Genomic DNA, 130785 nt, shown 5'->3' with positions numbered 1-130785 from the left:
TTTCAGTGACGTAAATTCTAGTATAATTGTATTGATATATTTTTGCACTAAGCAGCAGGTATTATGCGCTCGCCATACCTGACTTGTTAGCCTGTTCATTAGCCTGATATACATTTCTTTCTTTGTCAGCCAGTGCAGCAGTCAGGATTGTCCACAGGGGGCGCCAAAATCAACACAAACCGAAAGTTCCTCACAGGAGCTTTAAGTAGTTTATCTCAACTTAGAACTCTCCTGTGTCGACTCATTTCAACTGAGGAAACCGATTACCTTAAACCTTTTAAGTTGCATTAACACAAAACAAATACCGTAAAATTCGGTGTATAAGACATGCTTTTAATACTTTTTTGCTTTCACCTGTTTATAGAAACATTTAGTTTTTTTTCAATAGCTTCAATGTCATGTGACCCACTGTCCTCGAATCAATGTGAGATGGACAATTGAGACACACCTCAATCCATTGGATTTAATTGCTGCTAATATTTGATAGTAATATTTTGATGTAAAAAATCGTCACAATCGTCATTGCAGCCGCCACCCTTACAACAGTCCACGTTACCGTAGGCTGCCAGCTACCGTTAGCTACCGCACTTCTTAGACTAAATAAGTTACTGCAAATTCATTGGGATGAATTGTGTCAAATTTCTTTGAGGATTGAGTTCAGCTAACTTACTTCTTTTCTTAAGATAGACTGTTTTACAGTGCAGTGTTTGTGTCCACACTCTTCTCTGCGGTTAGGTTTTGTCAACTAAAGTGCTCGGTAAGGATCAGGGAAAGAGCAGTGTTTCATAAATATCTTATGTCACATGTAGCTGCAGAACTTTTCTGTATTTAACAGCAAAAAAGTTATAATGCAAGTACAAAATACTATAGGCCTACTGTCTGTTCCTTCCTGTCTAACACTTGGTTAACATGATAATTAAATTACATTTAAGCACAGAAAAAAAATTGTTATCAAGGCAACAAACTCATGCTGTTTGGGAAACCTGTTACCTTTTGGTGTTAAAGGGTTATAGGGCAGGAGAGTGATAGCCAGTGGTAATTATTTTTGTACACTATGTTTCCTATTTGCCCAAAAAGTAAGAAAAAGTCCAATAACAGTGTAACAGTATAACACTTTACACGTTCAGGTAATTCTGAGAAGCCCCAGAGGCTGTGAAGAGGTATCTGAGTGTTTGGATTTCACAGTTTGAGTCACAAAACAAACCGTGGTGTGACTCAGCCCCCTGTTGTCCTGCTGAGCCTTCGTCTTTTGTGGGCAAACGTGTAGCACAGAGCCTCTGTTCAGCTCTGATTGTCTGCAGAGAGATCCAGTCGAGGGGGTGAACGCAAGCCTGGATTTCAGCCGTCGCTACTTTAGTGGTAATTGAAGAAGAGGATGAACCCTGAACTGCAGGCACTGGACATCACGGGACAATTAACTACAAATAAAAACAAAAAGCAATGAGGTTATCGGCAATTAAATAACCTAGACCTGTTTAAACAAAAAGAGGTCAGAGGTCACAAGACTCAGTGTTTACTCGCTGATGTTGATGCTCCTTAAACGCCTTTCAAGTATACTTTGATTGTGCAGAACACGTTGCCCTTATAGCTTTTACAGGTTATCATTGCCTCCTCCTGTTTCAAGGCACCTGCATAAATCAAGTGCAGCATCACAATAAACTCTTTCTTTACAGATAATTGATTCTGTATCACAGTAATCCAAATCTTGAACCCTTCAGCTAACTTTTTAGGACTTCCGGCTAAGACTTCCTTTTCTGAGCGCTGCATTGTTTACAGCCTGACTTGCAGTTTTAGAGCGAGAGTGGAGCTGGAGTTGAGAGGCTACGTCTAAAAGCGGATTGTAAACTACACTTGCATGCAGATGTCTCTTTATAGAGATTAATAAGAAGCTGAATCGTCTGTAACTGATGGTCTCCAGGATTGCATTTCTCCTCACACAGCCTATTTTTCTGCTTACAACCAAAGCCTGCTGATACACCAGTCGACAATTAACACCTACACATTCTGCAGAAAGAGATTACAAAACATTATTACTTTAAGCAGGTCTCCCATGAGAATGAGACCACGTGTCTCAATAAAGGCTAAATAAATAAATAATAGTAATCCTCAACTGAGGTTTTGTTCTGAAAGTTAATACCGGAAGTGCACGAGCCTATTATTGTGAACTTGACGGTTGAATGCAGATGCGGTGTTCTCACCTCTCTGCACATTCAGCTCTGTGGAAGTAAGCGGCGTGGATACAGGACATCACCGGCTGTGGCTTTATAGTCTTTTCTTTTCAGCGTTTTTTTTTAAATCCACATTCATGGAAGTAAAAAAATATTCTGTTTACAAAAGGAAAAAGGCGAAAGTGGAATTTAAATGAAGTCCGGGCTCCTGTTTTAACCCGAGTCTCTCCTGCATCTTCCTCTGCTTCTACCGGAGGTGTAATTAAAGATGAAAAGTTTGCTCTTCGTCACGCTGTGTTTCTCGACCTGTCTGCTCCTGGTGAGTCACATTTTCACAGTATTACTAACATGAAAAACTAAACAAATGATACGGAATGCCATGTGAAATATAACATTAAATGTTATTCTTATAAAAATATAAAGCAGCTAACAATTTTAGGAGTATTAAGACTATAATTTTGACTATTGAATATTTTCAATATCTTTTTATCTGCTGCTCATTTTCTTTTAAAAGTAACATCATTTATTGTGCGGAGGTTACAATGATTGATCAGTGATTGATCGATTGTTCGCTACCTCTGATGTGATTATTTTCTGGTTTCTTTCACAATATTTTTTTGGTTGAGTATAAAACAAGACATTTGATGACGTCACCTTGGGTTCTGGGAAACACTGATTTTATTTTTATATTTTGTAATACATTTTCTGACATTTTGTAGATCAAAAAACAGATGGATTAATCAATAAAATAATCGACAGATTAATAGACCGTGAAAATATTTGTTATTTGCAACCTGAAATTATGTTTTTGAACAACACTATATATATATATATATATACTGTATATATATATATATACATATGATTTTCATTTTACTGTCATTGTGGACAAAGGAACCCAGCAGATATTCACACTGCAGAAGCTGCAGACAGTATTTGTTTTTTGCATAAAGGATCTTTATGCATCATGGGTAAAAGAGCTTTGATATATTTAGATGGAAAGATGAATCTATTGTGATGTATGGTCGATCAGTAGTTTGAAGTCATGTCTTGAACATCGAATACATTCCCCCAGTTTCTGCCTCAGATGAGAACTTGCTGCTCATTTCTCATGTGATCATAAACTGAACATGTCGTGCTTCGGACTGTTCGGGCTACAAAAGGCAAATCTGACACCTCTGCTTGGCCTCCAAGGTTCCTCATGGCCCTGTGTTTTTTTGCCTTGTGATCTCAGATGTTTTTATTAGGTTTAAGTTGGACTTTTTGTTTGACTTTGGTTCAGTAAGCCTTTTGCTTTGTGCCTCTTCGTTGATTAAACCTAATTACGCCTGCATCTGCATCATCTATCTGTTTGCTTTTACCTAAACGTGACAGGTCAGAAGCTTCAAAATATGATGATCTTGGTTCTCCTTGAACATCAGATTTACGCGCAGGCTTCGCCGTCAAGTTAGCTGTACTAAATATACAAGATCTGGTTAAAATTTCAAAATAAAACATTTGCTTTGCCGATATCTCTAAATGGATGAAAATACGCCACCTTCATCTCAACCTAACCAAGACTGAGCTCCTTGTCAACCCAGACAGTCCCTCTATGAAACCACAGAGCAATTTCCAGCGTGGACAAACTGAACTCATACCCACTAAGTCTGCCCGGAACCTGGGTGTCACAATTGACGATCAGCTAACCAGGGTCATGTGGCCTCGATGGCTCAGTCATGTCAGTTTGTTGTACAACATCAGGAAGATCAGACCCTACCTGTCAGAGCATGCAACACAACTGCTGGTACAGCCTCTCGTAATATCAGGCATTGATTACCGCAACTCCCTGCTGGCAGGCCTTCCTGCATGCACATTCAAACCTCTGCAGATGATCCAGAACGCAGCAGCGCGACTCCGCTGGTTACAATTTCAAAATAAAACAGTTTAACAATAAACCGCTTCTGGTTACATTTTCTTAACAAAGCTTGCTGAGGAATGTTTTAACATTAACAGTTTTGGATATGTAATTATGAACAAGTGGTTCACGTTGTGGAACCATAGCAGAATTGCTATGTCTAGGCACAACCTAGCTTAACAATAAGTCTTTGAGAAGTCTTGATCAGCAGTTGGTTTTGGAATCTCTTCCTGGCCTCTCGGATGAAGTCCTGTGTTTGTTCACCCAACAACAGCAGCATTCTTTTTTCCTGACACACGTCACATCGCTCAGCCAGAGTACAGCCCAGAAACGATGCTCGAACCTACAGCGTAAATTTTTTTCAAGTGTTTTTGCCACTGACCAAGCCGGTGTTTGAAAAGTTAAGAATAAGAAATGCTGCTGTTGAAGAGGGAGGCTCAACAAAATACAGTGTTTAGATAGAGAGAAGTGGAAGCATAAATGTGAGAAGAAAAAACAGAGCTCCACTTTCAGCAAACTATTTCCTTAAATGTACAGTTAACACACAGAGGACAGCTGGAGGCAATATTTTAATATACTGGATTTATTCCTTCGTTTGCTCCTGTGTGTCCCAGTCGGCGCATGTTTTCTGCACCAGAGGACAGCAGGGACTCAGGTGTGAACAGACTCTGGCCCACCGAGGCACATTGTATTCATGTGTCTGAACGTGAGCTGCAGGATGGTCAGATCTAAATCAAAGCACAGCAGGAGTCAAACGGAAACTGTTACCAGAAACGAGCACAGAGGGAGGGAAAGTTTTACACTGCTGATGTTCTGACTGAATTTGGGTTGATTTTATCTGGCAGAACAAATGGTCACAGATGCTGGGAATCATCAGGCTTTCCTGGCCATCTTTAGGTATCAGTGTTACCGCACGTCTGCTTCAGATGTGTTTCCTCTCAGGACAAGAAGAAAGGTTTTTTATTCATCATTTGTTTTCTTTAATTCAAATCGAGATTCAATAACCGTGAATGGTGACATATTTTGTATTCTGCATATTATTTTATTCTTATTGCCTATTTATCTTGTTCCATCTAAGTGTTCTACTTATAGTATTCTAGTTCTGTGTTAAAAACCAATTTGGCAATAAACCCCAAATTCTGATTCTGAAAAATTTAAGCTGAAGAAAACAAAAACACTTTTGTGAGTTTTTTCATTCAATATGTAGAAAGAAATGCTTTTCTGATGACCCAGCAGGTAATAAGTTATAGACATTTATAATTTTTTTTTTTTTTTTTAAAGACAAAGAAAAACTGAATTTCTTGAGGTTTTTAAAGCGATCATCTCAAAGATCTCAGTTTCGCTCTCTTTGGCGGCACCTATGGCGATAAACTGTAATTGCAGGGGCACACTTCCCAGATGTATTTATATTTAATTCTGCGAAACTTAGACCCGTTGGTCTCATTCATGGACACTTTGTCCACCACCCTGTGGTCACAAAGCAAATTACACTGATCGGTGTACATTCAAGATGGCCGTGATCCCGACCAAAATGTGTTACAGTCGTTCTCTACAGAAAACTCAACCAGGTACAAAACCTCTTCAGATTTTACGATTGAAACTTGTTTATTTAATGCGTATTAACAGTTGTAGCTTGATATGGCAGACAAATTTGACTAATTTAATCAATAGCAACAAGCTACAACGCCGATACACACAAGGTACTCACATGAAGACTTTTTCAATGTAACACAAAGACAATTCTCAGGTTTTATACTTATTAGGTCCTATTAATCCCCAAAAGGTTGGAGAAATTAAAAATGCATACCAAACAAAAACTCGGGTCTCAGGAGGCTAAGATACAGAAAGAGTCACCATTTGGTCAACCAACCTTTCAAACTGCCCACCCTACATATATTTTTACATTTCACTGAGAGTGGTAGTAGTAATGTTGTTTGAAAGGGAGGAAAACTTCATGTTGAAAGCCGTTTGTGTGTCAGTATTTAGGCCACAGAAAGCAGCGAGGCATAACCAGGCGTGATTAAGCACAGCGCTGTGGTGTTGTTGCTTTTGTGCCGTGAGCAGGAACATTAACACGATGAGGGATGCAACGCTTGCTTTCATTATCTGCAGCCTGCACACAACAGAACCGAATATAACAGGGCTCTGAAAATATTAACAGCTCTGTTTAGTGTTGGCGTATCATTGTCCGGATAATGTGGTTTAAATTAAGGTGTATTCAGCCGTTGAGCTCTTAGCGTGTAAATCTCACAGCATAAAAGCATCAGTTAAAAAGCCTGAAATGTAACTCTGTGTTATTCATTCATGTCAGATCTTTCAGGGCCTGTGTACATGTAGCGTCTTCTTCTTCTACAAAATACAATATCTATGCAACCATCTTTGTATGATTTACTCATATTCTCCATTTACATTTTATTATCCAGCCTTTGTTTGAGGCTGTTTTTTACTGTAAGCGTGACCCAGAGGATGGTACCCCTCGTCCTTTGTGTGGACGGGTTTAATGAACGATCCGATCAGGGTAAATATTGGTAAAGTGTTGCAGGTCCCAGGCATGCGACCATACAACAGTTAATCCTGTTTAAAAGATTTAATGAGCAGACAGGACAACGTTAGGCTGCACTGATTCTCGTAGCAGAATATTTATTATTTTCAATATTGAAGTCAGCCAAATAAAAATATTTAATTCTCAACATGAACAATATACAAACATACCTTAAGTCACTTGCATGTTTTTTCCTTTAAGCCATTTTACATGTTAACTGAATAATATATAGAAATGTGTACAATAACCAGAAAGCATTAAATGAATTCAGTACAGAAGTGCTTCACTTAATGTGCAATGAAACTGTGGTTAATGGCGCGCTTTAGTCTTCAGCCAGAATAAGTAAGGAGCAGGTATACACACACAATAAACAAACTGCTACATCGCCAAGACGGCGGGCCCATGGACGGTGCTGGACTATATTTTAGTGGCACAAACATTATCAAAACACACTTCCAACTCACATACAGTCCGCACGAATGCATTCACATATTTTAAAGTACCATTCTTGCGTGTTTGTCATGCTTATACACGACACTAACCTGTTTAAAAGGTTTAATGAGCAGGCAGGACAACGTTAGGCTGTTGCTGCATTGATCCTCGTAGCAGAATGGCGAGAGGGTCAACAACAGCAACGGTCCTGGTCGGCTGCCCAACGTCCTGCTGCCACCTACTGACGTTGCTGGGTATTGCACCAGGTTAACAAATCCACAAAAAAACAGATAAGTGTCTTTTAACACAGAGAATAAATCACCAGCAAGAGCTGAAATACACATTTGATTATCACAATCAGTTACGTACTTCCCAAACAAAATGTGACCACATCTTTTGTGTGCGTTACAATAGCAGGGCCTTGTCCAAGAGCCCAGTTCTGGCTGCTTCCACAGATCCCAGTGAGCACCAAGCGGGATGTCAACGTTAAAATTTGTTTGAAAACAGCGTGAAATCCGGTCTGATCCGGTGGCTGCTCTAATATAAGACACTGGGTGCTGTGCTTTTTCCTCTGGTAACAGGCAGTCTAGACTTTGTACTGTGCATCCAGCTATCTTCTTACTTTACTAGTTTGAATTACAATAGAAATGCTTATCTTGTTTTGAGCCACAAGTTAAATTCAACACTGTAAAACATGCTGTTCTTTTAAATAAAACAAATCAAACCAAACTTTGTTTATGTAATCAGCCACATATCATATTGAGAAACATGTCAGTTTGTTTTCCAAGCGACACTGTTGTTGAGTCTGCGCTGCTCTGATGTACAGTGAGGACGTTACAGGGTGTTAAACCCTGAAGCAGATGGAGGAGTCGGGGTGGAGCCGTGCCTCAGGTCCGACTCTGAGTCTCATTTATTTGCATGGCTTAGATTTGGGGCAGCTGAGGCCTAAAGGTCGCAGCAGCAGGTGTGTAACCCAAAAAACCAGCTGGAGAAATGAACGAGCGGCAGTCTTCACTCCCTCTGCTGTGACCCTCCCTGCAGAGTGTCTCAGTCAGAGTAAGGCACTGAACCTCGCTCAGGCCCCGTCTACACTGCTCCGTAAGGAGGAGATTAACCCAGAGATAGCAGAAGTGTATTTATAAAGTGAAGCTAGTTGGATAAAGTGGAGCTTCTTGCGGCTGTAAGTCTCCCCTGCAGTGTGATTACTGTGATAAAGGAATCAGGACACCACGTTTTCCACTATCTGTGTAATCTGATGTAGCGTTCTTTGCTTTGGGGGATCTGTTACACAAATACACTTTAATATTTGATGTTGTCTGATACCACATGTACACTGTAGGCAGTTTACTGATGCTCTGATCTACCGTGAGGAATACGATTGGTTTCCTCAGTCAACACCATGTGAAAGATTAAAAAGAAAATATCTTTTGTATGGAAGCCCTAAGCGGACATGCATCCACACAACAGAACTGCATGTAAATATCCATTTGAGATAATGAGACAGAACCTGAAACTGAAATCATCACCTGAAGGTCTGCAATCTAAATGTCATTTGTTTGAGGTCAAACGCGGTGACCCATTGGTGCGGCATTAAATGTTTTCTCTCGAGTCACGTGACGCCGCAGGCTTCAGTCTGACTCATGTGCTTTGGTGTCACCAGACTTTCACGCAAACCCTTGTTCCCATCCTCCCACCACCACCGTCTCACTGTCTGTGTACCATAGACTTAAAGCAAAATGTTTCAATTTTCTTCCACTTATCCGGGGTCGGGTTGCGGTGGCAGCAGGCTAAGCGTGTTGACCCAGACGTCCCTCTTCCCAGCCACGTTTTCCAGCTCTTCCTGGGGGATGCCGAGAGTTAATTCTCTGTTGGTTCTTCTGCGACTCCTCGTCATCTCAGCTACAAATTCTGCGCGTCTCCGTCCGAGCAGCACTCGAACATCATTTGATAAACAGACTGAATGAGTAATAGATACAATAAAGACCTAACCACGTAACATCTTCACTGTTTACTAACCCTGTTTCAGGTGCGTTTGTGACGTCAGACGGTGATGCAGCAGAAAAGAGACCGACAGGAGTATACTTCACTGGCAATGGGAAAAGAGATAATCTGCATCTGTTAGCACGTCTTCCCGGGTCTAAAAAACCTGCGTCAACATGCTAGTTTTGGTGTGAAAGAGGTTTATGTGACACTTTCCATTGCAACCAGTGTGTGTTGCAAATAAGTCTTATTGCAATACACTCTCTGGTCTGCATATCAGAGGAGGCCATGCGTTTGATACTCCGCACAGCAGGACTTCTAAAGGACATGAACACGCAGTCTGCACGCACACACAGCGCTGAGACAGGTGTGGAAATGAGGACGTTAAAATGTCTTTGACTTTGAACATGAAAAGGGAAGAAAAGAAGAGAGGAAGAAAAGGAGGAGTGAAAATAGAGTTGTCAGAAGCCACTAAAAAGCTGACGCAGATTAACTTGTGTGTGGGAAAGAAACACGGAGCGAGAGGGACCAAAGCTGTGCTTCCATCTTTTTCCTCTGAAGGAAATCTTTTTACCAAAGCTGAATTTTGGCATTTGTTGCACCGAAATGTTGTTCAGCTGCGTCTTCTGGCTCACAGGTATATAGTGGGAATGTAGAAATACAGTTAAATCAGATGACTCTGATTTTAAACTGTAACACTACAGTTTGCATGTTGACCGTGGTCTCTGTAACAGTGACATCAGAACATTCCTCATGTAGCAGTGATGTAACAGACTGCAGTGTTAACACGAGTGCTGAAATCAGATCACAGGCTTATTTTTTTTTTTACAGATGCACACACTGAATATGTTGCATGATCATCATGGCTGCTGCTTAAACATATGCACACTCAAAGAAACACACACACTTGCACACAAACGCACACACACACACACATTGTAAAATATGCGACCCCCATATTTGTTGTTTGGCAGGGTCTCGGTGTTTCCTCTGCAGGATTTATGAGGCTCACAGAACATTAGTTCATCTGCTTCTGCTGATTTTGAATGCATGCACGCACGCACGCACGCATGCACGGACACACACACACACACACACACACACACACACACACACACACACACACACACACACAGGGAGCGTTAGCTGGTTGCTATAAGCAGCTTATCTTGACCGTGTATTCATCTGGTAATCATAACCGTGACTTTCCTCCTGTGTGTATCTGGTTCAAATACTTCCCTCCACCAGTTACCTTCAAGAAAATCACACCAAAAATAAGGAACACACAAACTAACTGATACATTCATTAATTTTAGAAGTCAAAAAACAGATGGTTTTTGGCTTTTTATGCCTTTTTTTTTTAGAGAGAGGAAACAGGGGAAGAGACAAGGGCGGGACTTGTACCTGGGGCCGCCGCATCGAGGACTATAGCCTCTGTATACGGTCACCGATTTAACGTCTGAGCCAAACCGGCGCCCTACAGATGTAATTTTATGATCGAACTAAACTCTGTTGATTGTAGCTAATTCAGCTTTCAGTTTTTTTCCGGAGTATTGCTTTAACATGAGGGATTTCCTCTGCACTCTGTGACCATGCCTCTGAATGTAGCAAGCAGATTTTGCTCGTTAGCATGTTAGCATTAATGAGGTTTAATGATGCATCCATGTGTTTGTGCACGTGATGATAAATCTTTTATCGCACTTGTTTTTGCAGTAAAGAAAATGTGGAGTCTTTAATCCAGAGCCTTCTGTCGGCCTTACACCAAAGGACTTCTCAAGTGATGCCACTAATGCAAGCAGTGTAGTAATAAAGTCATGTGATTTGCTGGAGTTAAAACACGCTCCCATCATTGTCTAACTCAGTCCCAGCTGTCTTCAGTCGGTCTTTTTCTCTTCCTGACGGTCAGAAATCAAACGTTTAATCTTATTATTCAGGTTTTTATACTTGGTCCGCCTGCTGTTAGGACAGGGTGTTAGCATGGCTGTGGCTAGCTCCTGTGAACTAGTGGAAGTTCAAAGAAGGGAGGAAGAGAATGACCTAACGACCTGTTAGCTCATAATGCTAACCCTGCTAATGTTACAGCCTCAATGATGCAAGATTTTACAAACCACTGCACAAACATGGATGTACATCACTTAACTGTATAATAGTTATTCTCTCCATGTTCAAGGTTCCCCTGAGAACATATATTGTAAAGATATTAAGGTTGATAAAAGCATGTTACGTCGCTTTGTGAAGTTTAACATACAAACTAAATTCTTTGTGTTTTCCTCTACAGGTGTACGGCCGACATCCGACCTGTAACTTCATGTTGGAGGTGGAGAGAGACCAGGCGGAGTGTCTGCAGAGGCTGAGGGAGGAGGAGGCTGGACGCGGCTCTAAAGGTCACAACCTCTTATTTAAGCTATATTTAAAGTAGACTTGTAAACATCTTCAGAGCTGAACTGAATCTTTAAACAAATAATGTAACAAGTAAAGCCTGCAGACTGAAAGCTCAGAATGTATTCATGTGTGAAGTTTTAAACATGTGTAAATACATGTTGAACATATTCATACCTCTGACAAGTGAGGACGTGATCATCCTTTACATCACATCCCGTAGTTTGTATTCTGCCCAGCGGTTTTGTTTTCCCGCACAAAGTGAGAAACCAGCAGATTCCAGGTCAGTGTACTTTCTCCGATTGAATACATACATGCAGGACACAAGCCAGACAGGAAAGTATTCAAATTAAATCGTAAACTGAACTAAATCTGGACGTGCGACGCACCTGATCTGACCTCTGGAGCTGACTAGGCAGATTAAATCTAATGCCTGAATATAAGATTATTTCTCTGCCTGTATGAATTTAGAATAAATCAAATCAAACATACACAAATCTCCTGTCTGTATTTTAGTAAGTGGGAGGGGGCGATGGAGAGGTTTAGGCTTCACTTTTGGGGGGGCTGGCCTGTCATGTGATGAGCACATACTTCGCAGTGGCAGTTTAGAGTGGAAGTGTTCAACAACAGAGACGGTCAGAGAAACTACAGTCAAATGTCAGGTTTGGGACGAGTGATGTTAAAGCAGTAATCTCCAAGATTTCAGTTTCGTTCTCTTTGGCGGCACCTGTGGCGATAAACGGTATTTGCAGGAGCACACTTCCCAGATATCCAGACAGTGCTGCATGTGTGACGTCCTGGCTGACGGTCGCTTTCCTTTTCAGACTGTTTGCTTCATCTGAGCGTCGAGTTTGTTTCTTTTTCTTTGGATTTTCACTTCTTGTTGGAGTTGTATCTGTAGTCATCCATCTTTTCTTTGTTTGTTCAGCCATAGTAGATTACTGTTTACTCGAAACACTTGCAGAGAGCGGAAAAGCAGCCGCTTAGCTCCGCCTACCCTCTCTGGCAGACCAACCACTGCTGGCTGATGGAAAACGCGTCACTAACTGGGCACCACTTGTGATGTTTTCTACTTCACAGACACCCAGTCTGTAACACTGCAAATGCAAAGGCTTTCATCAGTGGGCCATAGGCTCAATCACCATTGTGTTACCTCATTAGGCGACGGATAGAGACTTTTTGTTCCTATGAGTCATTTCAACACACACATTTGTACAAATAGGGCCCAGGTTTAAAAATACCGAACTTCTCCTTTAACAGACATTAATTTACATGAAAATCTTCACGGTTATTGCTTTAAGCAAGATTAATAATATGCAAAGAGTGCATAAAGCCTGTGTCTGCGCCGCAAAGCACCACAAAGAGTGTATGAAGGCCAAGAGGAAGAACGAGCTACTCCCTGTCCTCATCCAGCGTCAAGTCAGACATCAATAACAGAGACGCTGCGCAGAGAAACCCTATCACCCAACTCCCAAAGAAGTAGAAGTTTGGAGAAAAAACCTTTGATGTAGCAACTGGGTTTTCCTCAGAGGACAGATTATCATATATGATAAAATCAACCTCTAAAATGCACATACATACTGTAACGCTCCATGTTTTACTCACAGGTCTTTATGTGAAGTGAAATGTGCATGAAAAACTAATTAGTCCTTTTACTCTTTTCCTCTAACAGTGAAGCCTAAAAGCAGTGTTGTGTTAGCCGGAGTGTTAACGAGCCCGATTTTGCTCTGCAGCTATGCGAGCTCTGGACGCTGAGTCCCCCCTGCTGTGTTAATTAAAGCTCAATGACACTAAGTAGAGCAAAATAATAACATGGCTCAAATTCTCCGCGGCGAAAAATCTGCTGGGAAAAGCAGTTTTCTTTCAGAGTTGATTCGTTCAGTCGGGCAAAGAGGCTCTCATGCTTTTGTCCGATGCTGCAGCCCTGGTACAACGTTTCCAAACAAGACATTAAGCTGATCAGGAATCAAACCCTGAACTTCAGTGTCACCGCCCTCCTCCACGCGATCAACAGCAGGTTTAGACTCACGCTCAGTGTAATATATTTATGGTCGAAATCTACCAAGTAGATTTACTACAAAGTTCCCTCCTGACACCTCAAAGCTTATCTTAACCAAAATGAATCCACTAGAGGAAGTGGACCAGATGTTGCATGTAGACTCTGCTCTCTGGATTTAAACATTTAACTCTGACGTAAAGTGATCGACAAACCCCTACGCATTCCTGTCGCTGGTTCCCCGCTGCATGCTTGTCTACAAAATCTCCCCCCTGCTTCTTTTCACCTGCAGGGAAGGTTAAGGTGCAGGGATGTTTAAAGTATCACATCTAGATCCCATCCACGTCTGTGCAGGTACCTGCACTGGACTCTCACAACACAACTCACCTCTGCTCACTCCTGTTGAAACCACAACTTCCACATATGCTGGGGATTGTATAGTTGCAGTACATAGAGTGATAGTGTGCATTTTGGGGTGGCTGTCGTGGGGGATGCAAGCAAACAGGTGTTTCACCCAGGACACCAGAGTTTCAGTCCCTAGCATGCTAAGAGCCGGTTAGCTTGACCTTCCTGGTCTGAGACACCTACCTGTCCAACAGAAAGAAGGCCAAAGGCTCTTCTCATTTCTCAGTTTGTAACTCCTCGATTCCTTTCCTCGCCTCCTCTCCTCGCGTCTTAGTCCATCACACCAGATGCGAGCAGACGAGGCTAGGAAGAGACACGAGGAGAGAGTAGTCGAGGCAACAGACATTGTTTCTGCTCAAAAACAGTCAATACATGAACATCAGGCTGTGGAAACTTAAAATACATGCTGTGGGTTAGTCTGGTGCGCACTCTGTTAAATGTGAGACACGCTGCGGAGAATACCTGCTCAGACGGAACAGGTGTCCCAGGAGCAGAGAAATGCAACAAAAGGCTCCCACTGTGGTTTGTATATTCCATCTGTGTGTCACGCCTCTTTTAACGCCACGTTGCCGAAAAAAGACTTCCGCAGAGGATACACCGGTGTATCCTCGCTCATAGCTCCTCCGGCAAGCCTCCTCGAGCCACGATCCTCTCTCCTCGAGATGCATTTTATGAATTGAGACATCCTTCAAGATGGCGTGCTGAGATCGATTTCACAGGCAGGAGGACCGAGGAGCGAGGAGACGAGGAGGCACAAAATAGAGAAATGAGAAAGGCCTCAACTCTGCGTCGCTCTTTCGCCATGTTCGCCGGTCTGAATGGGGCCTAGCTGCTAATTTGAACCACTCCCACACTCACCTGTACGCTGTGATTGGCTCAGGGAACCACGACAGCGCCCCTCCTGAAAACATCCCATGCAAAGCAAAACAAACAGAATGCACTTTTTTAAGCTTATCCAAGTGCTTTTGGTTGCCTAAACCACACTGCAACTTATTAACAATGTTTTATGTGTTTTTCTTTAACTTTAAACAACATTTGAGTTTGCCTTTGATGCACCAAAAGAAAACAGTCTGTAGTTTAAGATCATTAATATAAAACTTCAGCAGCTATAAAAGCAGTCAGGTGAAATGAATGGACTTAAAATAGGTCAACGCTGGCGCTCAGCCGGCCTTCACTCGTTAGTGAATTAAGAATAAAAAGACCATCATCCAGACAAAGAGGACTTCCCTCCAGCCGTGGGCTGCTCTGCATTCGTTACGTGGTTGCTCGAATGCAGCGTTCCTCCCTCTGTGTTTCGTTGAAAGCGCGCAGAGAAAGGACGGCTCACTTAGCAGGAAGATGGACTGATAAGTTCAGAACTGCGTTTTTACCCCAAAGACATCTGCTCTCTCACTCTTTTCCCCTCTCCCCCTTTTTTTTGTCCTCTCTTGCCCTCTCAGTGTTTCTGTTGTTTTCTCTCTTTGACTTCATCTTCCAGTCTCTCAGCACATCTTTGGTTCTTCCTAAATCTCAATATAGCCTTTAAAAAGCAACTCAGGGGGCTGATGGACTGAATTTCGGCTGTAATCAGTGATGTTGGTGAAAACAAGGATGAGGTTTAGTTTCTTTCTTCAGGAGGCCGAGGGTCAGAACAGCTTCACCCAGACGGGTGATTGCAACTAATTATCCTGAGTCTTTAGCCATTTATGTTTCTGACGCTCGGGTTCAACAAGGAAGAACGAAAGGTGGCATGAAAGCAAGTTAGAAAGTCGGAGCGAGCAGGAGCACAAAAAGAGAAACTATAAAGAGAGGAAGGATGGAAGGAGAGAAAAAGTGGAAGGAGGACATAAGAGAAACTGCAAGTAATTAAAATCACTGTAAGTCAAGTTAAGTCAAAGGTGTAACCCCGCCTCTCACTCAATGACACCTGGGATTTGCTCCAGCCCCTCGCAACCCTGAACATGATAAGCAGTGTAGATAATGGAAGGATGGATTTGCAGAGAGATGTGAACAGTTTGGGACTTTTATCAAATATGTTAAGTTTGGAGAAGATTTGGCGCTCTTCATTAAAGAAATATTATCAATAAAAATGTTAAAATGTTGCCGTTCTTCTACTAAAACGTTTTAATTGATTGTCTTTACGCTGACCAAGTTTGGGTGGAATTTAAATCTTGCTTTAGTTTGAGCCCTCTAAATGGCAAAAAAAATATACCCAAACATTTCAAAATAAATGTTCTCATTTTAATGTTTTGGTATTTCTCCAGAGATGAGGGATGAGGTATGGAAAAACATGAACAGAAAGTGTGAGAGGGGACGTCAGTGATTAAAATTCTGCACCTGTAACAGCAGTCAGCCGTCATGAACCCTGAAGAAACTTCACAAGTCGCTCTGGATAGTCACATAATCTGCTGAACACAAAAGTTGTAGCTTTTGTTTGTTTGTTTGTTCCACAGAATACAACATTTCACACACGGTCGGAGCCTTAATGGAAAAAAGGCCAAAACAGATGAAGAACTCCTGCTGGTTCGTTCAGCATATCATCTCCTCTGGCTGTTATATTTCATCTTGACAATAATAGGTTTCTTTTTATAGCAGTCCTTTCATTCTTCACAGTCTGATGCCCGGGTATCCGGCTGGCTGTGTTTCTATAGCAGGGATGTTGGAGAAGGCTGCTACATTTTACCAAACACACTGTCTCTGCTCATCATCGCTAAAAAGCCTTGTTGACTGTTCGCTTTGCCGTCAGCACTTTTGCACCCATTAAGGCTCCTGCTGACGAGCTGGGAGAGCTATTTTAGGAAGCAGTTTGTGTGTTTTATTTCTGGAGGGTGGGTGGACGTTTTGTATTCATTAATCCTCCCTTTCCTTCATTTCTGATGGCGTCTAAATCCTCCACATATGTCCGCTCAACCCAGCCTCACGGCAGTGAAGTGTCACGACATTATAGTTAACAGACTCCTGGACAAATATTTCCCTTTTTTCATGTCAGTCAGCATGAATTTCAAACTGATGCATTTCAATTGAAAGTTTTCTTTATGCCTGCAGTAAAAAAGTCATTTCATGTCTGTCAGCACAACCCCGTTTCGTGTCCCATGTGAAATCATGCTGGCCCAAACCTTTTCCCAGTCGTAGTTTTGATGCCTAAAGATAGCAACAAAAAAATAGTTCAATGTTCGGTTGAGTTTGGTTTAATCTGTGTTTACAGAATCTACATAAAATGTAGAAAAAATTGCGCGTGACGGGATTTAAGTACAGGAAGTGTTCTGGTTTCCGCTTGTAGAACGTCATAGTCCAAGTTGTATTGACTAATCACGTATCAGCAGCTTCAGCGTACGTTATCTGGCTGGTTTGTCATGATGAAGGCCTGGAGTCGATACGTGTTGATCTGTGTTTTCCTTCATGTCTGAAGAATAAATTAATAATATTGTTTCACATGACCTTTGACCTCAATATACTTAAAAGTTCTTCATTTGAGGCAGAGAGTTACTCCGTAGGACACAATCCATCGTCGTGTCCACAAGTGAGGGTAAAATGGATCGTGAGATTGACAGACAGATCAGTCAGAAGTAATGTGGGCAGTTGATCTACGTTCTAACCCTCAACTGTGGTAACGAGCTCTGGGTGGTAAACAAAAGACTGAGATCACAGAGGCAAGCGGCCGAAATGAGTTTCCTCTGCAGGGTGTCTGGGCTCAGCTTTAGTAGGGCAAGGAGCTCAGACATCCGGAGGAGGCTCAGAGTAGAGCCGCTTCTCCTTCGCATCGCACAGAGCCGGTTAGGAGGCTTCCTGTGCGCCTCCCTGTGGAGGTTCTCCAGGCACCTCAAACTGGGGGGACACCCCGGGGCAGACCAAGAGCTCTTTGGAGGGATTATATATCCCGTCAGGCCTGGGAACGCCTGGAAAATGTTGCTGGGGAGAGGGATGATCGGAAGAAAATGAATGAATGGATAGATGAAGTATTTGAGTGCCTTGGGTCTTTTCCATGTTTGTCTGCACGACTTTATATCAAACAAGACTGTCTGGATTTTGTCCTTTTGTACCGCCATAGAGCACCAGTCAGATCAGCCAGCACAGCCGTGCAGCGCTTCTGTCTTCCATTGTTAACATAGTCTCTGTGTGAAAGTGTACTCATGTGGGCACCTTTTGGTTTCGACAGGGTCGGGATGCAAAGGAGAGTGGGACAACATTGCATGCTGGAAGCGAGCTGAGATCGGAGAGACCATCACCATTCCCTGTCCGCGAGTCCTCAAGACTGTATTTGGCAGAAATGGTAGGTTATTCATTACAACAGAGGCTATGCACGTGATGTCACAGTAGGCGGGAGTCACTGCAGTTACACCCACTGAGTGGAAAAAAGAATGTGGCAGCATCAGTCAAAGAAGACTTAGAGCTGCTGTACAGACAGATTGAACAAGAAGCCGGAGCGATCTTTTTACAGACGATTGAAAGCTAAAGAAAAGAGAAACTAATGGATTACTGCAGCTTAGAGAGACCGCTGGAATCAGGCACTGAGTCGACGATTTGTGTTTGTCCTTTGGTGTCGTGGGGGGCTGGAGCCTAACCCAGCTGTCATTGGGCGAGGGGCAGGGTCCACCCTGGACTGGTCGCCAGCCTATCACAGGGCTGACGCACAGAGACAGACAACCTTTCACACTCACACCTACGGGCAATTTAGAGTCACCATTGAACCTAATGAGCATGTCTTTGGACTGTGGGAGGAAGCCGGAGACCCCGGAGAGAACCCACGCATGCACGAGGAGAACATGCAAACTCCACACAGAAAGGCCCACTTCATCCAAACTGAGGTTTGAACCAGTGACCTTCTAGCTGTGAGGCAACAGTGCTAACCCCTGCACCAGCGTGCAGCCCCGGTCAATCCATTTTGCAAAACAAATTTCGTTGGCGTCTGTGATGCACTGCTCACTTTTATAATCATTTTAGCCGCTATGAGACTTGAAAATTGCAGGTAATACAAAACTACAAAACTCGCTCTACTGACTGTCTCATGCTTCAAGTCCCTCGCGTTTACTCTGAACTTCGAAACTCTGAAAATCCGCCTTTAGTTTGTGTGCTCCAAACATGTGGATCCACTTACAACACACTCTCAGGATTGACTCTCTAATTTCTCTCGGACAAATGAAGGCGTTGATCTCAAACCACTTCACCTCAGCTTGTTGATGTTTTTATTAATTACTGTGTTTTGATTGCTTTAATTGTGTCGTTTTCTGTATCTCGACATCATTGCAAATGAGGGAAACCTAGATGTTTCTCTAGGCTTAAATAAAAGTTTGAATGAATGAACATGTGTGTGAATGTGTGATGACTCTTGTGACAGAAGCAGGTGAAATCTTGCAGGATGATTTGCCACTCAGTCCCACTGAGGGGGCGTCAGTGCATTCTCTTATATACTTATTTATTCATGCTCTTATTTATGAATGTCTTTTGATGTATTTTGGACATACAGGTTTCATATTCATTCTAAAATGAGGTTGTTTGAAAATGCTTTCAGCGGTTTATATTTGTGTATTCATTGTACCTTTGAATCGGCCCATCCAACACATATGATCGTATGATGAACTTCAGCACCAGGTGTATATATAAACTACTTTTTACTGCATTATATTAATGACAGTAATAGTTATAACATGAAAAACAAATGATTTGCCCATATTCTAAATACGGTAACACACTACTTGTCCTGAGTTTCTAGTTAAGTTCTGGTTTTGTCTTGTATTTTGGTGTTTAGATATTATTTCCTGTTTTTCTTTATCACTTTGTCTCTTGTTGTCATGAGGTCCTATTGTTTAGTTTTGTGTTTAGTATATTGTGTTCCTGTCTTGGTTTGGTCTGGTTTAGTTGTGCATTTCATTTAGAGAATTTCCTGTTTTATTTTGTAGTCTTGTTAGTCCTGTGTTTGGTTTATAGTGTTTCCTGTTTTATTTTGTAGTCTTGTTAGTCCTGTGTTTGGTTTATAGTGTTTCCTGTTTTATTTTGTAGTTCTTGCCCCCTGTATGTCATGATTTTCATCTCTTTGTGTCTCTCCCTGGATTTTGTTACCTGGACTCTTACAGAGTAAGCCTTTTGTTTCGCCTTGTTTTGTATTTTGTTTTAATTAAATATCTGCACCTGGGTCCTTTACCTTTTTGTTTCACCATAAACCTTGACACGACTAATCCATCCTGTAGAATATAAAGTATCTAAAATTGATTCTAAACGGCAACAAAAACAAATACTCTTACACGTGTTTGTCAGTGATGAAAACATCTCATCCCATCTGCATTTAATACTTCAACTTTTGATGGTACATTTTGCTGATAACGCTTTTACTCAAATACTAAATTGAATAAAGGACTTGCAGTTGTAAAGTAACGTCCAAAGCCTTGCTTCCTTTTTTTACAGATTGCTTCTTCCACTTGCATATCTTCAGACAACCTCTCCTCCACCTGAAAAATCTAACTACTGCGCTGATGCGAGTTCATCGTGAGGTTTAGGATTAAACTCATGAAGCCTCCTGTCCTGGTTTAACCTGTGTGAATGTGTGCAGTGGATTCCCTGCAGAATACATCATTTTTCCAGCCAGCGACCAGATGGCAGTTTGGATTTCCACTCTGAGCCGTGCTCTGATTTGCATTGATGGCTAAACATTTTAAGCACCCAGCGGCTCAGGCGGAGCCAAACGCTCACAGTGACGCGTCTGTCTGGGGCTGATCTAAACCCCCTAACGTTACATCATGTTACAGCAACAGTAGACTCATTATGTAAGAGGAACGTGTCTCATCTTTAGCATTCTGAAGTCTGAACGTCTGTATTTCGTTTTTGATCAAATGATTCCATGAAAGTGCTGAGAAAACAAGGAATTAGTGAGGCTCGGCACAAGTAAGGCTTGTAATAAATAGCATTTTAAAGCTGCATAGGAATCTTTATATTTTCTTTTACTTTAATTGACTTGCACAGAAATGTTTTTTCTACATAAAAGCGCCTGTGAGGAGTTAACAGTGTTAAAAAACATTACAAAATCTATGTATTTTTAAAGCCTGTAACTGCTGCCACCTGGTCTGTGTCAGATAAAGCGATTAACAGCACACTGCAGAAACGGTTCAAAAGATTCACAGTGAGTGATTCGTTTGACAGTTAAAAGACAGCAGAAGGATGTACACATGTACAGGACACGATCAGCAAAGTGAGACATTGCTTATGGTCATGAGCTTTGGGTAGTTATCGAAAGATTGAGGTCACAGACGGGGTGGGAGCTGGGACATCTGAAAGGAGCTTGGAGTAGAGCTGCTACTCCTTCGCATCGAAAGGAGCAAGTTAAGGTGGTTCGGTCATCTGATCAAGATGCCTCCTGGGCGCCTCCCTGTGGAGGTTTTCCAGTCAGGTCCAACTGGTAGGAGACCCCGGGGCAGACCCAGAGCTCGCTGGGGGGATTATATATCCCATCTTGCCTGGGAACGCCTGGAAATCCCCCAGGAGGAGCTGGAAATGTTTCTGGGACAAGGGACGTCTGGGTCGACTTGATAAGCCGGCTGCCACCGCGACAGAAAATGGATGGATTGCCGGCACTGCTTTTTCCACAGGAGCCAAGATGGACTCAAAATAAAAGTTCCTCACAGGAGCTTTAAATTCCATGTGATAGGGTCGATTGTATCTCCAATCCCTTTCCGAATCGACAAAATAGTTTGTCTCTTAGCGCCCTCCAAACATGTGGCGATAGCCTTCTTCACACATGCGCGGCACTCCTGAAAGTTTCCTGGCATCGACCGGTTGGGCTGCACGTGTGAACGCAAACAGCTGAATTTATTCATCCCGACTTTAGGCAATTTTGTCTTGTCAGCCTCCTAGTAAAATGTCCACAAGAAGTTGGGTGATGGACTTCCGGTATGACGGACAAGCAAGCAGCAGCATAGATCGGCGCTCCTCCTCTTACTTCCCCCCAAACAAAAACCTAGTATTTAGACAGACAAGTTGTTTAATGTAGCATGAAAGGGGGAAATAAGCGAAAGGCTCGAGCAGGGGTGGGCAATCCTGCTCCTGGAGGGCTACCTTCCTGCATATTTTAGGTTTCTCCGCACTCTAACACACCTGAATTGAATGATCTGCTCGTTACCAACAAACTGAAGCGTCTCAGGGGATTGGTAACGAGCGAAACATTCGAATCAGGTGTGTTAGAGTGCGGAGAAACCTAAAACAGGAGCAGGGTTGCCCACCCCTGGGCTAGAGGATGACCCCAGCAAAACATGAACCAAAGGCTAAATCATTGCGTGAAAGTGAAGACACTGGCACCGGTGCCAGCAGCCAGGCTGAGCACAAGGATATGGAGGATGTTCAAGCTTACATCACGGCCGAAATACAAGGAGTTCGTTCGGACGTGAAAAAGGGATTTATTGAAACTATGGGACATCTTCAGAAGGAACTGGCCGACTTCAGAGGGGAAGTTAGCCAGAAGGTAAATGTTATCGCTACTGATTTAAAGGAAATGACGAACAGAGTAGAGGAGACCGAACAGAGACTGCCCAGCTAGCAGGGAACATTCCCATAACATTGGCTAACATTACCTACAAGTTCTAATTATGTTTGAAAGAAAATGTTTTAATCTAATATTCAAAGAACGTTTTAAGGATGTTTATCATCTCAAATAGAGTTCATGTAACGTTAAAACTTAAACTAAGACAAAACGTTTTCACTGCAACATTCTGAAGATATTTTCAGGATGTCAGAACGCCTCTGATGTCAGAAATGTACTTACTGCTTACTTAGAAAACGTTCCTGAAATGTGATTTGAACATTCTCACTGCAACTTCCTGAAAATGTTCTCAGAGAACGTTCTCCTACTATTAAAAGGAATATTCTGGGAACCAAATAAAAACTTCCTGCTCAAAACATTACCAGAACATCGCACGTAACATTCTCAGAATGTTCTTAGAAGAAAAACATTTCCAGCTGGGTGGCCGATGTGGAGGAGTGCGGAATCTAAAGAGATGCTTTCGCACACTTCGGAACTTCAGGACAACATCAAAGCCAAGTAAACAGACCTGGAGGCGCGATAACGCGGAAATAATATATGCATCCACGAACACGGAGTTGCTGAAGGGACAGAGGAAGATAATATTCAGGACTTCATTGAAAACTTTATCAAAGCGGAGCAAGACCTTCCCAAAACCCCACTCTATACAGTGCTGCCACCGGTCACTTGGAGGATAACCCCCGCAAGGTTCTAACCCAAGGTGGATCGTAATCTGTAATATAAAACTAAGGAGCGAGAGAGAGATCCAGTGTGACGGAGGAAAAGATTATCCGACTGAAATAGTTATGAAAAGAAGTCGGGGTGATGCGAAAGCAGCAGGTAATAGTCAGGAACCTTTAATGTGAGTCGATGTTGATTTTTATCGTTGCCAGATTGCAGGCGTAGAAAAAGAACAGCGACCTCTCACTCAAGGAATGGAACAAATACAGCAATGAAGAAGTATACGGTTGTTTTAGCGCTTTAAACAGAATTAATAGAAAATACCTCTGCAACTTTATGCCATCAAAGGTTTAAAAACGTAACAATTACAGCACAAACTTAATGAAGCAGATTTTTAAATGAAGTTTGCTGCTCTGCTTGCTGTGAGACATCTCCAGGCATCACAGCAGCGTTATCTCTTCCTGCTCACAGGAACTTCTTCGTGTAAATACAGTTAGCCTTTAGAAGCTCCCTGAGCTGCAGCTGCGTTTACTCCGCTGTGAAACTGTGAGGAGGGTTTGTTAAGAGTGTGCTGAGGCAGAAGTGTGGTGACGTTACTTCCAGTCACTAAGCCAGAGATGCTTCATGCTTTTTACAATGCATTCTGGGAATTTCCAAAGGAGATGAACTTCCAGTGCACTGCAGCAATGCTGGAATTGGAACAGCCAGGAAATATCCCAGAGAAGCTCACAGAGTGATACCGAGCTACATGTTCCCTTTGTTTTAAGAAGTGTGTTTGTGACGGGGTCAATGTAAGTGTTTAAATAACATGATACCTCGTAGGACAGTTTCAAAACATGGTTGTTGACGGCTTTAGATCTAAGTTTTCATCCTGATCAGCGCCACAGCATAACATGCTCCATTTCACTGTCTCAGAGCTTTTAATCACATCACACGGTCTAATTTCTGTCACGATTTTAATACAAAAAGGGAGAGGACCCAATTGCAGACTTCAAGAGGATTTTGATAAAGAAAAAGATCAAACAAAATGGCTTACTTTTGGAGAGTCCAAGGGGAGCAGGTAAAAAATACACAACCATAAAAGAAAAGTTACAAGGTCCAGAAAACACTGGAGGAGCAGGAGGGATACATTCACTAAGGATCAAGGTCAAACAGGTTGGCTAGAGATGGCTGTTATCGGTCACTGCAGTGATCCAGATCTTCAAATCTCATTCAGCTGCAAGATTTGTTCATGAGACTCGTTCACCAAGTCGTTCAGTGACATTTCCAGTTAACCCGTAACGACAGAAACAACTCACTCACTCGTTCATGAACGATGACGGCTCCCGTTGCATTCTCTGGTCTTCTCGGAAAATCAAAACGATGTAACAGTTACTTGACAACCCAACTTGTCTGTTACAAAACCTTCTAATGTTATATCGCTTAATAAAGAAACATAATTTAATTTGTGTTCACCTGTCAGTGGTTTAAACGCCTGTGAATTGGCTTTGTTTGCACGCCTGAAACACATCTGGTTAGGATGCTTCCTGGGCACCTTTCTTGGAGGTTTTCCAGGCACCTCCAACTGCTAACGGAAGCCGGGGCAGACCCAGAGCTCATTGGAGGGATTTAAAATCCCGCAGGGCGTGAGAACACCTCGGGATCTCCCAGGTGGAGCTGGAAAATGTTGCTGGGGAGAGGGATGTCTGGGTCCACCTCCTTAGCCTGCTGCCAGCGCGATAAGCTCTAAGGTTGACAAAATAAGAACAAACACAGAAGGGAAGGAACACAGACTACATACTCATGGAGTAATAAGACACAGGTGAAAACAAAGGTGGAGCACACAATGACAAAGGCGGGAAAAAGACACAGACAGGAAGTGCAGCAACACGAGCGGGAAGAGTGGGTGACAAAATAAAACAGGAAATGATTACTGAACAATGAAATAAATAAAAACTGTAAAATGTATTTAATGTTGTGCAGAGATAATTTCCTGTACTTCCTGTCTTCTTCTCTCACAGGTAACATCAGCAGGAAATGCTCATCAGCAGGATGGTCGGATGTTTTCCCAAACATCTCCAGCGTTTGTGGGTCAGACACTAGCCAGGACAAGGTACAGTACGCGTCTGCTCTCTTACCTTTCTGTGTGATGTTGCTTTAAAATGTCAACATATCGTTTCATCTGAACACTAAACAAATCTGTGCAGCAGGACATCTAGCTGCAACACAGCATGGACCGTTAGTTGTGTGTAATTGCTGAAACCTGCGGGGTCCGATGGTCATTAACGCCAGTGTGTGGTTAATGGCTGCACGTTTGAAAGGTCAATATGCTTCAGTGGAAAAAAACTATTAGCAGTCACGGCTATAGGTGTCCAAAGGTTCAAAGGTGTTGTAATGTCAGCCAGTCAGCCAGGAAAGATCTGAATCTCTGATGAAACATTTAATACTCTTTTGACTGGTTGACAAGCCAGACAGCTCAGTTAAAACTGCAGTTCCTCCTTCGTCCACTTGAGGCTGGCTCCAAAAGCGAGTCAATCCCCATTTTAAGCCCTGTAATAAAATGCCCCACTTTACAGCAGATTAAACCTGTTTACAGTGGAGTACGAAACAAGGTGTTGGTCTCTAAAGCTCATTTCTCTATTCATGACCACTGTACAGAGAATAACTCACACATTTAGATTATATTTAACCTTAAAGTTATGCATAATTAGGAGCATATGTTTGGGAACGTTCTCAGTCATCCAGGTCATGGTCATTCTAAACTTAATCCTCTCATCCAAAAGGCTTCTTCAGTTCTAAACTGACTGGAGGACAGAGCTAGAGATATAAGCCTCTGTAGGTCATTAGTATGCTAATAGATGTGTAATCAGGGGTGAGTCGTTAGCCTGAGTAGTGAACCCAGAATCACTGAGAGTCCTTGGTACCCACTGGTGTTGATGGTTCGTTAAACTCACATGATCCTGAGTGTTATCTCAGCTGAACATTCAGCGTTGAATTCCTGTCAGTCAAAGAGGCATGGCCACTTTACGTGACCAAAAGTACCAGGAACTTTTAGTTCCAGGAACTTCTCTTAAAGGAACAAAATGGTTCCTGTGGCCCACTGTTGTCTGCGTTTCCACAGAAGATTATGCAAATCAGACCAATGACGTATGACTGTAAAAGTAACTGCACTACACCGCCAGTCCAGTTGGTGGCAGTAATGCATCTTTAAGTTGATTTGCTTACCGCCATTAAATCTCAAAGAAGAAGAAGATATCATCATTTGTGCAACACTACAGTTAGCCTGTTAGCATGGAGGAGGTTCAACATGTGCTGTTTTTCATCGTGCTAATTCCTGTTGGCACACACAACCTCATGCCGAGTGTGTGCTGCCGGTGTAACCCCTAAAGGTAAACCGCTGCGTGAACCGTCCGTTTATGTTTCCTGTAACAGCGGCACCTCATCCCGGTGCTGGTTGATGCTGTGGCTACATAAACAGACAGTTCACAGAGCGTGAGTGTTTCTGGTTACGTCCGCAACACACACACGGCGTGAGGTTATCTGTGCCGACATGAAGTAGGAGACAAGAGTTTTCTTTTCATACTGTAACGGTGCAGATCTCGCTGATTAAACATACATTTGAACACCATTAGAAACGGTTGATGACATACCATATAAATAACTCAGCAGCAGCCCACAGGTCTATTTGTATTTATTTTATAAGGAAATGTGTTGCTCCACCTGAACTATCCTACTTTCTCATAAGGGTGCCTGAACCAAGAGTGGTACAAGTAAAAGGGGAGGTTTGTTATGTTAAGGGCAAATAGACTTAAAAGTCCCAAATAATAAGAAATGTGATTGTTTCTTGTTTATATGGACATGAAAACACAGCATTAATCTGGTCAAGTTTCCTGTATTTTTTAATATCGCAATAAATATCGCAAAACAAACAAAAAGATATCGCTATGTATGTTTTTTTTCCAATATCATCCAGCCCTAGTAGGTGAAATAAACTCTGAGTACTCGACCGATCAGAAGCGATCAGCACTGCAGGTCCTGCCCTGAAAGTTCCTGCCTTTTTAAAAGTACTACCCTGTGAGCAAGGACTTTTCAGGGGGTAAGTCAACTACCCTGGAACTAAATTTAGACCCTGGTTCCTGCTGTCGAAACGCACAGAGTTCTGGAAAAGGTTCCTAGTTCCTGGGGAAAGTTCCTGCTGTCGAAAAGCACCTTTAGACTGACAGGCGGGAGCTGCTAGCTTTCTGCATTGTGTCAACTCGGCTAATTCAGTTGCTGAGCTTGACCTCTCAGCCGTGTTTGTGTTTTTGCCTTTTTGGGATCATTCATGCAAATGATGTGTTGCTCTGCCATTAATTGTACCAACAGACTGCCCAAAAAGTCTGTGCTTTATCTTTTTGAGACACTATCTAGTATCATTTTTGGTGGTCATGCATGGGAATCTGGATTGTTGCTGGCTTTTCCCTCTAAAAGGAGACTGTGGGTCTGAAGTGATAATGGGTGAGGTTATTTAAGTAACCTGGTTTGTTATGCTTACCTGCGTCTTGCTTCCAACCAGAGATGTGTGCAAGCTAGCAGTGAGGAAGCAATGAGTCCAAACGACATGCAGCTGGATTTTTGGACTGAACATCTTCAGATCCGTGCCGACTGGGATCGCTGAAACGAAACAGAAGTCTTAAGTACAATACCTGAGGGGACTGTTTTTGCAAGGTTGTTTAGTTTTGTGATTGTTTTTCTGGAAGTGCTGTGATTCCTCCTTCACCCGAGCAGTTTGCCAAGCACAAGAAGGATACAGTTTGGCCTCATTTGGCCTCGGCTGTGATAATTGCTGCTCGGTTCAGTTTGGGTCACGACCGGTTTCCTCTGAATCATCCATTGTGCGTGTTCAATTAACTCTCTTTCCTCTCTCTCCTCCCCGTTTCTGTTGCTCTCTCTCCTCACTTCTCGACCTCCTTGAAGAACCCAACGCAGAAGAATCATGAACTTCTTTCAAAACATGAGAGCACTTTAGCACTTTACATTTTTAAAAACAAGAGAAACCTTCTCTGGAACATTTACCGCACACATCACAATCAGAAATGCTTTATTCATCCCTGTGGGGAAATTCAGGAAACATTTCTCCAAACCAAATTACGCGTAGTGATGTAATGTCTTTTGCTGTCCTGTATTTTAAAAGTGATCCAAAGTTTTAGACGATGACACCAGTCCATTTGACTTCAATTTCAGGACACACACGCACGTGCAGGGAAAGGTTTTTGGCAGACAACGTTTCCTGGCTTTTAATTTTTAATTTAAATGTGACAGACACATTTATACACGTGTTTCTTTTTCTTTGTTTAACGCTGCATGACAGACCGGACAGTAGGCAGTTATATATGAACACACCACATTCAGATCAGTGATGTGATCAAGCTTTTTTGGTCAAATACTTCGTAATATTTGAGGAATGCTTGTATTTTTCTGCTATATAAATTGGTATTTTCTGATTATTCTTCATTATTGTTTATTGTATATTTAAAGTTTAATTGTATATTTGTTTTACAACCCCAAAAGTTATAATCATAAAGGAGAGATTCTGCAGACTGCCGGATGTTTGCTTCCCTTGTTAAAATTCTATCCATTGTCTCCCAGTGTTTTATTTTTGAATCAGCTTTTATGTCCCGAGTTAAAGGGACAATGTGGTTAATTGGTGCTGACACATAACAACACATTTCACAACACGGTCTGAGAGCCGGACGGGAGGTCACCGAGAGTGCAGGCCAGATGTACTGTGGAGCAAAACACGGGGACACAGACCAACCTGCTATAAATACAGGGAGCAATTCTGTAACAGTGTGGGGAAGGAAGAAAACAGCCTGCTTAAGGATGTTTCAGCAATTTAAATTATGTACTTTATGATGTATTTAATCTTGCACATGAGAAATGTGATGTCATGGTGTAAGAAGGCTCCTGATTCGCTTTGAGAAAGTTCTGCAACGTTAGTTTTCATATTGACATGTTCTTGTTTTTATCCCCTTGTGAAGACTGTGAGATTAAACATTTGCTGCCTGTGAGCTCCTGATTTTTTGGCTGCAGCTTCTTTCCGTTCACTTTGGCTCGTTTTTGGTCACGAATGGCACAGCTGAATCGCCCATTGTGCTGCCCTCTCTCTCTATCTCTGTGTGTGAGTCTCTGCCCCTCCCACCCACGTTACTACCTCCTTCTCTCAAGTTATTTAACTTCAAATCAGTTCGCTTATTACTAGATATGTAGCTCTAAGAAGTTATGAAAATATCCACACATGATGCTGATAATTTTAAACAAATGAGTCCAAAAACCTCTTTTTTTATTATCCTTTTAATCTCTTTGTTTTTGTGACTCCTCACTTTAAAGGGCCAGTCACTGATTTTTAACCTCAGTCCTATCATGCTATTATGGAGAGCGGATGCCATTATGGTAGGAAAAAAATGCAATTGCGCTCTGTGCCTTTGGAGGAGGCTATCTGCTTCTCCAATGAGCCCTGGAAGACTTCCGCCAGATGACGTGTTTTACGTAGTCTGGCCAGGGAGCTCGCTAAACTCTACTTCTTCACTCTAGGACGTCCATCTCTGATGAAAAAAACACATACTGTAAGATGTAATCCTTTGTTCCGTGAGGTGCCTTGAAACGCTGCCTGCTCTCCTGTTTTCCATCCCAGACATTCCACATTTATATCCGAGTCATGTCTCGTTCAGAATCGTCAGGTTTGAAATGTAGACTGCAGACCTGTCCCGCTCTGAGCCGTTGACTGCAATGAATCGTTAGTATTTCACTCCAGTGTCTCTCGCTGGGCCGTTCCTTTCAGAGGGAGGGGCGCAATGCACGCTGGGTGTTGTAGGAATGTAGAATGGGTGATCTGTTATTGACCTGTTGTTTTATCAGGAGCAAATGACATGATGCCTTACCTGCCACCTGCCTGACTGTGCATTCTCATAGTGCACTCACTGACTTATTAGCTTGCTAACATGCTCACAATCACAAGCTACTATGCTGTATGTTTGGCAGGTTTCATGTTTACCAAGTTCACCATCTTACGCGGAACATTTGCTAATAAGCAGTGAAGACACAGAAGAAAATCTGAGGCTGAAGGGAATGTCATTCACTTTTCAGATAATAGTTTGTAAACCTAAAGGCCAGAGATAAACTTGCTTTTTAAGGTTGCGTTTGCGTACACAACCGGCTGCGTCATAAACGGAATTGTTCACACATTATTCACTTGTCTATGCACTACGTGCTACTGGAGGATACCTCTAGAGCAGGGGTTCCCAAACTTTTCCATGCCAAGGCCCCCCAAACAGCATTAGCTTCTGGCCAGGGACCCCCAAACCCACAGACAACAGAGAGTGGGACAGCGTCGATTTTTTTGGCAGCATCCTCACCAAGCAATTCTCGGACAATGTCTTTGGTAGCTGGTAGAATCAAATCCTCTCCAATTGTTTGAGGTTTTTTAGCACGAGCAATGTGGTTTGAGGCGAAAAATGATGCCTTCAGGGCCCGCTCGGCACGGTAGCTTGCTGTGTGAATGCAGCAGATTGCCTGACCAAACGCTCTTCTTTACGTCTGAAGAAGTCTACTGTTTTATCAGCCTCTGCCGGATGTTTTTGCATCAAGTGACGCTGAAGTTTCGAAGGCTTTAAACACTCGTTTGAGAGGGTCTCCAGACAGAGGACGCATTTCGATTCAAAATTTTTTTTTTTTTTTGCATTTTTTTTTTTTTTTTCTCCTATTTTCTGAGGCCCCCTAGCGCCCCCTCGCGGCCCCCACTGTGAAAACCACTGCTCTAGAGGGCTCACCAGAGAGCTCAGGCTGTGTGGGTTCGGTGTCCAGCTTAAGTAAATGGACAAATTCTGTCCTAATGGTGGCACTAGGTGAGACGTAAATTTAATGGTAATCCATCCAATAGTACTTCTGAGATTTCCATCTGGACCAAAGTGATGGACTAAGTTGCCCATATTTCAAAACCCCCAAACCAAAACCTTTAAGTCTGTCTACGTTCATGCCTTTGCACATGTATGAACTCATTCTCACACACAGGCGTTTGCTTCTGGACTGGGGACAGTTATTTCAGGTATTAGCACACCAACCAACAAACCTTTAAAGGCTCCCATAAACACAGCATATCTGCTGTCGATAAAAACAGGGTAATGTATTGTTTTAATGAAGTTTGTTGGGACCATAGACTGTATAAAAAGATGGCCAACATGACAGCACCCAAACCCTCTCTATCGCCCCCTGCTGACTGGCTGCAGTATAGCTCATAAAGCCCGCCTCCTCCATGTTAATAGATGGGACATGAGTCAAACTATAAAATCAAAATACACGTCAAATACATTTTTCTCAAACATGGTTTTTGTCATTATTGTTAGTTCTTATCGTGCTGATTTATGTCCAAGTGTTCAGTTTATTTTTAATTAGTTATTAGATGTTGTAAAAAGGGGGTGTGGCCTCATGATTGACAGCTCTGTTGACAAATCAGGCTACTGCAGCGTTCTGTTCCCGAGTAGCAGAGTAGAGGAGGAACGGCAAGAGGAGACGTAACTAACACTAACACTATAGTCATTGAACCGTGACAACCGACACAAGAAGCTGTTCTGATGTTAAACATGTCGGCGTGCGAGATATTTGCTGTTTTTTCGGTAGGTTAAGTGTTCGTTTTGGTTAGTAGAAATGGCTACGATCTCTGCTGTGCAGCTCTGGCTCCAAATGACGTCATCAGCGCAAGACGGCAGCGCCTATCATGGGGAGTAATTTGGCATCAATTTCGTACACGTTCGTTCGTTTGTGTCACTGATATATCCCAGACGAAATACAATCAGCGTGAAAACGTTTTTAACAATATTATTATGAAGTAATGGAGTTAGCGTCACTTCTTCTGGGCACACTGGTTCCTCCTCTCTCACTGAGCTGCAGAAGAGACAAAGTATCCTTCAGTCGCTGCTGCTTCAGTAACTGCACAGTAAATTAAGAGTTGATCGCTCTGTATGATCTTACCTACCTAAATAAGAATAAAACACTAACCTTGCCCCTTCCCTCTGTCTCTGCAGCTGGTCTTCTACGTGGTCGTGAAAACGCTGTACACTCTGGGTCACAGTCTGTCTCTGATCGCCCTCACCACCGGTAGCGCCATCCTCTGCCTGTTCCGGTAAGAAGAGCGATAATTACAATATTAAAGCACGAGATAAAACCTCAGACGTCCCTGTGGACGAGCTGGCTCCCAACATGTTAAACAGAAAGAAACACTGAAATAAATCCTGCTCATTAGCGAAGAAGAGAGGTTGGTGTTAATTTAGGTCTTTGTTGTATCTTCGGTTGCTTATGGACACGTCAGCAGAGTGTGAGGATAAGCTGTCAGTGTAATTAACTTTTAAATGAACAAGTGTTGGCAATTTCACGGCTCTTTCTTAATTGTCTACAGATTTGTGTGTGTGTGTGTGTGTGTGTGACGACCTCTCATTTTGCACATTAATTGGATTCAGTTTCAGTCACTTTGCTCATTTAAAATGACGTTAATTAGAGTTCTTCTCTCCCATTTACCTAGCTTTACCCTTTTAGGAAAACCACAGGGGGGTTGACCGGAGCATAAACAGAGTGAAGATACATTAACCACAATTCTCTGAAAAGAAATGAATTAAAAAATAAGTTTGGAAAAGTTTCTTTTTGTATCTGAGAAATGTTTTCTCTCGGGAGAAAAGAAATCGGGATCAAATCTTTCTCAGGCTTTTGTTGTTGTTATACTCATTTTTTTTTTTTTGGTGGAATGATTTATATTGTGGTTATTTGTATGCCACGCCACAAGGGGGCAGTAAAAACACCTTGGTGATGGGTCACAACACACAATTGTTTGATAAGTACACGCCGGTATGGAAGCTTCAGTGTGTTTGGACTGCAGAGATGCTACGGTTCTGCTATCCTAAACTAACACAACTAAAACTACACAAAACAATAACAATAAGTCAATACCAAAGTTGTGACCAAGTTGTCTTCGCTCAAGTCCCAAGCAAGTCTCGAGTCATTTTTCTTTGGGCAAGGCAAATCAAGTCACAGTCAAGTTGAGTCCTTAGGCAAGTCAAGTCCCGAGTCAAGTAACTTTTTTTCACCCAACATCCAGCACTCTTACCTGTAGTATCCGGTCTTCATAAAGAGAAAAGACAAGGTGTTAGTAGCCCGTCTAATAATGATATTATTGGCCAATTTATATAACCTGTTGAGAAAGTATGACAATGAATTGTATCTGTATTGACGCAGCCATGATGATGGTCTGGTCTGAGACAGTATCGGTACTGGTACTCCCACCACAACAGGGCCCTAAGTCTCTAACTAGACTCTACTCCTCTGTAGTCCCCCAGTGGTGGAATGAGTTACCAAGCTCCATTCGGTCCGCAGAGTCTCTCTGCATCTGGACCCCTGCTGTGCCATCATTGATGGCTGGTCTGAACCAGGCATTGATCACTTGTCTCAAGACCATACAGAGCCTAAGAATTAACAGCCAAACAGTGCGAATGAAGCACAAGAATACGAAGAAACCCTGAATTTAAAAAGGGGCTTTTCATCATGTTTCTTTGTGTAATTATGTAACACATCCTTCGACAAAGCTAATCATCCATAATCTTTGTTTTATGCATCATGCTCAGGAAGCTCCACTGCACCAGGAACTACATCCACCTCAACCTCTTCTTCTCCTTCATCCTGAGAGCCGTGGCCGTGCTGGTGAAAGACGACATCCTCTTCAGCCGGACCACGCAGTGCTCCAACCAGCCGTCTCTGGTGAGGTCACCACCTCTGTCCTCGCTGAGCCCGGTCGTGTCCCGAGGGAAGCCGAGGGAAGCAGCACAGAGAGCAGGGAGCGACACACTCATGTGTGAACAGTTCAGCTGTCACAGAAAGAAGACTGAGCCGCAGTCTGCAATGTGAAACGACGTGAACATCAGACTTCAGACTCATGACGATTAACTAATCTTCCAGGGTTCGAATCATAACCCGTATTTAAGAAGTGGATGCAGCCTGCATGACTGAATAGTTCAGCCACGCAGAGATGCTTTAAACTTGCTTTCTTTTTATTTAAAAGCATAGAAGTCTAAGAGAAAATGACCCAACGTGTGACTTGATTAATCTACTGAGAATAAGTTTGTGGCCTCAATCACTACTTTCAAGTCTTCGTCAATACGGCACGATGTTAATTTATGTACATTATGGTCCAATACTGAGTTAAACAGAAGATAAAGCCGGGTATGCTTTAGGGCGCATCACGGTAATTTCTTTAGTTCAGTTTTCCGTTGTACTAAAAGACGCTCTAAAGCCCAGTTCAGATCAGTGATTCAAAACAAAACAGTTTTAGAATGGTGCAGAGAAAATCGCAGCGGTGTGAGCTGGTTAGTTGCAGAGCGTCTGAAGCCGTTGCGTGGAGTTGCAGAAGATTTGACTCGTCAAACCTCCAAATGCAGTTTTAGAACTGAATGTTGGAGCTATTTCACTTCAGCCAATCAGGAAACAGCATAAGTTGGCGTAGGCACGCTGCCTCTGTCGCTGCAAAGACGGCTCCAGATCCTCTCTTTCCAGACTCTCTGTCTACGACGTTTATTAATCAGTGTTACAGCTAACATTGTGAGCATGTCACTGTCACTGTCATCCACTTCTTTTTATAACAGTTAACATAACATAACGTTATAGTATTAACGCAGAAGTAGTGGGGTAGTGCGTCATTGCTATGGAGACGGTCAGCTGTGTCTGTGTGCGTTGCGTTGCTTTGGTCCAGTTTACGTTTACGATCATATGTCCGGGGATTCTTTTGGCAGTTGCATCCAGTCTTGTTGCGAATCATTGATCTGAACTGGGCTATGAACAGAGGCTACAGTCCTCCATGGGGCGGCCCCGGGTTCCACTTACACCCTCGGCCCCTTGCAGAGTGTCCTCTCCTTTTTCTGACTCTATCCACCGTCCTCTCCCTTTTGTCAATAAAAGCCTAAAAAAAAAGGCAAAAAAAAAAAATCTTAAAAAAAAAAAAGACCAACAAGTTGGATTTCCATTACTTCAGTGAGTGTTATTTGTTTAAAGCCAGTGTCATTCCTTTCCAGCTCCACCCTCTGGTCTAAACAATTCAGGGTTTAGTGTCTTGCCCAAGGACACTTTGACATGTACACTTTAGCAGTCAGGGATTGAACCGCCAACCTTCGGATGGCGTGATCTACAAATGAATGCTTGTACTTGTGCCCACATATCACAATAATTAGAACAATAGCCGGATTAACCCGCAGTGTCTCTGTGCATGTAGGAGTCTATACTGACCCTGCAGACGTAAGCAGCCCTGTGATGGTAGGAGAAAAGGACTCAAAGGTTGATTTTGTGCATTAAGAAAAATGTGGATAGTCTTGTTACTTTTAATATCTCCATAATTGTAAACAAATCCATATTGTAGTTAAGATCTTTGACCTTTGTGTGTTTAGGTGGGATGTAAAGCCAGCCTGGTGTTTTTCCAGTACTTCATCATGGCCAACTTCTTCTGGCTGCTGGTGGAGGGTCTGTACCTCGTCACTCTGCTGGTCGTCATCTTCTCCGGGAACAGACACTTCATTATCTACATGTTCATCGGCTGGGGTAGGCTCGCCCGCTGTTCCTACAATCTGTCAGCTTTTACTTTATTTATAAGTAGTGTTACACGGCTACACTAAACCAGACTCGTTTCCTATAGTTAGCTAAGGTTAGCAAGCCCGTAACCTAGTGCTTCTCCCCACCTGTTGCCTTAGACTTAGACGTGAGACCTACACTTCCCAGGGTGAGTGAAACCTATCGTCGTATCTGGGGGTTATTAGCATTTGACTCACCGCCAGGCCCCCCGGTTCGTGTTCCCCGCGACCAGTTCACTTGGCTCCAGCGACTCTGCTGTACACCCGTCGGGTGCAGTTCCGTCAGTCCAGCTCGCCAGCCCGCTCTTCTGTGTTAGTTCAGGTTTTAAAAAGGTGTATGAAAGATAACAGTGTGTGTGTGGGTCAAAATCTGTTTCCTCAGTCATGGGCTTTTAAGAGATGTCTTGCCTTCCTTGTCTTCCACGAAACCACAGCAGCCACTCACTCATACCAGGTGCGACTGATATCAGCTAATGAGCCAAAGCCAACTCCCCCAAGTGTGACGTCAGCTCTGACCCCGCCTCCTACCTACCCAATCCACACGTATATAAAAGACCTCATCCACAACAGCTTACCATAGCAGTAGGCATATTTAGGAATTAAGGATGGACTTAGATGTTTAAGCACAACCCTGAGAACTCGATCTATTTATTCTCGAATACTTTGGGAATTTTTCATATCAATAGTATCTGTACAATCTAAGTTTAAAGGCTGTGTTGGTCAGTAAATCATAATCATCTGTGATAGTGTTACATTACATAACATTATGACCACCGATAGGTCGAGTGAATAACGGCCCGTGGCATATGTGAGGCAGCAAGTGAACATTTTGTACTCAAAGTTGAAAAAGCAGGAAAAATGGGTGAGTGTGAGGATGTGAGGCAAATTGTGATTTATATAATTGTCACGTGGCTTTACATTAGTGTTGTATTTAACACTGTTAGAATACGTTTGCTGCAATTTAATCCATTTGTTAATCAATAAAGAAAATATATACTTCATATAACCTGAAAGAGTTTTTTATATTATATCAAGCTTAACAATGCTAGTCATAATAAAATAAACATTCAACATATGGCAAGTATTTGCTGATCTGTTGTCCTCGTGGCGTTTTGCAGGAATCCCCACGGTGTTCGTGTTTGCGTGGGCCATGACGAGGGTTTATCTGGAAGACACGGGGTGAGTACCAGCAACCAATCACCACACACATCAGCATGAAAACGTGAACGAGATGTGTTTATGTCCTTCAGATTTATTACATAGCTTATATTATATCTCAGGAATCTGCATGTCATGTGTTGTGTGACATATTAATAACGATCTGTAATCTGTTTTGTGTCAATAAGCAAACATGTCAGTTTCTCCTTTGATATATGGTAGGCGACGGGGATTTTCAATCACATTAGAGAGCAGCATGCACTGATATTCAACAGGGACTGCATCAGTTATTTCATTAAGTGTAGAAATTACATTTAACTGATTAGATTCTGCCAGCAGATGACCGCGTGGGAACGTGGCTCAGTTTCCAGAATATTGAGACAAATTTCCGACATGTCAAAGGCCCCTTTATTGGTTAATTTAGCTGGTGGTATTTGCATTAAAAAGTTATTAATATCACCTGGTGCCATGGATTCTGTTGCACATTATTACAGCTGACACTGCAGTAGAGTGAACGTATCCTTGACAAGATGTTCAAAAGAATATATGTGTATAAGTGTGTGGAGAATGATAATGTAGCTTTAGTGTGAAGGATCATTCACGACTTTGGACTTTTCTGCCACTTGATAAATGGGCGTAATATGCAGTCTAAAGCTTGAGCAAAAGCTAGGTAGGGCTTTAAGATCAGGTGTTTAATATAAGTTTAGATTAATGCACAACTACATTCTTTGACTTGGCTTATTTTAGACTTGATTTAATTGAGTCTGGGTGGAAGATTTGAAAGCATTCATAAGGTCATTTAAAGAAAGCTCCATTCATGTTTGAAGACATATAAAATGCTCTGCTTGAAATAATCAATTGTGATTGATGTGTTTTTCCAGCAAAATACATTTACTTACCTTGTAAAAATCCTCCCAAGGCATCTCCTCCTTCTCCCTTATGAAAATTCCTGAATCTGCATAGGCCCCGCCCACTATGCAAATGCGAACCGCCCACTCCGTCGTGAAAACAAAACACGTCTCTGCCATTGTTTAGTGCAACTTAGCTAGCTTGAAATGTAGTAATTAGTAGAAGAAACGTTAAAGTTAGCAGTAGGTAGTAAAGTGAAAAATTGCGCTGATGGTCACAGTTGGCTCGCATATTAAGTGGTTACACATAATGATATGCACAGCGTCACCCCGTCCACTAACGGGATTGGCTCCTTAGGTTTGTGACGTCTCAAACCTGCCAATCTGAAAACGTGTTGTTCAGCCTGTCCTTGGTACACTGCAGTTTAAAAGCAGACAGGCCCAGCCATGGAGACGACTGCTGATGTTGTCCCTGATATGTCTTGTAGCACATGAAGAGCACCATGTGGAGATGTTTACAAGGTTAAACACTGGCTTTTCTCTGGATCTTAACTATAAGACTGCATCAGACAGGCCTTGTATAGCCAGAAACCTTAAATACTTAATCATGAAGGCTAATCATTATCTTCAAAAATTGTGTCAATTCAATCTTCCATCTTGACTTGCAATTTTCCTGAACCTTCCAGTAATCTTGCAAGGGATCTGCAATCTTGCTCTCAAATTACCAGCGTTCTACTCCCCAACCCTCCGGTGTATGGTCATGGGCTTTGGTTGGTTAGAGTAGGAATGAGATCTCCAATGCATGAGGCTGAAATTAGTTTCCTTTGCAGGGTGTCTGAAATCATCCTGAGGAGCTTAGGCATCTGCAAGTTCCTTAGGGCAAAAGGCTGCTCCTTTACATCAAAAGAAGCCAATTAAAATGGTTAGGCCCACTGATTCCCAGCATGCAAACACAGTATATTCCATAGGGATTACATTCTTCACCTGCCCTGTTAGTATAGTGGGATCCTTGTGAAATTGAAGAGCCCAGTATCCTCAAGGAGGATGTCTGGGCTATTTCTCTTAGCCTTCGAGTAGTGCAGCCGGACCTGGATAAGCGTCCTAAAACTAATAGATGGATTTGGGACTTGACTTAGACTTACCCTGAAGGAAAAGAGACTTGGCTTAACATGTAAATTACTTACATAGACCTCTGGGAACTTTCCTGTTGCTGTTGTGATTTTGCAAATATATTAGGTATTCTAGCTTCAGTATGGCGATGTATTGTGCCCTCAGATGCTGGGAGAGAAATGACAACCCCATACCCAACTGGGTGATCAATGGACCAATTGGATTCTCCATTATGGTAAGTTGAGGTTCTTGACCTCCTCTGTGTCTGCGGATGTCATTTGTTGGTTTAACGAGTGTTTCAGTGCTTTCAAATAGAAAACGTGACGTGAGGTCCCAGGTAAAACATCCTTACACGCTAATTATTGATGGAAATGATGATAAGTAAAGGAGCAGATGATTTCTTTTTTTCGAAGAGCTGGATATTCCAATATCGTAACATTTGTTGATGCTAATAATAGTTGCTCTCTTTGCCTCGGAAGTAACCCCGCTTTTGGTAGCAAACTAGTTAGCAATACTGGCTAGTTAGCCAACATTATCTAGCTAACGTCCACACCTTACACAAGAGCAGGAGTATAAGGAAAGTTGAATAAAGAGTACTTTTTTGCTCGTATGTAACCTGTTAGTGGAACAAGGGTTAACTGAGTTGTTTTGGGGATTCGCCAGGGGAAAAAAAGTTTCTCCAAAGTTTCGGATCCATCACATGTGCATTACTTTGGCCTACAAAGATAATTAAAAAACGTAACTTTGCCATAGTCTAGTTTTGCTAATTGCTGACATTTGATTGGACAATCACCTTTTAACAAACAGGTTAACATCAGCCCCAGAGAGCAGCATATGTTTACATAAGACGAGTTTCCTTTTAAAAACAAGAAGCTAGGGAGTGACTTGTTGGTGATATTGATTTGTGTTTACAGCAGCAAATAGGACAGACAGTAAAACATCCAAATATTAACACTGTCACGACTTATCACTCCTTACAAGCTCATAGCTGCTGTGTGCCAGCAGAGAGGGTTAAGTTTAAAGAAAGCCCGACAGAGATTTACTGTGATGTCAGTTGATTCCAGTGGACTCACAGCTTTCCATCTTTGCTTTCATTCATGGCTTCCTGTGGGTGGGAAAATGTCCAGCAAAGCAAAATGAAATCCCTCCCATGTGGAGTTCTTATCATTCCTATTTCCTCCCCGTCTCCAAGGTGAACTTTATCCTGTTCATCAGCATCATTCGGATCTTGGTTCAGAAGCTGAGGTGTCCTGACGTGGGTGGCAACGACCAATCACAATACAGGTATCTAACATGAGGCAAAAACACCAAAAAGACTCTCTTTGCAACCGTTTTCTCAGCTTTAATAAGAGATGACTGATTGTGTCATTGAGCAAACGCTTCACCTGCTTTGTCTACCTAAGCTGCTGCGGATAAAAAGATGCCGTTTTTATCCCCTCAGTGTTTGCTGTCTGGAGAGATAACAGTGGTGCTAACATTAATTGAACATGACAGCGTTTCATTGCAAAATGTAGAGCGTGGGGACAAACATCTGTGCAGCACATTCTTGCATGATTCAGTGTCTGTATGAGTTTTTTCAACCTTTCAGGGGCGGTGTGTTTAATCTTAGCGCAGTTGTACCACCTCCAGGGAAATCTGAAGTGTGTTGAGTTTTAAGGTCTAGTGTCCTGTGGCTGTGGAAATCTGAGATACAGAGGCCAGAGGTGATGAAAAGCCAGGGTAAACCTTTGATTTGTTCCACTGCAGAATCTCCTGTTAGTGTAAGTGAAGATTCAGTGTCACTGCAGTTTATTGCGTGTAGGGCTGAGCTGAGCCGACAGCTGGAGAGATGTAATGTAACACAGTAGTTTTGTTAGCAAGTGTATTACGTTTTCCAAAACCTTATTCCAACCGCCATGCTGACAACTGTTTGACTTTAAAGAAAAAGTGGTAACATAGTCTAATTGTAAGAAACAAGATATGAAAACAACTGAGAAGTAGGGTTACCGCTCAGTTTTTATTACCTCAGTAAACATTTGTTTACCTTGGCGGCCTGTAATCCAGATGAGCTGTAACAGTGCGTATCCACCCTGTCATCGTCACGTCTGGGTCCAAAAAAAACAAGATGGCAACAGCTAAAATGCGGAATATCCATTGACGCTCCACTTGGGTCCTAGTTACCAAGAGAGGTTCAAAAACCCAGGTGGACTCTATGATCTCTGTCCACATGATGCATCTTGTATGCATAACTGGATAAACAAGTTTAACTGAGTCAGAAGTGTGTGAAATGTGAAGTGCAAGAAAATAGGCTTGTCAGGGGTATCCTAAAGCCGGAGATGTACTTGCTTTTAACTACGGGTTCTCGTGCGCATGATGGCTACCACACGTTCCCCGCGTCTGTTTGGAGCGTCAGCTGTGGACCCTTCAAAAATAATGCTACGCAAACGCGAGTTGCAATATGCACATGAACAGTATGGGCAGTGTAGAGGCAGAGGGGATGTGACAGGTCAATAATGTACAAGTACAGTCCATTTACCAAGTCAGCAGTTATCCACATTTGTACGATGTGTCATTGCCACTGCACAGAGACAAACATGCCTGTCAAACAGCAGGAGACAGATAAGTTCTGTTTTCCAAGTCGACATGGAAACCTGCAAAACTAAATGGAGACAAGTCCGGGACGTCTGTGCACGGAGGAACATGTTGGAGAGACGGAGTGGGGATGGTGCAGATGGTGTGTTCTGTCCACCGAACCTCCCTTGAGTCCATGTCAACTGTTTGTATCCCGCACATATGGTAGTTGCATATGGCATGAGCTCTCTAGTGTGCCCTCTAGAGGTATCCTCCAGTAACACAGGTAGTGTGTAGACAAGTATGTGAACAGTTACGTTCATGACACAGCTAGTTGTGTATGTGGCCTTAATCTCCGGCCTTAATTTTGGATTGGATTTTGCTTCAAACATGTTTGGAAATTTTTAAAAACCTTACTCCAGCCCATTTTCAGACAGGTGCATTAGATAACTCTGCAAACTCCCTTCACTGATAAAAGCTCAAATTAAAGCCAGTAAGTGGACCTTGAGTTAGGCCGGTTTGTCAAAGCCCTTTTTCGTCTAAGGGGAACACAGACTCTCATGCAATAGAACAAAGAAGCAACACTACATCTGTTTCATTTGAATGGTGTCCATGTTATTGTTTGTTTCTGTTTTGTCTCCCAGGAGGTTGGCCAAATCCACGCTCCTGCTGATCCCTCTGTTTGGGATCCACTATGGGGTCTTTGTCTCTCTCAGTGAATCCATCGCAGAGGATTATCGAATATTCTTTGACCTGGCCCTCGGATCCTTTCAGGTGCAGTATTATTTTTGTATGGCTAAATGTTGCTGTCTTCATCACAAACAATTATTAATGAATGAAAGCTCTTGTGTCCATCATCAGGTTGTAAGATTTACAGCGGATGTTTTTTTAAGATTGCTGTGATGTTGCTTTCAGGGTCTGGTCGTGGCCATTCTGTACTGCTTCCGTAACAGCGAGGTAAGATTTCATTAGGAACATTGCGGCAATCTGCTCTCACCAAGGAGCGCTGAATAATGAATCCCACTTGATCTCAAACTGGAGGGGCATGGTTGATTTTTGTAATTAGCATCGGTAACACCATATAAGGGCAGGTGCATGTTGTGCCGTGTGCAAATCAGACACAAGGAGAAGAATAAATGCCACCAAAAAAAGGTAGTAAGAAGAAGAAGAACTACAGCAGGTGCGAAATCTAAGTACGTTTAACTTAAAGTAATGATCCGGAAGATTTTAATTTAAATACATTTCTGTTAAGTCACTTGAGCCATTGGCAAATCAAGAATTAGCTCCATTGAAGGGAGCCAACCGTGTACGTCTGGTTAAATTGGGACATGTGCTCCCACAACTCCCTTGTATCACCATTGGGCGCCGCCAAATAGAACGAAACTCAGAACTGCGTTACAGGTACATCAAACATGCAGCAGTGGCAAAAGATCAGTGATGCTGTGAATGCCGTGTCAGCCGAGGGACGCACGGTTACTGAAATAAAAAAAGTGGTTTGATATGAAGATGGAATCTGAAACGGCTCAGCAGCCATTCATCCGTCTCATATCAGATCTGTGCGATCTCTCAAAGTACGCTCTCTGCGTACAGCCTGGATGGCCAAAGCATCTAACAGCAGCATGTAAGCCATTCAAAACACACAAGCATCCAAGGGTTTCTATAGGCTTAATTTGGATTAATTGACCAATAGTAAATAAATAATCCACTCATTATTATTCCCCTAAAAACACATAATACTCTACATTTGATTATATGATTCCATTTTTACGTTGCTTAATTTCAAAACTTATAATTCCATGCACCGGCAAACAATTTGTGGACTGTTTCTTTTTTTCTTATCTTGGTAAGAGTGCTCTCCACCAATCCACCAACCAATTTTCGAGCAAAAATTGGTGAATCCTGGAAACCAATAGATAAGAAGATAAGCTCATAAATAAGAGAAGATTTGTTTGTATATCGCTTCTTGCATGAGGCCCATTGACTGTTCAGACAGTACCAAGGAATATCAGTGACAAACACACACTCAGGACTCAATTTGCATTAAACATAACATATTTTTAAGTATTTATTTTAGGAAAAAAATGCAATACAAATTGATAAAAAATATAATCAAAATATCCCCATAAATGTGTCTGATGTATTTTTTTGCAGGTTCAAGGCGAGCTGAAGAGAAAGTGGCGGAGTATTTGTCTGAACTGCCGTCTGAGCAGAGCGCACCAGATTAACAGCACCTTCACCTCCAGGAACGGTTCAGAGCACATGGTGCAGCTTCACCGCAACTCCAGAACTCAGTCCATCCTGCAGTCAGAGACCACAGAGCTGTGAGGACCTGAGGGATCTTACTAAAAGACTCAACACAAATACCGCCTCCAAGTTGACCTTGGTTGAACAGATTTACAACCATGTGGTTGGGTCCTGCACGTCGTTTCAGAGCAGATTTTGGTTTGAGCTTTCGAATCTCTGCAAGCCTTCAAAATGTACCTTAAATGGACCTACAGTGTCTCTGGACCATCATTTAGGGTGCTCCTCTGTTTGCTGGAAACAAGGAAACATTTTCATTCTGTTTTTATGTCGAGCTGATTAAGGACCAGTCTTGGCGGCAATCTTTTTAACATCCAAAACCTCATGTTAATTGAGTTTTCCTGGACCTGTACTCATGAGTGTGGTAAAGAATATTTGTCCATAATCTTGTGATATGTGAAATGCATCAGAATATTTATTATGATAAATGTGTGTGAATGACATTGCTCTTCTTCTATTCATGGTTACCAGAGCTGTAGCAGCCATGTACCACTGTGTGGTTGCTGAAAGGGAAAATGTTTTAATAGCCTAGCACGTTAGCTACAAAGGGAAATTCAGCTACACTTCAAGTGTTGTTAGTTGGCTTGACTGACCTGAATTCATACTTGCTATTTTAGCTGTTTACATAATGTGGAAGCCACGTACATTGATAAAGCAGAAGAGACTGTTCTCCCAACGACACACAAAAACAATATATTCTTGCATTCCAGTGAGGAAGCCTTCTGGTGGTCGTAGGTATTGTGACTCTTGTCTGTTGGGAGCAAAGGAGGAAATAGTGTGACGATGTTCAGCTGAAAACATTGGACATTTCTTTAACAGTCAGCAACCAGATCCTTATCTGCCAATATGGGCCTGTCACAAATATCAGTATCCGTGTATATGTTTTCTACTATGTGCTTATGTGAAAACTTTTTTTTACATACCATATAAAGAAGATAATAATGCTTGGGTTGATTGAAACCTTACAAAGTTTGTCTTGGAAAACCATTGTTCACATTACTCTCAGCAATGTCTGCCACAAAAGTAGCATCATAGGTTTTTCTTTATTTTAAGAAAGCAGCTTCCTTAGCACCATTTCATGGTCGTATCCTTGTAAAAAATCGGTGCACAATTAACATAGAAATGGTTCCATTCAATCATCGTTTAAATTGAACCAAACTGGTATCAGTATTGGCCACAAAAACCCATACTGGTTTGGCTCCACGTCATCACTGGTTTTTATACAACATGACCATTATTTTTCCCCAAACCCAAACTGTTCTGACAAACTGCTTCATTTTACTGTACATTAAATGACTGCCTTCATTTAGAAATGCTGTGCATGCTCTGAACCCAATATGTATTCTATGATGGCTGTAACAGCTGGAGTGTAGGGTTCCATCCAAGTCTTTAACAATATGTGAAAGGTGTGTCAAAGATTTTCACGTAGGAATGTCATTAAATGTTAATAAAGGGTAAAAATAATTTTAAATAGCCGTCAAGTTGAGAAGACAAAAAGTCAGAGGGGGTTTAGCTTATTATGTCTGTTGGTCATTCGAATATCTCAAACTGCCGATGACAGTTCCGGCGTTAAGCAAAGCCGGAACTGATTAATTTTTGCTGCAAAAAGAGCCACTGTTTTTCTGCTCACAGAGGTGTTGTGTTTTGCCAAGACTCTCGATAGTGCTATACAGCGATGGGTGTGGTTTAAGTTGTTTGATAAAAACAAGGGAAGAGTCAACAGTCTACTTCAAACATTTTCATTTGCACCAGCTGATGCAAAAAATCAACAGTTAGAATAGAGGTGTCTGCGGATAAGGGAACCTTAAATAATATTTCCCTATGAATGGAAATAATGTTTTTATTCATGCAGCAAGTGTTACACAACATTTCATGAGATTCTCAGAGGTTTTATTCTCTAAACATTGACGTTGAGCTTCTAATGTATCTGAATCTAATGTAAATGTTGTCAAGAGATGATGTAAAAGCTTGCTTTGTGCAATGTGATGTATGTCTTTTACATGTTGTATTTTTACTGTCGCCACAAGACAAAACATTCTGGTGACACTTGACTTTTGCCAAATGTGGTAAATTCAGGCAACATCATATATTCATGGTTAAAGAGATAACTTAAGTATTATCGGCCTAAAAGTTTTTTAATTAGTCTCGCAGATTATGATGTTTTGTTCAATGTATATTGAGAATAATAGAGGGCCAAGGATTGGACCTTGTGGAACACCACATTTCAGATGAGCTATAGAAGGTTTTATCCCATACAACAAAAGCAAAAGTTCAAAGAATACATTTAAAATGTACCATTACATTTCATATTCAATGTTGACTGACATGATCTTGAGTTTCAGGTCTCTATCCAACTCATATATTTGTATGAAGACACCATGAATGTTTGATAAAGGCGATCTTTGTAAGCATGTCACCGTGTGAGTATTAATCTTTGCATTGTGATGCTGTAAGTGCTTTTAAAAGCCTCCGAATTCATTATAGGTTACATGATGTCTCAGTAACAGTTACTAAGAATATCACCCTTGAAGCCTATTAAAAGTTTTAAGCTACCATGCCATTTAAAACTTTTGGGATACTTTGTTCTAATTATATGAACATCCAAAAGCCCCTCAGACTTTATCATTGTTGACGCCCGTCCAAGGAAACAGTGCCTGTTGCAGAGTTAAGGCCACATGCACACCATTTGCGATGGAAAGATGCAATATTGGAGCAACTGCCAGTCCAAATGTTTTCTTCTTGTTTACCTTTACCAGATATTTAAGCTGTTTTACCGTCTAACCTCTCTTTTGTTTAGATCCAATATGTACTTAACTGTTACCCATCATATCCACCCTGCCTGTTGTCATTCCCAGATCGTTGGATAGCAGTGCTTTTATGGGTCCTTTTGCAGCAGCATGATATGCACTGGGTTTTTAACCGACTCCAATGTAAAACCCAGTTTCCCTCAAAGTTTACATGTCGCTGACATGACATGATCTGAAATGGTTAATGCACAAAACTACTTAGCTAAGTTGGTTAATGTAGACTTGGTTTGTTGATGTCCTGCATTGCTGGGTTCTTTGACCCATCCATTGCCCCCAACTGCCAGGCCATCTGACTTGTTGATCTATTAAACAAACCAGACTTCCTGGATCACATTTCCCAGTGTACTGGAATGGAATAAAAGTATATTTTTAAAAAATGGAAACACTCAAGTTAAGTACAGGTACCTCATGGTTGTCCTTAAGTAGACAACACCCCAAAATTGGTAGAATTTTTTGGTCTGAATTGTCTGGACTGAACAGAAGAACAGGATGGTTAGTTAATATGATCTTCTGGTCAGAAGAGAACAACAAGAACTTAACTTTTTAACAAAATGTTTGCAGAAAAAGATGCCGGTCAAACTGTAGAGACGAAACACACATGATAACTGGGCTTCGAGCGTCTTCGCTTCCACTTGTTTTCCTCTTACTCTTCTCTCATGGCCACTCTACATATTGTCTCCATCCTCTGGGCTGCCCTGCCTGGAGGTGGCGAACTGGATGCTCAGTCATCTCTGAGAAGACAAGCTGTCTTGATTGAAGCTGACAGAGCGACTTGAGGCAAAGACGCAACTAATTGGGAGAGAGAGGGCGGGCAGGGCGAAGGGGTCTGTGTTAGGATGATGATATGCTCATGGCTTCACGTAGCTGGTCACCGTGTATGGAAACCAGAATCCTCCAGAGGGGGCAACTGAGTCTGTAGTGCAGTTTCTTGAACTAAAAAGTAAAACCAGAGGACTCAGAAAGTCCTGCACGTGACAGAAAATTATAACAGAGGAACGAGGACCATCGCAAGATGGCAGCGCTTTCGTACAATGGGAGCTAATGGAGACGCGTCGTCCATCTATATATACAGTCATTGGTGTCACATAAAGGTGTTTAGAGAGGTTGGTAACATAGTCTATCGAGCCAGAAAGTCTGCTGGGGCGATGGATGGGCCAAACAAACAGAGGAGACCACAGCTAGCTCGAGACTGGTGCAAGACCCAGAGTCAAAGTTGAATTGTTGGACTGACAAAATTTAAAATTCAATGAAACCGATTGCAGACATTAAATACATACAGCTACTTATAAGTTAGGAGTGGCCTTAGGCAACATTAGACTGAACTTAAACAAAGAGAGGAACGGTGGGTCTTTTGTTTAATTTGATGTACTGTGACGGCAGGTTTTTTTGAGCCGAACCGCTTTTCATTACTAAGTGGCAGTATCCAGTGAAAAGCTAATTGTACACAGGTTAGCAAATATCAAAAGTGTTGGGACTGACCCAATATGACGCTGCATGCACATCCATATTCTCCTTATTAAACAATGAGTGTGTGTGAATTGAGCACCATTGTTGTGCTGAAATATCTGAAAAATGTATGTATTATGTCTAAAATAAGCGCCATGACTTCTAAAGTGTTATAAAATATGGATGTGAACTCCGTCCTCGTATTGTCTGCACTGCGAGTCTAAGCTTTAACATCATATTCTCTTCTGCTTCCTTTGGTGAACCTCTTCCATAACCATGATTCAAATTGTTTTAATGAGCCGTTTGTGAACTAGCCAGAAAGAGATCAGTAAGCATTTAGAGACAGACGCCTTCAGCCACCTGGTAGCTCCATCTGTTGGCGACAAACATCTGTTAACCCATCCGTCCATCCTCTATACCGCTTATCCTGTTCGGGGTCGCTGGAGTCGATCCTAGCTGTCACAGGGCTGAGACATAGAGACAGACAACCTTTCATGCTCACATTCACACCTAAAGTCCAGAGGAAAAATCTTTGCACACTATTGCCTCATTTTTGCGGGGAGAGAGCTGTGACTGGCTAAGAAGATGAGGAGTCTGAGGTTCCCGTATGCTGCACAGATTGTAAAGTCCCTTGAGACGCTGGTCGAGCCCTTCTTTAAACTGCCCTTTTCCAGTTGTCCATTAGTACCTGGTATTTCTTTTCTTGTTACTTTGACAGAGAATCAAAGGGAGCTGAGCCAATTCAAAAGTGTAAGATAAGGAAGAACAGTGAATGATCCTGAAGTGAAGTTAATCCTCATTAGCACAGCATGGGACATCCTGAAAACAAAAGATCAAAGCTCAAGTCCCATGCGAAACCAAAAGACAAAGTTGTTACATCACAGTTTCTTTAAGTATGTAATCTGACTTCACTTCCTTTTTTTATAGTTCTTTAATTGTATCGATGAGGGTTTGGAGTCTAGGGAGTCTTCTTTGTTTTGAAATGAACCTATTTAAGCGCTGCACGGTGTTGCAGTGGTTAGCGCTGTCACCTCACAGCTGGCTCGGACGTAGGGGGCCTTACTGTGTGGAGTTTGCATGTTCTCCCCGTGCATGCATCGGCTCTCTGGGTACTACAGGTTCTTCCCACAGTCCAAAGACAGGTAGGTTCATTGGTGACTCTAAATTGCCCGTAGGTGTGAGTGTAAGCGTGAACGGTTGTCTGTCTCTATATGTCAGCCTTGTGATTGACTGGCAATCAGTCCATGTGTAACCCTGCCTACCGCACACAGACAGCTGGGATACGCTCCAGCCCCTCTGCAACCCTGAATAGGATAAGTAAGTATTATTTTTGTTTCCATTAATCTACAAAAATATGTACTATTTAGCCTTTTTAAAAAGATCTTGTTCATGTTATATTAAAGTGCTTGAGTAAATACAGTAGTACAAAGAGAATTTGTAAAAGTTTACATCTATAACATGATAAATAAGTAGCTTAAAGTTGTACAAACACCTACCCACAGTTTTCCTTCAGGTTAATGCGCTGCTTGCTGAAGTGGCAGACTGGGTCACACACTGGATTTCACCTCCTTTGATTCAGGAGGCTCACAGTCCGGAGAAATATATTTTTATATTAAAGCTTAAAAAAGAGAGTGAACTAGAAAGTGTGGCAGACACATCTCCGGTCCCATGTGGGTAAGATCGCTGCATCTGCTTTGTTTGTCAGCTGGTCCGACACCGTCAGATCACTGATGTCACATGTCATGGATTTATATGTTCACAGGTTCAGTCAGCGAGCAGATTACAGCTCCTCCATGAAGACAGGCTGAGATCGGCTCTGCAGTTTGTTAGCTCAGCATCATATGCTAAACAGGGGAGATAATCGAAGCCCCCCATGAAGCTGCTTAATTATTGTCACGCTGCAGAGATCAGTTCCATCAGAGCACAAAATGGTGTTTTCTGCTTACACAGGCTTCTCAGGGCTTTAGGGGATTACGTTTATCCCAGAATCCAAATAGGATTATAAGACACTGTTTTGAGTCTAACTTTCATCATCTTTTATGATTTCATGTACGTCTTTGTGAAGAGGATATGGAAGTTAAAATCTATTCTTTTCATTCTTATTTTTGTCTCCTTGTTTAAAGTTAAAGAGCCACAGCTTATTTTTAACCTCAGCCCTATCATGCTTTTACGGGGAACCAATGCCATTATGGTAGAAAAACATGCAATTTTGCTCTGTGCCTTTGGGGGACGCTATCTGCTTGTCCAAAGCGGCCCTGGAAAACCCCTGTCAGATAATGTGTTTTATGTAGCCATGGAGCTTGCCCGCCTCCGATGTCATGTCTCATTCTAAATCGTCAGGTTTGAAATGTAGACTGCAGACCTACATTTGCAGTATTTCGGATTCCGTACCGCTCTGAGCCGTTGCCTGCAGTGAATACGGTAGTATTTCACTCCAGCGTCTCTCGCTTGGCCGTTCCATTCAGAGGGAGGGGCGCAATGCATGCTGGGTGTTGTAGGAATGTAGAATGGGAGATGTACAACTGTACAACTTTCTCCACAGCTATGGCGCCATTTTCAGTGGTTTTTTCCAGGGGCTGATTGCTCCTGGAAGAAACAGGAAATAAAGGGGAGCAGAAACCTCCCAAAGCTTGATTTGACCAAAAAGTCATGTTTCATTCAGTCTTCATCACAGAAAATCTGAAGTTTTGGGAGCTATAATCTAGTTTGGTGACACTCTGTTTATGGTATTTTGTACCTGGCGTTAATACAAGATGTGTCTCGTACATTTCTGCATAAAATGAAGGTCTTACATACAAGTTTATCCTGTTTACATGAAAGCCTGTGGACATCTCATGCAATGAGTGCAAAGCAAAGTGTGCACAGACGGGCAGCTGGGTACAGTATGTATACAGGTAGGCTAGCTTTTTACAGGCCTGAGACAGCCAGATTTTTTTTCTCCAGTGAATTTGATTTATATGTAATGATGTCAGGATGGAAGGAGAACTATTGTTAACATTTACATTAAATTATTATTATTTATTTTTCAATAAAATGGTTCACAATACACATTATTGTACAATGGCCTGGCAGATGTCGGATTAAAGATTTTCTCAACAGAAGATTTGGCAGGCTTTCTGATAGGAAATTGTCTCCTGGCAGGAAGTTCTCGATAAAGTCTGTTCTCTGTGAAAAAGATGTGACACATAAAGATCATGGCAGAGAGTGGGAGCTTTGGGTGTGTGTGTGTGTGTGTGTGTGTAGAAACATAATTAAATGCTTGTCAACACAGCAGAAGTTGAAGTGATGACATGACAGACATTTCACCCAAAAGGTGTGCTGCGTCCAATTACCTGAAAGACCAATATTCCAGTATGCAATGCAAAGAGATATTGTATTGTGCTACAGTATTTTACTCAAACGATGGAGCTATCCAGTTGTAAAGTGGTGACGTCAAATCCCTGCATTAAACTGTTTCTGCATCCAAGCTGCTAGATCATCACCTATTTACAATATGCCGCCGTGCTGTTTTCTCGTTGTTTTAAGGGAGGAAAAATAACTTGATTGTTGCTAACGCTTCTTTACGGACATGCACCGTCATGATTGTCATTGCAGCCGCCACCCTCACCACAATCAACGTTACCGTAGGCCGCCAGCTACCGCTAGCTACAGCACCGGTAGCTACAGCACCGGTAGCTAGCAGGATTGCAAACTTGACATGGCAAAAACAGATGGTAGGCTGTAATTTTTGGTGTGTTTTGAATTAAAATAGTGTTGAAATAACTAGTATACCTGTTTTTTTAATAGCTATAGAAAACCTTTTTCCCTCTGGGATACCCTCAAAAACAGACTGAGACTTACATTGCGGATTTTACGGTACCTCCTCTGGCAGATCCAGTCCTGACTCTGTTCGTGCTTCAGCCTTGCCTCTTCCTCTCCCCTGTGTTTCCTGTCTGCCTCTCTGTGTTTGCTGGGCGTGGCTTCCTGGTTCTCCTCCTGAGTGACTGCAGCTGCTGAACCTGAACAGTTGCACCTCAACAGCTAATCAAGCCACCGCTGTATCACCAGTTCAGACCTCCAAATTCTGCCGGCTCGTTCAGTCTCACATGCAGTACAGACATCAAGGCAAAGGTCTCTGCTTTTTTGACGCTCAGCTAATTTTTTGTTTTGTGTGTTAGGATTAATCATGCCTGCTCCACCTTCAAAACCTGCCATTCCTAGTCTAGTCCTCGTCTACTGCCTACAATTTGGATGCATGGCCTTCAGCCTCTCCTTGATCTGTGCCAACTTCCCAGCCCCTATCAGCCTTATCAAGACCACGTCAGTCAAACCATCTTAAAATTACAATAAAATGTCCTAAATCATTCAAGGTCCTTTCTGCATTCTGATTTTAAACTGAATGCTCTAGCAAGTAAGGTTTTTATTTTACGTCAGGTTGAACAGACTCACAGCTGGTTTCATAGGGTAACTGCTGGACTTCTAGTTGTAATAAAATGTCCTTACATTGTTGTATTGCTGCTTCTACCTTCAGCTAAGGATGTCGATTTCTCTTCAGTCACTAGTGTTAGGTATTCATTTCTTAGACTTTCTACATACTGTATAGAAGGTGTAAAAATCCTCTATATTATATATTCTGTACTGCTCAGTTGCGTTCCCCTTGTATGAGTTAGAGGAGTCGGTTTTGGTGCCATTTAGGAATTATTTGTATCTGCACCCTATCATGAATAATATTTACGTCCTCTTTGTTAAAGGGATTTAAAAGCGAACATCCAAACAGTATGTTCCTAGAGAGAGGAAGGGGGCGTGGGTTTTCCTTCACAAGTGGCTCACAAGTGCTCATTGTGTGTGCCCAGTGTGTGCGGCCTGACTCCACCATGGTTATCCATCATGACAGCTATTGTATCCACACTGAGCGAGCTGTAAGGGATGTAAACAAGCTGAGAACATGTCAGTGGTCTTTAAACTCACAGGTCACTGATTTTAACCAATATATTCTGGGAACTAGACACTAATTCTGCAATTAACTGCAGATCCTGCACAACAGCTCGGTGCTTTGTTTGGTCTGCTGGTGAGCTGATTAAAGGACCACGCTGCGATGCAATGAAGCCAAATTCCGGACCGCCTGGGGGAATATTCGGTGCACAGGCGTGTGTGTCACTTGAGTTTAAACACAGATCAAAGCAGAGCAATTACAAGTGGAGAAGTCCTATTGTTGCTCTCTCAATCACCAACAGTTTATAGAGCCACTAAATCGGAGACCTTCTTGCAGTTAATTGATCAGATCTCGAAACCAGGTGAGGTGGCTTGACAAGCTGTGAGCAAACCAAAAGTCCATCCAAATTACACCACTTTGTCTGTCGCTAAGTGCACCTTAAATGACCGTAATCATCCTTCCTTGTGTGAGTGCACAGACAGTGTATCGTAGCACATAAAAGTTGAGCCAGGGAATCAGTGTAATTAATTATAGCTTTCATTTTATCTTCCAGATAAGCTTGGCTAACCTGGAGGTCTGATTTGTCAAAGCCTTGTGCGATGTGTTTAAAGTGATGTCACTGTTTTATCAGGTATTACGTATAAGGACGCAGTGTTATTAGATACAAAATAAATAAATGCCAAAACAAAGACAATAAAGCCTAAATTCCACAGGAACCATGTTCCGTGAATGCCGCAACCTCCAGAGTTGGTCGCACCCACTCTATTTCACAGTTCTTGTTTTTATATCACCATAGCAACTTTACGCGACCGCTTGCTCGAGGCCAGGAGTCAATTCATCGGTCTAAACTGTTTATGTTGCTCTGTTAAAACATTGATAATATCGCGTGATTTCGCAATTCCTGTGCGACAATATAGTTCTCTCGCTTTTAAATGTGTCAGCAACGGCGTCAACCACACCTCCTCGTTAAGATAAAAGTTTCAGTCTCTTCCTTGCTCAGAGAGTGTTTCCTAAATCACTCTTAAGCTAGGACTCCTTGCTAGAAGTTTTTAAGCTAAGTTAGGAGCTCTCAGAATGTTTGTGAGTAACAGGCCCTGGAGATCACCTCAGTCATCCCTGTCCCTCATGCAGACGTCTCAAAACGCAGCTGCAAAGCTCTGTGATAAACATTTCTTTTTAAATGTGTTTAAATGCATTAATGTACTCTATTTTTTAGCTTTGCCTTTACTAGAGACAGCTCTAAACACACAGCTTTTACCTGTCTTTTTTTTAAACAGACAAGAGTGCCCTTTATACATGGTAAGATTAAGAGCTCAGAGCTGCTTTCAGATAAACAGTTAGATAAAAGGTGTCCACGCTCCTCCACCTTCCTCGCACATAATCGTTATTATCACTGGTTTTCTGGTTTATCTGATGAAGTCAAAGGAGATAAAAGAGGTAAAAATGAAAGGTGTGAAATGAGTTGATAACTGCCTGTCAATTCAGGCTCACACGGTGGACTGAATCAAGTTGGATATGAAGTTAAAATGAATATAGATTAACAGCTTAATATTTCTGTCGGTGTGCAAAGCTCTAAGGTCCTGGTCGTGGTTTTTACTTTGCCAAACTGTAGCACAGACATTACACCGGCTCTGCAGACAGCTGCTTCATTAACAGCGCCCTGTCTGATATATTTTGGTCAGTCAAAGGCTGTTTTGCTGCCACAGTTGGTTTGGATCAAGTCTGTCTGATACAACAGAGTTGGTGCCTGCAGCTACAATTGAAAAGGAATCTAATCCATCAGTGAGCTTTTGCAGGGGCAGCTCAGAGTGGATGAGTTTTTGCACAGATGCACAGTAGGTGAAGTCAGTGCTGGCTTAGTTTGAATGAATTGAAGCTTGCTAGCCTTCAGTTCAGGCCTCAAGAGTCATGTACAATATCAGTGTCTTTTAGAATAAGTAGCAGCAGTGAGGGAGCAGCTGAAGATGCTCACAATTTAGAAATGACAAAGGATGCAGTCTTTTTTCCGTTGTGATTATGTATACTTAAATCTCCAGAAGTGCTTTTATGACCACTTTGGTGACAAATCGACATTGAATTTTAAGTTGATTGAAAGGAATATAATTGGGATGCGATTTGAGAGTGTTTTGAATGAGTTTTGCCCAATCCCGTGAAATATCCACACTCATGCTAGCTTCCCAAATCTCTGCCCGGCCGTGACTTACCTTTTGCCTGCTCCTGACTGGTTTGCCGGCCTAAACTAAGTGCTTACCTTACCTGCTGATTCCTTGACCCCGTCTCCTGCTTGCCCCGCCATGGTACTGTTGCCTTGCTTGAAGAGTGATCGGTGTGAGCCACCACCTCACCTTTCTCTTGGTTCTGCTCACCTAGCCAGAGCCTTATCCTGAACTGAACTGTTTTATTATCTGCCTGTTTTTTCCTGTACCCACTGAATCCTAAAATCCCCGCTCTCCAGTGTGCTGCATTTGGGTCCAAACCCGACCAGTTACACATGGACTTTGAGGCGCATTCCTGACTGCCCAGTCTGGGAGCATTAAAAGCAGGGTAGTGTTGGTGTCTACATTTATAGTTAGCACAGGAGCATCGGATCACTGTGAGGTCAAGGTTAATTAGGTTGGTCCAGTTATTTATTATACATAAAAAAAACTAAATTAATCAAATAATAAATATAAACAACTAGCCGACGCTTTTCAACTAAAATAAACAGATTTAATGCACAAACATCAACAGACATATTCACAAAACCTTATTTGTGTCTTAGGAGTTACAGTTAAACATTGTACAGCCACTTACATTATTACAGAATACAGGGGCTACAGCAGGCTCCAGTCCCACCTTCCTGTTATGACATTCTCGACTGAAAATAGGACCCTGGTGCACTTGTTTGCTTTTGAAGGGGCAACACAAAACACTGAACAGACCGCCGCCCAGAAGCTCCGGAAACTCTTCTTTGAATGATTTGACACATGAACCAAACATGTCTCCGTGTAGCTGCACCAGAGGCACCAGCTTGAGGGCGGTATCATAGCTTCAATGCTGCTGGAGAACAAGAGAGATTCAATTTTCACTTTCAAGTGTCCATTGTTCAGTCTCTCCAGGAAGTTGTGAAGCTGCGATTCAACAAATTCACACAAATTCAGCCAATCCCCACAACGTTTTCCTAACCTATATTCGCCTACAGGCGTTGACGTGTTCATCACCAAATATTGATCTTCTTAAGTCTGCAATGTTGTAGTAACATTGGAGAGCATTGTTACAGTGCCTTTATATCTCTCGAAGGGCAGTGTGTTACAGCCGAGTTCTTGCGCACTCGCAGGACATAGACATAGCCCGGACCCCGGGCTCTCTGTAGATCACCCTCCCCGTGGGCAGGAGGCGGAGGCGGCGCAGTGACAGGCAGTAGTAGTGAGTTTTTCTCACCAACGCCAGATCCCTTGCCAATAAGCTGGATGAGTTGAAGCTGCAGACTGCAACGAAGTAGATCGTCAGGCACAGTTGCATTCTGTCAATCATAGAGACCTGGCTTCACTCACTCATTCCGGACGAGGATATTGAGCTAGCAGGCCGCACAGCACACCGTTCACAGAACCAAGGACTCCGGTAAGAACAAAGGAGGGGGCTATGCGTTCATGTGAACACCAGCTGGTGTACTAACACTAAGACTGTAGCCAGCCACTGCTCCCCGGACCTGGAGTATGTGACTGTTAATGCAGGCCCATATACCTTCCGCAGGAGTTTACTGTCATCTTGCTAACTGTCATCTGCTTTGTATATACCACCTGATGCTAATGCTAGCCTGGCTCTTGGACACTTGCAGGACATCATTAGCTGTCAACAGAGCATGTATCCTGAGGCTGTTTACATCATAGCAGGTTGATGCTGATTTAAAAGGGGTGATCCCTAAATTCCATCAGCACATTAAGGGGGAATTCACAAAAGCTAAATTGCGGCTGCTGATAGCTCCATAAATTGTGAATCATTTGCACCCGTTATCTGCTCTGTCTCAAGGACTGATTCACAAAGCAAATTGTCTCCTGATTATAATTATAATGACAAAATATCATTAACAGATGTTTTTCAAGACAAATGCAATTTTTGATCACACAAAAGATGGAATTGTTGCCACGATCGCTGTAAACAGCCCTTATAATAGGTACGCCGAAATTACAACCAGTTCTCTGCTGGCGGTAATATCTCTATCTGCGCGGTGCTGTTGGCACTGGCATTTGTGAATTAGTTACTTTTTGCAATGAGGCTCATTTACATAGAAATGGACTATATATGCCCCGAATGTTTGCATAATGACTCATTTAAATACATGCAAACGGCACCGGAGAACAGAAACGCTGTTTGCTCCTCAGCGCACTTTGGGGTGCATTCAACCCTTTGTGTGTGCTTGGAGAATGAGGCAGAATCTTTTTATGTCAGTGTCTCAGTATAGCGGGCACAAAAGCCGCACAATCCTTTCGTGAAATCACCCCTATGTGTGCAACTAGGGGAGCAAATACACCGGACAAGGTCTACACCAGCATACAGGAGGAAAATAGAGGACCACTTTAGCAGCAACAACACAAGGAAGGTGTGGCAAGGGGTCCAACACATCACCAGCTGCAAGTCCAGTAACTTCTCAGCTGCCAGCCACCAGCAGAGGAGCTGAACCTCTTCTTTGCCCGCGTCGAGGTGGAGTCACCGGAGGTGGCTGCATCCCACCCACCAGCCCACAGCAGCCACATACTCATGGTGGAGAAGCATTAGATGAGGCGCACACTGAGGGCGGTGAACCCGAGGAAAGCTGTAGGACATGATGGCATTGCTGGACAGGTGCTGAAGGACTGCATGGACAAGCTGGCTGGCATCTTCACCAGGAACTTCAACCCTATCCCAGTCCACTGTCCCACCTTGCCTGAAGTCCTCTATTATTGTCCGACTGCCAAAAAAGACCATCATCAGTGGCCTGAATGACTACCGTCCAGTGGCACATAAACCAATAGTTATTTAGTGCTTTGAGAAACTGGTCCGGAGTCATGTCATTTCAAGCCTGCTTCCAGCATTGGACACACACCAATTAGCCAACAGAGCAAACTGATCTAAAGAGGACGCTATTGCTACAGCTCTCCACACTGCTCTGACCCACCTAGAGCAGCAGGGGAGCTACGCAAGTCTGCTCTTTGTGGATTTTAACTCGGCTCTTAATACCATCCTCCCCCACACATTAGTTTCCAAACTGGCAGATTGGGGACTTTCTTCATCCATCTGCTGCTGGATCGTGGACTTCTCGTCAGATCGCTCCCAGAAGTATACAATAGTAGACAAGTAGACAATAAACTGGTGCTTAACATCACCGAGACCAAGGAGCTGATCGTCGACTACAGGAGGAATAAAATGAACATTCAGCCATTAAACATCAGCGGGACTGTGTGGAGAGGGTCTCGAATATCTGGTTTCTGGGCGTCCAGATTGGGGAAGACCTGAAATGGAGCGCCAACACCACAGCGTTAATTAAGAAGGCTTACTCCCTGAGACTCCTCAGGAACAACAACCTCACCCAGAAACTGATTGTGTCCTTCTATTTCTGCTCCAGAGAGAGTGTGCTGACGTACTGTATGTACCAGTTTCTACACAACTACCCCTCACTGTCACCACTCAGTGAATCTACAGACTCATCCAGCATCAATATCCGTCCTCTGAGGTACTTTGAGGCTGTGATAGCGGCTGGGTCAGAGAGGATTTGGAGTTCATGTAGCAGTCGCATACAAGAATATCAGGAGAGCAGGGAGCGGAGATGAATGTGGATTTGGACGCAAGGACCATTCTTGGGCGTTACACTGTAACAACAGCATTTATAACTTTATGTACAACAATTTCCAAACTCCTGTCTCAGGTCCTCTGTCCTCCAGAGTAGGAGTGTACCTGGATCACAGAGCAGGTATTCTGTCCTTCTACAGCATCTCTAAAACCATGACTCTCCTCCACAGAGTCCAGACCACATTCACTCAGCCTCTCTATGCTGGACTTTGGCTTTATTATTATGGAGACACTGTTGAGTTGTGTAAAGTGAAATAGACAGAAGTCATTTAAGGGACAGCGGGTTAACTTCTGTGTTTTCATTCTTCAGCTTGATTTTTATTCATGTTTGTTGCTGAGAGCTGATTGTTGGCACCTTTTTGTCACCTGTCAATCAAACTTGATGGGTGGTACTTTGACGTCTTCTCATGTGTTCTGTAAATGAGTTCCTTTAAGTGACGCTCCTTCCTGTGTCTGTTTAGCCATGAAGCCCATCAGTGCTCATGATGACTTTACTGATGTGATGTGTGAACAAACTGAACTTTGACATCATGAATAAACAAACAGGATCAAAGTCTTTTCTTCTCGTCTTCATTGCAGGGTTTCACACAAAGCTGATGGAGGGAATATTGTCGTGAGTTTCTAGTTTAGTTCTGGTTTTGTCTTGTATTTCGGTGTTCAGTTATTATTTCTTGTTTTACCATATCACTTGTCCCTTTTCATCATTTAGTTTTGTATTTAGTTTATTCTGTGTTCTTGTCAGTATTTAGTCTTGTTTAGTTAAGTATTTCACTTGTGTCTCTTTGGTTAGGTCATTTCCTGTTTTACTTTGTCACCTTGTCTCTCTTGTTGATCCACTTCCTGCCTTTGTGTTTCCCGCTTGTTTGATTGTGTGCCCTGCCCTGATTGTTTTCACCTGCCCTTGATTGTCTCACCTGTGTCTGATTAGCCTCACCCCCTAAGTTTATTTAGTCTTTGTGCTCCCCTGTCTCTGGCTGGTACAATGTCTTTGTCTTTGTCTGTGAAAACCTTATGCATCTCTTCCTGTGTTTGCCGATGTATCATTTTGGATTTTTGGATTTTGGATTTGCCTGTATTTGTTGGCTCTTCAGTTGGATTTTTGTTTTATTAAATCATTTAAATCTGCATCTGGGTCCTCACCTTTTTGGGAACATTGAACCCTGACAGAATGTACCAGCCTGACATGGACCCAGCAGACTTGTAGAAATTTGATTTATTTTCAAAGATAAGATATTTTCAGAATATTTTTAGAATGGTGAGAGGAGAGTTTGAATTTGAGCGGTCTCCCTGGACTGGGACTCGCTTGGCCATTTTTCCTGGATCCCCCGGAGGCACCAGGAAAAGATGTGGCCATCGTGGCTCTTGTCTTCCTTACCCCTCTCCCCAGCCCCTCTCCCCAGAGCCTCCACTGCCTAGCTCCCCAGAAACTCCTGCCCCTGTGTTCCAGTCGGAGGTCCTGCCGACTCCTGTCCCTGTGTTCCGGTCGGAGGCTCTGCCGACTCCTGCTCCCCGGGTCCAGTCGGCTCCCCGGCTGACTCCTGCCCCCCGGGTCCAGTCGGCTCCCCGGCTGACTCCTGCTCCCCGGGTCCAGATGGCTCCTCTGGTCCAGCAGGAGGATTCACCTCCTGGCTCTCCGTCGGCGTTCCTGGTTCCCTGTCGGTGGTCCGACCGACACCTGCACCTGGTTCTGGTTCCCATCGGCAATCCGGCCAACACCTGCTCCTGGTTCCCCGTCGGAGGCCTGGCCGACACCTGCCCGTCCTCCTGAGAGGCTTTGCCCACCTGGTCGGCCCACTGGCCACCCTCCCGAGAAGCTCTGCCTGGCTGGTCAGCCCCCTGGCCGCCCTCCTGAGAGGCTTTGCTTGCCTGGCTGCCCTCCAGGCTGCCCTCCAGATCTGCTCTGGCCAACTGCCTCGCCTCCAGGCCATCCGCCTGAAGGTTTGGACTCTGCCCCGCCTCCAGGCCGTCCACCTGAAGGTTTGGACTCTGCCCCGCCTCCAGGCCGTCAGCCTGAAGGCTTGGACTCAGCCCCTTACCAGCCTCCTGGCTGTCCAAACATTTAACAGTTTTCCCAGTGCTAGAACACTGAGTGAAACATTCACGAGTCTCTATCCTTTCAGCTTCCCTCACTCAAACAGCTTTGTCACAAAGACATAAGGGGAGTTTTCGATCACTTGTTGAGTTTTAAAAACACGTTTTTGTTTGTGCACAAAGTCAAAAAGAGGATTTAATACACAACTTTAAAATGAGGCTGTCATGTCTTTTTAGTGTTAAGCTTTGTTACCCCCAAGGCCAAACCATCCAGCGTCTTTGAATCCACATTTTATTAAAACTTTTTGGAACTATTTTTGTCCAGGAGTAAATCTGTCAATTCACAAATGTTATAAGAATTGATTGAAGTTCTTGACAACTCTGATTAATTCACAATCACAGGTTTCTTCCTCCTTCTTTACTGGTCGCTAAAGCCAGTACAACAAAGGGAGCTTTATGAGAGCACCAGCTGTCAAACACTGAGAATCCACTGGGAGGCGACAGAGTTCACTTCACCAACATGAGGGGATTGATTGAAGTTCTTGACAACCGATTAATTCACAATCACAGGTTTCTTCCTCCTTCTTTCCTGGTCGCTTCCACTTCTTCTTTCTTTACTGCATTCAAGTCATTTCAGTAAAACTGTTGTTCACATTTACTGGCTCCTAATCTAACACACACGCAACATTTCAGTCGCCATCATTGTTGTTGGAGTACACGTAGGAGCGAGAATAAGGTCAACACAGAGGCAGAGAAACTGAACGAGTTTTTACGCGCTACCTGAAGGCCACTCCGTCAACTTGCAGCAGAAGTATAAATCAGGTGTTAACCATGTGGAGCGCATTACACACAGCACGTCTCTGCTGCTGAGAAACATCACGTTTATAAGCCAAAGTAAATCTTAGTCCCGTATTAAGGAAGCGTTGCAGGCAATCTTTGCCAACTCCTGCGACCGCCACCAGGAGTATTTAACAGACCGAGGGCATCTGTTTGTGTGTGATCTGATCCGCTCATAGACAAGTTATATTTATATCATATCAGTTTCATGTGAGTTTTAAATCTTTGTGGTATTTTGGAGTTTATTTGAGTTGCTTTTGGTGGACAGATATACTTTTCTCTTGCCCTTTCATTGTATTTATCAGAGCTTAAGATGCTTCTTTAGACCACACAGGGTGTTTTTATGATGCAGACTCGGCTGCTCTGTTTACTGTCTGACATTATTTCTGCCTTTGTTGATGATGCTGATTATTGTGATCGTTATTTTCTACAAGAAAAACTGCTACGACTCACATCTTTACAATATTTAAGCGGTGATTACTTGTCCTCGGGTGTTTGTTTGTACGAGGCCACTTTTTGACAGCTATTTAAATAACTTTTATAAATAATTGCAAAAACATTTTCTAGTCGGTTCATGTTTTATCCACGAGGAACACGAAGACGATGAGCCTCCAAAGCCCAGTCTGTGTTTCATCTGTATAGTTTTACACGACATCGTTGCACTATTCCTGCAAATTGTGTTGTCCCACTGAGATTTCAGAAAGCTACAAGTTTTATAAATATCATCATTGTTATTCTTACAGATGAGATTCCAACTCATTCTGAGAAACATTTTCTCACAGTCTGGAGGTGGACGACCTAAAGCACACATATTCCAGACACTGACCAAAGCCATTGCCCCCACCCGCACGGAGAACAGGTCGTAGAAGTAGATGAACGTTCTGATCAGGCTCAAAATTAGCGTGCAGAGACTCTTGCTAAACAAAGGAGAGGTGGGGGCGAAACAGGCGTCTCTTACATGACGCCTCCTCGTCAACTGTTGTGGCAAAAACGTTCCACAAACTCTCTTATCTGCAACTTAATTTCAATCTCCAATAGATAATAAAACATGGTTGAAAAACTCTTAAAACTAGGTTAGAAAACTTGGTTAAAAAACATAATCAAAGTCTTCAAAAACTCGGACAAGCAAACACTAGAGACTGGCAGAATCTGATGCAAAAAGAGTTTATTCCCGTATAAATACAACGAAATAAACCCGAGTCCATCCGGATAAGACTGCCCACGGGTCAGCCGCTCGGGTCTTATATACTCTAAGCCCCTCCCTCGCTGGGCTTCAGCTTGCCCCAACACCTGTTGGAGCCTCCCCCCTCGCTCTGGCTCTCTTCCCTCAGTCGGTTTTCTCTCAGTTTTTGCCTGACCCATTTCCAACTTTTCTGCAGGCCTCTTCTTCACTCCGGCCAATTAGGCGCGTTCATGCACTGTACAACAGAAAAGGAGGGGCTGGGGGGGGACACCTGTTCTTCTTGGCCAGCTGCCAACCCTGCACCTGGCTTTCATACTGAGCCCAGCGAGTTTAGCTTCAGCTTAGGATTCTATTTTAGAGTTTTAACACTTTAGATTATAAAAACTTATTATAAAACATTAGAATATAAAACCTTAACTATAAAACATTTGACTGTTAAACCTCAACTATAAAAAACTTGACTGTAAAACTTTAACTTTAAGACATTTGACTGTACAACTTTAACTTTAAGGCTTTAGACTATAGAAAAGTTAACTTTAAGACATTTTAACTATAAAACCTTTAACTTTAAGGCATTAAAACATTTAATTTATAAAACTTTTGATTATATAACTTCAACTCTAAAACATTTGATTATAAAGCTTCAAAATGTTTTCCAACACAACCAACTGTTCTCCCTCAACAACCAAGTAGCCCGACTATCAGAAAAGAATCATGAGTTTTAGTGTGTTTTTCCATCTAGTAGTTGTCCATACTTTCATCAAAGACACCAAAAAGATGGCACAGAAACTGAAGGAAGCAGGAACATATCAGGTGGGCAGCAGTAAGACAGTCTGACCCTGTTCACCTTTGGTATCAACATGTGGTTTTCGTGATCAGATCACAAGTGGACAGCCTTCAGTACAGGTGTAAACACACCCAGGACGGATTGAGGACGCATTGAGATCCAACCACTCACATACGGAGGCGGTCTGGGACGCATTTGTCCACGTTTGTCTGCAAGTGTGTACGCACATGTGTTTCAACTATTATTATGACAACAACAATAAGGATGTTTTTATGTACCAGACTCAGCGTATAGGTTCCTAATGGAGGACGTGCAGTTGCTGACAGATGAATAAAATCTTATTATATCTGCTTACAACTCCATCATGTTCTGTTGTAAACCATTTATTAAAGGTCTTTCCTTTTTGTTCATGTGTCGTGTCACCAAACCCACTTGTTTCACTTTTTCCTGATTTTACGACAATAGATATTTTTATTTGTACACTGTCTCATAATGTTTAGTGCTCTCTCTTTTATTCTGAAAGTATTATATGAACAGAGTTTGATGCCTTGCTCGTTAAAACACTCACTGAGTTTGTGTTCATCTTAAGAAAAGCAGTTTTAAAGAATCTAACAATAACTTACCCACTAGTGATTAATCTATGGAGGACTGGAATTGATTGAAATACCTTCACATGTAGTTTTATAGTTTAAACTTTTGTTCTAATTTTCACTGCATGATGAAAAAGACAGTGAAACTCAGACTGCTCCTTTCAAAGATAACTCCTCCTTCTGGGGTGGATCACAGACTGATAACCCCTCCCTGTTGGTGCCTCAGTGTGTGCACGCATTTACTTGCTCCCTCCCCTCACTGATGTAAAAGTGTTAACAGGGATGTAACGTGTGACATAGCAGAAGCTGGCAATCCCTGTGCAGTGAATGCCGACAAATCCAGAGGAGATAAAGGACAACAAGTTGTTTTGCATTAGATCAGTGACGCTTTCAGATAAAGTTCTACACACCGCAGCCTGGAGGTGAAATGACGCAGAAAGGAGTTCAGCTGGACCGGAAAAACATTTCTTGTTTGATCTGTCTGGATCTACTGAACGAGCCAGTGACAATTCCCTGTGGACATAGCTTCTGCACGGACTGCTACCTGAAGGCCACTCCGTCGACTGTGTAAGATTATGTTTGTGATATTATGTGCGACATCACTTGTCTGTTTTGGTTAACATATGTTACTAAATAATCCTATTTATACTGTTATTCTACGAGGCACTGGTGTTCGTGTATTCTTCCAGCAGGATTTAAACCGTACATGTATGGCTATAAATAATTTTCTTCAGGACTGATAAGGTTCTCTTTTCATATTCAAAGTATTTGAGACTCATTTTGTTCAGATTGTAATCTGTCAGTCCACCAAGCGGTCTGCTTTGCTGAAGAGTTTTTTTAATTTATCCTCAAATGGAAAAAGAGAAATGCATCGAAAATCCTGATCAGAAATCCTGATCACTGTAGGTGTTTAATTGATCATCACAGGAAAAGTGACTCAAGTAAAGAAGGAATGATTTATAATCATGTTGATATACTTATAATTAAGTTCCAGTAGAATAAACGGTGGTAGGATTTGATGTCCGACAACAACAACATGTTGAGTCTCACTTTAAGTCTTTAGACACAATAATTAATGGACAGGGGAGATCTATGTTTTTAAACTGGCACTGAATGGGTTAAAGCACATCGAGTGTGCTCCTAAATGGGTTTTAAACCTGTCTCTTTATTCAGCGATGGAAAGGGAATCTGTGTTGGGGGTAGAAACTCTTAATGGGGTTGTCATGTGCCCTGATGGGCTGAATGTTTAGAGTTTCTATGCTCTGTTGTTCAGGGCTCCCTTTTCGGTCTTTTTCTTTGCAGGGTCAAAAGTGTTTGTTTCTGGAAGCTGTACTGTGATGGCTTCTGAGTTGGATCACAGGGAGCATTGGAGGCATTAGCATATGCAGAGTGGGTGTTGTGCTCTGCTGCCATTGTTCAGGTTCAAGTGCTGTAATGCCTCTCCTCTTTACACCTCAGGATTACACGAGTTTGCAACCAAGTCTTTTGTCCTCTGAAGGGTTTGGTAATCACTCAGCCATTACTGTGGTTCATGTAAAACTGTTTGCTTTACAATCATCAATAACAGCTGTGATCTGTTTTCTTCACAGCTTTAAAAGACCAATTAACTAAGTGGACTAAAGACTGGGGATGTGAGTGAACATGAAAACACAGTTTATGCAACAGGAGATTGTGCTGCTGTTGTTTTTAGCTTCTTCATTTGAAGACTTACCAGGTTAAAAAAAACAGCTGAGTACAATAAATGTGAGATTACACAGGATAATATGTTACTGGACTATTTAGAGACACAAGTAACATGAATTAAAGTTCATCTTTTTTCACAAAGCTTTTAAAAATGTACCTTTTCTATCTGAACGTTTAAAATGATACGACTTCAAACATACAAGAAATATTTACGATTGAATAGAAGTGTATGAAAATACTTTGTAAGATGTATTTCTTAGAATTTGTTAGGACTTTCAAAATAAAATCACATTTCATTCTTTCACTTGGAACAATTTAGTGCATTTAAAAAAGTAGCATTAGATAAACAAGTTTAACCCGAGTATGTTCAATTGTATATTTAATGGTGTCTAAGCCAAGTAGCTTTCATTGTGTTTCATTATATCTTTAGTAGCACAAATTATATTCTAATTAGTATAATATTTACATTGTTAGTACATCATAGATATCTAACATTTAGTACATTCACTTTCCTTTAAGTCTACTTCACTGTACTTTTTTCTACTTGTGTTTAATTGCAGTTTGTAAGATCCAAACAACAATTTATCTTTATCATTACTTTTTCAGATCTTTGAGACCCAGTAACATTCAACTCATTTATCTAATCTGAGTTTAGTTTTACAGACATTAAAAAGTGTTTTTCTTTAATCAAGAAATTTCTCCTTTTCAACATTACATTTAAACACATCATGGCATTGTTTTAATAACCTTTGCCCAATACTGATTATTCAGAGTTAAACTAGTCATAATGTAACTGAGCCACAGTTACATTAGAACCAACAGCAACACTATTATTAAGGATTTATAATACTGTTTGATAAATTGTTCATAACAATATCATTTAGTTGTTTTTATTTATGTACATTTGCAGCCCTTCCAGAGAAAATCACACACAGGAAGTACACCTCCACCTGAGACCAACCTGTCTCATTATAACATAAAATGCACATACAATATAAAATAAATATTAAAACAAACACTGTGTCTGTTTGGTAACAGCAGGCTCCACCATCTCCTGCTAAAATGCATCACCATTATGACCCCTCCCTGATGGCTCGCTTCATTCACTCCAATCCACCAATCCTCTTCCTTGGTCCCTCCCCCTCATTGATATGCATGTGTTGAGTTGGGTATAACCAACAAGAGCTGATGAGCACTCTGCACTGAAGATCAGCGGATCAACAGGAACTGAAGGCAAACAGTTGTGTTGGAGCAGAGAGAGTGAACCTCAACTTTCAGAAGGACACATGGTGCAGAAAGGAGTTCAGCTGGACCGGGAAACCTTCTCTTGTTCCATCTGTCTGGATCTACTGAAGGATCCGGTGACTGTTCCCTGTGGACACAGCTACTGCATGAACTGTATCAAACGCTTCTGGGATGGAAAGAAGAAGAAGAACATTTACAGCTGCCCTCAGTGTAGGCAGACCTTCACACCGAGGCCTGTCCTGCTGAAAAACACCATGTTAGCAGCTTTAGTGGAGGAGCTGAAGAAGACTGGACTCCAAGCTGCTCCTGCTGATCACTGCTATGCTGGAGCTGAAGATGTGGCCTGTGATGTCTGCACTGGGAGAAAACTGAAAGCCTGCAAGTCCTGTCTGCAGTGTCTGATCTCTTACTGTGAGAAAGACCTTCAGCCTCATTATGATTCCCCTGCCTTTAAGAAGCACAAGCTGGTGGAGCCCTCCAAGAAGCTCCAGGAGAACGTCTGCTCTCGTCATGATGAGGTGATGAAGATGTTCTGTCGTACTGATCAGCAGTCTATCTGTTATCTCTGCTCTGTGGACGAACATAAAGGCCACGACACAGTCTCAGCTGCAGCAGAAAGGACTGAGAGGCAGAGAGAGCTCGGGGTGAGTCGACAAAACATCCAGCAGAGAATCCAGGACAGAGAGAAAGATGTGAAGCTGCTTCAACAGCAGGTGGAGGCTGTCAATCGCTCTGCTGATAAAACCGTGGAGGACAGAGAGAAGATCTCCAACCAGCTGATGCATTTCATGCAGATAGGACACTCTCATGAGAAGCAGCAGGTCAGATCCCAGCAGGAAGCTGAAGTGAGTCGAGTCAGAGAGCTTCAGGAGAAGCTGGAGCAGGAGATCACTGAGCTGAAGAGGAGAGACGCTGACCTGGAGGAGCTGTCACTCACAGAGGATCACAACCAGTTTCTACACGACTACCCCTCACTGTCACCACTCAGTGAATCTACAGACTCATCCAGCATCAAGATCCGTCCTCTGAGGTACTTTGAGGCTGTGACAGCGGCTGTGTCAGAGGTCAGAGATAAACTACAGGACGTTCTGAGGGAGACATGGACAAACATCTCACAGACAGTGACTGAAGTGGATGTTTTACTGTCACAACCAGAGCCCAAGACCAGAGCTGAGTTCTTACAGTACTCATGTGACATCACACTGGATCCAAACACAGCACACACACAGCTGTTATTATCTGATGGGAACAGAAAAGCAACATTCATGGGTTTACGACAGTCTTATTCTAATCACCCAGACAGATTCACTGGATGGGATCAGGTCCTGAGTAGAGAGAGTCTGACTGGACGTTGTTACTGGGAGGTGAAGAGAAGAGGAAGAGGAGTTCATGTAGCAGTCGCATACAAGAATATCAGCAGAGCAGGGAATGAATGTGGATTTGGATACACTGACAAATCTTGGGCGTTAGATTGTGACAACAACAGTTCTAACTTTTGGTACAGAAACATGAACACTCCTGTCTCAGGTCCTCGGTCCTCCAGAGTAGGAGTGTACCTGGATCACAGAGCAGGTATTCTGTCCTTCTACAGCATCTCTAAAACCATGACTCTCCTCCACAGAGTCCAGACCACATTCACTCAGCCTCTCTATGCTGGACTCGGGTTTTGTAATTATGGAGACACTGTTGAGTTGTGTAAAGTGAAATAGACAGAAGTCATTTAAGGGACAGCGGGTTAACTTCTGTGTTTTCATTCTTCAGCTTGATTTTTATTCATGTTTGTTGCTGAGAGCTGATTGTTGGCACCTTTTTGTCACCTGTCAATCAAACTTGATGGGCGGTACTTTGACGTCTTCTCATGTGTTCTGTAAATGTCTGAGTTCCTTTAAGTGACGCTCCTTCCTGTGTCTGTTTAGCCATGAAGCCCATCAGTGCTCATGATGACTTTACTGATGTGATGTGTGAACAAACTGAAGTTTGACATCACGAATAAACAAACAGGATCAAAGTCTTTTCTTCTCGTCTTCATTGCAGGGTTTCACACAAAGCTGATGGAGAGAATATGAAACTAATGTGAGAGTCAGACTGAGGATATTTCCCTCCTGAAACACCAAACTTCAGTTTGTCTTCTTAGAGCGTTTGTCATCAGATTCAAGATTCAAGATGTTTATTGTCACTCCGGTTATACAAGAATAAGCGTGTGAAATTCTTTTGCTGGGAGGCTCCATCTATAAAGGCTGAATATTAAATATAAAGACTTAAAATGTGATAACAAAATTAAAGAAGCAGCAATAAAAATAAGGATATTTGAGAACACATGTACATGTAGGGCTTAGTATATACATCTGAAGCTCAATATATTCATTTAAAGCAGAAACATTCACGAGTCTCTATCCTTTCAGCTTCCCTCACTCAAACAGCTTTGTCACAAAGACATAAGGGGAGTTTTCGATCGCTTGTTGAGTTTTAAAAACACGTTTTTGTTTGTGCACAAAGAGAAAAAGAGGATTTAATACACAACCGATTAATTCACAATCACAGGTTTCTTCCTCCTTCTTTCCTGGTCGCTTCCACTTCTTCTTTCTTTACTGCATTCAAGTCATTTCAGTAAAACTGTTGTTCACATTTATTTGCTCCTAATCTAACACACACGCCACATTTCAGTCGCCATCATTGTTGTTGGAGTACACGTAGGAGCAAGAATAAGGTCAACACAGAGGCAGAGAAACTGAACGAGTTTTTATGCGCTACCTGAAGGCCACTCCGAAGACTGTGTAAGATTATAGTGCAGGTATTCTGTCCTTCTACAGCAGAGGTCACTAACTGGTGGACCGTGGTCCGGGTCCGGACCCAGAAGGTGTCCCATACGGACCCAGACCTACAGCCAAAACAGAAGGATTATGATTCAAAACCTGACGGGGCGCTTCTATTTTAAGCGGCGCAGCTTTTGTAGTCTTTACGGTAAAGGTTTAGTGGATGAAACGTACAGACCAATTACATGCATGTTAAGCCATCCCACGTGATACTACTCAGCCAATCAAGTCTGTGCATTCCAGGCAGTAAACACTGTGACTTTACAGCGCAGACAGAGAAAGACGGAGTAAGACGGAGACAAACGGAGAAAGGGAGAAATAGAGACTACTGCGCTTGAGACAAGCTAGAGCTCAATTCTCTCACTGAGCAAAAAAAGTGGGAGAGTTGAATATAAGAGGGGAAGAAAATGAACCTCTACAACTGTTCAATTGTAAAAATGTGTTGAGATTTATTATCTGCAAAATTGGTTGAGACTGTTGAGTCGAGATGTTAAACAGAAAAGGGGGAATTCAAACTTTTCCTTCCTTTATTTTATTTTTCTGAAGTTAAGCACTTTATTTGAACATGTACAATTTTCACATTTTCTTTATTTGCTCTTATTTTGAAATGCAGCCCTACTTTTATTTAGTAAATGAGAGAACATTATACATATTGGCAGTCATACATATATGTTCAGTTCTGTGTTACATGACAATAAAAATTGTCAAAAGGTTTTTGAATTGTACTGAATTCATTTGATTTGACTGAGGTATTTATTACATGCAGATGTGGATACAACTACTAGGCTACTTAGATATATATCACACTAAATAGTTAGCCATCATGATCTTCTGGACCTTTACTTCAAGAAATTTTCTCGAACTGGACCTCTTTAAATTTTAGTTGAATACCCCTGTTCTACAGCATCTCTGTAACCATGACTCTCCTCCACAGAGTCCAGACCACATTCACTCAGCCTCTCTTTGCTGGACTTGGGTTATATTATGCTGAAACCAGTGCTAAGATCTGTAAACTAATGTAAAATCATTTAAAGGACTTCGGGTTCAATTCAAGCGTCGCTTCTTCCTGGGTCTATTCATCCTTTGAGGCTTTCAATGCTCATTGACATTTTTAAGGACCGATTTTTTTGGAATATTTTTATTGATGTCTTTTCTGTTGTTGTTTCTCTTTGGCTGCATGGTTCTTAAGACACAAGCACCTGCTTTTATAGTAGATATGTTGTTCTCACTTCTGTGAACATTTGTAAGGAGATCTATCATTACAATAAAATGTATTTGTTTGGCAGAAAAGTGCTGTTTACAGATATCTGATGCAAAGTTCAGCTAACAATCGGCTCTAGATCAAAAATTCTACTTGAGACAAATTCCCTTGGCACTGTGTCAAAAAAGCTGTTCAGAGATTAGATTTCCTGGTTTCCTTGAATGCATCACAAATGATCGATCCAACCTCCGTTCAACAAATGTCTCATTTTAAAGTAGTTTGCTTCTCCTCGAGGACAGACCTGACAAAGCTTCATTTTGACTAATCTGCATCATGATGTTGTTATTTCAGCAAACTTAAGAGCCGTTAATTAAAGTCAATCACAAGAAAATCTTTTACGGGTTCATACCGCTGAAGTAAGCCAGAGAGCAGCCTCTGTGTAACTGACTATTCACAGTCAAATTGGGACTCACCACAAACAGATGAACGGCCGCTCCTCCAGGGGATGTAATTCCAAGAAAGGACAGCTTTTATTTTGCTGACGTAGCCTATCTGGAGGGGAGAATATTACTTCACTATTGATCTGAACACATGGTCACTTCTTGAGTTGCTAGTTGGACTGTAAACAGTGCAGCAAAAGGAAGTATTGGCTGGAAGTCTTAATCTAAATGCCAGATGTAAACCGGAAAGCCCGCAAGAATCACCATTACTTTCCCTCAGAGATTGTTAATTCTGTAATTAATAGCCCAGAGCAAAATTAATAAGTAGAAAATACTCAAGAACAGTCAAAAAACATTTTACTCTTTTGATTAAAAGGAGCATTCCTTTTGACTTAAAGTCTAGGTTGGGAGGGTTACCTTAAAAATGTATTCTAATACAGTTAATTACCTGTTAGAAGTCAGTAAATCATGAACTTAATCCAAGTATCACAATTGTAAAGTAACGTAACTGATTACTTTCAGTAACTTTTAGATTACTTCAACACTAAATGTGCAAATAAAGACAAGAGAAAAGTTCGACACAATGAGAACGTTTCCTACCTGATGCAGACAAACTGCTTTGACATGTTTTCAGCTCCCTGGTTAGCAGGATAAGGGCGCCCTCTTGTGTTGGGCATCAGTTTCACATATCAGTTGTGAACCTGCTGCCATGTTCACTGCAGGAAGACTTGTTCAAATGTTACTGAGCTTTCAGCAGCTTCAGACAACAAGAGAGGTTTAAATAACTGTAATACAACATTATGTCAGCTTGTTCAGAGGAGACTCACCCGGCTACACTGACATCAGGTCACACTGAAAAGATGGCAGCAAAGAGTCTCAGGTCTGAAATTGTATTTAGGAATGGGAAATGTGTTTCTATTGTTTCAGGATTTTATGACTTGACCTAATATAGAGCGCACATTTTGCATTGATTGTTGATTTTAAAACATTTACATGTTACAAAAAGCTGAGTCAATCACTGGTTCAGTGCCAAGGTGAGCAAAACACTGAATCAACCTGACAGCCTCATTCGGAGGTTTCCTCTTCATTAAAGTCTACAGGACAATAAATGTCCACATGGACATAATATCTGTGAGGCAGCACTTCAATTTCACCAAATTAATTCTGACTATTATTTCAAAATGTTTCTGTTTTTGGTGAGGAAAGCTGAAAGCACAGAGACTTACTCAAAGAGCTCTTCTGCTCTTATCATGAATATTGAACTTTGGGGTGTTTCAGGAGGAAACCTGCCTCAGTTATACCCTCATATTATTTGACATTTTGTCCATCAGCTTTGTTTGAAACCCTGCAATGAAGACGAGAAGAAAAGACTTTGATCCTGTTTGTTTATTCATGATGTCAAACTTCAGTTTGTTCACACATCACATCAGTAAAGTCTGTTCAATGATTCTTGTTCCTGATGTCATCAACAGATTCACTTCATCCACACCATCAGTTTGTTTGACCACAATCTAAACTATGTCAAAAAATCTCCTTATTGATTTCATCATGATCATTGAAGGTTTAAAATACCTCAGAGGACATTTTTACATTCATTTAGATATGAACAAAAGTTGATCTAGCAAAGAACAAAGTATTGTGGACAAAATATCTACATTAAAAGCAAGATCTGGTTCTTTCTCTCGTTTGACAAATACATCATTATTAAAAACCACAAACCATTTACAGCCTAGAAAAACGAACAAAGGTCATCATGAGCAGTGAAAGCCTCCATGGCTAAACAGACACAGGAAGGAGCGTCACTTAAAGGAAGTCATTTACAGAACACATGAGAAGACGTCAAAGTACTGCCCATCAAGTTTGATTGACAGGTGACAAAAATGTGCCAACAATCAGCTCTCAGCAACAAACATGAATAAAAATCAAGCTGAAGAATGAAAACACAGAAGTTAACCCGCTGTCCCTTAAATGACTTCTGTCTATTTCACTTTACACAACTCAGCAGTGTCTCCATAATTACAAAACCTGAGTCCAGCATAGAGAGGCTGAGTGAATGTGGTCTGGACTCTGTGGAGGAGAGTCATGGTTTTAGAGATGCTGTAGAAGGACAGAATACCTGCTCTGTGATCCAGGTACACTCCTACTCTGGAGGACAGAGGACCTGAGACAGGAGTTTGGACATTGTTGTACATAAAGTTATAACTGTTGTTGTCACAATATAACGCCCAAGATTTGTCATTGTATCCAAATCCACATTCATCCCCGCCCCCTGCTCTGCTGATATTCTTGTATGCGACTGCTACATGAACTCCTCCTCCTCTCCACTCCACCTCCCAGTAACAACGTCCAGTCAGACTCTCTCTACTCAGGACCTGCCACCATCCAGTGAATCTGTCTGGGTGACTAGAATAAGACTGTCCTTTACTCATGAATGTTGCTTTTCTGTTCCCATCAGATAATAACAGCAGTGTGTTTGCTGTGTTTGGATCCAGTGTGATGTCACATGAGTACTGTAAGAACTCAGCTCTGGTCTTGGGCTCTGGTTGTGGCAGTAAAACATCCACTTCAGTCACTGTCTGTGAGATGTTTGTCCATGTCTCTCTCAGAACGTCCTGTAGTTTATCTCTGACCTCTGACACAGCCGCTGTCACAGCCTCAAAGTACCTCAGAGGACGGATCTTGATGCTGGATGAGTCTGTAGATTCTCTGAGTGGTGACAGTGAGGGGTAGTCGTGTAGAAACTGGTTGTGATCCTCTGTGAGTGACAGCTCCTCCAGGTCAGCGTCTCTCCTCTTCAGCTCAGTGATCTCCTGCTCCAGCTTCTCCTGAAGCTCTCTGACTCGACTCACTTCAGCTTCCTGCTGGGATCTGACCTGCTGCTTCACATCAGAGCGTCTTTCCTCCATGAGACGGATCAGCTGAGTGAAGATCTTCTCACTGTCCTCCACGGCTTTATCAGCAGAGCGATTGACAGCCTCCACCTCCTGTTGAAGCAGCTTCACATCTTTCTCTCTGTCCTGGATTCTCTGCTGGATGTTTTGTCGACTCACCCCGAGCTCTCTCTGCCTCTCAGTCCTTTCTGCTGCAGCTGAGACTGTGTCGTGGCCTTTATGTTCGTCCACAGAGCAGAGATAACAGATAGACTGCTGATCAGTACGACAGAATATCTTCATCACCTCATCATGACGAGAGCAGACGTTCTCCTGGAGCTTCTTGGAGGGCTCCACCAGCTTGTGCTTCTTAAAGGCAGGGGAATCATAATGAAGTTGAAGGTCTTTCTCACAGTAAGAGATCAGACACTGCAGACAGGACTTGCAGGCTTTCAGTTTTCTCCCAGTGCAGACATCACAGGCCACATCTTCAGGTCCAGCATAGCAGTGATCAGCAGGAGCAGCTTGGAGTCCAGTCTTCTTCAGCTCCTCCACTAAATCTGCTAACATGGTGCTTTTCAGCAGGACAGGCCTCGGTGTGAAGGTCTGTCTACACTGAGGGCAGCTGTAGACTCTCTTCTCATCCTCTGTATCCCAGTGGGTTTGAATACAGTTCATGCAGTAGCTGTGTCCACAGGGAACAGTCACCGGATCCTTCAGTAGATCCAGACAGATGGAACAAGAGAAGGTTTCCCGGTCCAGCTGAACTCCTTTCTGCGCCATTTCACCTCTCAGTGACAACAACTGTCTGAGTTTCTGACCTTCAGAACTGAAACTAGTTTGAGCTCTGATCTACACAGCATGTGTTTGTGCAGTGAGTGTCAGCTCTGGTTGGTTACACCCATCTTCAAACTGTAGATCTGAAGGGGAGGGAACAAGGAAGTGACTGAGTCAGAGTGGAGCTGGCTGTGTTTGAGAGCAGGAAGAAGAGGGAGGGGTTATCAAGCTCTGCTTCATGTTACGTTGCACAGTTTCTCCACATGAAAACAAACACTGTCTGTTTGTTTTCAGCAAGCTAGCAAACTCTATATAACATTTCAAAAACTGTTCTCACAATGTTCTTTACAGATAAATCCAAAGGCCAATAAGTGAATAAAAGACAGAACTGTGACGAGAACAAAAAGTCTACAAACAACAATAGAGACATAAATTCAAGAAAGAGTTTAAGGAAACAGTTGAGTATGGTTTTAAAATGTTCCATCTCTATTTAATATTTGTAAGAGGTACAAACACTTTGAATTAAAGGGTTAATACAACACTATTAGTGTGCAGTTGTAATCAGATGATGCATGTGAAAAAGAATACATTTGTCCACCACTTTAACTCCTCCTGTGCAAGTCCGTGGAGGCTCCTGCATATAAACAGATAATGTACAGACAATATAGTAAATCAAATAGGAACAATAACAAATGTTGAAGGATGCAGTAAATTCATTAACACTTCTAAAATATGTTTAAAACCATTTGTTTGTTTTTAAAATACGTCTAATTTGGCAAAACTCACTAAATCACTGTCCAACTAGTGATGCATCGTATCAATAATCCACTTATTGAAAAAGAGAGAGCATACAATATTAGTGATGTAAATAAAGCCAGTACAACAAAGGGAGCTTTATGAGAGCACCAGCTGTCAAACACTGAGAATCCACTGGGAGGCGACAGAGTTCACTTCACCAACATGAGGGGATTGATTGAAGTTCTTGACAAACGATTAATTCACAATCACAGGTTTCTTCCTCCTTCTTTCCTGGTCGCTTCCACTTCTTCTTTCTTTACTGCATTCAAGTCATTTCAGTAAAACTGTTGTTCACATTTATTTGCTCCTAATCTAACACACACGCAACATTTCAGTCGCCATCATTGTTGTTGGAGTACACGTAGGAGCAAGAATAAGGTCAACACAGAGGCAGAGAAACTGAACGAGTTTTTACGCGCTACCTGAAGGCCACTCCGTCGACTTGCAGCAGAAGTATAAATCAGGTGTTAACCATGTGGAGCGCATTACACACAGCATGTCTCTGCTGCTGAGAAACATCACGTTTATAAGCCAAAGTAAATCTTAGTCCCGTATTAAGGAAGCGTTGCAGGCAATCTTTGCCAACTCCTGCGACCGCCACCAGGAATATTTAACAGACCGAGGGCATCTGTTTGTGTGTGATCTGATCCGCTCATAGACAAGTTATATTTATATCATATCAGTTTCATGTGAGTTTTAAATCTTTGTGGTATTTTGGAGTTTATTTGAGTTGCTTTTGGTGGACAGATATACTTTTCTCTTGCTCTTTCATTGTATTTATCAGAGCTTAAGATGCTTCTTTAGACCACACAGGGTGTTTTTATGATGCAGACTCGGCTGCTCTGTTTACTGTCTGACATTATTTCAGCCTTTGTTGATGATGCTGATTATTGTGATCGTTATTTTTTACAAGAAAAACTGCTACGACTCACATCTTTACAATATTTAAGCAGTGATTACTTGTCCTCGGGTGTTTGTTTGTACGAGGCCACTTTTTGACAGCTATTTAAATAACTTTTATAAATAATTGCAAAAACATTTTCTAGTCGGTTCATGTTTTATCCACGAGGAACACGACGACGATGAGCCTCCAAAGCCCAGTCCGTGTTTCATCTGTATAGTTTTACACGACATCGTTGCACTATTCCTGCAAATTGTGTTGTCCCACTGAGATTTCAGAAAGCTACACGTTTTATAAATATCATCATTGTTATTCTTACAGATGAGATTCCAACTCATTCTGAGAAACATTTTCTCACAGTCTGGAGGTGGACGACCTAAAGCACACATATTCCAGACACTGACCAAAGCCATTGCCCCCACCCGCACGGAGAACAGGTCGTAGAAGTAGATGAACGTTCTGATCAGGCTCAAAATTAGCGTGCAGAGACTCTTGCTAAACAAAGGAGAGGTGGGGGCGAAACAGGCGTCTCTTACATGACGCCTCCTCGTCAACCAACTGTTCTCCCTTGAAGCATGTTCTAATATCTAAATAGGGAAGGGGAAGGGGGGTTTTAAGAAAAAATTGTTCCTATTTTTTCTTCTCCTTCTAAAAACGGGACGCCCTCAGAAGCGTCACAAAACTGAGGCTTTCCCGTCGGCGACGACACGTTCATTAATCTGTCGCCGTAGTGCTCACGGATCACTACTGGGACTATGCTAGCGGGCCCTTAGCCCTCAGGGAAAAGTACGGCTAGTTTCTCTGTCCCTTGGTCCGGTCCCTACCGTGAAACCCCTACGCGTCCTTCTCCCACCCTCAGGCCTCGTCCCTGACTTAAGGCTAAAATACAAAAGGGAGAGACGCGAGAAGGGGAGGGGGCTGAAGGAAAAAAGCCCCCTTATCTGACTTTATTCACTGGCCTAAACACCCATAAGATTTTATCTTCCTCCGTATGAGAGCCCTGTTAGTGGGACCCCTGTATGATTTAAATCCTAACAGCTATGAAGGCCTCAATAAACATAGATGCCTAACATAGCTCAAGAAGGGGCTCTCTACCCTGTGTGTGTGTGTGTGTCTACAAATCAGTAATGTCGCCGTAGTGTGAATCTCATGAGCTTACCTCGGGGGCGTAACGGAGTCCTTTGAAGAAAACCTTTCTCACTTTTGATTTAATACCACTCACTCCGGAACAAAAACTCCCTCCAAAGGATTTCTTAAAGTTTTACATGCCTTTATTTGTTCACTCAGTTATAAATGTCACAAATAATAAAAAAGAAAAAGAAAAGAAAAAAGTTTAAAAACTCAAATTTGTCAGAACTGGTCTGGTTCTGTTTTCAGATGCCTTTAAATAAGGCTGATAATTTAGGAGTTGGACAATTTGGTTGCAATTTAAGAAACCTTAAATGACAGTCTCTCTATCTATCATCTAAATTTGGGAGTCTCTGGCGGGCATTGATTATTCACAAATCCTCGAGTCCTGTTTAGGTTTGTCTACCAAGAGATACCATGCAAACCCTCGAAAGGCGCATTGTCGCCAGGAGCTTACGAGCATCCCCATTATGGCAGGCCCAACAGTTGTCCTTGTCCATGTCCTGAGGAGAGCGGAGCGGGGAGTGAGCCCTGATCTCCGGACATTTGCCTTTATATAGGCCTCTGCGCAAAAGCTGGAATTTCCCAGCTCCTGCACCCGCAAGTTCACGAGGCCCGTTCACGTGAGGTGAGGTGCACGCGGCCCGTCCACGTGAGGTAAGGGACACTTTTCCAGCCCACCTATAACTATTGGTCAACCAGAGCCCTACCCCACGTGGGCCAGCTGCGTCCGAGGAGCCAATCATAAATCTGTTCACAGACAAGACCAGCTTCAACAACTCTCCGACCCACAAATAAGTACTCAAAGAGAAGTTATCTGACAACTCAATAAATGTAAGCATACATGATAAATGTTTAACAAAACATGGTCAAAAGTCCAATAAATGGATATATGACATGGTTACATGAGTACATTAAAGTACATTGACAGAAAAATCAACCATGCAGATTGATGAAAAGACTAAAGTAACTACTAGAAGGAGAACAGTAGCACAAATCATTGATTAAAAGTCAAGGTCAAAATAATTCCTTGCAATTCACAATTCACCAATAATTTGTGTTAATAAAAAGTCAACATAATCGAGTAATACTCCAAAATAATATGTAATCAATCATCATTCTATTTTTCCTAGTTAAGAAATTAGATTATAATCCATGAATGAAAAAACTCAGATTATAAATTGTGAGCTATAAGCTACACAGTGAGTTTACAATGTTCAAACGTAAACGCACACATATAATAAATCTAAAGTAAAAGACCAAGAGAGCAAAGGCTACAGTACATAAAGCTTGCTGGCTATAATGTTAAAGGCTGACATGAAGTCAGTGTAAATGAGGGAAAACTGGATATAAATCAAGAAGAGGATCCTTAAAGACTCAACTGCAGTAATTCTCAAGACACTCAACTAAGAGCATCAGAGGCCAACATGGCAGTAAAACTTGAAGCATACATGTTAGACTCTGACACCTCAAGAGGAGTACAAGAGGAGCAGATTTAAGATCATACAGAGAACATAAAAGCGATATATTCTCAAGACTCAAACATGCACAAGTTATTCATAACAAGTGTTCTGGCTACTCTTTCATGCCAGTGTAAGCTTATGGAGATTTCCTCCTTATCATTTGTTTTTGTTATTTTTAACTTGTTATTTATATAGTCCCATAAGGGACATGGGCGAAATGCAGGAGTCCAAAGACATGTAACTCATTACATCCTACATAAACGCTCATTTAAAAAAGATTTAATTATAGTAGTCAAATATTAACAACAATTGCATTTTATTTTACCTGTCCTGTCTAACACCCTCAACAACCAAGTAGCCCGACTATCAGAAAAGAATCATGAGTTTTAGTGTGTTTTTCCATCTAGTAGTTGTCCATACTTTCATCAAAGACACCAAAAAGATGGCACAGAAACTGAAGGAAGCAGGAACATATCAGGTGGGCAGCAGTAAGACAGTCTGACCCTGTTCACCTTTGGTATCAACATGTGGTTTTCGTGATCAGATCACAAGTGGACAGCCTTCAGTACAGGTGTAAACACACCCAGGACGGATTGAGGACGCATTGAGATCCAACCACTCACATACGGAGGTGGTCTGGGACGCATTTGTCCACATTTGTCTGCAAGTGTGTACGCACATGTGTTTCAACTATTATTATGACAACAACAATAAGGATGTTTTTATGTACCAGACTCAGCGTATAGGTTCCTAATGGAGGACGTGCAGTTGCTGACAGATGAATAAAATCTTATTATATCTGCTTACAACTCCATCATGTTCTGTTGTAAACCATTTATTAAAGGTCTTTCCTTTTTGTTCATGTGTCGTGTCACCAAACCCACTTGTTTCACTTTTTCCTGATTTTACGACAATAGATATTTTTATTTGTACACTGTCTCATAATGTTTAGTGCTCTCTCTTTTATTTTGAAAGTATTATATGAACAGAGTTTGATGCCTTGCTCGTAAAAACACTCACTGAGTTTGTCTTCATCTTAAGAAAAGCAGTTTTAAAGAATCTAACAATAACTTACCCACTAGTGATTAATCTATGGAGGACTGGAATTGATTGAAATACCTTCACATGTAGTTTTATAGTTTAAACTTTTGTTCTAATTTTCACTGCATGATGAAAAAGACAGTGAAACTCAGACTGCTCCTTTCAAAGATAACTCCTCCTTCTGGGGTGGATCACAGACTGATAACCCCTCCCTGTTGGTGCCTCAGTGTGTGCACACATTTACTTGCTCCCTCCCCCACAAAGAAATGGCAAATCATGACACACACTCAGTCGATCTGACTGCAGAGCACCACCCCCTCACAAACCCAGTCACCACCCAAGAAATACAACTGCACTTGAAAAAAATGAAAAACAAAGCACCGGGAGAAGACAATGTTGACACCATACTCATAAAACAAGCACTGCTCACCTACCTTCAGCACCTTGGACAGCTCTTCTCCGCCTGCCTCAGCACTGGTCACTTCCCCTCACCATGGAAAGCTGCAGTCATCACCATGATCCATAAACCAGGAAAAGACCCTGACAACGCCACAAGCTACCGTCCCATAAGCCTTCTCAGCCACATAGGAAAACTGTTTGACAGAATACTCACCGCACGCCTCACCACCCACATAGAATCAATGGGCCTCCTAGGAATTCACCAAGCCGGCTTCAGGCAAGGAAGAACCACCACAGACAACATCCTCCGATTATCAGAAGACATCCACAGAAACTTTAACAAAAAAGAAATAACCCTGGCAATATTCTTCGACATAGAAAAAGCATTTGACAAAGTATGGCATGACGGACTCAAATACAGACTACTGGACACCAACCTCAAACTCCCAAAACCCACCCAATCCATCATCTCAAGCTTCCTCAATAACCGACAAATCAAAGTAAAAGTTGCCTCCACCATCTCAACACCTTTCACCCCCCAAGCAGGAGTTCCCCAAGGTGCAGTTTTAAGTCCACTTCTCTTCCTTCTGTACATCTCTGACATCTACTACCCCCCAGCCAACATAGCTAACGTCTCACAGTTCGCCGACGATCTCTGTTACTGGTCAAGCTCCAAAACTCCACAATTAGCAGCCAAAAAAACTCTTCATATGCATAAATCAAATAGAAAACTGGTCAAACATGTGACGAATCAAACTCAACCCTGCTGAAACACAATGCCTCCTGTTCACCAAAAACCAACACCTGCAGCCCAACAACAACATCAACTTAACACTATACAACCAGAAAATCAACATTGGCAAAGAAGCGACATTCTTGGAGTAACATTTCAAAGCAACATGACCTGGACAAAACACATAAACAACCTGGAACAAAAGGCAAATAACAGACTCAACCACCTCAAAGTTCAAGTGCTGTAATGCCTCTCCTCTTTACACCTCAGGATTACACGAGTTTGCAACCAAGTCTTTTGTCCTCTGAAGGGTTTGGTAATCACTCAGCCATTACTGTGGTTCATGTCAAACTGTTTGCTTTACAATCATCAATAACAGCTGTGATCTGTTTTCTTCACAGCTTTAAAGACCAATTAACTAAGTGGACTAAAGACTGGGGATGTGAGTGAACATGAAAACACAGTTTATGCAACAGGAGATTGTGCTGCTGTTGTTTTTAGCTTCTTCATTTGAAGACTTACCAGGTTAAAAAAAACAGCTGAGTACAATAAATGTGAGATTACACAGGATAATATGTTACTGGACTATTTAGAGACACAAGTAACATGAATTAAAGTTCATCTTTTTTCACAAAGCTTTTAAAAATGTACCTTTTCTATCTGAACGTTTCAAATTATACGACTTCAAACATACAAGAAATATTTACGATTGAATAGAAGTGTATGAAAATACTTTGTAAGATGTATTTCTTAGAATTTGTTAGGACTTTCAAAATAAAACACATTTCATTCTTTCACTTGGAACAATTTAGCAATCAAGTGCTTTTAAAAAAGTAGCATTAGATAAACAAGTTTAACCCGAGTATGTTCAATTGTATATTTAATGGTGTCTAAGCCAAGTAGCTTTCATTGTGTTTAATTATATCTTTAGTAGCACAAATTATATTCTAATTAGTATAATATTTACATTGTTAGTACATCATAGATATCTAACATTTAGTACATTCACTTTCCTTTAAGTCTACTTCACTGTACTTTTTTCTACTTGTGTTTAATTGCAGTTTGTAAGATCCAAACAACAATTTATCTTTATCATTACTTTCTCAGATCTTTGAGACCCAGTAACATTCAACTCATTTATCTAATCTGAGTTTAGTTTTATAGACATTAAAAAGTGTTTTTCTTTAATCAAGAAATTTCTCCTTTTCAACATTACATTTAAACACATCATGGCATTGTTTTAATAACCTTTGCCCAATACTGATTATTCAGAGTTAAACTAGTCATAATGTAACTGAGCCACAGTTACATTAGAACCAACAGCAACACTATTATTAAGGATTTATAATACTGTTTGATAAATTGTTCATAACAATATCATTTAGTTGTTTTTATTTATGTACATTTGCAGCCCTTCCAGAGAAAATCACACACAGGAAGTACACCTCCACCTGAGACCAACCTGTCTCATTATAACATAAAATGCACATACAATATAAAATACATATTAAAACAAACACTGTGTCTGTTTGGTAACAGCAGGCTCCACCATCTCCTGCTAAAATGCATCACCATTATGACCCCTCCCTGATGGCTCGCTTCATTCACTCCAATCCACCAATCCTCTTCCTTGGTCCCTCCCCCTCATTGATATGCATGTGTTGAGTTGGGTATAACCAACAAGAGCTGATGAGCACTCTGCACTGAAGATCAGCGGATCAACAGGAACTGAAGACAAACAGTTGTGTTGGAGCAGAGAGAGTGAACCTCAACTTTCAGAAGGACACATGGCGCAGAAAGGAGTTCAGCTGGACCGGGAAACCTTCTCTTGTTCCATCTGTCTGGATCTACTGAAGGATCCGGTGACTGTTCCCTGTGGACACAGCTACTGCATGAACTGTATCAAACGCTTCTGGGATGGAAAGAAGAAGAAGAACATTTACAGCTGCCCTCAGCGTAGGCAGACCTTCACACCGAGGCCTGTCCTGCTGAAAAACACCATGTTAGCAGATTAAGTGGAGGAGCTGAAGAAGACTGGACTCCAAGCTGCTCCTGCTGATCACTGCTATGCTGGAGCTGAAGATGTGGCCTGTGATGTCTGCACTGGGAGAAAACTGAAAGCCTGCAAGTCCTGTCTGCAGTGTCTGATCTCTTACTGTGAGAAACACCTTCAGCCTCATTATGATTCCCCTGCCTTTAAGAAGCACAAGCTGGTGGAGCCCTCCAAGAAGCTCCAGGAGAACATCTGCTCTCGTCACGATGAGGTGATGAAGATGTTCTGTCGTACTGATCAGCAGTCTATCTGTTATCTCTGCTCTGTGGACGAACATAAAGGCCACGACACAGTCTCAGCTGCGGCAGAAAGGACTGAGAGGCAGAGAGAGCTCGGGGTGAGTCGACAAAACATCCAGCAGAGAATCCAGGACAGAGAGAAAGATGTGACAGCGGCTGTGTCCGAAGTCACAGATAAACTACAGGACGTTCTGGGTGAGAAAAGGACAAACATCTCACGGACAGTGACTGAAGTGAATGTTTTGAAGCTACAACCACAGCCCAAGACCAGAGGTCAGTTCTTACAGTATGCATGTGACATCACACTGGATCCAAACACAGCACACACACGGCTGTTATTATCTGTTGGGAACAGAAAAGCAACAGTAAAGAGAAGGGAGAGAAATCACTCTTATTCTAGGGACCCAGTCAGATTGACTTCATGGTTTCAGGTCCTGAGCAAAGAGAGTCTGACTGGACGTTGTTACTGGGAGGTGATGTCGACAGATGTAGGTAATGTAACAGTTGCATACAAGAATAGTGAATCTAGATTTGGATTTAATGACTATTCCTGGACTTTAGAGTGTGACGTAACCACATTTTCATTAATGCACAACTCATACAAAACTGGAGTCTCAGGTCCTCTGTGCACCAGGCTAGGAGTGTACCTGGATCACAGAGCAGGTATTCTGTCCTTCTACAGCATCTCTGAAACCATGACTCTCCTCCACAGAGTCCAGACCACATTCACTCAGCCTCTCTTTGCTGGACTTGGGTTATATTATGCTGAAACCAGTGCTAAGATCTGTAAACTAATGTAAAATCATTTAAAGGACTTTGGGTTCAATTCAAGCGTCGCTTCTTCCTGGGTCTATTCATCCTTTGAGGCTTTCAATGCTCATTGACATTTTTAAGGACCGATTTTTTTGGAATATTTTTAATGATGTCTTTTCTGTTGTTGTTTCTCTTTGGCTGCATGGTTCTTAAGACACAAGCACCTGCTTTTATAGTAGATATGTTGTTCTCACTTCTGTGAACATTTGTAAGGAGATCTATCATTACAATAAAATGTATTTGTTTGGCAGAAAAGTGCTGTTTACAGATATCTGATGCAAAGTTCAGCTAACAATCGGCTCTAGATCAAAAATTCTACTTGAGACAAATTCCCTTGGCACTGTGTCAAAAAGCTGTTCAGAAATTAGATTTCCTGGTTTCATTGAATGCATCACAAATGATCGATCCAACCTCCGTTCATCAAATGTCTCATTTTAAAGTAGTTTGCTTCTCCTCGAGGACAGACCTGACAAAGCTTCATTTTGACTAATCTGCATCATGATGTTGTTATTTCAGCAAACTTAAGAGCCGTTAATTAAAGTCAATCACAAGAAAATCTTTTTCGGGTTCATACCGCTGAAGTAAGCCAGAGAGCAGCCTCTGTGTAACTGACTATTCACAGTCAAATTGGGACTCACCACAAACAGATGAACGGCCGCTCCTCCAGGGGATGTAATTCCAAGAAAGGACAGCTTTTATTTTGCTGACGTAGCCTATCTGGAGGGGAGAATATTACTTCACTTTTGATCTGAACACATGGGCTGCTTCCCAAGTCTCTTAAATTGCATCCATGTTCCCTTCACTTGCGTCGTTCACTTGCGTCTTAGTCCCTCCCACCAGAGATGCATGGAGAGACGCGAGGAAACCAAGAGAGGAGAGAGGAAACGAGGGAATGAGACATGAGACGTCCTTCGATGAAGCGTCACGTGCTGCGACGTCTGTTTGTGATGATCGCGTCTGTTACGGCCCTAACGTAAACAAAAGCAAAGACTCGAACACAACAAGGCCAGTAACATATTAAAGGACGCCGACTCAGCACAGTCAATAACAAAGGAGTATTTATTTGATGCAAACAAAACGAACGAAGCCAAACACAACCAAACCCCGATAATTAAGCAACCCAGAACCAAAGCAAAAGAGGCAGGAGTTCCTGGCCAAAATGAACAAAAGGAGAGAGGAGACCCCAGACCAGCCTGCCACGACCGTCGCATCCGGGGTTCCTCCCGACTAAACTAGCTAACCCAAAACTAATCTATAAAGAGAAAACAATAAGGACACGAAAACAGGACTACCAGGAACTCAAACCCAAATGAAAATAACAAAGCCCGGACGCTCTAACAGGCCGGGGAACTGAAATCAAATGCAAATCAGGGAAAACCACAAAAGACTGCGCGGCCAGCGCCACCTCCCCTCTCCGGCACCACACCTGCAAATGAGAGAGAGAGAGAGAGAGAGAGAGAGAGAGAGAGAGAGAGAGAGAGAGAGAGAGAGAGCCGCCCCGCTGCTGTCTCCTTTTAACCTGCTCAGGTGATGCCAGCACCTGAGCTCAGGCAGAGCAGGGCGGAGACACACACACACACCCACACACAGGGTACTGCTATTTGGCCACACGTAACACCCCCACCCTGAGCTTGTGAATACCGTGGAGGCGAACCTGAGGAAAACAAAAAGAGAAAAAAAAAACACATTCACGAGCCTAACAGCGCGACAACGTGTCGGCCAGAACATTGTCCTGCCCTTTAACATGCCTGATCTCCACGTTAAATGACTGCAAGAAAAGGGCCCAGCGCCACCTCCCCCCTCCGGCACCACATCCTCACGCTGAGATGGAGACAGATGCGAAACACAACCATTAAGGTTAGCCAACATTTCAGAGTTCTTTAAACGCCCATGAACAACAGCGCTGGACAAGGTCACCTCAACATCACAATCCGAACCCGGAGACTCCGGCAGATCAGCACTGGACAGCGCCACAGCGGCCCCAGCCTGATCGATAACTTCAGCACCGGACAGCGCCACAACGGATTTCGTCACAACAGAGGATGGTGAAACAGACTCTCTCTGCAGGTAAGGCTTCAACATGTTAATATGACAAAGCCTATTCCGCCGTCTGCGGTCCGGGGTCGCGACCACATAGTCGCGTTCACTGACCCTCTCCTTCATAAAGTAACTGGGAGACCCACCCCCACCATCGTCGCCGGAACCCACAGCCCCTAAAATAGAAACCAGCGTAGGATCACCCTGCTGCTCAACAATAAGCTGTTCACGTGACATGTGAAGTTTACTTTCTGACTCCTCTACTGGAGAAAGGAGAGACGGAGGCGGAGGAGAGACCGGGCCTGGGGATGAAAAGGCAGGCCGAACAGCTGAATCGCCGTCAGCCATAAAACTATCACCCAACTCCACTTCCCCATCACCAGACCCCGACAGCGATTGACGTTGCTTCTCTGCCATAGCGCGGGTAATAGCGCAGACAGAAAACACCCCTGGAAACTTTTCCACTAACTCATCCGGACATCCAGACCGAGGCACAGCTGTCACTTCAGGATTAAGCAAAACCTTTCCACCCGCCAAATCGTTCCCCAGGATGAAAGACACCCCCCCCACAGGAAACTCATCACTGACCCCGACAACAACAGGCCCCGTAATTAACTCTGAGTCCAGGTAAACGGTGTGCAATGGAACCCCCACAAACTGCATGCCAAACCCACGAACTAGCGCAGCTGACTCAGTTGAAGATGTCTTAGACAGAGGCAACACTCCCTTCAGAATGGCAGACTGAGAAGCTGCACTGTCCCTCAAAATAACAACAGGAACTTTCGGCCCACCAGCAGTCAGCGAGACCGACCCCTTCATAATGAAAGGCAAAAAAACGTCATCAGGTTTCCCCTGAAGAGACCGCTCAGAAGGGGAACTGAAACCGCTGTGAGACTGACCCAGTGAGCGTTCAGTTTTTAACAAATTAACAGCTTTAGGAGACCTGTTTCTATTGTTCAAGGCAAAACAATAATCAACAGTGTTACCGCGTTTCTTACAAAAAAAAACAAACCCTGTCACTCCTCTTAGCCCACACTCTCTTGTCCCCCTGACTTCACGCCCCCATCCCCACTCGGCTGCTGAGGCACAGGGGGCCTGGGTGCAGAGAAACTGCGCCCCAGGGAGGACTGTGGTCTATCATAGCTGTCCCTATGCGTCAAAACGTACTCATCCGCAAACACTGCAGCTTCAGAAATTCTCCGTACCTTACGGTCATTGATGTGTGTCACAATCCGTTCAGGCAGGCAATTTTTTAAGTCTTCCACGAGCACCAAATCACGTAAGTTATCAAAATCAGAAATCTGCAGAGAACGACACCAGCGATCAAACAACACTTCTTTCTCATGGCCAAATTCCACATATGTCTGGTCATCTGCCTTCTTAAGACGTCGGAACTTCTGGCGATATGCCTCGGGCACCAACTCATACGCCCTCAGCACAGCCGCTTTAACGTGCTCATAATCCAGGCTCAGATCAGATGGCAAAGACGCATAGGCATCCTGAGCTTTACCTGTGAACACACACTGCAAAAGTAAAGGCCACACCTGCTTGGGCCACTGCAAGGTATTAGCGACACGTTCAAACAAGGTGAAATATTTATCAACATCTCTTTCATTAAAAGACGGAACAAAACGGATACATTTATTGATGTCAAAACCACTAGAGGAGGAGGAAGACGAAGATGGAGAGGACTGCCGCAGCTCCAGCTCTTTCAGACGAACCTGCGTCTTCGTTTCCTCCTCCATCTTCCGTACCTCTATATCATTACTCAACTCCTTCTCTTTCAAATCTAGACGGCGCATCTCAATCTCTAACTCCTTGAGACGGACCGCTTCACCCACATCTGAACATGCACCTGCACCCTTCACAGTCGCTTCACTCAGCAGAAGACCCTTCTCAGATAACACAGGCCACAGTTCAGTTTTAATAGATTGCTTCTTCATCTGCCTAGACACAGGGATCTCAAGGAAACTGGCCAGAGAAATTAAATGCTCCTTAGTGCATGAATGAAACTCCTCTAGTGTCGGATGAGCGACAAATTCCGCAGCACTAAACTCCATGACGCGGAGAAAAAAAAACACCGGCCAGACAGAAAGGAAAAAACAACAGCACCAAAAAAAACACGGTGCACGAGTGCGCTGTTTAACAAAACACCAAAACACAGGTTGTAAACACACAGCAAACCAAAGTACCATGAACAACAGTGCCGACACACACGTCACAACGACACAGCTTGCACAATAATCACAACAAACAAGCCAAACACGTGTCAGTGACAACAAAGGCACACCACAAAGTCACCCCGGTACGGCTTGTACAACCTGTAAAACAAACGGCACTCACGGTTGGAGTCCGCAAAAGAGAAGACCCAACATCCCGGACGAGCCCCCAAATATGTTACGGCCCTAACGTAAACAAAAGCAAAGACTCGAACACAACAAGGCCAGTAACATATTAAAGGACGCCGACTCAGCACAGTCAATAACAAAGGAGTATTTATTTGATGCAAACAAAACGAACGAAGCCAAACACAACCAAACCCCGATAATTAAGCAACCCAGAACCAAAACAAAAGAGGCAGGAGTTCCTGGCCGAAATGAACAAAAGGAGAGAAGAGACCCCAGACCTGCCTGCCACGACCGTCGCATCCGGGGTTCCTCCCGACTAAACTACCTAACCCAAAACTAATCTATAAAGAGAAAACAATAAGGACACGAAAACAGGACTACCAGGAACTCAAACCCAAATGAAAATAACAAAGCCCGGATGCTCTAACAGGCCGGGGAACTGAAATCAAATGCAAATCAGTGAAAACCACAAAAGACTGCGCGGCCAGCGCCACCTCCCCCCTCCGGCACCACACCTGCAAATGAGAGAGAGAGAGAGAGAGAGAGAGAGAGAGAGAGAGAGAGAGAGAGAGAGAGAGAGAGAGAGAGTCGCCCTGCTGCTGTCTCCTTTTAACCTGCTCAGGTGATTGCCAGCACCTGAGCTCAGGCAGAGCAGGGCGGAGACACACACACACACAGGGTACTGCTATTTGGCCACACGTAACAGCGTCATCTGATCACCGCTGGATCAGCTGTCAGTCTGCTTTAACAGCTGTTTGTGTGTGCACACATGTGCACTGTATTAATTCTAATAAAACACACAGTAACAGTGCTTTCTCTCTGTAACCTGTTACCTGTGTAACAAACACCTGCACATGAAGAACAGGCTGCAGTCTGTGTTCCTGCTGCAGAGCCAGACGGACATTTCCTACAGCACTGTGTCTTTATATTATTTGTTCATTATTTACATTTTCGATCACTGATCATCTGATCTGAATTAATTATTTAATAAGCCCAAATACTGTCTGTTCATGAACTATGAACATTATTGATTAGGCTAAAGGTTTCAGGATAAATAGAAATCACGTCACGCTGATCAAACCGACCTGATGATCACTCTCACACGTAAAAAGTGTTACCTGCTGACAGAGAGACTCTCCTGCTCCCTCTGAATTCATTCATTCATCTGTAATAAAAGTTAGCAGGGGAATAACTGATCATGACGAGAGGTATTTCTTTAGATTAGAGTTAATAGAAATGAATCTGTTTTTGCTGCTTTTGATTTTTAGATAACTTATTTTTACTCAGATGTTGACCCAGAAAACAAATCAAATCTTCAGTTATTCACTGCATTTTATATATCTTACGACAAGTTATGATCAATATTTCGTTCTAAACGATCTCAGCTTGTCAGATACCAACTCATTATACCGGCGTTGTTTATAGTCGGTTTCAAGGCGCCCTGTAAAGTCTGTTTTAAGGTCCGCTTCTTCCTCTCTGCGATATGAAACTCCGGTGATGTTGTGAAGTTTCACATGAGTCCGATCTGCTGCAGCGTCCAATCACTAACTGATCTGTAATAAGGGGGCGTGTCGGCCAGTAAAATACTTCCGTAGAGGCTGCTCTCGTGTATCCTCGCTTATCGCTCCTCAGAACTCCCTCCTCTCTCCTCGCTCCTCCGAGCAGCGATAAAAGCTTTGAGACGGTCCTCAATATGGCGGCTCCGGGACTACTTCCGGTTCGGGCGAGGAGCGAGGAGCGAGGAGCTATCAAATAAGAGACTTGGGAAGCAGCCATGGTCACTTCTTGAGTTGCTAGTTGGACTGTAAACAGTGCAGCAAAAGGAAGTATTGGCTGGAAGTCTTAATCTAAATGCCAGATGTAAACCGGAAAGCCCGCAAGAATCACCATTACTTTCCCTCAGAGATTGTTAATTCTGTAATTAATAGCCCAGAGCAAAATTAATAAGTAGAGAATACTCAAGAACAGTCAAAAAACATTTTACTCTTTTGATTAAAAGGAGCATTCCTTTAGACTTATAGTCTAGGTTGGGAGGGTTACCTTAAAAATGTACTCCAACACAGTTAATTACCTGTTAAAAAGTCAGTAAATCATGAACTTAATCCAAGTATCACGATTGTAAAGTAACGTAACTGATTATAAAGACAAATAAAGACTGAAATAAAGACAAGAGAAAATATATTTCAATGCTTTTGTAATGCGCGAATGTCCGTTTAAATTAATAGCGGTAATTATGCGCATTTAAATGTACTTTGTTAAGTATGCTGTTCACACTACTTCACACTCAAACTTCAAGTAAACTGCCACAAACTTCTTCCAGTCTGGGGCTTGTGTTTTTACCCACACCATCCCGGCTGAAGTTTCACCAGAGTCACAAACTATTCTTCAGTAGTAGAAGAAGAAGACGACAGGTTAGCTAACATTTTGATCCTGTGCAGCTAACGTTAGCAGTTGGTCTTACCTGTAAACGTTTCTTAAAATTAGACTTGGAGTCCGTGGATAATGACAGCATTATCACGAGGCATAACTTCCACTGTACTGCGATGTTGCTCGCTTTCTTTCTCCTTTGAAGACATAAAATGATGGCGAACGTTCCAACCGTTGAATGTTCACTTGTTCACGACAGGCCATGGCAACCAGAGACTGTGGATGGCAACTTTGAGGAGCAGTGTTGTGAGACTTGTGTGTCGTGAAGTGACGTAACGTGCGCGCATGGTATCAGAGACGGTCAGACGGACGGTTTAGAAATGAAACACCAGATGTTAAAGAGCATCTTTGGTATTATCTCGTCTTCATTTTAAAATGTGTTTTAAAACTGCAATGCTGCTAGTAATCCCCATTTTTAATGAATGTATCCGTAATCTAATTAGACTATAACTTTTTTTCTGAGGAAAATATATTTGACACTATTTTTTAGGAGCTTGGGGGTCCCTGATAATACATACATATATATATAGCTATGAGGGCACTGAAACACCCAGGGTTTTTATAGTACATCTAATAATTAGAATAAGGAAAATAAGCAATATATGAAGAAGAAAAGTTTTTATTTTGACAAAAATCCACCACAAATGGTTTCAACAGCTCTGAGTATTACGTTTGCGTTTAAAGTAAGTGGGTGGAGGAGGTTAGACTGTGTGTGAAAGTATATGTGGAAGTGTGTGTCTGTCCAGTTGAGGCAGATGGCTGTTCAACATGAGTCTGGTTCTGCTCGAGGTTTCTGCCTGTTAAAAGGAAGTTTTTCTGCCAATGTGCCGAATATTGTTAAGGCAAGGCAAGGCAAGTTTATTTATATAGCACATTTCAGCAACAAGACAATTCAAAGTGCTTTACATAGAACAACAAAGGCAAAGAAACACATCATACATTAAAAAGCAAAGTGAAGAAGAACAGCTAAAATAGAAGCTAAAATTTAAAAATAAAATAAAATAAAAATAAAAAATAAGGGTAAAAGCTACAGTGCAGATATAAATAATTTAGAATAGTTATTAAAATAAAAGTATTAAAATAGTTTAATAAAAGGCAGCTGTAAACAGGTGAGTCTTCAGGCTTGATTTAAAAGAAGAAAGTGTTTCAGCAGACCTGCATGATTCTGGGAGTTTGTTCCAGATATACGGAGCATAAAAACTGAACGCTGCTTCTCCATGTTTGGTTTTGACTCTGGGGACAGAAAGCAGACCTGTCCCTGATGACCTGTGTGGTCTGGATGGTTCGTACTGTGTCAGTAGATCACAAATGTATTTTGGCCCTTGACCGTTCGGCGCTTTGTAAACCAGCAGTAGTACTTTGAAGTCTATTCTCTGACAGACAGGGAGCCAGTGTAAAGACCTCAGAGCTGGAGTGATGTGATCTACTTTCTTGGTCTTGTTGAGGACTCAAGCAGCAGCGTTCTGAATCAGCTGCAGTTGTCTGATTGATTTTTTAGGGAGGCCTGTAAAGACGCTGTTACAGTAATCAAGTCGACTGAAGATAAATGCATGGAGCAGTTTTTCTAGATCCTGCTGAGACCTTTAAGTCCTTTAATCCTGGATATATTCTTGAGGTGATAGTAGGCCGACTTTGTAATTGTTTTAATGTAGCTTTGAAAATTCAGGTCTGAGTTCATAACTACACCCAGATTTCTGGGTTTTCAACACTAATGACTGAAGCTGTGCGCTGACCTTTAATCGCTCCTCCTTAGCTCCAAAAATAACTACCTCAGTTTTGTCTTTGTTTAATTGAAGAAAATTATGGCACATCCACTCATTGATTTGTTCAATACATTTAACTAGTGCTTGTATGGGGCCATGGTCCCCTGGTGACACTGTGATGTAGATCTGTGTGTCGTCTGCGTAGTTATGGTAACTAACTTTGTTGTTTTCCATTATCTGAGCCAGTGGAAGCATGTAGATGTTAAACAGAAGAGGCCCAAGAATGGAGCCTTGGGGAACTCCACATGTAATCTTTGTCTGCTCAGATGTAAAGTTACCTATAGACACAAAGTAGTCCCTGTCCTTTAAATAAGAACCAAACCAGTTTAGTACTGTGCCAGAAAGTCCAACCCAGTTTTCCAGACGGTCGAGTAATATCTTATGGTCAACTGTGTCGAATGCAGCACTAAGATCGAGTAGTACTAAGACTGAAACTCTACCATTGTCTGTGTTTAAGCGGATGTCATTAATCACTTTGACAAGAGCCGTCTCTGTGCTGTGGTGTGGTCGAAAGCCTGACTGAAAGACATCAAAGTAGTTGTTCACTGTCAGAAAGTGGTTCAACTGTTGAAAGACAGCCTTTTCGATTATCTTACTTAAAAATGGTAGAGTTAAGTGCTACTCATGGTGATTCATGTTGGGCCTCTCTTTGAATAACATAACAAAGAGTCGGTCTAGACCTGGGGTCCGTTTCAGAAAGCGGGTTTAGTGAAAACCTCGAGTTTGTTAACCCTGAAATGAGGGAAACCTCGGGTTTGCCATTTCAGAAAGAGAGGTAACTTTAACTCTGAGTTGGTTACTATGGTAACTGTGTCTGTGAACCTAACCTGGTCGCGAGCAGGTTTTCTTCAGGAAACTCAGAGTTTCGCTCTGTCTCCTCCCTCTAGAATATAAAACCCTCATTCGACTTCTACATTCATTCAGCCCGTATCACGCGTGTGTTTGAGCGGTTACCGAATTAAAAGAAGAAACGTTGCGTCTCTGTGCTGCTCTGACCCCTTTGCAAAAGTCTTTTATAATTATGATTAAAAAAACAAAAGACAAATCTGTGTCAAAGTCACCATTTTTAGATTTTCCACCACCACTGCCGAAAGCACTCAAATAAGATGCCGTAAATTATAATAATAATATATATTTTTTGAAACTAACACAATTCAGTTTAATCAACATGAATTATAATGTATGTGAAGTCAGCATCATGTTAGGGATAAAGTGAATGATGAATATTTCATTATTTTAATATTTAAAATATGATTGAAGTGAGGTTCAGCCATGAGCCTGTTCTGCCTGAGCCGCACCTTTGAATGATGTTCTGGTATTTTATTTCTAACTGCTTCCATGTATGTTTTTTTCTCCCGCTGGATTGCTCCTAAATTAATATAATTTTAGCTTCCGGTCGTGATTAAGTATTAAATAAACAGACCGGTTCAAACTTGCGCATTAACTCGAGCAGCAGTTTCTTCCCACGCCGCTTCTCTCTCTTTTGCAGCTGCAGCCGTGTTACTTTATTTTTCTAAAAACATGCTCGTATTCGCTGAACGTCCGCATGAGGATTTCGAGCTCCACTGGTGTGACGTAGGAGGACCTCTTTTTGTGTACCGTTGCCATGGTGAATCGTGGTATCGGGGCTCCATTAATGCTGGCTTTTTACAGTCAGCGTGCACGCACTTAACTCCGGCTGAACCCACTCAGAGTTGATTGAACTAACTCAGATCAGCTGTTCTGGAACCGAAAACTCTGAGTTTCCTATCTCAGAGTAGATCGACTCAGAGTTCAGGGTTAGACTCAGAGTTTGTTGAACCTGCTTTGTGAAACGGACCCCTGCTGTTTTTGTAAAGTGTCTCGAGATAACTCTGGTTATGATTTGGCGCTATACAAATAAAATTTGATTGATTGATTGATTGATTGAGTGTGCTGTGTATTTGTTGAGGTTATTATTTGAGGTGTTTCTGTTTTTCATGTGATTCCTATTGTGTATGGAACCTCAGGAAGCAGCTGCTGGTGGACGTGAAACACAGGTGGACATCATATTTTCTGCACTTGGCCTTCGGTGTACATGTGTGCGCGCACACACACCGCATATACATTGCTTTACTGACACTGACCCTTGACCTGCTAACTGTGTATTTAACCTGATTCGGGAATCCACTCGTCCTGACTCTTCAGCCTCACTGTCCTCACTGTCAGAGGGAATGACCCTCACTACTCGATCATGTTCCTTCCCCCCAGAAAAGGTTCTTGTGTCCATTTCCAGTAAGTGTCAGTAGATATGAAGTAAAAACATTGACTATGGCCATAATAAAACATCCGAGCACATGTCCTCACTTCAGCATCATATAGCCTGAACAAAAGAGCTCTAAATGCACAATGTTGCCCTGAGGCAACAAAGAGAAGACACAGTTATAGTCTATAAATAAAAACAAAAGTCTTTTAACAATAAAACATGCTTCTTTACATTCTCATGCACATATTTTTATATGCATTCATTTTAATTTAAACATGTTAAATATTATTTATCTTTCCAGTTCTTGGCACTGTGTCCCATGCAGCTCTTTGCTTCCTGAAAGCAATGCTCCACCCTCAGACAAAAGCCACACCCACCTCAAACCCTCATTTTATTGCACTCAGAGATGTCTGGTGATATGTTGATATTTATGTTTATTTTAAAAACTTAAAGGGACGCTGTAAGGTTCCTAAAGGTAGTTTGTTACCTGTGGACAACACCATGCCATAGAGGGCTATTTACGTAACACCATTAGGTCTGCTTGTATTCCGTTGCTCCCCAAGTCTGCTCAGAGTAGTTCGACACAATGAGAACGTTTCCTACCTGATGCAGACAAACTGCTTTGACATGTTTTCAGCTCCCTGGTTAGCAGGATAAGGGCGCCCTCTTGTGTTGTGCATCAGTTTCGCATATCAGTTGTGAACCTGCTGCCATGTTCACTGCAGGAAGACTTGTTCAAATGTTACTGAGCTTTCAGCAGCTTCAGACAACAAGAGAGGTTTAAATAACTGTAATACAACATTATGTCAGCTTGTTCAGAGGAGACTCACCCGGCTACACTGACATCAGGTCACACTGAAAAGATGGCAGCAAAGAGTCTCAGGTCTGAAATTGTATTTAGGAATGGGAAATGTGTTTCTATTGTTTCAGGATTTTATGACTTGACCTAATATAGAGCGCACATTTTGCATTGATTGTTGATTTTAAAACATTTACATGTTACAAAAAGCTGAGTCAATCACTGGTTCAGTGCCAAGGTGAGCAAAACACTGAATCAAGCTGACAGCCTCATTCGGAGGTTTCCTCTTCATTAAAGTCTACAGGACAATAAATGTCCACATGGACATAATATCTGCGAGGCAGCACTTCAATTTCACCAAATTAATTCTGACTATTATTTCAAAATGTTTCTGTTTTTGGTGAGGAAAGCTGAAAGCACAGAGACTTACTCAAAGAGCTCTTCTGCTCTTATCATGAATATTGAACTTTGGGGTGTTTCAGGAGGAAACCTGCCTCAGTTATACCCTCATATTATTTGACATTTTGTCCATCAGCTTTGTTTGAAACCCTGCAATGAAGACGAGAAGAAAAGACTTTGATCCAGTTTGTTTATTCATGATGTCAAACTTCAGTTTGTTCACACATCACATCAGTAAAGTCTGTTCAATGATTCTTGTTCCTGATGTCATCAACAGATTCACTTCATCCACACCATCAGTTTGTTTGACCACAATCTAAACTATGTCAATAAATCTCCTCATTGATTTCATCATGATCATTGAAGGTTTAAAATACCTCAGAGGACATTTTTCATCCGTTTAAAAAGCAACAAAACATTTTCATATCAATGTGATTATAGATTTTCTACAAATGTACAAAGTGGTGAAAACAAAATGTGTACGTGAAAGAAAGGTCTGATGCTTTCTCTCTTCACACTCATGAATTAGAACAGAAACAACAGCATATAAACGCATCAATACAAACAATCAACAAACATTTAGAGCAGAGAGAAGTTTCTATTTTCACGCAGAGAAATGTCAGTTCAGGTGAACATCAGTCATCATGAGCAGTGAAAGCCTCCATGGCTAAACAGACACAGGAAGGAGCGTCACTTAAAGGAACTCATTTACAGAACACATGAGAAGACGTCAAAGTACCGCCCATAACGTTTGATTGACAGGTGACAAAAATGTGCCAACAATCAGCTCTCAGCAACAAACATGAATAAAAATCAAGCCGAAGAATGAAAACACAGAAGTTAACCCGCTGTCCCTTAAATGACTTCTGTCTATTTCACTTTACACAACTCAGCAGTGGATCCATAAATATAAAGGTAAACTCCAGCATAGAGAGGCTGAGTGAATGTGGTCTGGACTCTGTGGAGGAGAGTCATGGTTTCAGAGATGCTGTAGAAGGACAGAATACCTGCTCTGTGATCCAGGTACACTCCTACTCTGGAGGACAGAGGACCTGAGACAGGAGTGTGGACATTGTTGTACATAAAGTTATAACTGTTGTTGTTACAATATAACGCCCAAGATTTGTCAGTGTATCCAAATCTACATTCATTCCCGAACCCTGCTCTGCTGATATTCTTGTATGCGACTGCTACACTAACTCCTCCTCTTCTCCACTCCACCTCCCAGTAACAACGTCCAGTCAGACTCTCTCTACTCAGGACCTGTTCCCATCCAGTGAATCTGTCTGGGTGACTAGAATAAGACTGGTTTTTACTCATTACTTTTGCTTTTCTGTTCCCATCAGATAATAACAGCCATGTGTGTGTTGTGTTTGGATCCAGTGTGATGTCACATGAGTACTGTAAGAACTCAGCTCTGGTCTTGGGCTCTGGTTGTGACAGTAAAACATCCACTTCAGTCACTGTCTGTGAGATGTTTGTCCATGTCTCCCTCAGAACGTCCTGTAGTTTATCTCTGACCTCTGACACAGCCGCTGTCACAGCCTCAAAGTACCTCAGAGGACGGATCTTGATGCTGGATGAGTCTGTAGATTCACTGAGTGGTGACAGTGAGGGGTAGTCGTGTAGAAACTGGTTGTGATCCTCTTTGAGTGACAGCTCCTCCAGGTCAGCGTCTCTCCTCTTCAGCTCAGTGATCTCCTGCTCCAGCTTCTCCTGAAGCTCTCTGACTCGACTCACTTCAGCTTCCTGCTGGGATCTGACCTGCTGCTTCACATCAGAGCGTCTTTCCTCCATGAGACGGATCAGCTGAGTGAAGATCTTCTCACTGTCCTCCACTGCTTTATCAGCAGAGCGATTGACAGCCTCCACCTCCTGTTGAAGCAGCTTCACATCTTTCTCTCTGTCCTGGATTCTCTGCTGGATGTTTTGTCGACTCACTCCGAGCTCTCTCTGCCTCTCGGTCCTTTCTGCTGCAGCTGAGACTGTGTCGTGGCCTTTATGTTTGTCCACAGAGCAGAGATAACAGATAGACTGCTGATCAGTACGACAGAACATCTTCATCACCTCATCGTGACGAGAGCAGACGTTCTCCTGGAGCTTCTTGGAGGGCTCCACCAGCTTGTGCTTCTTTAATGGATCCAGTTCAGAATGAAGTTGAAGGTGTTTCTCACAGTAAGAAGCCAGACACTGCAGACAGGACTTGCAGGCTTTCAGTTTTCTCCCAGTGCAGACATCACAGGCCACATCTTCAGCTCCAGCATAGCAGTGATCAGCAGGAGCAGCTTGGAGTCCAGTCTTCTTCAGCTCCTCCACTAAAGCTGCTAACATGGTGTTTTTCAGCAGGACAGGCCTCGGTGTGAAGGTCTGCCTACACTGAGGGCAGCTGTAGACTCTCTTCTCATCCTCTTTATCCCAGTGGGTTTGAATACAGTTCATGCAGTAGCTGTGTCCACAGGGAACAGTCACCGGATCCTTCAGTAGATCCAGACAGATGGAACAAGAGAAGGTTTCCCGGTCCAGCTGAACTCCTTTCTGCGCCATTTCACCTCTCAGTGACAACAACTGTCTGAGTTTCACTTCCTGAGACCTGAAACTAGTTTGAGCTCTGATCTACACAGCATGTGTTTGTGCAGTGAGTGTCAGCTCTGGTTGGTTACACCCATCTTCAAACTGTAGATCTGAAGGGGAGGGAACAAGGAAGTGTCTGAGTCAGAGTGGAGCTGGCTGTGTTTGAGAGCAGGAAGAAGAGGGAGGGGTTATCAAGCTGTGATTCCCAGAAGAGGAGCGGCGCTGTGGATTTTGAACTTTGTTTCCTCATTTACATGAAGCCTCAGTTAAAACCTGCTCCACATGTGAAACATTTGCAGCTTTAAGTTGTAAAATACTTGTCGACTCTTCAGGTCTCTGGTGATGGCTGCATATTTCTCTACTTGGTCATCAGATTCTGTTCAAACTTATTTTACTGCTTAAAAACAGCTGACTGAGAATTTAAAGTCATCAAAGTAAACTGTCATCAAACACTTTAACTGCTGAATTCACGTATCAAATCAGAGTGGTGAAAATGCTGCTACACGTGTTTTCAAATGGCTCCAAATGACAGAAGAATGATGAAACTTAAATTATAAAGTGTCAAAAGTTTGTTTTTTTGCAACGTGACGGACTTGAAGTGCATTTCCCTCCCTGCGCATCTGCGGTGTGCTCTGGTTTATCTTTTGAAGTCATCACCTCATGCAAAACATTCTTTTAAAAAAAACACTACTATAGACACAATATCAACCTACACGACGTGGGACCTCGCATGTCTCGCCAAGAAGCATTCTGGGTAATCCCACTAAGAGAACACAGGAGCCCATGTGGAGAAGGGAAAGCTTCATTTACAAGCCTGTACTCCTGCTCATAGCTGCTTTTGATTTGGACGCTAAATCTTGAGTTTGCTAAAAAATAAAAACATTTTTTTGAAGGACTGAGATGCACTTGGATGGGTCAATTATTTTTGTTTTGTTATTTTTCTCATTGGTGGAAATGGAAAAAGAGATAAAAACGCACCATATCCACTTATTTATAAACAATGCTGTTTATTCCACGAGAAATATCGTTCAGTTTTCTTTTTAGCGAGACGAGAAAAATAGAGATGCATCGCGGTCTCTATGTATACGCAAAATGTAAGAAAAAAATTCCATCCAGTGTTTGAGAAACTTGAATTTTATTTAACTTGAAAAATGACTTAACTTTTATACAAGACAAGCATAGAGTTTATTTCTTTTAAAAAAAAAATCCCCAAAATGTAAACAAAGCGTGACACGAGGAAAATATGAAGTGGTAACAGACGTCACAAGTCTTACTGAGAGAGAGAGAGAGAGAGAGAGAGAGAGAGAGAGAGAGAGAGAGAGAGAGAGAGAGAGAGAGACAGAGAGAGAGAGAGAGAGAGACAGAGAGAGAGAGAGAGAGAGAGAGAGAGAGAGAGGACAAGTCCAGCAGCTTTTTCTTTCTGTTCTGTTTTTGTAAAATGTACGAAAAGAAAACTTTTGATTGTTCCTTTTGTTTCTTGTTCTGTAGTTTCAGGTTGTTGTTTTTTTCCGGGGGAAATTATAAACCTTGTAAATGCAAAACTAGTCAATACTGTATTAAATGTGTGCACTTTGAAGTGTGCTTTGCTTGTACAGTTGTAAATACTCTAAAAATATAAGAGGTACCTTAAAATGATTATAAAGATATATTGATCTTGTTGAACTCTTAATGTCTCTATCGAGCTGGATGTAGGATATAAAAAAACGTGATGTTGTGCTTTTTGAAATATTTGTGTTGAACTTTTTATTTTTAGTTTGGGTGTGCGGAGCTTGAATTCTGCTCCACTTTGCAGGGTGGGCAGGCTGTCTGATTGTACATCTTTTTTTCCCTGTTGTCTTTCATTCCATTTTTTCCTACCTGTGTGGGCGGTTGAGTGTACAGGTGTGCCCTTAGCCCCTCCCTCTTTCACTGTGCACTAATTGGAAAGAGCCTGTGGTACTGACAAGCATCCTAAAAACAAAGCTGCGTGTCCACCAACATCCTCTTTTAAGCTCTGGCTGGAGACAAAAAAAGCACTACATGTCAGATTTTTAGCCATCACTGTGCAGCAGCAGCAACCGCACGTGCAAAGTGATCTTCCTTAAAAACTGCTGTTATAATACCAAGAACATTAAAAGGTTAAAGCTGCATTAAAAGGCTTTTAAAGTGTTCATGCTTTCCCAACAGAATTGGAATAATTCCAGGGGGAAACAGTCACATGTAGACAATGACACTAATACTCAATGAAATGTACTGTGACTGCATTGTGTCCATGCGAGGTGGGCAGCATGACAATATCTAATGTTAGTCGGTATAACTAATAAGACAGAGAGCTGAAGTTCTGCCTCATGATGATGTTTCTTCTCATCAAGAGTTTTTGTTTTTAAACGCTGAAACTTCATTTGTGGTTTTCTTTCCATGTTCAATAATGAGTCTCTTTTTTACTGTGTGATGGTAAAAATTGAGCACTTTGTCATTGTTAGTCTAGGCTTTTTTTCTGAGCGCAAGACAAAAAGATCAGTACCTCTCGTGTGTGTGTGGAGCTAGAGTCAGGATGAGTTTAGCCTAGCTTAGCACAGAGACAGGGAAGAGCTAGCTTGGTGAAAAATGGACCTCCTAAAAGCTCATTGATACACGAGTTGTTTTGCTAAATACATGCATGAACATAAACGCTGAAATGAGCAGAAATAGTTCCCTTATGTAACTAAATGAAAGTTTTTCCTTTGCTGTTTGTTTCTTGATTAACACGTTTCCTGCTTTAGGGTTGTTAGGCTCATTTTTAAACTTTAGATTGAGACAGGCTAGCCTAGCTTTATGCTAAGCTAGGCTAATCATATCCTGATTCGCGCTCTGTGTTTAACATACACACCTAACAGTGGAATGCTTTTTCTCCCCTGAACTCTCAGGACATTTATAACTGTATTCGACCGTTATTCTTAATTTCTTTTTACCTTGAAAAGAGGAAACGTGTTCGTCCTTTAAAAAACTAAAAGATTTTCACTTATTAAGAAATAAACTTTGCTTAATCAAATGCAAAATTGGCAGAATTTAGCCGTAAATGAGCAACAATCTGAGCAAACAAGGTTACAAATCAGAGCAGACATTGTACGCCAGCTTACTGTACTTCAACATTAGATACCCACCTCTTCTTGTGAGCTCAGAAATCATGTTTGGCTTAGATTCATGGGAGATGTAGTTGTTGAACGCTGCTGTATTTGAGCCTGATTGATAAAGGGGGGTTCAGATTTTACTGTCCTGTGCGGTAGAGGTCTCAGAGGTACACTCGGGTCCGTTTACATCAGACTGATCCGGAAGCAGAGTCGGGCCAGGTTCAAATGATGTCCGTGCCTAATCAGTGCTCGATTTGAGTGCTCCCCTCGAGTCAAACACAAGTTGCATTGGGTGAAATTGCCGCCTAGGGGTCAGGTCTTGCTCTTGCTTGAATGTGGAAAGAAAACCTTACTTTTTTTCAGCTTTTCAAACAGTTGAAGGAGAATCTGTCATGAAATCCACAAGCTGAAAGCAAGAGGCTAAAAAGTAAATTCTGCAGGACTTCAGCTCTCTTCATTACCGCCACATATATCGACACGCTGACGTCGGTATGACCTTTCACTCCTCTACGAGCTGCACCTCCTTGAGCCAGCTAAAAAGAGGCAAGACGCCTGATGGACACGTCCCAGTTTTGTCTTCTGTCTTCAGACACGCTGTGCTTCAAGGCGATCTGACCTTTGACTCCCATATTGAAAACGGAGCACAGTAAAGCACATTTGAAGCAGATTTCGAGTCATTTCACACGTTCAGCTTCAACGACACTCATGGTGGGGGATTAATTCATGTAGCCGCCTGCAAGGTGACGGCAAATTTCAGGGGGGAATTGAGGGAAAAGTTGGATTAGCCGTCGTCGCTGCAGGTTGAGCTGAAAAATCACCACCAGAGTGTCGTTGCAGTTACCCGACAGCCTGATAACACCATTGAAACCTGCTCAGCGTTGTCGTGTCGTTACCTTTTTCATGCTGATTTGTCCTTTGAAGGTTTCTTGCTCATGTTCATCAGCTTTCATCTCTTCCTCTCCTGAGAAATACATGTACACATCATTTTGTTTTTGGGCTTTTCTTTGTTTTGTTTTTGGGGGAAGCAGAGGCTCAACTGGAATCACAGTTTGTTGTTTTTTTACGTGTTTCAGAGCGAGTGTTCTGGCGCATACAGAACAGAAACATGCGCAGATTGAGATGTCTGTTTAAACCATTTGATCACATGTCTGACTGCATTTTGATGTGGCAAAGAAAACCAATAACTGTGGCATTACTCAACTGTTGTTTTTGTCTTTACTGGGCAGTTTAACCTGTACATAGCTGAGCGCCTGCCATCTCGGGCTTTGTGTTTCTTTAATTTTATTTGAAGATGTGATTTTCTTGTTGTTGAAAGTCCATCAAAGACTTCTCACATGTGGAGAAATCTACAATGTGACACCACTGACTGTAGGGGCAGTTTTCGTGCGTTGTAACTCTGTGGTCGTTACCTGCAGAGGTCGCGGCATGTTTGACCTCTTAACTTTTCAGAGGCTGATTACAAACTGGGCATCCCTGAACTGAGTTGCGCACACCTCTCCTGTATCATTCACACAAACGCTCCTGTTGTGGCGTTTTGAGGAGCTCCTTTCTTCTCATGGACTTCCACATGGAGCATCACACCTCATATCAGCCTGTCGGTCGCCTCAGCTCTCGTCTCCTCCCTCCTGTTCGCCCGTTTTGACAGTGCCACTTTTCTTCTTTTCGCCAAGGGTTGCATCTTGTCGTAAAAATGGACCCGCTCGTGGTTGTTGATTCTTTCAGAGGTATAATAACGGATGCACACCGACTGACTGGAACAAGACTCGATGTCTTTATCAACTCACTGTGGTTTAACTCATTAACACTCGTGCTACGCTAACAGCTGTGGACAATCGATGACCCCATCGTGTTGGGGTTTGGACAGTTAACTTTGCCTAACGACACCTTTAACAGGTGTGGGATGGAGGCTGCGTTCAAGAGGGCTTCTTTTTTTTTTCTCGTCTTGATTTGTATTTTATTTTTTGGTCTATTCTTCCATCGAGACTGGAATCATGCGTACATGTCAGCTACAGATAATTTAAGTTACTTTGTGTCTTGATGTAAAACTGTCTAATTTGGAGAAAAAAAAGTCTCTTACTGAAAAGTAAAGATTAGGCACTGCTGAGGAGCCACTGTCTTGTCTTTTTGGACTTTTCTGAGCATGTCTGTGAAAAATGTGTCCGTAATGTTGCAGATTTCTATATTATTTCTCTGACCACTTTTTAACAGTTTGTTCGAGGGATGCACGATGTTATCGGCACGTTATCGGTATCTGCAGATTATGGCTTGAAAATGACGTTTTACTGCCGATATTTTCCGCTGATAAAACAATGCTTTAATTCTGCCTAAATGCATGATTCCCTATAAAGCTCGGCGCGAGTGTGCATGTGCACATCTACTACTAATCTACTATGGCTGAACAAACAAAGAAAAGATGGATGACTACAGATACAACTTCAACAAGAAGTGAAAATCCAAAGAAAAAGAAACAAACTCGACGCTCAGATGAAGCAAACAGTCTGAAAAGGAAAGCGACCGTCAGCCAGGAAAATCAAGAGTTACAACCGGAGCCGACCGTGGACGTCTGGTTAGATTGGGAAGTGTGCCCTTACAATTACCGTTTATTGCCATTAGGTGGTGCCCAAGAGAATGAAACAGAAATCTTAGAGGTTGTTGGTTTAAGATGACTTTTATCTCTTGTAAACTAAGAAGGCACAATATGGGGAAGGATTCAATGTGATACAATACAATACAATATACTTGGATACATTTGCTGTCATGCTTCACACGTTTAGCTGTCTCCTTAGTCGTACTAATAAATGATCAAAACAAACAACACTCAGGACATTTGATGATTTTCCTTCGAGAGCTGCAGGTTTTAGGATCCAAAACATCCACTGACAGATTAAAAACTGGAAGTTTGCAGTTTATCCGATGAAACTCAGGCAGAGAAGACGGCACCCTCTGACTCCCCTCTCTGTCACCCCGTCTCTCTCTTACCATCTGGAATTTCAAAAACAGAACTGTGGGAGTTTGAGCTGCAGAAGCCAGAGTCTCTTTAAGGAGAGATTCTGGATTCTGCAAAGATTTGTATTTCAAAATAAGATACGCTGGCTTTTTAAACTGCAGCAACTAAAGTGATGTTGAGAAGACTCACAGCATCCAAGGACAGCTTTCAACCAATGAAGACGAGAAGAAAAGACTTTGATCCTGTTTGTTTATTCATGATGTCAAACTTCAGTTTGTTCACACATCACATCAGTAAAGTCTGTTCAATGATTCTTGTTCCTGATGTCATCAACAGATTCACTTCATCCACACCATCAGTTTGTTTGACCACAATCTAAACTATGTCAAAAAATCTCCTCATTGATTTCATCATGATCATTGAAGGTTTAAAATACCTCAGAGGACATTTTTCATCCGTTTAAAAAGCAACAAAACATTTTCATATCAATGTGATTATAGATTTTCTACAAATGTACAAAGTGGTGAAAACAAAATGTGTACGTTAAAGAAAGGTCTGATGCTTTCTCTCTTCACACTCATGAATTACAACAGAAACAACAGCATATAAACGCATCAATACAAACAATCAACAAACATTTAGAGCAGAGAGAAGTTTCTATTTTCACGCAGAGAAATGTCAGTTCAGGTGAACATCAGTCATCATGAGCAGTGAAAGCCTCCATGGCTAAACAGACACAGGAAGGAGCGTCACTTAAAGGAACTCATTTACAGAACACATGAGAAGACGTCAAAGTACCGCCCATAACGTTTGATTGACAGGTGACAAAAATGTGCCAACAATCAGCTCTCAGCAACAAACATGAATAAAAATCAAGCTGAAGAATGAAAACACAGAAGTTAACCCGCTGTCCCTTAAATGACTTCTGTCTATTTCACTTTACACAACTCAACAGTGGATCCATAATTACAAAACCTGAGTCCAGCATAGAGAGGCTGAGTGAATGTGGTCTGGACTCTGTGGAGGAGAGTCATGGTTTCAGAGATGCTGTAGAAGGACAGAATACCTGCTCTGTGATCCAGGTACACTCCTACTCTGGAGGACCGAGGACCTGAGACAGGAGTTTTCACATTGTTGTACATAAAGTTATAACTGTTGTTGTTACAATATAACGCCCAAGATTTGTCATTGAATCCAAATCTACATTCATTCCCTGCTCTGCTGATATTCTTGTATGCGACTGCTACATAAACTCTTCCTCTCCACTCCACCTCCCAGTAACAACGTCCAGTCAGACTCTCTCTACTCAGGACCTGACACCATTCAGTGAATCTGTCTGGGTGACTAGAATAAGACTGTTCTTCACTCATGAATGTTGCTTTTCTGTTCCCATCAGATAATAACAGCCGTGTGTTTGCTGTGTTTGGATCCAGTGTGATGTCACATGAGTACTGTAAGAACTCAGCTCTGGTCTTGGGCTCTGGTTGTGGCAGTAAAACATCCACTTCAGTCACTGTCTGTGAGATGTTTGTCCATGTCTCCCTCAGAACGTCCTGTAGTTTATCTGTGACCTCTGACACAGCCGCTGTCACAGCCTCAAAGTACCTCAGAGGACGGATCTTGATGCTGGATGAGTCTGTAGATTCACTGAGTGGTGACAGTGAGGGGTAGTCGTGTAGAAACTGGTTGTGATCCTCTGTGAGTGACAGCTCCTCCAGGTCAGCGTCTCTCCTCTTCAGCTCAGTGATCTCCTGCTCCAGCTTCTCCTGAAGCTCTCTGACTCGACTCACTTCAGCTTCCTGCTGGGATCTGACCTGCTGCTTCACATCAGAGCGTCTTTCCTCCATGAGACGGATCAGCTGAGTGAAGATCTTCTCACTGTCCTCCACGGCTTTATCAGCAGAGCGATTGACAGCCTCCACCTCCTGTTGAAGCAGCTTCACATCTTTCTCTCTGTCCTGGATTCTCTGCTGGATGTTTTGTCGACTCACCCCGAGCTCTCTCTGCCTCTCGGTCCTTTCTGCTGCAGCTGTGACTGTGTCGTGGCCTTTATGTTCGTCCACAGAGCAGAGATAACAGATAGACTGCTGATCAGTACGACAGAACATCTTCATCACCTCATCATGACGAGAGCAGACGTTCTCCTGGAGCTTCTTGGAGGGCTCCACCAGCTTGTGCTTCTTTAATGGATCCAGTTCAGAATGAAGTTGAAGGTGTTTCTCACAGTAAGAAGCCAGACACTGCAGACAGGACTTGCAGGATTTCAGTTTTCTCCCAGTGCAGACATCACAGGCCACATCTTCAGGTCCAGCATAGCAGTGATCAGCAGGAGCAGCTTGGAGTCCAGTCTTCTTCAGCTCCTCCACTAAAGCTGCTAACATGGTGTTTTTCAGCAGGACAGGCCTCGGTGTGAAGGTCTGCCTACACTGAGGGCAGCTGTAGACTCTCCTCTCATCCTCTTTATCCCAGTGGGTTTGAATACAGTTCATGCAGTAGCTGTGTCCACAGGGAACAGTCACCGGATCCTTCAGTAGATCCAGACAGATGGAACAAGAGAAGGTTTCCCGGTCCAGCTGAACTCCTTTCTGCGCCATTTCACCTCTCAGTGACAACGACTGTCTGAGTTTCACTTCATCAGAACTGAAACTAGTTTGAGCTCTGATCTACACAGCATGTGTTTGTGCAGTGAGTGTCAGCTCTGGTTGGTTACACCCATCTTCAAACTGTCGATCTGAAGGGGAGGGAACAAGGAAGTGTCTGAGTCAGAGTGGAGCTGGCTGTGTTTGAGAGCAGGAAGAAGAGGGAGGGGTTATCAAGCTGTGATTCCCAGAAGAGGAGCGGCGCTGTGGATTTTGAACTTTGTTTCCTCATTTACATGAAGCCTCAGTTAAAACCTGCTCCACATGTGAAACATTTGCAGCTTTAAGTTGTAAAATACTTGTCGACTCTTCAGGTCTCTGGTGATGGCTGCATATTTCTCTACTTGGTCATCAGATTCTGTTCAAACTTATTTTACTGCTTAAAAACAGCTGACTGAGAATTTAAAGTCATCAAAGTAAACTGTCATCAAACACTTTAACTGCTGAATTCACGTATCAAATCAGAGTGGTGAAAATGCTGCTACACGTGTTTTCAAATGGCTCCAAATGACAGAAGAATGATGAAACTTAAATTATAAAGTGTCAAAAGTTTGTTTTTTTGCAACGTGACGGACTTGAAGTGCATTTCCCTCCCTGCGCATCTGCGGTGTGCTCTGGTTTATCTTTTGAAGTCATCACCTCATGCAAAACATTCTTTTAAAAAAACACTACTATAGACACAATATTAACCTACACGACGTGGGACCTCGCATGTCTCGCCAAGAAGCATTCTGGGTAATCCCACTAAGAGAACACAGGAGCCCATGTGGAGAAGGGAAAGCTTCATTTACAAGCCTGTACTCCTGCTCATAGCTGCTTTTGATTTGGACGCTAAATCTTGAGTTTGCTAAAAAATAAAAACATTTTTTTGAAGGACTGAGATGCACTTGGATGGGTCGATTAATTTTGTTTTGCTATTTTTCTCATTGGTGGAAATGGAAAAAGAGATAAAAACGCACCATATCCACTTATTTATAAACAATGCTGTTTATTCCACGAGAAATATCGTTAAGTTTGCTTTTTAGTGAGACGAAAAAAATAGAGATGCATCGCGGTCTCTATGTATACGCAAAATGTAAGAAAAAAATTCCCTCCAGTGTTTGAGAAACTTGAATTTTATTTAAACTTGAAAAATGACTTAACTTTTATACAAGACAAGCATAGAGTTTATTTCTTTTCAAATAAAAAAATCCCCAAAATGTAAACAAAGCGTGACACGAGGAAAATATGAAGTGGTAACAGACGTCACAAGTCTTACTGAGAGAGAGAGAGAGAGAGAGAGAGAGAGAGAGAGAGAGAGAGGACAAGTCCAGCAGCTTTTTCTTTCTGTTCTGTTTTTGTAAAATGTACGAAAAGAAAACTTTTGATTGTTCCTTTTGTTTCTTGTTCTGTAGTTTCAGGTTGTTGTTTTCTCCGGGGGAAATTATAAACCTTGTAAATGCAAAACTAGTCAATACTGTATTAAATGTGTGCACTTTGAAGTGTGCTTTGCTTGTACAGTTGTTAATACTCAGAAAAATATAAGAGGTACCTTAAAATGATTATAAAGATATATTGATCTTGTTGAACTCTTAATGTCGCTATCGAGCTGGATGTAGGATATAAAAAAACGTGATGTTGTGCTTTTTGAAATATTTGTGTTGAACTTTTTATTTTTAGTTTGGGTGTGCGGAGCTTGAATTCTGCTCCACTTTGCAGGGTGGGCAGGCTGTCTGATTGTACATCTTTTTTTCCCTGTTGTCTTTCATTCCATTTTTTCCTACCTGTGTGGGCGGTTGAGTGTACAGGTGTGCCCTTAGCCCCTCCCTCTTTCACTGTGCACTAATTGGAAAGAGCCTGTGGTACTGACAAGCATCCTAAAAACAAAGCTGCGTGTCCACCAACATCCTCTTTTAAGCTCTGGCTGGAGAAAAAAAAAGCACTACATGTCAGATTTTTAGCCGTCACTGTGCAGCAGCAGCAACCGCACGTGCAAAGTGATCTTCCTTAAAAACTGCTGTTATAATACCAAGAACATTAAAAGGTTAAAGCTGCATTAAAAGGCTTTTAAAGTGTTCATGCTTTCCCAACAGAATTGGAATAATTCCAGGGGGAAACAGTCACATGTAGACAATGACACTAATACTCAATGAAATGTACTGTGACTGCATTGTGTCCATGCGAGGTGGGCAGCATGACAATATCTAATGTTAGTCGGTATAACTAATAAGACAGAGAGCTGAAGTTCTGCCTCATGATGATGTTTCTTCTCATCAAGAGTTTTTGTTTTTAAACGCTGAAACTTCATTTGTGGTTTTCTTTCCATGTTCAATAATGAGTCTCTTTTTTACTGTGTGATGGTAAAAATTGAGCACTTTGTCATTGTTAGTCTAGGCTTTTTTTCTGAGCGCAAGACAAAAAGATCAGTACCTCTCGTGTGTGTGTGGAGCTAGAGTCAGGATGAGTTTAGCCTAGCTTAGCACAGAGACAGGGAAGAGCTAGCTTGGTGAAAAATGGACCTCCTAAAAGCTCATTGATACACGAGTTGTTTTGCTAAATACATGCATGAACATAAACGCTGAAATGAGCAGAAATAGTTCCCTTATGTAACTAAATGAATGTTTTTCCTTTGCTGTTTGTTTCTTGATTAACACGTTTCCTGCTTTAGGGTTGTTAGGCTCATTTTTAAACTTTAGATTGAGACAGGCTAGCCTAGCTTTATGCTAAGCTAGGCTAATCATATCCTGATTCGCGCTCTGTGTTTAACATACACACCTAACAGTGGAATGCTTTTCCTTCCCTGAACTCTCAGGACATTTATAACTGTATTCGACCGTTATTCTTAATTTCTTTTTACCTTGAAAAGAGGAAACGTGTTCGTCCTTTAAAAAACTAAAAGATTTTCACTTATTCTTCTCTTCAGTAGTAGAAGAAGAAGACGACAGGTTAGCTAACATTTTGATCCTGTGCAGCTAACGTTAGCAGTTGGTCTTACCTGTGAACGTTTCTTTAAATTAGACTTGGAGTCCGTGGATAATGACAGCATTATCACGAGGCATAACTTCCACTGTACTGCGATGTTGCTCGCTTTCTTTCTCCTTTGAAGACACAAAATGATGGCGAACGTTCCAACCGTTGAATGTTCACTTGTTCACGACAGGCCATGGCAACCAGGGACTGTGGATGGCAACTTTGAGGAGCAGTGTTGTGAGACTTGTGTGTCGTGAAGTGACGTAACGTGCGCGCATGGTATCAGAGACGGTCAGACGGACGGTTTAGAAATGAAACACCAGATGTTAAAGAGCATCTTTGGTATTATCTCGTCTTCATTTTAAAATGTGTTTTAAAACTGCAATGCTGCTAGTAATCCCCATTTTTAATAAATGTATCTGTAATCTAATTAGACTATAACTTTTTTTTATGAGGAAAATATATTTGACACTATTTTATAGGAGCTTGGGGGTCCCTGATAATACATACATATATATATATGTGTGTGTGTGTGTGTGCGCTATGAGGGCACTGAAACACCCAGGGTTTTTATAGTACATCTAATAATTAGAATAAGGAAAATAAGCAATATATGAAGAAGAAAAGTTTTTATTTTGACAAAAATCCACCACAAATGGTTTCAACAGCTCTGAGTATTACGTTTGCGTTTAAAGTAAGTGGGTGGAGGAGGTTAGACTGTGTGTGAAAGTATATGTGGAAGTGTGTGTCTGTCGAGTGTCGAATATCTTCTGGTCCCATTAACATTACGAACCATATATCTTCCCGGGAGTTCTCGTGCTCCCTTGTCCTGTAAGTTCCTGGAGATCGTTGCAGCAGACCACCTGCTGCTGTGGACCTGCTCGACTGCAACAACTACTAACACAGTGATTGTCAAACTGTGGGGCGCGGTGGAATGACAGGGGGGGGGGCGCGCCAACGTTTGGAAAATGTAGCAGGCGGAACTATGTTTTGACGTCGGACAACCCGGACTCATTTTCAGGTGGCACAGTACACAAACGCGTTGTCCTCGCATATGTCAATGATTTCTGTGAGAAGCACATCACATGTAGACTTCCACACTCTAATTGTACTCTTTTCTTCACTGTATTAAGTTTTAATTCATTCACAATCTACTTTAATCTGTTCACTTTGCTTTCCTTCACTCCCCCAACACACCTGTACCTCTGCTCTCTGCACAGCTGCTGGCCCCGCCCCCCTCTATCTGTCTGTCTCTCTGTCTGCTTTGTTGACTACCCTCATCAGCCGTCTGTTTAATTAAGTTACAAAAGTTAAATATTTTCTCTCGCAATTCAAAACAGCACGTGAGCCGCGTGTGCATGAGGGACGTTATTAATGACGTAGCGATCAAAACGAGCGATCGATTGTTACCAAATGACATCTGCACCTTTTTATAAGCTTTATAAACAGCGACAATCAATGCATTTACAGTAGGGACATACGGAGATATACAATAGGATTGTTTAGATTAGATTGCGTAACAGAACTGCATATGATTGTGTGCGGACAGAGAGCGTCCGATGTCGGACCCTCTTTTACCCGTTAGAACCAACACTGTGAGGAGTAAACTGGCCCCGCTGTCGTTTATTTGGTTGCCATGAGTTCACGTGTGATTGATGTCCTGTGACTCCTGTCACTGTTTCAGGGCCGCCACAGCAAAATGTATGTAGCGGAAACACTGTTTTTTTTTAAGCACTGATTGAACTTTATTGTTATTGTTCTGAAAAAGTCATTGCACATTTCATTATATTTCTATTTGGAAAAAGTCTGATGGAGCAATTGAGATAGTTGGGTTTTTTTGCACAGCAAATTACTCAGAGAAAAGTGAAAAGAACGGTCACGATCTTGACTTTCTGTCAATAAAAGTTTAACTTCACCCATTTGTGACATTTTTTTTCGGGGGGGGGGGGCTGGACATTTTTTTTCTCCAAGGGGGGGCTTGACAGAAAAAGTTTGAGAACCACTGTACTGACATCAGTCTTCCCCATAGTATCATTATTGTTGCTGCTAATGCTAATAGTAGACCTGTTGACGTCAACTGTTACAATTACGATTACCTCAGCCTTTATCATTACTCTGCTTCTCTCGCTAATTTATTTATTTATTTATTTTGCTAATCTTCACCCTAGTCTACCACTATTATTGGCATTGTAACCATAAGTATGTCTCTGTTGTTGTTCATGTAACAAGGACATATGGAGCTTAGCGAAAGTTCAAGCAGGAAGACTGTTCTCATTCATTCATTCATCATGAACTTCATTCATACTGCACTCTCTCTCTTTCCCCCCTCTGTTCCTGATTCGCGATCAGCTGATTATGGGCGTTTCCATTTAAGCATTAACCAACCAGAGTTAGACACGACGTCTGTGAACCAATCATCTTACTGCTGTCAAACTTTAAATCTGCTCCTCTCTCTTCTGCAGTCTGCTCATCGTTTCAGACGATTATTGCGACCCTCCTCCACCCCAGTCACCTCCATCCTTTTCATCAGTGTCCAGTCAGCTCAGCTCATCCTGCATCCTCTCTTCACCATCATCACCACCAGTGTCTAGACTCCATCGGGGGGGGGGGGGGGGGGGGGGTATCCTATCCTGCTCTCGGCCTCTACACCCCTCCAGCACACGATGACATCACGATGGAGTCTAATCGCCAAAGACTTTGCATTTCATTTCAACTTGTAAATAAATAATTGTTCAAACGTATTAAGTCTCTCCTGATTGAAATGTTGTTCATGTAACAAGGACATATGTTGTTGTTGCTCTCTCTGCCTGTCTCTCAATCAATCAATCAAATTTTATTTGTATAGCGCCAAATCATAACCAGAGTTATCTCGAGACACTTTACAAAAAGAGCAGGTCTAGACCGACTCTTTGTTATGTTATTCAAAGAGAGGCCCAACATGAATCCACCATGAGTAGCACTTAGCAATATTCGGCACATTGGCAGAAAAACTTCCTTTTAACAGGCAGAAACCTCGAGCAGAACCAGACTCATGTTGAACATCTGCCTCGACTGGATGGGCCGAGAATGGGATAGAAGGAGATGCAGGATAGAGACAGGCAAAGAGAGCAACAACAACAATGTCCTTGTTACATGAACAACAACAGACACATACTTATGGTTACAATGCCAATAATAGTGGTAGACTAGGGTGAAGATTAGCTAAATAAATAAATAAATAAATAAATAAATAAATAAATAAATAAATTAGCGAGAGAAGCAGAGTAATGATAAAGGCTGAGGTAATCGTAATTGTAACAGTTGAAGTCAACAGGTCTACTATTAACATTAGCATCAACAATAATGATACTATGGGGAAGACTGATGTTAGTAGTTGTTGCAGTCGAGCAGGTCCACAGCAGCAGGTGGTCTGCAGCAACGATCTCCAGGAACCTTCAAGACAAGGGAGCACAAGAACTCCCGGGAAGAAATATGGTTAGTAATGTTAATGGGACCAGAAGATACAGAGTTCATGAGCTGCATTAATATGACAGAGAGAGAGAGAGAGAGAGAGAGAGAGGGAGAGAGACAGAGAGACAGAGAGAGAGAGAGAGAGAGAGAGAGAGAGAGAGAGAGAGAGAGGGAGAGGGAGAGGGAGAGAGAGAGAGAAGAGAGAGAGAGAGGGAGAGAGAGAGAGGGAGGGAGAGAGACAGAGAGAGAGAGAGAGAGAGAGAGAGAGGGAGGGAGAGAGAGAGAGAGAGAGAGAGAGAGAGAAGAGAGAGAGAGAGGGAGAGAGAGATGGAGAGAGAGAGAGAGAGAGAAGAGAGAGAGAGAGAAGAGAGAGAGAGAGAGAGAAGAGAGAGAGAGAGGGAGAGAGAGATGGAGAGAGAGAGAGAGAGAAGAGAGAGAGAGAGAGAGAGAGAAGAGAGAGAGAGAGAGAGAGAGAGAGAGAGATGGAGAGAGGGAGAGAGACAGAGACAGAGAGAGAGAGAGAGAGAGAGAGAGAGAGAGAGAGAGAGAGAGAGAGAGAGGAGATAGAGAGAGAGAGAGAGAGATTTTTTTTGATTTTTAAAACATTTATTCTAATTAATCTTTTGAAACATTTACACAAATTCAGCCATTTTCTTTAAGAACCTGATGAACCCGTCAACAGATGAATAAATACACACTCAGATGTTCACATCAACTCAGGTGAGAAAATAAGCTGGTTCTGTTCTACAGAGCACAAGATGTTTCCATGAGCCCAGATCTGGATGAACTGATCCAGATCCTGCATCTCTCTGTAAAATCTAAAATCGATGGAGATTCGGGCTTTAACCATTCGGGAGAAAAGCAGACACAGATCAATATTTGTCAACTCGTCAATTCTTTTCTTCCTGCTCACATAAATGGCCATCTTTGCCTGTCCAATGAGAAAGTTTAAAAGCTGGCTCTTGTGCTTTGTAGTTTTCTTGTACTTAAAACCCAAAATAAAAACCTGTTTGTTAAAAAACTCTCCAAACTTTAAAACCAGTGAGTCCAGCAAAGAGAAAAGAGGCGACAGGCGACAACAGTCATTGTAACAGTGAAACACCGTCTCTGTTCCAGGACAGAAAGGACACGTGTCCCTCTCTGCCTGGTTGATCACACACAGGAAAGAGTTCACTGCTAAGATCCCGTGTAGCACTCTCCACTGAAGGTCGGCCACCTTCTTAGTCAGAGGAGCTTTGTACAGACTCCTCCACGCAGGTTTTCCATCACCTCTCAGGTTCAGGTGGCGTCTCCACGGCGTGTCCACACGCTGGTTCAGTTTGTCTTTGTGGAGACACCAGACCATCAGTTTGTAGAGAGGTTTGCCCCTCGCTTCCTCCAGGTTTAACCCCGGGCGCTGCTCTGAGTCCACACACAGACCGATCTCTGGGAAGGGGTCGTCACTGTGAGGAGTCACCAGACCCCGACTGTGATCCTCCAGCAGGAGACGCTCGTGTCCGGTGAGGCGGTGCCTCCAGTGCTCCAGGAGCCGGCCAATGGTCCTCACCGATCTGACCCCCAGAGCAGCCGCCAGAGTAGCCGCATCCTCCAGACCAGGCCCAGCAAGATTTATCACAGATCCCAGGGTGAGCAGGTCAGCTCTGATGAACACCTGAAACACTGCTGAACCCGCCCAGCAGGGGGCATCCAGGCGTCCGCCGTGCACCACCGGCTCCTGCAGCAACCAGTGAAGAGAGGCACTTTGGACCGGTCGCTCCTTCACCAGCATTTTCCACACAGTGAAAACTCCTCGATAAAACAGTGGCAGACCCCGAAAGTTCACGCTTTTAAAATCCATTAAAAAGAGAGGCATGTCCAGTTTAAAACCCCTGCACTGCTGCAGGACCAGGTGAGCCAGCGGCCTCCACACCAAGTCTCTGTGTCCGAACAATAGTCTCTGGACAAACTGCAACCGGAAAGCAGCTGCTCTGCTGGCCAGATGAATAAGTCCTTGTCCTCCTTCCTCTTTAGGGAGAAAGAGGACGGCCTGAGGAAGCCAGTGCAGCTTGTCCCAGAAAAAGTTCACGAGAACAGCTTGGACACGACAGAGTAAGTTAGAGGGGGGGTCAACGCAGGCCAGCCTGTGCCACAGAGAGGAGGACACCAGGTTGTTAATGACCAGCGTCCTCCCTCTGTAGGACAAGCCCGGCAGGAGCCACCTCCACTTTTTCAGTCTCCCCTCCACCTTCTCTACAACGTTCTCCCAGTTTTTCATTAAAAACGACTCGTCACCTAAAAACACCCCCAGGTACTTCAACCCTCCCGTTTTCCAGGTGAGCCCCCCCGGCAGAGTTAAGTGGTCTGACAGTTTATTACCCACCATCAGGGCTTCACTTTTACCCCAGTTGACTTTTGCAGATGACATCTTGTTAAAAAAGTCCACATTCTGTTTTAAAATATCAATATCTGTCTGTTTGTTGGTTAAAACCATGATGTCATCTGCATAAGCCGTGACTTTAAAAGTGGAGGGACAGCCTGGGAAGGACACACCTGAGAGCTCTCTCCTGAGCTTGTGAAGCAGAGGCTCAATGGAGAGAGAATACAGCATGCCCGACAGCGAGCAGCCCTGCCTGACCCCCCTCTGGACATTAAAAGGTGCAGCCAGACCGCCATTGATTTTCAGTATACTCGCAATGTCACGGTACAGGACCTGTATCCTGGCTATGAACCCTGGGCTGAACCCAAACGCACTGAGCGTGTGCCACAGGTACTGGTGTTCAACCCGGTCGAAAGCCTTTTCCTGGTCTATAGAAATCAGACCAGTATCCTCAGCCAACGAGCCAGAGACCTCCACAACATGCCGAATCAGAGTGACGTTGTCACTGATGAGCCTGCCGGGCACACAGTAGGTCTGGTCGATGTGGACCACCTCACTCATCACGTCTCTCAGCCTGGACGCCAACGCCTTGGACAGTATCTTATAGTCCCCACAGAGCAGGGACACAGGCCTCCAGTTCTTCAGCTCCTGTAAGTCTCCCTTTTTAGGCAGCAGGGTTATGATCGCCCTCCTGCAGCTCAGCGGGAGCAGCCCAGTCCTTAAACTGGCCTGAATGACCTCTAACAGGTCTTCACCAATCACGGCCCAGAAAGATTTATAAAAGTCAACCGGGAGACCATCTATCCCCGGCGCTTTCCCATTCTGCAGGCTCATGGCAGCAGCGTACAGCTCATTCAGGGACAGTTCAGATTCTAGCAGTGTGTTGGACTCCTCCGTCACCTGAGGTAGACCATCATAAAAACGACCAGCCAGCTCTGCGTCCTCCACAAACTCCTTCTGAAAGAGCTCCTTGTAGAAGGAGGTGGCGTAGCTCCTGATCGCAGAGCTGTCTGTCACTGTGGATCCACTCTCAGAGCGCAGAGAGTGGATGATCTTCCTCTGACCGTTTCTTTTCTCCAGGCTGAAGAAGAACTGGGAGGGGGCGTCCATCTGAGAGGAGCTCATGAACCTGGACCGAACCAGAGCCCCCTGTGCTGTGATGCCCAGCAGGTTGGCTAGAGCAGCCTTTTTAGCTTTCAGGGCCTCAACGTGCCCCTGATCTCCTGTAGAATCTACCAGACTCTGGAGCTCTACCACCTCAGTCTCCAGGTCACTCAGACAGCGGGCCATGTGCTTGGTGACGTTGCGAGTATACTGTTGACAAAACTGTCTGACCTGGACTTTTCCAAAGTCCCACCAGCGCTGCACTGAGGGAAAAGCAGCCTTGCTGTTTCTGTGCGTCTTCCATAAATAAGTAAAAGCCTCTCTAAAACAATGACCCTTTAAAAGCCCAGTGTTAAAATGCCAGTATGCACTGGTCACCTTCACATTCTGGATAAAAAAGGAGCAGTGAACGAGACAGTGATCAGTAAAACCCACAGGAGAGATAAGACAGGACTTAAAGATGCTAAAATGATGTTTAAAACCGTAAAAGCGATCGAGTCTGGCCAGAGACAGCAGATTATCTCTGCAGTGGCTCCAGCTGTACTGCCTGCTGTCTCTGTTCACACCTCTCCACACATCTTTTAACTCATACGCCTCCACCAGACGCCTGAGCCTGGCCGCTGAGGCTGGGTGAGGCTCCAGGTGATTCCTATCTAAAACTGCATTTTCAGTGCAATTAAAATCCCCCCCCAGGAATAAAAACTCGTCAGCACAACTGTTAAGAACATCACCTAAAACATGTAAAAAACCCATCCTCTCAGAAGCTAAAACCGGAGCATAAACATTCACTAAAACCAGCTTCACATTTTCATATTGCACACAAAGACTATGTCTAAGTGTTTAAAATCAATCAGTTTAAAAAGAGAGGCTCTCTTCACGTCACTTCTTGCTCCATTTATGTTTAAAGACCCAATTTTGATGTCAGCCATGGAGAGGAAGAGACTTAATAAACACACACACAGAGCCAGCACGATGAGACAGATTCTGGGTTTAGTCATCATCTTCAGTCAGCTGGGCTTTGACTTTGGTCACCATTTTCTTGAGTCTGTACACCTCCTGCTCACTGAAAGCATCTTCTTCCTTTCTCAGACGCACAACAGATTTAACAAACCCTCTGAGATCAGGGAAAAACTGATCTATTTTCACCCTCTGACCTTTAGTTTCCAGGAGAAACTTTTTAATCTTCTCCAGAGAGTAGCACACAATGGACTCCTCCTGTGAAGGAGTCCACTCACACTCCTCATCAGACAGATCCTCCTGCACCTTTTTAGCCTTAGAGCTGCTCTGCTCCTTATCGAGGTTCTTTCTCTTATTACTTTTGTTCAACAGTTCATCCTCACACATGCGTTCATCTATCTGAACATCACTCACAGCGCTGCAGCTCTCGACATTTTCTTTACACTTTTCCTTTTCTGTCTGTTTGGTTTTACCTGCTTCCACACTGCTCTGAACGATTTCTACATTTTTCACTGTCTTACCTTGATCCTGAGTCACATTCAGCTCTCCGTCCTCCATGTCCTCCGCTCCGTCCCGCACCTCCTCCGTAGTCCTAGACGAGCCGAGAAATCCCGACCCGACCGCGGTCCGAGCCGCACCGGACTCGTCCGGCTCAGCCGATGGCCCGGCCGACGGCTCAGCCGAAACGCCGCCCCTCGGCGGACCGGCGCCGTCCGGCGCACCCGCGCCGCCGGAGGTCGACGCCGAACCGCCGCCCATTTGCCGCGCACCAGCTCCAGGACAAGCTCGAACCAGGTGTCCCTCCGCCCCGCAGCCAAAACACTTCATTGTTTCAGAAGTGGCGAACACGTTGTTGGCGAATCCATCCACTCTGAAACTGAACGTTAGGTTCAGGTCTTTGCTGCTATCTTTTAATAACATAAAAACCTGTCTACGGTGACAGACGACGTGCTTCAGCTGGGATGATTTGCAGCCCAGTAGAACCATCTTAATTGGAGACACGAGCTGCCCGTAGCGTGATAGCTCTTTAGCTAAGTCATCATTTCTGATGAACGGGGGGGCGTTAGAAATCATGACTTTTTTCGCCGGGTTTGATAACGGGAGGACGGGGGTGAATGTGCCGCGGATCACTACTCCTTCCTCCACTACCTGCTCTGCTTTAATCACCTGGTCTAAAAAAATGACTATGGCGCCGTTCATCCGGGAGGCCGACTTGACACTGTCGAAACCAACAGCCTCCCCGACAGCATAGCTGGCCTCCTCCACCGAGAAGCCCCCACCCGACAGCAGCTTCACACCGTGTCGGCGTGTGAGCTTCTCCAGCTCGGCATGGCTGCCGACAACCGGCATACTGCCTAGCTGCCGACACCCCTACCTGCAAACTCACCTGTCTTACCTAATCTCACCTGTTCTTCCACTAAAAAACACAAAAGAAACAACTAAACTATTAAACTGAGACTAACAATAACAATTAAACAAGAGATAAAGATAGAAAATAATCAAAAACACACTCCAAACGCTCTCCGACCAACACGCTCACTCCCACCATGCGCTCAGACAGAGAGAGAGAGAGAGAGAGAGACACACAGAGAGAGATTTTTTGATTTTTAAAAGTAACATTTATTCTAATTAATCTTTTGAAACATTTACAAAAATTCAGCCATTTTCTTTAAGAACCTGATGAACCCATCAATAGATGAATAAATACACACTCAGATGTTCACATCAACTCAGGTGAGAAAATAAGCTGGTTCTGTTCTACAGAGCACAAGAGGTTTCCATGAGCCCAGATCTGGATGAACTGATCCAGATCCTGCATCTCTCTGTAAAATCTAAAATCGATGGAGATTCGGGCTTTAACCATTCGGGAGAAAAGCAGACACAGATCAATATTTGTCAACTCGTCAATTTTTTTCTTCCTGCTCACATAAATGGCCATCTTTGCCTGTCCAGTGAGGAAGTTTAAAAGCTGGCTCTTGTGCTTTGTAGTTTTCTTGTACTTAAAACCCAGAATAAAAACCTGTTTGTTAAAAACCTCTCCAAACTTTAAAACCAGTGAGTCCAGCAAAGAGAAAAGAGGCGACAGGCGACAACAGTCATTGTAACAGTGAAACACCGTCTCTGTTCCAGGACAGAAAGGACACCTGTCCCTCTCTGCCTGGTTGATCACACACAGGAAAGAGTTCACTGCTAAGATCCCGTGTAGCACTCTCCACTGAAGGTCTGCCACCTTCTTAGTCAGAGGAGCTTTGTACAGACTCCTCCACGCAGGTTTTCCATCACCTCTCAGGTTCAGGTGGCGTCTCCACGGCGTGTCCACACGCTGGTTCAGTTTGTCTTTGTGGAGACACCAGACCATCAGTTTGTAGAGAGGTTTGCCCCTCGCTTCCTCCAGGTTTAACCCCGGGCGCTGCTCTGAGTCCACACACAGACCGATCTCTGGGAAGGGGTCGTCACTGTGAGGAGTCACCAGACCCCGACTGTGATCCTCCAGCAGGAGACGCTCGTGTCCGGTGAGGCGGTGCCTCCAGTGCTCCAGGAGCCGGCCAATGGTCCTCACCGATCTGACCCCCAGAGCAGCCGCCAGAGTAGCCGCATCCTCCAGACCAGGCCCAGCAAGATTTATCACAGATCCCAGGGTGAGCAGGTCAGCTCTGATGAACACCTGAAACACTGCTGAACCCGCCCAGCAGGGGGCATCCAGGCGTCCGCCGTGCACCACCGGCTCCTGCAGCAACCAGTGAAGAGAGGCACTTTGGACTGGTCGCTCCTTCACCAGCATTTTCCACACAGTGAAAACTCCTCGATAAAACAGTGGCAGACCCCGAAAGTTCATGCTTTTAAAATCCATTAAAAAGAGAGGCATGTCCAGTTTAAAACCCCCACACTGCTGCAGGACCAGGTGAGCCAGTGGCCTCCACACCAAGTCTCTGCGTCCGAACAATAGTCTCTGGACAAACTGCAACCGGAAAGCAGCTGCTCTGCTGGCCAGATGAATAAGTCCTTGTCCTCCTTCCTCTTTAGGAAGAAAGAGGACGGCCTGAGCCAGCCCTAATCTCCTATCCTGCATCTCCCTCTATCCCATTTTCGGCCCATCCGGTCGAGGCAGATGGCTGTTCAACATGAGTCTGGTTCTGCTCGAGGTTTCTGCCTGTTAAAAGGAAGTTTTTCTGCCAATGTGCCGAATATTGTTAAGTGCTACTCATGGTGATTCATGTTGGGCCTCTCTTTAAATAACATAACAAAGAGTCGGTCTAGACCTGCTCTTTTTGTAAAGTGTCTCGAGATAACTCTGGTTATGATTTGGCGCTATACAAATGAAATTTGATTGATTGATTGATTGAGTGTGCTGTGTGTTTGTTATTATTTGAAGTGTTTCTCTTTTTCATGTGATTCCTATTGTGTATGGAACCTCAGGAAGCAGCTGCTGGTGGACGTGAAACACATATGGACATCATATTTTCTGCACTTGGCCTTCGGTGTACCTGTGTGCGCACACAGACATATACATTGCTTTACTGACACTGACCCTTGACCTGCTAACTGTCTATTAAACCTGATTTGGGAATCCACTCGTCCTGACTCTTCAGCCTCACTGTCCTCACTGTCAGAGGGAATGACCCTCACTACTCGATCATGTTCCTTCCCCCCAGAAAAGGTTCTTGTGTCCATTTCCTGTAAGTGTCAGTAGATATGAAGTAAAAACATTGACTATGGCCATAATAAAACATCCGAGCACATGTCCTCACTTCAGCATCATATAGCCTGAACAAAAGAGCTCTAAATGCACAATGTTGCCCTGAGGCAACAAAGAGAAGACACAGTTATAGTCTCTAAATAAAAACAAAAGTATTTTAACAATAAAACATGCTTCTTTACATTCTCATGCATATATTTTTATATGTATTCATTTTAATTTAAACATGTTAAATATTATTTATCTTTCCAGTTCTTGGCAATGTGTCCCATGCAGCTTTGCTTCCTGAAAGCAATGCTCCACCCTCAGACAAAAGCCACACCCACCTCAAACCCTCATTTTATTGGACTCAGAGATGTCTGGTGATATGTTGATATTTATCCTTATTTTAAAAACTTAAAGGGACGCTGTAAGGTTCATAAAGGTAGTTTGTTACCTGTGGACAACACCATGCCATAGAGGGCTATTTACGTAACACCATTAGGTCTGCTTGTATTCCGTTGCTCCCCAAGTCTGCTCAGAGTAGTTCGACACAATGAGAACGTTTCCTACCTGATGCAGACAAACTGCTTTGACATGTTTTCAGCTCCCTGGTTAGCAGGATAAGGGCGCCCTCTTGTGTTGGGCATCAGTTTCACATATCAGTTGTGAACCTGCTGCCATGTTCACTGCAGGAAGACTTGTTCAAATGTTACTGAGCTTTCAGCAGCTTCAGACAACAAGAGAGGTTTAAATAACTGTAATACAACATTATGTCAGCTTGTTCAGAGGAGACTCACCCGGCTACACTGACATCAGGTCACACTGAAAAGATGGCAGCAAAGAGTCTCAGGTCTGAAATTGTATTTAGGAATGGGAAATGTGTTTCTATTGTTTCAGGATTTTATGACTTGACCTAATATAGAGCGCACATTTTGCATTGATTGTTGATTTTAAAACATTTACACGTTACAAAAAGCTGAGTCAATCACTGGTTCAGTGCCAAGGTGAGCAAAACACTGAATCAACCTGACAGCCTCATTCGGAGGTTTCCTCTTCATTAAAGTCTACAGGACAATAAATGTCCACATGGACATAATATCTGTGAGGCAGCACTTCAATTTCACCAAATTAATTCTGACTATTATTTCAAAATGTTTCTGTTTTTGGTGAGGAAAGCTGAAAGCACAGAGACTTACTCAAAGAGCTCTTCTGCTCTTATCATGAATATTGAACTTTGGGGTGTTTCAGGAGGAAACCTGCCTCAGTTATACCCTCATATTATTTGACATTTTGTCCATCAGCTTTGTTTGAAACCCTGCAATGAAGACGAGAAGAAAAGACTTTGATCCTGTTTGTTTATTCATGATGTCAAACTTCAGTTTGTTCACACATCACATCAGTAAAGTCTGTTCAATGATTCTTGTTCCTGATGTCATCAACAGATTCACTTCATCCACACCATCAGTTTGTTTGACCACAATCTAAACTATGTCAAAAAATCTCCTCATTGATTTCATCATGATCATTGAAGGTTTAAAATACCTCAGAGGACATTTTCCATCCGTTTAAAAAGCAACAAAACATTTTCATATCAATGTGATTATAGATTTTCTACAAATGTACAAAGTGGTGAAAACGAAATGTGTATGTTAAAGAAAGGTCTGATGCTTTCTCTCTTCACACTCATGAATTACAACAGAAACAACAGCATATAAACGCATCAATACAAACAATCAACAAACATTTAGAGCAGAGAGAAGTTTCTATTTTCACGCAGAGAAATGTCAGTTCAGGTGAACATCAGTCATCATGAGCAGTGAAAGCCTCCATGGCTAAACAGACACAGGAAGGAGCGTCACTTAAAGGAACTCAGACATTTACAGAACACATGAGAAGACGTCAAAGTACCGCCCATCAAGTTTGATTGACAGGTGACAAAAACGTGCCAACAATCAGCTCTCAGCAACAAACATGAATAAATATCAAGCTGAAGAATGAAAACACAGAAGTTAACCCGCTGTCCCTTAAATGACTTCTGTCTATTTCACTTTACACAACTCAGCAGTGGATCCATAATTACAAAACCTGAGTCCAGCATAGAGTGGCTGAGTGAATGTGGTCTGGACTCTGTGGAGGAGAGTCATGGTTTTAGAGATGCTGTAGAAGGACAGAATACCTGCTCTGTGATCCAGGTACACTCCTACTCTTGAGGACAGAGGACCTGAGACAGGAGTGTGGACATTGTTGTACCAAAAGTTATAACTATTGTTGTTACAATGTAACGCCCAAGATTTGTCAGCGGATCCAAATCCACATTCATCCCCGCTCCCTGCTCTGCTGATATTCTTGTATGCGACTGCTACATGAACTCCTCTTCCTCTTCTCTCCACCTCCCAGTAACAACGTCCAGTCAGACTCTCTCTACTCAGGACCTGGCTATAATAAGTGAATCTGTCTGGGTGACTAGAATAAGACTGTTTTTCTCTCATTAATGTTGCTTTTCTGTTCCCATCAGATAATAACAGCTGTGTGTGTGTTGTGTTTGGATCCAGTGTGATGTCACATGAGTACTGTAAGAACTCAGCTCTGGTCTTGGGCTCTGGTTGTGACAGTAAAACATCCACTTCAGTCACTGTCTGTGAGATTTTTGTCCATGTCTCCCTCAGAACGTCCTGTAGTTTATCTCTGACCTCTGACACAGCCGCTGTCACAGCCTCAAAGTACCTCAGAGGACGGATCTTGATGCTGGATGAGTCTGTAGATTCACTGAGTGGTGACAGTGAGGGGTAGTCGTGTAGAAACTGGTTGTGATCCTCTGTGAGTGACAGCTCCTCCAGGTCAGCGTCTCTCCTCTTCAGCTCAGTGATCTCCTGCTCCAGCTTCTCCTGAAGCTCTCTGACTCGACTCACTTCAGCTTCCTGCTGGGATCTGACCTGCTGCTTCACATCAGAGCGTCTTTCCTCCATGAGACGGATCAGCTGAGTGAAGATCTTCTCACTGTCCTCCACGGCTTTATCAGCAGAGCGATTGACAGCCTCCACCTGCTGTTGAAGCAGCTTCACATCTTTCTCTCTGTCCTGGATTCTCTGCTGGATGTTTTGTCGACTCACCCCGAGCTCTCTCTGCCTCTCGGTCCTTTCTGCTGCAGCTGAGACTGTGTCGTGGCCTTTATGTTCGTCCACAGAGCAGAGATAACAGATAGACTGCTGATCAGTACGACAGAATATCTTCATCACCTCATCATGACAAGAGCAGACGTTCTCCTGGAGCTTCTTGGAGGGCTCCACCAGCTTGTGCTTCTTTAATGGATCCAGTTCAGAATGAAGTTGAAGGTGTTTCTCACAGTAAGAGATCAGACACTGCAGACAGGACTTGCAGGCTTTCAGTTTTCTCCCAGTGCAGACATCACAGGCCACATCTTCAGGTCCAGCATAGCAGTGATCAGCAGGAGCAGCTTGGAGTCCAGTCTTCTTCAGCTCCTCCACTAAAGCTGCTAACATGGTGTTTTTCAGCAGGACAGGCCTCGGTGTGAAGGTCTGCCTACACTGAGGGCAGCTGTAGACTCTCCTCTCATCCTCTGTATCCCAGTGGGTTTGAATACAGTTCATGCAGTAGCTGTGTCCACAGGGAACAGTCACCGGATCCTTCAGTAGATCCAGACAGATGGAACAAGAGAAGGTTTCCCGGTCCAGCTGAACTCCTTTCTGCGCCATTTCACCTCTCAGTGACAACAACTGTCTGAGTTTCACTTCCTGAGACCTGAAACTAGTTTGAGCTCTGATCTACACAGCATGTGTTTGTGCAGTGAGTGTCAGCTCTGGTTGGTTACACCCATCTTCAAACTGTAGATCTGAAGGGGAGGGAACAAGGAAGTGTCTGAGTCAGAGTGGAGCTGGCTGTGTTTGAGAGCAGGAAGAAGAGGGAGGGGTTATCAAGCTGTGATTCCCAGAAGAGGAGCGGCGCTGTGGATTTTGAACTTTGTTTCCTCATTTACATGAAGCCTCAGTTAAAACCTGCTCCACATGTGAAACATTTGCAGCTTTAAGTTGTAAAATACTTGTCCACTCTTCAGGTCTCTGGTGATGGCTGCATATTTCTCTACTTGGTCATCAGATTCTGTTCAAACTTATTTTACTGCTTAAAAACAGCTGACTGAGAATTTAAAGTCATCAAAGTAAACTGTCATCAAACACTTTAACTGCTGAATTCACGTATCAAATCAGAGTGGTGAAAATGCTGCTACACGTGTTTTCAAATGGCTCCAAATGACAGAAGAATGATGAAACTTAAATTATAAAGTGTCAAAAGTTTGTTTTTTTGCAACGTGACGGACTTGAAGTGCATTTCCCTCCCTGCGCATCTGCGGTGTGCTCTGGTTTATCTTTTGAAGTCATCACCTCATGCAAAACATTCTTTTAAAAAAAACACTACTATAGACACAATATTAACCTACACGACGTGGGACCTCGCATGTCTCGCCAAAGTCTTCCTGCAACAAGAAGCATTCTGGGTAATCCCACTAAGAGAACACAGGAGCCCATGTGGAGAAGGGAAAGCTTCATTTACAAGCCTGTACTCCTGCTCATAGCTGCTTTTGATTTGGACGCTAAATCTTGAGTTTGCTAAAAAATAAAAACATTTTTTTGAAGGACTAAGATGCACTTGGATGGGTCGATTATTTTTGTTTTGCTATTTTTCTCATTGGTGGAAATGGAAAAAGAGATAAAAACGCACCATATCCACTTATTTATAAACAATGCTGTTTATTCCACGAGAAATATCGGTAAGTTTTCTTTTTAGCGAGACAAAAAAAATAGAGATGCATCGCGGTCTCTATGTATACGCAAAATGTAAGAAAAAAATTCCGTCCAGTGTTTGAGAAACTTGAATTTTATTTAAACTTGAAAAATGACTTAACTTTTATACAAGACAAGCATAGAGTTTATTTCTTTTCAAACAAAAAAATCCCCAAAATGTAAACAAAGCTTGACACGAGGAAAATATGAAGTGGTAACAGACGTCACAAGTCTTACTGAGAGAGAGAGAGAGAGAGAGAGAGAGAGAGAGAGAGAGAGAGAGAGAGAGAGGACAAGTCCAGCAGCTTTTTCTTTCTGTTCTGTTTTTGTAAAATGTACGAAAAGAAAACTTTTGATTGTTCCTTTTGTTTCTTGTTCTGTAGTTTCAGGTTGTTGTTTTCTCCGGGGGAAATTATAAACCTTGTAAATGCAAAACTAGTCAATACTGTATTAAATGTGTGCACTTTGAAGTGTGCTTTGCTTGTACAGTTGTAAATACTCAGAAAAATATAAGAGGCACCTTAAAATGATTATAAAGATATATTGATCTTGTTGAACTATTAATGTCGCTATCGAGCTGGATGTAGGATATAAAAAAACGTCATGTTGTGCTTTTTGAAATATTTGTGTTGAACTTTTTATTTTTAGTTTGGGTGTGCGGAGCTTGAATTCTGCTCCACTTTGCAGGGTGGGCAGGCTGTCTGATTGTACAGCTTTTTTTCCCTGTTGTCTTTCATTCCATTTTTTCCTACCTGTGTGGGCGGTTGAGTGTACAGGTGTGCCCTTAGCCCCTCCCTCTTTCACTGTGCACTAATTGGAAAGAGCCTGTGGTACTGACAAGCATCCTAAAAACAAAGCTGCGTGTCCACCAACATCCTCTTTTAAGCTCTGGCTGGAGACAAAAAAAGCACTCCATGTCAGATTTTTAGCCGTCACTGTGCAGCAGCAGCAACCGCACGTGCAAAGTGATCTTCCTTAAAAACTGCTGTTATAATACCAAGAACATTAAAAGGTTAAAGCTGCATTAAAAGGCTTTTAAAGTGTTCATGCTTTCCCAACAGAATTGGAATAATTCCAGGGGGAAACAGTCACATGTAGACAATGACACTAATACTCAATGAAATGTACTGTGACTGCATTGTGTCCATGCGAGGTGGGCAGCATGACAATATCTAATGTTAGTCGGTATAACTAATAAGACAGAGAGCTGAAGTTCTGCCTCATGATGATGTTTCTTCTCATCAAGAGTTTTTGTTTTTAAACGCTGAAACTTCATTTGTGGTTTTCTTTCCATGTTCAATAATGAGTCTCTTTTTTACTGTGTGATGGTAAAAATTGAGCACTTTGTCATTGTTAGTCTAGGCTTTTTTTCTGAGCGCAAGACAAAAAGATCAGCACCTCTCGTGTGTGTGTGGAGCTAGAGTCAGGATGAGTTTAGCCTAGCTTAGCACAGAGACAGGGAAGAGCGAGCTTGGTGAAAAATGGACCTCCTAAAAGCTCATTGATACACGAGTTGTTTTGCTAAATACATGCATGAACATAAACGCTGAAATGAGCAGAAATAGTTCCCTTATGTAACTAAATGAATGTTTTTCCTTTGCTGTTTGTTTCTTGATTAACACGTTTCCTGCTTTAGGGTTGTTAGGCTCATTTTTAAACTTTAGATTGAGACAGGCTAGCCTAGCTTTATGCTAAGCTAGGCTAATCATATCCTGATTCGCGCTCTGTGTTTAACACACACACCTAACAGTGGAATGCTTTTTCTCCCCTGAACTCTCAGGACATTTATAACTGTATTCGACCGATTATCCTTAATTTCTTTTTACCTTGAAAAGAGGAAACGTGTTCGTCCTTTAAAAAACTAAAAGATTTTCACTCATTCTTATCTTCAGTAGTAGAAGAAGAAGACGACAGGTTAGCTAACATTTTGATCCTGTGCAGCTAACGTTAGCAGTTGGTCTTACCTGTGAACGATTCTTTAAATTAGACTTGGAGTCCGTGGATAATGACAGCATTATCACGAGGCATAACTTCCACTGTACTGCGATGTTGCTCGCTTTCTTTCTCCTTTGAAGACACAAAATGATGGCGAACGTTCCAACCGTTGAATATTCACTTGTTCACGACAGGCCATGGCAACCAGAGACTGGATGGCAACTTTGAGGAGCAGTGTTGTGAGACTTGTGTGTCGTGAAGTGACGTAACGTGCGCGCATGGTATCAGAGACGGTCAGATGGACGGTTACGAAATGAAACACCAGATGTTAAAGAGCATCTTTGGTATTATCTCGTCTTCATTTTAAAATGTGTTTTAAAACTGCAATGCTGCTAGTAATCCCCATTTTTAATGAATGTATCTGTAATGTAATTAGACTATAACTTTTTTTTTCTAAGGAAAAATTATTTGACACTATTTTTTAGGAGCTTGGGGGTCCCTGATAATACATACATACATATATATGTATATATATATATATATATATATATATATATATATATATATATATATGCGTGTGTATGTGTGTGTGTGCTATGAGGGCACTGAAACACCCAGGGTTTTTATAGTACATCTAATAATTAGAATAAGGAAAATAAGCAATATATGAAGAAGAAAAGTTTTTATTTTGACAAAAATCCACCACAAATGGTTTCAACAGCTCTGAGTATTACGTTTGCGTTTAAAGTAAGTGGGTGGAGGAGGTTAGACTGTGTGTGAAAGTATATGTGGAAGTGTGTGTCTGTCGAGTGTCGAATATCTTCTGGTCCCATTAACATTACTAACCATATATCTTCCCGGGAGTTCTCGTGCTCCCTTGTCCTGTAAGTTCCTGGAGATCGTTGCTGCAGACCACCTGCTGCTGTGGACCTGCTCGACTGCAACAACTACTAACACAGTGATTGTCAAACTGTGGGGCGCGGTGGAATGACAGGGGAGGCGCGCCAACGTTTGGAAAATGTAGCAGGCGGAACTATGTTTTGACGTCGGACAACCCGGACTCATTTTCAGGTGGCACAGTACACAAACGCGTTGTCCTCGCATATGTCAATGATTTCTGTGAGAAGCACATCACATGTAGACTTCCACACTCTAATTGTACTCTTTTCTTCACTGTATTAAGTTTTAATTCATTCACAATCTACTTTAATCTGTTCACTTTGCTTTCCTTCACTCCCCCAACACACCTGTACCTCTGCTCTCTGCACAGCTGCTGGCCCCGCCCCCCTCTATCTGTCTGTCTCTCTGTCTGCTTTGTTGACTACCCTCATCAGCCGTCTGTTTAATTAAGTTACAAAAGTTAAATATTTTCTCTCGCAATTCAAAACAGCACGTGAGCCGCGTGTGCACGGGGGACGTTATTAATGACGTAGCGATCAAAACGAGCGATCGATTGTTACCAAATGACATCTGCACCTTTTTATAAGCTTTATAAACAGCGACAATCAATGCATTTACAGTAGGGACATACGGAGATATACAATAGGATTGTTTAGATTAGATTGCGTAACAGAACTGCATATGATTGTGTGCGGACAGAGAGCGTCCGATGTCGGACCCTCTTTTACCCGTTAGAACCAACACTGTGAGGAGTAAACTGGCCCCGCTGTCGTTTATTTGGTTGCCTTGAGTTCACGTGTGATTGATGTCCTGTGACTCCTGTCACTGTTTCAGGGCCGCCACAGCAAAATGTATGTAGCGGAAACACTGTTTTTTTTTAA

General features: G+C 42.6%; 6 protein-coding genes and 1 pseudogene across 6 annotated transcripts; 3 read left to right on the top strand and 4 right to left on the bottom strand.

Annotated features, from left to right (window-relative positions):
- The first annotated feature begins 2436 nt into the window (after positions 1-2436).
- Positions 2437-43564, top strand: LOC138611899 (vasoactive intestinal polypeptide receptor 2-like). The gene is made up of 13 exons (XM_069685159.1): positions 2437-2487; positions 11295-11400; positions 17932-18045; positions 24960-25051; positions 31998-32095; positions 33585-33717; positions 35394-35544; positions 36692-36752; positions 38855-38924; positions 39882-39973; positions 41884-42013; positions 42155-42196; positions 43391-43564. The coding sequence occupies exons 1-13, from the start codon at positions 2437-2439 to the stop codon at positions 43562-43564; spliced, it is 1314 nt and encodes a 437-aa protein (XP_069541260.1).
- A 23343-nt stretch (positions 43565-66907) lies between these two features.
- LOC138611609 (tripartite motif-containing protein 16-like protein) lies at positions 66908-68575 on the top strand. The gene is made up of 2 exons (XM_069684787.1): positions 66908-67244; positions 67455-68575. Exons 1-2 carry the CDS (start codon positions 66908-66910, stop codon positions 68573-68575), a joined length of 1458 nt encoding a protein of 485 aa, XP_069540888.1.
- A 4121-nt stretch (positions 68576-72696) lies between these two features.
- Positions 72697-75001, bottom strand: LOC138612267 (tripartite motif-containing protein 16-like). The gene has a single exon (XM_069685590.1). It carries the CDS (start codon positions 74971-74973, stop codon positions 73300-73302), a length of 1674 nt encoding a protein of 557 aa, XP_069541691.1. The 5' UTR covers positions 74974-75001; the 3' UTR covers positions 72697-73299.
- An 8216-nt stretch (positions 75002-83217) lies between these two features.
- On the top strand, positions 83218-84361 carry LOC138611608 (E3 ubiquitin/ISG15 ligase TRIM25-like; annotated as a pseudogene).
- A 13041-nt stretch (positions 84362-97402) lies between these two features.
- LOC138611292 (tripartite motif-containing protein 16-like) lies at positions 97403-99103 on the bottom strand. Its single transcript, XM_069684307.1, has one exon. It carries the CDS (start codon positions 99074-99076, stop codon positions 97403-97405), a length of 1674 nt encoding a protein of 557 aa, XP_069540408.1. The 5' UTR covers positions 99077-99103.
- Positions 99104-105383: 6280 nt separating this feature from the next.
- Positions 105384-107765, bottom strand: LOC138611069 (tripartite motif-containing protein 16-like). The gene has a single exon (XM_069683974.1). The coding sequence runs from the start codon at positions 107731-107733 to the stop codon at positions 106069-106071; it is 1665 nt and encodes a 554-aa protein (XP_069540075.1). The 5' UTR covers positions 107734-107765; the 3' UTR covers positions 105384-106068.
- Positions 107766-123619: 15854 nt separating this feature from the next.
- Positions 123620-126014, bottom strand: LOC138611092 (tripartite motif-containing protein 16-like). Its single transcript, XM_069684007.1, has one exon. It carries the CDS (start codon positions 125984-125986, stop codon positions 124313-124315), a length of 1674 nt encoding a protein of 557 aa, XP_069540108.1. The 5' UTR covers positions 125987-126014; the 3' UTR covers positions 123620-124312.
- Between the last annotated feature and the right edge of the window lie 4771 nt (positions 126015-130785).

This window comes from Semicossyphus pulcher, unplaced genomic scaffold, assembly GCF_022749685.1.
Source record: "Semicossyphus pulcher isolate SPU_LCO1_2020_fin unplaced genomic scaffold, fSemPul1.0.p SCAF_7, whole genome shotgun sequence".
NCBI classification, from domain to species: Eukaryota; Metazoa; Chordata; class Actinopteri; order Labriformes; family Labridae; genus Semicossyphus; species Semicossyphus pulcher.
The sequence above is the reverse complement of the archived record's forward strand: the minus strand, read 5'-3'. Positions and strand labels throughout refer to the sequence as shown.

Excerpts from the sequence above, each read along its gene's own strand:
- LOC138611899 (XM_069685159.1), top strand. The coding sequence starts at position 2,437 with ATGAAAAGTTTGCTCTTCGTCACGCTGTGTTTCTCGACCTGTCTGCTC. Across the intron at positions 11,401-17,931 it reads GGCTGGACGCGGCTCTAAAG|GGTCGGGATGCAAAGGAGAG; the intron begins GTCACAACCTCT and ends TGGTTTCGACAG. Across the intron at positions 32,096-33,584 it reads GCCATCCTCTGCCTGTTCCG|GAAGCTCCACTGCACCAGGA; the intron begins GTAAGAAGAGCG and ends CATCATGCTCAG.
- LOC138611609 (XM_069684787.1), top strand. The coding sequence starts at position 66,908 with ATGGTGCAGAAAGGAGTTCAGCTGGACCGGGAAACCTTCTCTTGTTCC. Across the intron at positions 67,245-67,454 it reads TGGGAGAAAACTGAAAGCCT|GCCACGACACAGTCTCAGCT; the intron begins GCAAGTCCTGTC and ends ACGAACATAAAG.
- LOC138612267 (XM_069685590.1), bottom strand. The coding sequence starts at position 74,973 with ATGGCGCAGAAAGGAGTTCAGCTGGACCGGGAAACCTTCTCTTGTTCC.
- LOC138611292 (XM_069684307.1), bottom strand. The coding sequence starts at position 99,076 with ATGGCGCAGAAAGGAGTTCAGCTGGACCGGGAAACCTTCTCTTGTTCC.
- LOC138611069 (XM_069683974.1), bottom strand. The coding sequence starts at position 107,733 with ATGGCGCAGAAAGGAGTTCAGCTGGACCGGGAAACCTTCTCTTGTTCC.
- LOC138611092 (XM_069684007.1), bottom strand. The coding sequence starts at position 125,986 with ATGGCGCAGAAAGGAGTTCAGCTGGACCGGGAAACCTTCTCTTGTTCC.